Here is a 116,629-nt window from a genome sequence, read left to right as displayed (position 1 = left end):
ATGAGCTCTCCTTTCCAACCTTCCATTTCCTCAATCAAACTCAGGAAAACAAGAATTGGACTTCCCTGGTGGTGCAGTGGTTAAGAATCCGCCTGCCAATACAGGGGATAGGGGTTCGAGCCCTGGTACGGGAAGATCCCACATGCTGAGGAGCAACTAAGCCCGTGAGCCACAACTACTGAGCCTGCACTCTAGAGCCCATGTGCCACAACAACTGAAGCCTGCAAGCCTAGAGCCTATGCTTCACAATGAAAAGCCACCGAAATGAGAAGCCCTCTCACTGCAACTAGAGAAAGCCCACGTGCAGCAATGGAGACCCAATGCAGCCAAAAATAAATAAATTTATTTTTTTTAAAAAAAGAAGAAAACAAAAATCAGGAATTCCCTGGTGGTCCAGTGATTAGGACTCCGCGCTTCCACTGCAGGGGGCACGGGTTTGATCCCTGGTTGGGGAACTAAGATCCCGCATACCACGTGGTGTGGCCAAAAAAAAAAAAAAAGAATCAACTTTCAAGTTCAATTAGGTTTGTTAAGTCCAATTTAAGAGTGATGAACACTTGGTCTTTGGAAGAATTTAACACCACATTTTCCCGCTTAGCAACAGCAGGATTCCCTGGAGACTCACCATCAGCACCTTGGTGCATCTACCCGCTAACACTGAACTCTGCAGCCATTAAAGAGACTGGCACAGGTGGTGGCAGCAGCTGCCACCTAAATTCCAGAAATCAAATTCTAGGATACTGTTGAACATAATATTTGGTCCATTGAGTTTTAATTATTTTAAGGCTTCCCTATAGGCAGACAGAAGAGCTATGTGTGACAAACCTTAGGAAGTGTTACTGCAAGCTTTTAACCAAAATCCAGTAGAATTCTACGATTATTACCCATATACCAATATACGTTATACTGTTACACAAATCAGATTTAACAGGGATTGTGAGTCCTGCTCCCTCAGTATAACTTACTTACGTTTGTTTTGTTTTGAAAGTGCAATAAAATAGTAAGGATTGATTATAAATAGACTACATATGTATAACTAAACTTTCATTAAGTTAAAATAACCATTAGAGGAAGGGGGAAAGTGCTCTCTAATTATCATTAATACTAACAGTAATATAATACCTATGCTTGCATGGAGTTTTTCCATTTACAAAGAGTTTCAAATACAGTATCTCACTAGACATCTGCTACATTTGGACATCTTGAAATGTGTCACGTCCTTTGCCCTCTGACCCTCCTCTCCGGATTTTTCTCTGGGTTCTGTAATACTCCTCTCCTCTGCCCATCATTACCTATTGGTGCTCCCAGGATTCCATCCTTGATGCTGTTCTCACACTCAATCAGGGCCACCCCATTCACTTGCATGGTTTTCACTGCTCATTTCCATACTCACTATTCCCATTTCTTTATCTACAAGCCCATTTGGGCTCCTGAGCTCTGGACTCATATTTTCAACTACCTGCTGGGCATATGAACATGTGTTTGGATGTAACAGGTGCTTCAAACTCCTCAACAAGTCTCTAAAGATGGTTTTTATCTCCCACCATTTGCCCCCTTCCTCCCTGACTTCCACCCACCCCAGTCTGGTTCCTCCAGTATGCCAACCGCTGCCTAGCACCTTACATTTGCTCTTTGGTAAACTAAGTACTTAGAACACTTTCCTCCAGATATCCTGACAGCTCCTTCAGAACTCTGCTCTAATGTCACCCCTTTAGAGAGTCTTGACCATCCTGTCTAAAATAGCAGTCCCCCTTCACTCCCCTTCCCTTACTCTATTTTTCTTTATTGTACTTGTTACCACCTGATGTTATATATAACTTTGTTGATTGTCCATCTCCCCCACAGAATACAAGTTCAACAAGGGCAGAGTCTTTGCCTCATTCATTCCTATGCCAGGTACATTGTTGGTGCTCAACAAATTTTTGTTAAATGACTTAATTTCTATTCTTTATACCCACCCCAGATTCCTCCTCTTTGTGTGTTCTGGTTCCATCCATAGCATACTCGTCCATCCAACAAATTACTCACCTCAGGAATCTGGATATCATAGGTTCTGACTCCTTATAAGTCACTGGTAAAAACAGTTGATAGTATGCCTGGAGGCTAGGACAAGAGTACAAATAAGGGACTTCCCTGATGGTACAGTGTTGAAGACTCCACGCTTCCAATGCAGGTGTGTAGGTTTGATCCCTGGTCTGGAAACTAACATCCCACATGCAGCATGGCCAAAAACAAAAGCAGATGAAAGCTTGCCCCCCTTCTTTTCCTGTTCTGGCTTTGTCCTATTCCAGGAGGGCCCTCAGGTCCACGTGTGGCTGCAGGTCCAATCTCTGTCCATCCTCCCAAACCAAGGGCTATGGGTACACACATGGAGATTGGTTTGCCCTCAAGAGAACAAACTTGGGGAAGAGGCTTGAAGTGGGCTGTCCGGGCAAAGAATTCCAAGGTCCTAAATAGTTGAGGTTTGTAATCTAGAAGGGGAGGGGGGAGAATGAGCTCTAGGTGGGCACATCCCCTTGGCCTAGTGGGGAAAGGTGCAACGTTAAAGTGCAGGGCTCAGGGAGATGGCCCTGTTGCTCTGGTATAATGGCAGTACTACCTGGGCTAAAATCCAAACTCCAATAGAGTGGACATAACCAAATGAGGGTGAAGTCTAGAAAGCATTCTTCTTCCCTCCCTTGCCTAAAAACCAAAGATTGAAGTCTTGTAACTCAAGAACTATCAGTATGGAGATTTAGAAAAGGAAATCTTGGGTAAAAATCCTATTAGAAAACAGGACTTCATCAAATTTAAAACTTTGGTTCTTTGGGTTTTTCTTTTTTAATATAACTGTACTTATTTATTTATCTTTGGCTGTGTTGAGTCTTTGTTGCTGCGCATGGGCTTCCTCTAGTTGCGGGGAGTGGGGGCTACTCTTCGTTGTGGTGTGCAGGCTTCTCATTGCGGTGGCTTCTCTTGTTGCAGAGCATAGGCTCTAGGTGCACGGGCTTCAGTAGTTGTGGCACGTGGGCTCAGTAGTTGTGGCTCACAGGCTCTAGAGCTCAGGCTCCATAGTTGTGGCGCATGGGCTTAGTTGCTCCGCAGCATGTGGGATCCTCCTGGATCAGGGCTCGAACCCGTGTCCCCTGCATTGGCAGGCGGATTCTGAACCACTGCGCCAAGAGGGAAGTCCCAAAACGTTGGTTCTTTGAAAGGCACTGTTAAGGGAATGGAAAGCCAAAGACTAGGAAAAATATTTGCAAATCATATCTGATAAAGGACTTCTAAGCAAAATAAATAAAGAACTCTCAAACAAAAGATCCAAAACTTTCATTAGATTCTCAAAGGAATCTGAATCCTCCTGAAAATATTAACAACTATTGGCTTATGTGCTCAGCTTGGAGAATTTCAGAGGTTGACCAACAGCCAAACCTGCAGCTGGGAACTTAGAATCCTGCCCAAGCTTCCTGTATTGAGAGCTTGCCTTGTAACATGTCACCAAAGTTGCCATGATGTCTAATCCTAGATAACACTCCAAAGATGACAATGATTCAAGTACTGGAGCATGAGGGGCCAGTGACTTTATCCCAGCTTTACCTTGGGAGGGGGTGTCTTAGTTGGGCCACATTGCCTTTAGGTGCCTTTTTTCTCTTGCATTAGGCCTCACCAGATATGCAATGAGAGAATATCTACCGTTTCTACAGAATTTCTTTGACAAATAGCTTGTGCAGTGACAAATCAGAAATAAAGTCACCAGTCCTAATGAAGGGAATGAAATTTATATATATTCTCCTCTCATTTATCCAAGAAATATTTGTTGCCTGCCTACTCTAAGTCAAATATTTTGCTAGGGGCTGAAGATACAATGATTAGCAAGACAGTGATTTCTTCAAGGATATCAAAGTCTAATGGAGGAGATGAAAAAGTGAACAGGCAATTACAAAATGAATAAAGTGCTTTCAGTGGGATAATCCCAGGGAACACTGAACAGGAACACCTGATCCAGTCTCATGGGATCGGGAAAGGTTCCCTAGAACAAGTTAAGTATGAGACCTGAAGGATGAAGAGGAGTTGACCAGAAGAGTGGAGAGAAAGAGATGCAGCTTGAAGAGCGTTGCAAGTACAGGGCAAGTGCAGAGAACTGAAGCTGATGAGGGCAGCAGAGGCCAGATCTTGATGACCTACATCACACTGTATGCTGCTGGCAATGGAAAGCATGAAAAAGTTTTGCACAGAAGAGTGGCATGAAGGGATTTGCCCTTCAGAAAGATCATTCTAGCTGCAGCAAGGGAGAATAGATAGAAGGGGGTTGAAAATAGATGAGACTCATTAAGAGGTTGTTTCAGTAAGCAGGATGTGGCTTGGTGATGGTCTGAATAATGCAGCTAATATTTTGAGCCCCATTATTTAATTTAATCTTTGCAACTCTGTGAGATGGATATAATTACCCCCATTTTACAGATGGGCAATCCAAGGAACAGAGAAGTTAAGTAACTTGCCCAAGGTCACAGGATAAGTAGTGGCAGTACATAGAGCAGGTAGACAGATTTGAGAACTACTTAGGAGGTGGTATGTCATAAGACTAATTATTGAAGACTAATTATTCAACTAATTTTCATTATTGATTTTGGGAAGATGGCTAAAGGAGAAGTTTTCAAGTATGATATGGAAGTTTCTAGCTTGGATGACTATGCCATGACTGAGTTAGGAAATAACATGAGAAGCAGGTGAGGGGGGATGGTGATAGCACAAAGTGGTAAATTCAGTTTGGGGTCTGCCTGGGTAATTTCCAAGTGGAGACCTCTACAGGGCAGCCGCAGGGGCTGGTGTGAAATTCAAAGTGAGATTTTGATGTTATCAGCCTCAGTCTCTGCCAGAGGGAAAAAAAGCACCTTTGAAGAAGCTGAAAATGATACAAACTTCGAATATGAAGCATTTAGGAAAACAGATAATACAATGGGATTCACCATGAAACCGTTTTAGGCCATTACAGTGTAATTTTCTTCTATTCATTTTACTTAACTGTTTTTCACTAACTTTTTATTTTCTCCAGTCCTTTTCTCTCCACTAATTTTCTCCCCTTTGCCTATTCACATATCACAGTGTTCTCTGTCCTTAAATGAAAACTTTTTCCATTGCTTTATTTCCAGGACTTATTCCTTACTTCTTTTCATAAGTCTTATCTCTCATCTTCACAAAAAGTTTGAAATAATTTCAACTGGCTGCTTCTGATTCCTTATCTTCCATCTATTTTTTTTTACATCTTTATTGGAGTATAATTGCTTTACAATGTTTTTTTTAAGATTTTTTTTTTTTTGATGTGGACCATTTTTTAAAATCTTTATTGAATTTGTTACAATATTGCTCCTGTTTTATGGTGTTTTGGCCGCGAGGCATGTAGGATCTTAGTTCCCCGACCAGGGCTCGGGCCCACACCCCCTGCATTGGAAGGCAAAGTCTTAACCACCTGACCACCAGGGAAGTCCCACACTAACAACTTTTTATCTTGAAGTCTCCTATAGATAAGCAGGTCCCAGTTGGCTACTCCATTACAGAGTTAGGTATCTAACCAATGCTTCAAAGAGGTGCATTTCTCCCAGGGCGTAGGAACTCCTTTTTCAGCAGGAACACTAACCTTTGAAACACTAGGGAACCATTTAACAAATTATCATTTCAGTAGACTCAGCGGGGTCCTAATGGGCTGGAAGCACAGCCATAACAAAGGGCTAGCCTCCTAGAGAAAATTCAAAGAGGGAAATCTGCCCCTACTATAATAATGGCGAAACATTAACGTGTTAAATGCCCTGGACGAGAGGTTCCAGGTGAATTTCTCCAGCATTTTCCTTAAACTTTCCTACCCAGAAATAAAAAATGCTGAACATGTTGAAAGGAGAAAAGGAGTTTTAAAAAATGTTTACAGGAGCTCCCTGGAGGTCCAGTGGTTAGGACTCCGCGCTTTCACTGCCAAGGGCACGGGTTCGATCCCTGGTCGGGGAACTAAGATCCCGCAAGCCATGCGGTGCAGCCAAAAAAAAAAAAGGTTTGATAAAATCTCTTTCCAGTCTTGGCGATAGCGTTAATTAAAACTTTTCTTTCATATTTGTATTTTTCCCCAATTTAAAGCACTTCCACTCCCTACCTCTGCCTAGACTGGCCTTCCATTTAAAAAAATGTTTCGTAAGATAAAATAATGTGTAAGTAATTTGAAAATCATAGCCACACCCTAGTAGAACATAACCACAGCCTTAGGCAGACTGCACAATCATGTCATGAATATAGAGCCTTTGTTTCTAAGAGTATCTCTGTTCTGGGATCCTAATACTAATTTAATAGAAATTGTTTTACTATCCTTAACAGATACTCAAAAATATCTCCTTAAAGCAATATGGCCTCCTCTCATTTTTCCATTAGGATTTTTGTTTGTTTGTTTCTGTTTCCCTTCTCCAAAGCTAATGAGTTACCCATAACAAATATTTCCATGTTGCTTTGCCACCAGCCTAATCTTCATAGGGAACTGTCCAGGTTTTTGCACTTGCCAAATTTTGGCAATATCCAGAGGGCTCACCAATATGTGAAGACACGGTATTCCCAAATTCCCACAAGAACATCTGTACAAATGCATCAATATAGAAACAATTGTGCCCAATTTTAATAAATCTGATGAAAAGCCGTTTTATGAATTGGTGCTGGATTACTAAAATAATTCTCAGCTTTTTGATTTTAAAAATTATACTTTTAATTACAGGATATTGTTAGAATAATACAGATATAGACACAAGATAACTGTGACCAATACCATAAGGAAAACTGCTGTACATACTTACTTGTTCACTCACTCTCCACAACCATAGAAAACAGGCACAATGTGTTCAGGGCGTGTGCAGAAGCAGCCAGAGACTTGGGAGCAGAAGGCATGCAAAAAGCTTTAGCAAAGAGAGACTGAGAAATAACTTTACACAGGGTTCAACACAGCAAATGGGCAACAATTGGCAGGAAGAGAGGAGACAGAGCTGGTCCGGCCCTTGCCCTTTTAACTTCCCAACTGAAGTGCACATGTCTGGAGAGATGGCTGGGGCACTCAGAAGCCAAAAGCAGCAGAAAGAACAGCTTGGGGTGGGGCAGGGGAGTAGGGAAGGAAAAGGGGGTGAAATAGGTCATGGAGATGCTGTCTTCTTCTACAGCCACTCCGAAGCTGATGCCCCTACTGGCTCACAGAAACAACAGGAGAACTTTGATATTCATTAAAACCACCAGCAACACTGATACGGGAAAAAGACATTTGAGTTTAGTCATCAAGAACATGTAAGTCATTCAACAATTAAAATATGAATATCCAAAGTCAGCTAAATTTTGTATAGAACAAAAAACATGCTCCCTGCCCAAGTTTGTATTCAAATAAGAGTGACAACATAAAGACACCTACTTGGTGGAGTGGTTTTTCATTGTTACTTTTGAGGTTGTGTCATTTGCAAGGGATGCAGACCCACGTGGTTGTGGGTCATAATAAATACATAATACACTACCCAAGGGAGACCACTGGCTCCTTTAACGCCAAGTCCCAAAGAGCTATGGCAAAAGATTTTCAAATGTTACAACACTCACAATACAGTAGAAAAAACGTGGGGCAGGCTCAAAAAATATATATTCCTCACTCTAGTCCCATCTCCTGGGCATCAGTTCCCTCCCACTCCCACCCCCAAATGCTTGGATAAGCATCAACATTTGGGATATTTCTTAGTTCCTATTTGGGCTGAGATAAGGAGAACTGACAGTACTGGGCTTAAATTGGGTCAACTCTTACATTAACCACTTAAATCTGTAGGCTGGGAGAATGGAAATACATTCCTATCTAGTTTTATTAATTCCCTGTGACTAGGCCAAAGAGAAGATAATTCAGTCTGAGAACAGGACAATCAACCTATTTGTCTGGTAATAATCTCCAACTGACCGATACATATAAACAAGTGCTTCGTTCTGTACAAAGACAGATCTTACAGGAGAGTACACATTACAGCACTAGTGTTTCAATTTTCTTTCATAAAGAATGAAAAAAAGACATTTCTCACATTGGAGTTATGTCTGTAGTTCTGTCACATGATCAATATCACCCAAGAACATGCTAATTCAGTGTGAATTCAGTTTCTATTGGAAAAACAATAGGAATACACATTTTACATGTACATACACATGCCCTTATGCAAGCTAAGATAAACACTGGGATGTGGCCCTTATCAAATCCTAGAGTTAGCAGTATAGGGAGAATTGATTTTAAAGGGTAGAGGGGAAAGAACAGAGAAATGACCTGCATTCCTTGGGAAGGGACTCTGTGTTTCCTTCCCTGAAGTGATCAATTCCACTTGCTCCTTACACTCCACCATCACTTATGGTCCTATCTTTCCTTGAAGATATTTTCCCTACAATATTCCCTACAGTGATCCCCAAAGAAAATTAATAAATTCTGATTAATGGCAATAACAGTGGGCATCTCTTGCTAAAGTCACCACTGTTGATGAGTCCTTGGTCCCCAAACCTGCGTCTCATTTTTCCTTTTAATCTGTATCTTCATGAAAGCTTTAAAAAAGTTAATTAGAAACAATGAGGCAAAAAGTTATGATCATTGCCTTCATCATGCAGAATCCTGCTCTTAGGAAGACAGAAAGATACAAATGCATGAGCAACTCAAGGAGAAAGCCCTTTGAAGGGAAGATGTGTGTGCCCAGCTACCATGGTGAGTGAATAGGTGTGGCAATTCAAGCAAAGTCTCTGGTTGTCTTTTACCAAAGTAGCTGTGACCACCCTATCACAGGTCAATATTTCCCCTAGCATAGTTCTTTGGGCCAAGGATGGGAGAAATTACTTTTAAAGATTTACTCCATTTCCAGGCCTGAGCATTTATCAGCATTTAGCACCTGGTCTTCAGATTTCCAGTTACTTGTGGGGCTGATTTTGATGAAGTAATTCATTAATATTGGGTGAATAAAAATCACTATTTTGGAGGAAGGAATACCATTCCCAAAGCCATTGATCAGAATTTCAAGTGGCTTGTCTTCTTCGATGTTCTAAACTGTGGTCCACAACAAGGAAATTCAGTACAGTAAAAGCAGCTCAGTCTTGAGAGAGCTCTTTGATATCAAATAAAATTGTACCTTCAAATGAATAATTTCTCAGTCGTAATCACAGGACTTAGTCAGTGTGAACTCTCTTATGTTTAATGAGAGCTGAGCTCCGGCTGAAACTCTTCTCACATTCGGTACATTCATAAGGCTTCTCTCCCGTATGAACTCTTTGATGTGTGATGAGGTTGGAGCTCTGGGTGAAACCTTTTCCACACTGCACACACTCATAAGGTTTCTCTCCTGTGTGGGTTCTCTGGTGTTTAATTAGGTCTGACCTTTCACCAAAGCTTCTCCAACACTCGTTGCACTCATAGGGCTTCTCTCCAGTGTGAATTTTCTGGTGTGTGATAAGATGAGAGCTCCGGCTGAAGCTTTTCCCACAGGCGTTACATTCATATGGCTTTTCCCCAGTATGGGTTCTCTGGTGCTGAACCAAGTGTGAGATGCGGCTGAAATTCTCCCCACATTCATTACAGTGGTACGGCTTTTCCCCTGTGTGGGCTCTGCGATGGCGCACAAGATCGGAGTTCTGACTGAAATTCTTCCCACACTCATCACACTTGTAGGGCCTTTCCCCCGTGTGGACACGATAGTGTTTGATCAGATCAGATCTCTCACTGAAGCCTCTCCCACATTCGTTACATTCGTAAGGCTTCTCACCTGTGTGGGTCCTCTGGTGCTGAGCTAGGTGAGAGCTCCGGCTGAAGCTTTTCCCACACTCCTCACACTCATAGGGTTTTTCCCCACTGTGGGTCCTTTGGTGCTGGATTAGGTGAGAGAGCCGGCAGAAACTTTTTCCACACTCGTTACATTTGTGGGGCTTTTCTCCAGTGTGGATTGTCTGATGCTGAATGAGGTGAGAGCTTCTTCCAAAACTTTTCCCGCACTCATTACAGTCATAGGGCCTCTCTCCAGTGTGTGTTCTTTGATGCTGAATAAGGTGGGAACTCCGACTGAAGCCCTTTCCACATTCATAACACTTATAGGGTCTATCACCGGTGTGGATTTTCTGATGTCGATTAAGGTCTGAGATCTGACCAAAGGCCTTTCCACAATGAGAACATATATGATATCGGATGCTTGTATGGACTTCTTTGTGGACAAGCAGATCGGTGACTTGTTGGAGAGGATAGCTTACCCACTCTTCTGCTGTTAGATCTCCCCATTGTCTTTCTGATCTATCCCTGTTTTCAAAGGCCTCTTCACTTTCAGGACTGTCCTCAGTATTACCAACAGGTCTTTCAGATGCAGTCCCAAATTCCACATCTTCACTAATCTCTTGCTTTGGATTCACCTCGTTTTCACTCCTGATTTCAAAATCTGTAATAAAAGGTGAAGAATAATACTGGTAAACACACACAAAAATTATCTACTGTGTGCTGGGCACTGTGCTAAGTTCTTTTTTTTTTCTTTTTTATTAATTAATTAATTTATTTTGGGCTGTGTTGGGTCTTCGTTTCTGTGCGAGGGCTTTCTCTAGTTGTGGCAAGCGGGGGCCACTCTTCATCGCGATGCGCGGGCCTCACTATCGCAGCCTCTCTTGTTGCAGAGCACAGGCTCCAGACGCGCAGGCTCAGTAGTTGTGGCTCATGGGCCTAGTTGCTCCGCAGCATGTGGGATCTTCCCAGACCAGGGCACGAACCCGTGTCCCCTGCATTAGCAGGCAGATTCTCAACTACTGTGCCACCAGGGAAGCCCCATGTTTTAAGTTCTTTATGTGAATTACTTCAGCCGCCCTGAGAGCCAGGCATTATGATGATTTCTACTTTATGAATGAGAGATTCAAGGCCCACAGAAGTGACTCGCAAAAGGTCATACAGTAGTAAATGGTGAAACTAAGATTCAAATCCAGTTCTGTCTGATAAAAGTTCATGCTCTGTATCACTACAGTTAATAGTTCCTTATGAATATTGTATATGTTCCTGGTGTTTCAAAAGAAGAAAACCATAAACAGAAAATATAAAAGACTCTAAATTAGAATTTCTAAAAGCCAAGAGCCTAGATATTTCATATGTGAATGAATGTGTGTGTATGTGTATGTTCTTGTCAAGCCTTATTCATTACCATTATATAATATTTACTAAGAACCTACTGGGTTAGCATGGAGAAAAACAAATTTTTATCAATCTATATCAAGTCTCGGTTGACAAGAAAAATGACTGCCAAATGTTACTTGCTACTTTTCAATGGCTTTTTTTTTTTTTGGCCGCGCTATGTGGCTTGCGGGGAACTCCACCAGGGATAAAACCCAGGCCCAGCGCAGTGAAAGTGCAGAGTCCTAACCACGGGACCGCCAGGGAATTCCCTCAGTGGCCTTTAATGAAAATAGAGGTGGGAAGGTTGGAGAAGGCAAAAGAGATGCCTGGCTCGGAATATTCTTGGCATTGAGTAGGTAAAGACTTTAAATGAAAATCAAAATATACAAAGTCACTGTCTACAAGAAACTTTCTACCAGACACTGCTTTTTCGAAGTTGTGTTTCTTGGTACACTCTTCAGAAAGAGATTACTAGGTATGCTGGGAGAAAAGGGTCCAGGGATAAATTAGTTTGGTAAATGGTGCATACAACATCATCTTCTTAGAAATTAAAAATGCCTGATATCACATTAAAGGTTCTGAAGAGTCTTGAGGTAAAGAAGCCTTGTAAACATTATCTAACCCACTCCCAAACTTATATGGGCAAGAAATATATATACATATATTTTTTTGTGCTTCCATGCTTCCATCCTTCCAAAATGTGCTCCTTGGGCTGGACCACTGACATATAAATTCACATTTCTTTAAGATTCTCATTTCTTGCTTTTGTTGGATTGAGTGGAATATTTGGGTTACTGACTACAATAGATCTGGGTAGATAACTTCACTTCTGGCTGCATTTTGAAAGGAAGGATCCAAGAAAGTTGGGACATCAGAGAGAGCCCAATTTAAAAAGGAAACCCTTCACAGTTTGCCTTTTGTTTGTTAAAAGCTATAGGAATAAAGATTTCATAAAAAGGAATAATCCTAATGAATGGCAGATGACCTAGTCAACCATACATGATTGCTAACTTCTGTCAAGTCCTAACAGGAGACAAAGTGAGTCAAAAGACTTTCAGCTCAAGAATACACTGTTTATTCTAGTTACACCCAGACCAAAGGATATCTAAGAGAAAAGACAGGTTTGCAGACCACCAAAAAAATTAGCTTCCCTCTCTAATAGAATTTGTGATCTCATTTAGTTCAGGATTCTTCTGGAACAGCATCATCTGACACACTCAAAATCTATGATCAACTCTGAAATGTCTCTAGACAAGTACCTGCTCTGGATAAATAAAGGACCTGAGTCAAAGCTACAGCTCTGAAGCCAAAGCAAACACAAAAAGGTGGCTTTTGCCTTCCCATGAACCTGGGTCAGAACCCCTTTATCTTCTAGTAAAAGCACCATTTACAGGGGCATTTATATCCTGGCAAGCACCATTATGTCAGACCTGTTTGGTCAGTGATCTGTACAGACAGGCTGGAGAATGGCAAATGACTCAGGGCGCAAGAAATCTGAGTGTTTCTAAAATGTGCAGGAACGATCTTTCATTTTAGACCATATGACCTTGATATTCCCACATTCAAAGATCTGCCTGAGGACTCAACTCAAGCCAAAATCCAATTAAGAGCTTTAAGAATCAACTAACTAGGTTGTGTTGACAGAGGTAAGGCATTTTTGACAGTCTCAAAAACGTGGGCTGGAGAAAGATAGAGAATACTTACCTAATGAGACAACATTTCCATAATTCTCCTGCATAACATCCCTGTAAAGGTCCCTTTGTGTAGGGTCCAGAGGTCTCCATTCTTCCCGGGTGAGATACATGGCCATATCTTCAAATGTCACAGGTGCCTGAAATCACATATCGCTTCCTCAATACTTGGTATCTAGGAGGTTAGTACCAGTTTTTCTTCTCGAAATTAGAGACATGGCTAGAATTGTTGAGGAGGCAAAAGGTATTAGGTCTGATATGTAGAGTCCAAAGGAGAAATAAACAAGCAACAAAGAGATGTGGTAAAGGAGAGAGCAATTTATGAGCTGACTGCTTTGGTCCCACGGCCAGATATCCCTGTCCCACTCCGAACCTTACCCTCTAGCAGTACTTTTCTCAGAATACAACTAGCACTTACATCATTCCATACCTTTACCCACAATGTTCCTATTTTCTTGGAATATCTTTCTCAGGGTAGTGAAATCCTACTGTTCCTTAAGGCCCTGTTCCAGCACCGACTGTTCTTCAATGCGCCCCATCTCGCTGCTCTGCTCCACTCCTCCCTCCCTCCCACACCTCAGACAGAATTAATACTCCCACTTCTTGGTCCCCACAGCATGTTGCTCCTACAGAAAATAGTGCTCTTATCATGTAGTTTCACGGTTAACCGGATGCATCTGTCTTCCTACTGATTGTGAGCAGGCAGGGAGGGCATGCCTCATGCATCTTTTGTCTCCCCAGTATTTAAAGGCAAACAGCAGGTGTTCAGTAAATGCTTGTTTGTGGCTATACTGTTCTGATACTGGGTCTCTGGAGGCAGAATACCGAAGCAAGCGAATTACTAATCTCAGAGAATTTCCCACAGAGATTCGCGGAGCAAAGAAACGCAGGAACGAGGTGGGTAAGCACAGGTAGGGTCCGAGAAGCCACCCCCGGCTTACCTGGGACCCAGCCATGAGCAGGGTGGCTGCCATCTCGGGCTCAAGGATTCGCCTCCCAGGAGAGAGAGAGCAGGAAAAGCAGCTAGCAGACAGCGCTAAAGGAGGCGAAAAGCAGGGCGTGAGGCACAGAAACAGGCCCTGCCCACTCCCCGGGTCTGGAGTTCTGGCCGCCAGGCGACTGGGGAGGGCCCTGAATCCGGGCCGGGTCACTCTCCTCCCTGACCCTCGAGCGCGACCCGCCCTCCGTGTCTCCGCCACCAAGGGGTGGAGGCTCCCGGAATTACTAAGACAGCCCCCTGGCTCGGTCCCTCCCGGGCCGGGGGTCAAGCCGAGGCTGTCTCAGGGAGGAGGCTCTCAGCCCAGCCCACAGAACGCCTCTGCTCTTCCATGTCGAGGCTGGGCCCTTTCCGGCAGCTGCCTCAGCCAATCAGCGAGCGAAGCGAATACGAGACCCGCCTCTTGTAGCACGGCCGAGCACCTTTATCACGCCGGAGCCCGCCCCCGTGGCCTGTCGGGAGTTGGAGTTCCATTCGGGCGTACAAAGGCCAGTCAGAGGCCAAAAGCCACGGAGGGAAAAGAACAAAAGGGTGAAGAAAAAAGCGCGTCCTCCTAGCCAGGGCGGAGTATCTTCCGCTCTCCTCTCTTGGAGACCACAGCCGGCTTAAGCCAGGGAGGTTGCCTTGCTTCTCTTCACGTCCCTACAAGCTTATCTTGAGTCGGATCTTAACTGCGACGTCGAGCCTAATTTAGGCGCTGGCCTGTGTTGAGTTCAGCTGGGATTAGCTCTCACTTGATATCCTAGGCCTGAGAGGAAAGCAGCAGCCGCCCACTCCCCAGGGGAGACTCAGCGGCCGCGCTGGAACTTTGAGCTCCACCCACGCACTACATCACCCAGCAGCGACTGCGGCATTCTCACACTGCTACGCAGACTACAACTCCTAGGGGGCAACGCGCCGCCCGTCTGCCAGCAAATGTGGTCCGCGGCTGGGCCAGGCTTGTGTCCCGGCTCCATCGCTGTTAACCCTGTAGGGGCGTCCTTCTAAAGAGGGCGCTCCTTGAGGGGCAGGCTGAGTTGCGCCTAGCGGAGGGGACGCAAAAGCCAGAGGGAAATCAGAAGCGAGGGTGGGGTATAGGGGCGCGTAAGGTGGAGCGAGCCAGACCCCAGGGTTGGGAAGGACCGTCCTTATCATCCCTGAGGGCTTGCCTGCTAAAAGGGTTCCTGGCGGCTTCCCGCAGCGATGGGATCGTGGGCCTCTAATGGCCCACGCCCGGCGGACCCTTAGGTTGTTAGCAGTCCCTGACCGACTGAAGGTGGGAAGCCGAAAACCCGAACTGGGAACGAACAGACCTACCTCCTGGCCCGCAAAAGATCCGCTAGGTCGCCGGCTCCAAGATCCAAGAGGCCTCAAACAGATTTCAAATCCTCAGGCAGAGTTCTCTGAGACTACAGACGTTCGGAAAGATTCTGGGGGTCACTGGCAGATCCTGTCTATCTTCAGATCTTCAGGTAGATCTCGAATCCGTAGACGTGCAGGCAAAGCCCAGAGATCGTAGGCGGATCCCAAAGACTCACAGATTCCCGAGACCTCAGACTCTCAGACAGCTCAGAGAAACCACAGGCTCATAGGCAGATTCCTGAGACCACAGCAGCTAGCCAAGAAACACCACCAGCAGCTAAGCTACATTCAACTGGAGTTCTTCCGAACGGAAGGACTTGCAGCCTTCCCTTTCCCCAGCCAGAATGAGAAAATTAGACAATGGAAGCTGAGCACTAGGGAAAGCAGGCATTCTGAGTGGGGAAGAGCTCTGAGCTCGCTGTAGCCTTGGAGAGGGAAGTGATGGAAAAAGAATATAGCAGCTTATTAGGGACTCCCACCCTCTTCGAGTTATAAATATCCCCAGAACCTTGGCTACGTGCCCAGAAGCCTGTTGTCTCTAACTGTACAGGAGACTTCTCTGCCTGGGCTGGGAAAGGGGCTTTTCTTTTGTTTTGCAGATATGTCCACCCACTAAGTGACTTGAATTTTTTTCTTCAAACGTGACTCTAGGCTATGCTTTTATTAGTGAGTGTCCTGTTCCCAGTGCTCAGTTATTTATGGTTAAATTACTCGTGTCTAAAAAGAACTAAGACCCTACCCAGCCATGAGGCAGACTCTCTCCCACGCCCGCTCCTCTTCTCACTCCCAACTGTGAGGCAAGGGATTTTTTTAGATACCACAGAATTGTACCATCCTACCCCATCTAAAATTAATATGGGAACCACAAAAAGTAGAATCGCAGAGGGTCCCCAAGAGGCAGTGTCCTGAGTGGGAAGTGGGTACCAAGGTGGGTACCACGGTCAGACAGACCTGGGTTGGAATCCAGACTGTGTATCCCTTGGAAAGACATTTAATCTCTCCAGGCCTATTTCCCTTTCTGTGAAATTGGGTAATCATACCTAAGGTGGTGGTGAGCAGTAAGTGAGATGACTTAAAGCATTCGACACAGAGTGAGCACTCAGATGATAGTTGGTATTATTATTAATCCTGCCTTTGGTGGCAGGAGAGACTTTCAGAAAGGTCTGTGGATATTTTCACCGGCTCAGAACATCTGGGCAGTCAGAGTAGCTGGATAGCTTTGAGGATCTGCTGATGACTGTATTATCCATAGTGTTTCTGCTGAAAATCCAGAGGGAACTGGAAGTTGAGCCAGTTAGTTGGGTTCAAGAGAACTGGCGTATTGAGCCGAGTAGAGCAGAGGTATTTGGGGCTGCCAAGAGCCCAGCAAGGTGAGGCCTTGCACTCCCAGGGAAACCTCTGGGACAAGGAAGAGGGAGATCGGTTCAGACTTTGGCCAGGTAATTGCAGGTTTCTAACTGGGCCGAAGGTGAGGTGAGTGCCTGAGCCCCTCAGCTCAGTGGGGCTCCCTTTTCATCCCTTCTCTGACAGATTGCTTTGTAAACTTTCTTAGGCCTTTTCTTTCCCCTTGTTCCAGAGCTTTAAGTCCTTCTTTGTCCTCTCGCCGTTCCTTTTATTCCTCAGGCCTGCCTGGGGGCAGGACGACTCTCCAAACCCAGCTTGGCTGCTTGCCTCCTTCTATGAGTAAGTGCTTTTCTCTTTCTTCACCTGGGACCCTCCAGAGGCTAGAGGAGAAGAGGGGCGGAGAGCGGATGGAAAGCATGAGTGCATTTGGTGCCCCTGGGTGGGGGTGGCCCCTGAGTGGGGAAGAGAGGGAGGAAAGACAGTGGGTGAGGGGTTTCCTGTTGCAGCCTTCAGCTGGACTCTGAGAGTTGGGGGTCACTGGAGGAGGAGGTGGCTTCCTGCCCCATTGTTCAGGACTTCATTGTTTCCCAGGAATACTTATCATGTGTGGGTTTTCAATAACCAACTTGGAAAGCTGTGTTTGTTACCATTATTCAGCAAACAATGCGCACCTACTGTGTGTAGAGGCAGCAGCACAGCCTGCCACTGGGGAAAGGGGCCAGGAGTACCATTTCATCAGGGTCTCCAATTTAGGCTTTTGACATTATCTCCAAATGGGGTTTTACATTATGTCAGATCCACTGACCAATTTGATCAAAGAGCCTCCTTGTATATCCTGAAGCTTTTTTCTTATTAACAGACCACTGTGCCTGGGGAGCACTATAAATTATTATATTTTAATAAATCCTATAATTATCTTGTGAGCAGCACAGTTATAATTTTTTGTATTGGAAGCATTCATTTGCTAGACATTGAAAAATATGCCTCAATATTTGAGATCTTGTTTTGTTATCTCTTCATTTTCAAATATACCAGGAACACTGAAAAAGAAAAATCAGGGCTTCTCTTTACCCCTGCTCAGAGCAGAGATGAAGCCTCATCTCAGCACAAGGAGCTGGGGACATGGGGGACACCCTGACTTAAAAACAGTTATTGCAGTCCTACTTCTAGAGCATTTGGAGGAGCTAGCTAGTGGGCTTCGAGGAGGGGCAGGCTCACAGCTGCGGGGGCGGGTAGGGGAGGAGTCTTCACAGAGGAGGTAACTTCGGAGCTCGCTTGCAAAGACTGTAGGAGTCTCGGAGGTGGAGAACGAGGCGAGGGAAAGCATTCCAGGCTTCGAGAACAGCATGTGCAAAGTCACGGAGGCGTGAAAGGACAGAGCGTGTTCCAGAATGGTCAGGATTGGGTATGGTTAGAGGGAAGAGTATGGGGGTGGAGAGGCAGGGGGAGGAAGCCGAGCGGGGACAGTCTCTTATGTCCCTTTGCCTGCCTGCCTGTTTGTCTCTGGCTTTGGCTGTGGATCAGCAATGCTGGTGATGAAGTGCAGATTGGGGGGTGGCCTGGGGTGAGAAGAGCAGATTGACTCTGCAGGAGGAGAGGGGAGTGGCCAGGATTGGGAAGCTCTTTATGACCTCATGCATTTCAGCTGGTTTTCTCCTTACAGAGTCAACATTTTCAAATAATGTAAACAATTGCGTTAAAAATGCAAAACAAACTTATTTAGTATTGTTTAACCTATTTAAAGGCATCAAATAGGCCTGTATTCACTGAACATATTTACTGTCTCTGTCCTGTACCGGCACTGTGCTGGGAGTTAGGATACTGCCCCCTCACAGTGACTACAGGGCTGCTGTGAGGATTAAATGTGAGAATGGCTGCAAAACGTAAAATGCATGGGCACAGAGGAGGGCCTTGTCACACAGTGGCCATCATGGTTGTAGGAGAGGTAAAACGCATCACAGATGATTTTTCACCTCCCATCTGTGAGGTGAAATCATGTTTCAAAGTGCATGAACGGAGGCCCAGGTTCAAGTCCAGATTCTGTCTCATAGAAGCAAATTACTCTCTGAGCCTCGGTTGTTTTGGTTTGTAAAAAGAATATAATAATACAGTTCATAGAGACAGAAAGTAAAATAGTGCTTGCCAGGGGCGGGGGAAGGGGGAAATGGGGAATTGTTTAATAGGAATAGAAGTTCAGGTTTTTTTTAAAAAATATTTATTTTATTTACTTATTTATTTGGTTACATTTTATTTATTTATTTGGTTGTGCTGGGTCTTAGTTGCAGCAGGTGGGCTCCTTAGTTCTGGCTCGCCGGCTCCTTAGTTGTGGCATGGGAACTGTTAGTTGCGGCATGCACGTGGGACCTAGTTCCCTGACCAGGGATCGAACCTGGGCCCCCTGCATTGGGAACGTGGAGCGTTAACCATTGCTCCACCAGGGAAGCCCCAGAAGTTCAGTTTTGCGAAATGAAAAGAGCTCCTGGAGATTGGCTGCACAACAATGTGAATGTACTTAACACTACTGGACTTTATGTACACTTAAAAATGGTTAAGATGGTAAATTTTTTGTTATGTATATTTTCTCACAATTTAAAATTTTTATTTTATTTTTTTAAATAAATTTATTTTATTTATTTTTGGCTGTATTGGGTCTTCGTTGCTGCGCGCAGACTTTCTCTAGATGCGGTGAGCGGGAGCTACTCTTCGTTGCAGTGCGTGGGCTTCTCATTGTGGTGGCTTTTCTTGTTGTGGAGCACGGACTCTAGGCGCATGGGCTTCAGTAGTTGCATCACATGGGCTCAGTAGTTGTGGCTCACGGGCTCTAGAGTGCAGGCTCAGTAGTTGTGGTGCACGGGCTTAGTTGCTCCGTGGCGTGTGGGATCTTCCTGGACCAGGGCTTGAACCCGTGTCCCCTGCATTGGCAGGCGGATTCTTAACCACTGCACCACCAGGGAAGCCCTCCCACAATTTTTTTTTGCACACAAGTTCATTTAATCTAAAACTCACCAGTTCTCAACCCACAAATTTTTTTAAAAAGAACCTGGTTCAGGGGGTCTGAGGATTAGTTGAGACAATATAAAGTACCCCTATACTCATAACAATAGCTAATGTTCACTAGTCAGGTACTTTGTGTCAGGTATGATTCTAATGAATCCTCACAACAGCCCTATGAGCTATGTGCTATTATTACCATCATTTTACAGATGAAAGACGAAGGCATGAATTTACATAATGTGCCCAAGACACCCAGCTAGTAAATGCTCAAAAATTAATAGATATTATTTTTTTAATTAATATTTATTTTCGCTGCGCTGCGCCAGGTCTTCGTTGCAGCACATGGGATCTTCACTGCAGCATATGGGATCTTTAGTTACGGCATGCGGACTCTTAGTTGCAACATCCATGTGGGATCTAGCTCCCCGACCAGGGATCGAACCCAGGCCCCCTGCATTGGGAGTGTGGACTCTTACCCACTGGACCACCAGGGAAGTCCCCTTAATAGATATTATTGATACTGTCATAGAAAGGAATTATTATCATTATCATGGTAGAATGCACTGTAATTATTGGCATTTCACAGTGCTGTGGGAGTTCTGAGGAACCATCTCTTGTGGCCAGGGTTATCAGAGAAGACTTCGTAGAAGACGTGTATCTGAGGTGAGCCTTGAAGAATGGGTAAGATTTGGACTGGGGTGGAGGAGGGGGAATCGGAATAGGCAGTCACAGTTGGGAAGGTCCATCAGGTTTTCAAGAACAGGACAAATACCTCCCTTAGGCTGGAGCATGAAGGGCAGCAGGGGTGGAAGATAAATCACTAAAGACAGGCAGATGGAAGGGAACTTTGAAAGTCAGACCAGGTATAGCTGGTGAAAATCCACTGAAAATGATTGGGGGAATGATGCTCAGAGCCGTGCATGGCTCATGCTGGTAAGGTAGGGACTGTTTTCTGTTTGCTTATTTGTTTTTGTTTTTTTGGCTGCACCACGTGGCATGTGGTTTCTTAGTTCCGAGACCAGGGACGGAACCTGCGCCCCCTGCGTTGGAAGCGTGGAGTCTTAACCACTGGACTGCCAGGGAAGTCCCGGTAGGGAGTGTTTTGAGTTGGGAGACCAGTAGAAGGCCTTGGCATCAGTTGGAGAAAAAAGAAGACCTGAGAGAAAATGTTGATGGTGATGGCAATGGAGAGAAGGATTGGGTAAGGAAGAGACTATAAAATGATAAAATGAAGAGGCCAAGGGAAAAGGCTCAAAGATGGTTCTAAGTAATGAACTAGTTGACAAATAGAAAAGACAGAAGAGGGGATTTAAGAAAGAGAAGACGTGAATTCAGTTTGTGATTAATCGTATTGAGAGGGCCAGTGGGGTACCTGGAGTAGATATCCAGATAGGCACTTGGTGACTGAAGTCTCAAGCTCAAAAAAATAAAAAACCTCAGAGCTAAAGACAGAAATTTGGTAGTCTGGATGAGACTACTAAGAAAGACTTCTCTGTAGTATTTCAGGTTTCTGTAACATTTGAAATCCTCTTTTAAACTGGTCATAGGATCTTTTTTTTTTCTTTACATCTTTATTGGAGTATAATTGCTTGACAATGGTGTGTTAGTTTCTGCTTTATAACAAAGTGAATCAGTTATACATATACATGGTCATAGGATCTTGACTCTGGTTTTCAAGGTCATTTGGCCCTAACATTCCTGGTGAGACCTTCCTTCCTCCATCCCAGCCACGTTGCTTCTCTGTTTCACCTAATGTCGTCTTTTTCCTCCTGTAAGGTAGCAGCAATCTCCCTCCCTCTAGGAAGCCTTTCAGGGAGGTAGAGTTAACACTAACTCCCTTGAAGCTCGCACCCTCTTCATCGTTTTTTTTTCCTCTTCATCTTTGATATTAGGGAGGCGATGGGGTTAAACCATGTATTCTGGCCAACAGCATGTGCAAAGCCTGTGTGACGAGGAGGAACACAGCACGGCCAGTGTGGCTGGAGCACAAAGTGTCGGGGAGAGGCAGAGGCCAGCCCTGCAGGGCCTTATAGGCCCTGCCAAGAGTAGCAGGGAAAAAATGGAAGGTTGCAAATGGGGGTGGTGGAGTGGTGGGGCAGGGGCTGTAACATGATCAGACTTGCAATTTTGAAAAGCCTATTCTGGCCAGCGCAGTGGAGAGCATGAACTGGAGGGGGTCCTGGGTGGACACAGGAAGACCAGTGGGGAGGGTATTGACGCCTGCTGATGAACACAGTCTGAGGCCTATTCATGCTTTTCTGTGTCCTTTTGCGAATGTAGATGTGTACTGTATAGATGTGCGAACTGGAGCCGACTTGTTCTTCTGCTGTTTAATCTGACTCATCTCCTTTGTAAACAGTAAGGTTATTGAGTTTTGTATTTTTTCCTATGCTGTAAATCCTTGTGACACCGGGAGCACAATGGACATTTAGACTGTGACTACTGAAGATCGCCCCAGGGTGGCATATTTAAAAAGCCCAAAAGTAACATTTATTGATATTATTATATTAATAGTGGTTGCTATTTTGTTCTGCTTTTGATTTCTAGACGTTTGGATGGAGGATTAGATAATGCAGAGAAAAATCTGGATGTCTCAGCCAGTACTCCTCAAGTGTGGTCTGTGGACCAGCTGCATTGGCATCACCTGGGCGCTCGTTAGAAAAGAAGAAAATCTCAGGCCCCACCCCAGACCCACTGAATCAGAATCTGCGTTTTAACGTGATCCCCAGGGGATTCCCACCTATATTACAGTTTAAAAAGCACCTGGGTATCTAAGCAACACCCTTCTACACTTCTGTGGGTAATATTCATACCTCAGGCTTTATCACAGCCCATCTGGTGTGGAAGTCTCTACCTGTGGCTTCTTCCCCTGCCAGGCTGGGAGCTCCTGGAAGGTAGAGGCCGAGCACTGTGTATGGCCCTGGATTTCTCAGAGCATAAAGCACAATGACAGGAAGCAGGAGACCTGGGTTTCCGTCCTGGATCTGCCATTTATGAGCTGTGTGTATTGTATCTTCTGTGAGAGGATTTTCAGTCCTTCCAAAGGACCCACCCCAAATCTGACCGCTGAAAACCTGGAGATGGTGGCAGGTTTCTGTACACAGTTTATTTACAGGCTTCATCTACAGGAGGAGGCACTTGGGTAGAAGGAGGAAGGTGATAACCAATTCCGCCAGGGCACGTAAGAAACTTGGGCTGAAGTTACCCCAACAGCTACCCTAAGTGTGAACCAAGGCACGTGGAAACTCTATGAAGCAGGCACTAGTACCACTCCCATTTTTGATGGGTAAGGAAATGGCTCAGAGAGGTTAAGTGACTTGCCCAAGCTCCCAGGAGTTCACAAGCTCTTATGCGTTAGTTATTTTAGAAAACACGGTCCAGGAGCCTCAGCCTGGGGCTGCTGGAAGGCCACGGACAGTCAGTGACTGAGACCCAGGACAGATCCACCAGACCTGCCCCCAAGTCTTTTCCAGAAGGTTCCAGATTTGCCTAAAATTCCTATCAGCTTAAAAAGCAAGCCAATTTCATCACGGGAGAAACACAACAAGGGCCCTTGTGCACTGCAGACTTCCTCTGTAGCTCGGGCCACAATAGAGCTGTGAGGAACGCATTGCCTGGGCCTGGATGGGTTCCAAGGCTCAGGACCTCCCAGGGGCCACCAAACTTGGGCACCACTGTACACTTCACTCAGAAACCCTCAGCTCAAGATGATGTGTCCCCTGCCTAGAGGGACCAGGTCTGGAGTCCTCAAAGGCCCCCAAACAAGCTAGGAACAGGGAATAGCAGAGAGTCTGGGAAGAGATGAGGAGTGGGGAAGAAATCTTTCTACACGATGTGGAAGTCATATCTGCCTAAGCCAAACCATGTGCCAACTGTTCTGCACGTGTGATTCATGGTGGGGTGGGTAAGATTTGAGTCGGTCTGGTAGTTTTCAACTCAGAAATGGCCAAGAGGTTCAGATGTGAAGGAAGGGACTCAAAGCAAAGGTCTACCAGTCACTGTCAAAGATATGGCACCTCAGCTCTGAGGCTCTGAGTTTCTACAAGAGGTCTGTCAACACGGACTAAGCATTGTACCCCAATTAGCCTCCCCCTATTAGTCAATCACTATTAATAACTGATTATTAATTTGTAAAAGAATTCTCCCTCTGATCCCTAATGCCCCATTCAGAGTTAAGTACTTTTCTTCGTTTTAATTTTTATTTTTCTCCAGTTACGATGGCTTAGTGCTTTCTCTTTGTTCTTCCTCACCTTGTTCACTGAAATCCTGGCTGGTGGTTCTGTCAGCAGAACTACAAAACCAAAAAGGCAACAGTGTTTTAGAACTTTCTTTGCCGTGACTCAGGGAGGCTAGAGGCAGGTGGAGGGACATGAAAAGGAAGGTGGGGTCTGGAGCCACACAGACCAGAGTCCAGATCCCAGCTCTGCCATTATTAGCGGTGTGACCCCGAGCAAATCACTCATCTGCATAGTGGGATCATAACGCCGATCAATGCAGAAAAGCATATCAAGTAATGAATGGAAATTCGATGGCGGACATGCAGTAGGCTCTCAGTTTATGGTCAGAAATAACACCGTGATTATTACTAATAGCTTGGTTAGACTTTAGGTCTCCCACATGGCAATGGACACTACCTGAAAATTTTGTCAGAAGCCATGTAGCTGCCACCTCTAGTGGGACCTGCCTCTCCAACTTCCAAATTCCAGTTTCTCTCCAGGAATCAGGAAGGAGGAGCTGGGTTTGGAGCTTTGCCCAATAGTAACACAATAGCTACAACTGATTGAGCACTTACTCTGGGCTAGGCGGCATTAACGTATATTAACTCATTTCATCCTCACAGCCACCCTGTGAGATAGGCACCGTCATAACTCTTCCATTTTCCCAGGTAAAGAAGCAATTCAGACAGGTTAAATGACTTGCTGAAGCTCCCATAATACTAATAGGTAAGAAACTCACAATAATAAGAATGGTGGTTTCTATGTACCAGGCACGTATGTGCTCAGGGCTTTTTTGTATGGCTGTACTGCTTGTCCACTGCACAAGAGAGCTTGGCCAAAGGGGCAGGTTGGGGCTGAAACTCAGCCCCTGCTCATTGCCAAGCTCTGTACCCTGGTGCAAGGCTGTGTCTACATGGAGGCAAGGACACTTCTTTCTAATTTGACAAAGATACCACATGAGCTATCAGAGGCCCTGTTAATTCTTTATGTGTATTACCTTCTCAATCCTCAAAACAGCTCTGTGGGCTAAGTATTCCTACCCTTATTTTATAGATGAGGAAATCCAGACCTAGAGAGTTCAGGTCACTTAGCAAAGTCACCTTGTAAGTCATAAAGCTAGGATTTGAGCATGATACCAAAGCCCATGCTCTAAACCAGCAGGCCATTATACTGGCCCCATCCCTAAGTGCGCAATAAGTGAATAAAAGAAAAATACATAATTGTCTGACTTTTACCCTAAAATACATGGCCGTTCTTATGAGGCCCCATGGCTGTTGAGGCCCTACATAAAGTTGTAGAAAACTCAATCGATCAGGAATGTGGAGTACTGTCTTTCAGTGCTCAAAACTCTGTGACTTTATGCTTGTTAACCATGTTAGTAGCTCAATTTCCTCATCTGAAAATGAGAATAATACTATAAAGGAACATTTAGTTGTTGCAAAGTGTGTGTGCATATGTAATAATCGTCACATCAACCATGGGAGGAGAGTGACACGCTCAGGGTCACCCAGCAAGTAGGGCAGAGCAGAGACCTGAAACTAGGGCTCCTGACTCCCAGTCTCGTGCTCAGTCCTTGCTAAGTACCTTAGAATTTTAGGAGCACCTGCAGCCTGCCCAGTGGCCCAGACATTACACAGCACACATGCAAGTCAGATGGTACTGTAACCGTACATTAACCATGTGACCACACTCAGTTGTTTCAGAAGACGAGGCAGGAAGGAGCACTGTGAAGGGAGTCTTTGCTTGGCTCCCATGCCTGAAAACAAAACCGCTGCCTTTGCAGGGGCTGGGGCCCACCTGGGTTACAGCCTTGGGTAATGTAAGGCTTTTCCAGAGCTGCTTTAGGAGGGGAGGATGACCTGGGAGCATCTGGGGGCAACGCTGTCTCCTCATCCCTGGCTGTGACCAGGTTCAAAGGAAAGACCATCTGTGGAACCACTTTGCAGAGAGGCGTGGTCCAAACGCAGAGTGCTATTGTTTTTCCTCCCCTCTGTGGATCCCAGGAGGCTGATTCCATCTGTGTTCGAATGACAGACTTGCCCTTCCTGTGATAAAATGCGGGCTGCTGTCCCCACCCCAACTGGGTGCTTTCCAAAAAAAAACATGCACATACACATGTACAGTGTCCCCACCTCCCCAAAACAACCCACCACTATCTCCAGCTCTGCAGGCCTGCTCTGTGGAGGCTGGCAAGTCCCCCATGTATAAGGCCCCTTTTGGGCTGTGGGCATCCTACTCCTTATGTGGGCAGCATCTGTGGATGACAGGGAAGGAAGAAAGATACAGATACAGATAATACAGACCTTCCAGCGATTGCCACATTCATTGCATAAGACAAAGGTAGTCATGGGCTCATCAGCACTGCGTGTCTGCACCTGAGAGAAAAAGAGAACAGGGACCACTCATGAAGTCACTTTCCTGCTCTAGGACCTGCTATGGCTCCCACTGTCTGTAGAAGTAGGTCCAAATCCCAGAGGCTGGCACCATTACTCCCACTCCACTTTGGCAATTCCCTTATCACTAAGAATTCCATTGTGTATTCATATGTTTTCCATCAGCTCACTTCCAGTATCTCCCTGGCTCAACCTGACGTTTGCACTCTCACTCTTTGTTGTTGATTCTTCCGAACTGATGTGTCTTCTCTTGCTTCAAGACTCATCTCCTACTGGAAAAATGAACACATCCTCTTGGATGTACCTCTCTGATCAGAACTGAGTGAGCTGGAAGCAACCTTAGGGATCATCCAGTTTGTTGTTTATTTTACAGGTGGAAGAACTGAGACCCAGAGAGGAAAAGGGATTTGAAGATCATTGGGGATATTTAATATTGTTTTCTAGTTTCTCATCCCCTTAACCAGACCATTCAGGTGCAGAAACCAGGTTTCCCACAGCAAATCCCTGGTATTTCCAGATTTAACAATTGCTATTCTGATTTTCTGCAGCCAACCCTGGATGGCCATGACATGTAGCAAGTTGTTGCTTTGTGGACACTCAGCTATGAACATGTCAGCTGGAGTCTATGGAGTGGGGGGAAGTCCCCCTGCTAATGGGTGAGTCCAGCAGTGGGCCAGGAGGACACAGCCTAGCACAGCCTTGTCACTGCAGAGCAATGACACCTGAGGAAAGATACCACTGGGGTCTCTCTGTGGAGAGAGAACTTTGCGAATGGGCATTTGACTTCTGGTGGGAGGCGATGCACAGGAGGCATGTCACTCCACAGAGAAACGTGCTTGGAAGGGAGCAGGAACTTGCACACGCAGCTCCAGATTCCTGAACTAGAATTCTCCAAGAGACTCCTGAAGGGCAAGGCTCACTATTTCTGCTGTAGCCACAGATCCCCAAGGGCAAGGTGCTCTGATAAATCTTGCTTGAGAGCAGAGGGGGGAATGAACAGAGTTCTAGAGTGACAAAGCACCCGTTAGAATCCAGGAATATTGGTGCCCCGAGGGCACAACACACACAACCCGGAAACAGCTTTTAAGTCTCGGAGAAGAGGCCTCCACGGCCTCCCACGGCTCCCCAGGCCAGGGCAGTGGTCTTCGCCCTTACCTTACAACTCGGGGCTAGATCCCTTAGGCTTTACTACCAAGTTGGCTGTATTGCAGGCAGGAGGGTCTGGATCTGGGTTTATTAACATCTCTGCCACTGTCTTTGCCACTTTAGACAAAGCCGCAAAACTTGTCCCCGTCTGGACCTCGGCTTCCTCGTGTGTAAAGTGAGCGAGCAGAGGTTTATTGCTGAGTTCCCTTCCAACCAGCTGTGACTGTACAGTTGTTCTGGTCCCTCTTGTTCTTGCTTCAGGGCAGGCCAGAACACGCCGGCCAAGCCCCACAGACTCAGATCTGGGCGCTTCCGCATGCGTCTTTTCTAGAAGCCACAGGTGTATCATGTTGGTGTACCAAGACTTGCCCTTCTCTCTGCAGCCCAGGGTTTTAGCCCTTTCTCCCCGCTGGCTTGTCCCTAAGCTCCTCCTGGCCCCTGTCGCGTCCTCCCCCACTGGCCCCTCCCCCACCCCATACCTGGTTATAGGTGCAGTTTTTCTTCTTGCATTTGCTGCACTGGAAGAGGTCAGTGGTGGTGCCGCCTGTCTTGGCCATCTGGTGCTCACGGATGGCCTCTTGGGTCATGGCGTTCCTCAACTCCCTCAGCTCATCACTGGCCATTTCCTGGAGAGAAATGAGTCTGCCTTTCAGGGCCAGGGAGCCCCAGGAGCCCTGGCCCCGTCCCAGCTGGGAAAAGCCTTTATCAGAAGAGTCCCCATTCTGCCTTTGGGTGGAAGGTCAAACTCGGGTGCTCCAACTGGGCCAAGTACAGTAGGGCACATATAGGAGGGTACAAGGCAAACAGCTTCCCCCAGGATCAACACTCTTGTGTACATCTCCTCAGGTACTCTTGTGTACCTTCCTGCTTAATCTGACTTGATTACTGGCCACCTGATCTATGATGTTCCCCTTGTCCTTCCAGTCTGGACTTGACCCACTGCCCGTCTGAGCTGGGATCCCTGCCCGGCCACGCCATTCTGCCTGGTGGGAACCTTGGTCTCGACTATTCCATGACTTACTGCTGTTAACCCCACCCAAGCAGGACCTGAAGCTCCTGGGTTCACACAACTAACTGCTCACCTGTGATTGCATCATGGAATATCTTTTTCTATAAGTTCCTACAGAACAGAGCCTCCTGTCTCTCATCAGCTCACTGTAGGCACTTAGTGTCTGCATTATCCAGGTCCTCCCCTTTTCTGTCCCTCCCCTGGCCATTTGACTTGCCTCGAACGTCTTCCAGAAGAGAGCAGAGAGGGAGACACTCAAACTGGAGAGAGCTCTACTTAGTGTTGGTTTGGGGGGAGGAAGATGGCTGAAGCTAATTTTTTTCCTTTTTAAGACTTTTTTGATGTGGACCATTTCTAAAGTCTTTAATGAATCTGTCACAACACTGCCTCCGCTTCTATGCTTTGGTCTTTCGGCCGAGAGGCATGGGGGATCCCAGCTCCCCAGCCAGGGATGGAACACACACCCCTTGCACTGGAAGGCAAAGTCCCAGCCACTGGACCGCTGGGGAAGTCCCGAAGCTAATGTTAAAAGAAGATTTGGGGAGTTCCCTGGTGGGCTACTGGTTAGGATTCAGTGCTTTCACTGCTGTGGCCTGGGTTCAATCCCCGGTCAGGGAACTAAGATCCCGCAAGCCATGAGGCACGGCCAAAAAAAAAAAACAACGAAACTTTTTTTTTTTTTTGAAGAGGATTTGGCACTGGCTAAACATTTTAATTATTGCCATCTAGCATGACCCCTTAAACTGTGGAGAACAGAGTTGGTACAAAGGTCAAACGAATTTAGTATGCTGACTGCTACATTATAACCACTTGGGTTTCTTGACAAAATGCAGATTCCTAGAATCCAAAACTCTAAGGGCAGGTCCAGGAATATGCATTTTTATTAGTGCCCCCAAGTTATCCTAGTACACACACGAATGTCCTACTGTGTCAAATTCAAGGACTAGGTCCTAACCAATGGCAGAGGTATATACAAAAACAAGTCAACCCCAGGCCATATAAGCAAAAAGCAGCTGACTTTAATGTTGGGGGACTTTCCAGAGCGTAATACATTTATTCATTCAAAATGTATTGGATGGCAATTTCTTGAATGCCTTTCACTGCACTGGTGTGCTGGTAAACTGGCTTTGGCTGCAGTGGTGGCTAATTTGTAGCATTTACCGATTTCCATGTTGTAAACACTCCCACCGTGGCCATTTTCAAGCTACTAATGTGATATAACTGAATGCAGAGTTGGGAAGAGCTACACATAATCATCTCTCTTGAGCTGGTAGGAGCTGGCTCCAGCCTACCACTGCCTCTAAGCCCTAAGGATTCAGACCTGATTTGGTTCCTGTCCCCAGGTAATGCTAATCTAGTAGAACAGCCAAACATTTAAGCAAGATTGCAAGATAGTGTAGGAGGTACTAAAGCAAAGGTATACAAAGTGTAGGGAAGGCCCATATGGGGGCAGGTAGGCTCATTAAAGAAGCTGACACCTTCACCAGTCTTGAAGATAAGCAGGACTTCCTGAGGGGGATGGCACAAGAGAATAATAGATGCCAGAGATCAGAGGACAAGAATAACATGTTTGGGGAAGGGTACTCAGTGTGGGTCAAGGTGAGGAGTGTGGGAGACGTGGCTGTGGGTCAGACTGTGCCAGCTAAGAAATAAACAGGAAATCAACTATGCTTCAATTAAAAAAAAAAGAAAAGAAATAGAGATCAGGAGAACTCTATCCACTTACCAATCCATTTACCTATCTCTTCCTGCCTCATTTAGGAGGCAGCATCAAAGACACACGGGGTCAGTACAGTAATATAGAAAATAAGATCGAAAATGAGGAAAATAAGTGTAGAGATGACACTGGATCTTCACGTCATGTACAATGTGAATTTGCTAAATGTTTGTTGAGTACTTATGACACACCAGGCACTGGCTTTGACTCTGGGAACAAAACCCCTCTCCTTGTGGGCTGCCAGTATGTCCACTCAACAGCTCTAACGGGTATCTCAGAATCTGCCCCATTCTTTGAATCATCTGGGTTTGAGAGAAAAAGAGAGGAGGAAGAATGAGGGAATCAGGTGGACCAGGAAAGAGACATAAAAAGGGAGTTAGGGAGACACAGGAGGCAGAGAGGGATGTCCACTCACTCACACAGGCATCAGCTGCCCCAGGCTTTGCCTGACGGGAGCCTCTGGCCTCTGAGCCACAGCACAGCAGGCAGCCCAACCCCAAGCTATTATTTTTCTTTTTTCTTTTTTTTTTTTTTTTTGCGGTACGCGGGCCTTTCACTGTTGTGGCCTCTCCCGCTGCGGAGCACAGGCTCCGGACACGCAGGCTCAGCGGCCATGGCTCACGGGCCCAGCCGCTCCGCGGCACGTGGGATCCCCCCCAGACCGGGGCACGAACCCGTGCCCCCCGCATCGGCAGGCGGACTCCCAACCACTGTGCCACCAGGGAAGCCCCATCTTTTTAAAAATATTTATTTATTTGGCTGTGTCGGGTCTTTGTTGTGGTACACGGGATCTTCATTGCGGCACGTGAGATCATGCACTCGTTGTGGTGCATGGGCTTCTCTCTAGTTGTGGCGCATGGGCTTAGCTGCTCTGCAGCATGTGGAATCTTAGTTTCCTGACCAGGGATCGCACCTGCACCCCCTGCATTGGAAGGCGGATTCTTTACCACTGGACCACCAGGGAAGTCCCTGTTATTTTTCTTCCTGGAGCAAAAATGGTCCTATATTTCTTTCTTTTTTTTTTTTTTTTTAAGAAATTTATTTATTTGGCTGCACCAAGTCTTAGCTGCGGCATGTGGGATCTTTTAGTTGCAGCACGCGGGATCTAGTTCCCTGACCAGGGATCGAACCTGGGCCCCCTGCATTGGGAGCACAGAGTCTTAACCACTGGACCACCAGGGAAGTCCGATCCTCTATTTCTTATAAAAGCTTCCTGCCTAGAGCAAAAGTTGACCCCAGGAAGGAGGGCTCCTGGGCCTCCGTTGCCTGGGTTGCGGGCAGGGGGCTCCTCAGCGGCTGGCATTGGCAGTCCCTGTGGAGGGTGTGATGCAGTCCTGGCTTGCTGCCTTTGGCCTGGTCAGCCTCTTCTTGGGCCTGTGTTGATCACCTGATTCTCTTGCCCTGTTCTAGTGAATAGTCCTTGGATGGGGCCAGACTTGGCCGGTTCCTTTGCTGAGACTTCTGGGGCCTGTCTTTGTCCTAATTCAGTCACCCAGCTCTGTTCTGGCCTCCAGCTTCTGGGAACTTGCTGGGTTTGGCTCACACCTGTGCCTACACCTTGCTCTTGGCTCTCCGGGGCCTGGTTTCCCAATGTTTCTCGAACTGCCTGTAAGACAGTCTCTTGATAGCATTCCCACGACACACACACAAAGAGAAGCAGAGGGACCCCAGAGCCACAGGGTGAGGGCCAGAGAGAAGGAAATGCAGGCTGGATTCCCATCAAAGTCACAGCTTCACCTCACAGGGAAGGATAATACTCTGTAAGCCAAGTTGCAATGTGTAACTCTGGGTATATGTTGTTATTTGCCTAAAAAGAGCATATATTTTCGATTAAGCCAGAAGATATCCCTGTCCACCTGTGCCAAGTTCCCCATTTTATCCTAAAGCCAGGGCTCTTTGTAAAATTTTGGGTATTTGAGGAAAGCAGCAAACCCTCTTCTCAGAAAAATGTACACGTACATATTACATAACACACACACCACACACCTGCATACACCACACACTAACCACAGACACCACACACACATACGCTATATCACACAAACCACACATACATACACATCACGCACACCATAAACACACAGAGGCACACTCTTGACAATAGTTCCAGAGGGTTCCCAGACACCCCAAGGCACACCCGGACTCCAGGACGTCGGTGCGTTTCCCCTCCCCTTCTCTGGGCCGCTTGGATTTAGTAGCGCTTTAAGCAGTGCCATTGCCACGTGCTCGCAGGGAATCCCCTGAGTTAGCTCTGGCAGCAAAGAGCCACTCATACCTGAGGGTGTACAAAGGTCTTTCCAAGACAGAGACTCTGAAATAAACAGATCTGGGATCAAATCCTCATCATCACTTATGAGCTGAGGGTGGCCTCAGTTTTCTCATCCACAAAATGGGGATAATATTTCCTCTTTGATAGCACTGTGATGAAATGGCCAGTGAATGGGCCTAACATATACTAATTCCTGGGAGGGCTTTACTTGCCTTAACCTTCTAAACACTTCACATGTGTTAACTCATTCAATCCTTCATGGGATAGCTGTTATTACTTCCACTTTACGGATGAGAAAACTGAGACACGAAGGGGTTAAGTGGCTGGTCTAAGATCACACAGCTAAGTGGCACAGGCAGAAGTCAAACCCGGGCAGTTCGGCCCAGGCCCCGAGCTTCTAACCACTGCACATACTTCCTCAAACAGCCTTGTTCCCTTTACCTTCCCTTACTGACCCCTTCAAACTGGGTCAATCCTTCCCTCCTGTAAGTTCCCGTGGTGGCTCCGTCATGGCAGCCACCACCTCTGTATCATATGTATTTGTATACATGTCTGTCCCCGCACCTTGGGCTGTGCTCCATGGAGTCAGGGACTCCGATTCTGGCTTTGGCCCAGAGCTGAGTAATGGGACATAGGACTGAACGAGGCAGAAGAGGGAGGCAGATCACAAGGCAGGGAGGAGAGGGTGCTCCGGGGCCAGACAGCTTGGTTCCTGGCATCGACCTTTTCTAGCTGTGTGCACGGGCAGGTCACTTAAGTCCTCTGAGCCTCAGTATCCTCACCTATAAGATGGAGATGATAAACATTTCTGTCTCGGTTGGTGTGAAGCTAGAACTGGCCAACACACCGAAGCGATTAGCACAGTGCTGAAGACATGGTAGCTGTGTTCACTGTCCTGATGGTCCAGGGGCCCTGAGGGATGGGGAGTCTTAGATGGTCCAGCTAGGGAAGCCCCTGGTTCATCACTGAATTACAAGCCACTGCCTCTCAGACTTGGGCAAGGCTGGAGGGGCCCGGCCCCTTGTCCCACCACACAGAGGTCCCGGCCCCGACTCTCACCTCTGCCGTCATCTTGGCAATAAGCCCAGAGGAGATGGCCCCGCTGAGCACGTTCCGCCTCAGGCCGGGGTTCCTGGGATCCTTGAGGTTGCTGATGCGGCTGCGCACGCGGTTCCGGTACTTCATATCTGTGCTCTTGAGCTCCTGGTAGATATGTGACACAGTCAAGGGCCGGCCAGCCACTTGCAGAGGAGCACAGAAGGACGGGGAGCCTGCCCTGAAGGCCGAGGAGCTGCAAGGCCACCTCTTCCTTTCCTTGGACTTTTACAAGTGGTCAGGCACCTTTGTGGCCTCTGACTCCCCAAGTAGGGGGTCTCACTTGGGCATTTGGGGTCAGCTGCATATCAAGGAAAGGAAATAGCCTCCAAGGTGACAGCAGGTCATCTCAAGCGCTGTGGTGTCAGGGACCCCAGGAATGGGCAGCCTGGGTTTGTCTAAGCCTCTTGTGTGACCTCAGGTGAGTCCCATGACCTCTTTTGGGCCTTGGCTTCCTTATTTATAAATAAAAGGCTGTTATGAGGATTCCTCCGTGAGCTAAGCTGCATGAGGCACTAGCGTGGTGTCTGGGGCATGTCAAGTGCTCAACATTGAGGGGCTAAGATGATAGTGATGACGATAGCCTCTAGTTTGAAAGGGCCTCTGGAAGTTGTAAGTCCAGCCATCAGAGGAAAACATAAGATAAGATTAGGGGCCACGTGTCTAAGGCTCCAGGCAGTATTGCAATAAAGAAATCGTTGAGTTTTGTTTACTCTGGTGTTGCCAACATATTAGAGCATAGACCCACCTGCCTGCCCCTCCTCCCTTTTCTCTGGGAATACCTATCGTGGAACCCACTTTGGGAATTGCTGGTCAGAGTTACTTTGCTCATTAATAGATGAAGAAGATGAGGCTTAGAAAGGGTGCAGGCCCTTGCTCAAGGTCACAGGGCACATTCCCAGCAGAGCCAAGGCTGGAAGCCAGACCCCCTCCTAACCATAATGCTCTCTCCACTCACCCCGCGGGAAGTTGCCCCTGGCCACCGACCACGGTGAGTTATCTGTCCAGACACTGCATCCCAGACAGGCCTCCCCCCGCCCCTTCTCCATCCTCTGGAGGACCTCAGGGAACAAAGCCACATTTTCTTGGTCTCCTAAGCTAAGAAGAATCAGGAAGATGAAGCCTTTGCTGGGAAAAACCATATACAAGAAAGAGAACGTGGGGAATGTGGGAGAATGGACACAGCTGGCTTTTTCGAACGTGGGGAATGTGGGAGAATGGACACAGCTGGCAGGAGGGAAGGTGGTATTATTTATGTTTTCTTTGATTGTTGTTTGCACAATACAACTATGAAAAGAAAGAATATGCCCTAATGCACTTGAAAGCCAAAATATTTGTTTAAAAATCTGTGTTTGAGATTCTTGGAGGTGGGGATTTGCTTGATATGTGGGGACAGCAGGGCTGGCAATCCTTTCATCAGCCTCTTCCTGAGTCTGCCTCCATTTCCTGAGGTCACAGAGGGGGATGAGGTGGAGTGCAGACCTAGGGATCATAGGCCCCTATCCCCAAGACGAGCATATGTGAGCCCCACGGCTGCCATGTTAGTCCTGGGTCGCTCCAAAGAGGTCAGATCTTTTTTAGGACATAGAGCTTTCAAGGCCCCCAATTTATCCTTCCCCTGACTTCCCACCACCTAAGAACAAAGAGCTAAAGCGTTGGTGCAGCTTTGATTTCCTGTCCTTCAGAAGAGGGTCGTTCAGAGGAGGGAAGGCCAGCAGTGGAACTATGGACTGGATCATCCACCTTTGTCTCAACTGGGCTTGAAGGTGGACGGACCTGCTTGGAGGGACAACTGTTTGGGAGAAAACAAAGATGAAGCTCCTGAGAGTTCTGATACCTCATGTTCTGTGTTACTGAATTAATTGGAAATTATGAAAATGTACTTGGAGAGGTGTTAGATTAGCTCAAGAAGTGCTGGTTAATAACTAAATGATGGTGGAGGGAAACTCCCAGATATGTTGAAAGATAATAGGGTGGTTCTCAGGCAGGAGATGGAAGCAGGAAGTTTGTTTTCTGAGATGGCCCCTGTACCTTCCCAACCCCAGCTGAGCCCCTAGGTAGAGCCCAGAAGTCCAGAAAAGGGCCCTAATGGGACACTCAGACCCCTGTTCCCTGGGGATTCTGTTCCCACCCTCCATACCTTTTTGATATGCAAAGCTTTGTCTCCAGTAAAAGGAATTCCATGCATTCATTCAGTGGGGCACAGTGTGGAGGGATTCCCCCTCCAAGACAGAACTCTTGGGAATTCCCCGGTGGTCCAGTGGTTAGGACTCCACGCTACCACTGCAGGGGGCCCGGGTTTGATACCTGGTCAGGGGACTAAGATCCCTGAATGCTGTGTGGTGCGACCAAAAAAAAAAAATCTTTCGGTGCAATCGGCCATATCACATGGTAGTCACCTCCTCTGTCTAGACAAGGCTGCTTTCAGATAGTGGAAGCATGGCGCATAAGGGAAGAACTCAGGACATGGAATCCAAAGACCAAGGTTTTCAGTTCAGCTTTGATACTCAGTAGCTCCTGAGCCTCAGTTTCCTCATCTGTAAAATGGGAACAACAGCCCCTGCCTCACAGAGATTATTGCAAGTACTAACAGAGGTAGGAAGTGTCAATTGCCCAGGACACAGTGCCTGGTACATATTAGGGGGTCAAACATGGGAGCTGTTATCTTCAGAGGAGGAAGAGAGGGAAGGGCTGAGCACAAGGAATGCTGTCCTCTCTCTCTGTCTCGACTCATTGACAATGTCACAACCCAGGCACGTCAAGACACAGCCTGAGGACTTCCCTGGAGGTCCAGTGGTTAAGACTTCGCCTTCCAATGTAGGGGATGCAGGTTCGATCCCTGGTTGGGGAGTTAAGATCCCACATGTCTCGTGGCCAAAAACCAAAACATAAAACAGAAGCAATATTGTAACAAATTCAACAAAGACTTCAAAAAATGGTCCACATCAAAAAAAAAAAAAATCTTAAAAAAAAGACACAGCCTGTCTGAGCCCTCAGGTTCTACAGTCACATTTTCTGGGTTCAAATCATCCCAACTCTGCCACTACTATTAACTGTATGAGCTTGGGCATGTAACTTAGCTGCTCTTGGCCTCAGTTACCTCATCTGTAAAATGGGATTAATCCCACAGGGAACCTACCTTGTGGGATTGTTCTCAACGTGAAATGATGTACTGCTCGTAAACAGCTTATCAAAAGGCCAGCAGGTGCCAAACTTAATAGATGTTAGCTAGAATTAAGAACTCAGGTTCAGGGGCAGAGCAGGGGCCTATGCCTGAGTCCTTCCATTGCCCACTCACTGTCCTGGATCCCTTGTACTTGGGAGACCTGCCGCTGGACAGTTCAGGCACCCACAGCCCTGGCACAGCTCAAGGATATGGTCTTCGATTTCTGATGCCATCTTGTCACAGTTGACCCCGTAGTCCTTGTAATCGTCTAAAAGAGATTCGGGAAACACAGACATCAGCTGGAGATGACCTTGGCAGTGAGGCCTGCTTGGACAGGGGACTCTAACATCCTGTACCACTTTCAGGGTGCTGAGAAAGACCACCTCTCCCTGACCTTGGGAAGGCCTCCCTCCCCCGTCCCTGGCCCAGGCCCTCTCACCGTCCGCCTTCAGGGCTGCAGAGAGCATCTCCACACACTTGTCCCGGACAGAGTCCCCCGTGAGATAGCAGGGCGCCAGGACGCAGACAGAGGGGGCAAAGGTGGGGCTCGAGGGGCTGCTGGGTGTTCTGGGAGTCTCTGCTTTCGATTTGCCACTGTTTGATCTGAGGATGAAAATCAGTAATAGACATTTTGACATTAAGTGAATAAAGCATTTACTGAGCACCATTCTAGATGTTTTTATGGACGATCTCCTTTAATCCTCATAAAAACCATATGAGGAAAGTACTATTTTTTTTTTTTTTGGCTGCACAGCATGTGGGACCTTATTTCCCCGACCAGGGATCGAACCCGAGTCCCCTGAATTGGAAGCGTGCAGTCTTAACCACTGGATGGCCAGGGACGTCCGGAAGGTACTGTTTTAGGCACTTGACAAGGATCATCTCATTTAATCCTCCTAACAACCCCATGAGGTCTGTACTATACGTAGCCCCATTTTAGAGTTATATTTTAAAGTGCATTTTAGAGAGGTGCATTTAAAGATGCATTTAAAATAATATGACAGGTGACATATCTGGAAACCAGTAGAACCAGAATTGAAACCCAAGAGGGTGAACTCTGGTACCCAGGCACTTAGCCAACCACTGTGCTCTACTGAGAGGTTACAGAAAGTGTAACGATGCCAATAACTCTAACATCCAGGCACCATGCTAGCTGCTCTCTCTATCTGCTCTCACAGAACCATCTATTCACTCATTCAATAAATATTAGGCACCTGTTTTCCAGGTACTGTGCTAAGAACAAAGGATAAAGCGGACAAACCAGAGAGGTTCCCTCACTACAGTCCAGTGAATAATGAATTTGCCACCACTTAAGAGAATTGTCTTTAACCACGTGCCAGGAACTGTGCCAGGCACTTTAGGAGCATTTTCTAATTTGATCCTCACAGCAGTCCTTGGAAGTAGATACTGTAAATCATCCCCATTTGCAGATGAGGAAACAGAGTTACACTACTGAGATCTGCCTAAAGTTACAACGCTAAGATTTGAACCTAGATCTACCTGATTCCAATGTCTATGCTCTTGACTCCTATGATACACTGCCTAAGAATGATCCCATTTTGGTTTTGGCTTAAAAGACCACAAATATATATGAACTGGAAGGATAACCATGTGTCTTAGCTCGGGCTGCCATAACAAAATACTATAGACTGCATGACCTAACAGAAATTCATTTCTCACAATTCTGGAGACCGGGAAGTCCAAGATCAAGGTGTTGGTTTATTTGGTTTCTGGTGAGAGCTCTCCTCCTGGCTTGTAGACAGCCTCTTTCTTGCTAAGCCCTCACGTGGTGGAGAGAGAGCAAGTGAGCTCTCAAGGTGTCTCTTATAAAGATGCTAATCCTATTGGATCAGGGTTCCACCCTCATGACCTCATTTAACCTTAATTACCTCCATAAAGGCCCTATCTCCAAATACAGTCAGATTGGGGGTTGGGGCTTTAACATAGGAATTTTGAGGGATCACACATATTCAGACCATAACACCATGTTAATAGCAATTATCTCTCTGAGATGGGATTATAGGAGATTTTCATTTTCTTCTTTCACTTATACATATTTTCTAAGTCTTCTATAAAGAATATATCTATTGATACTTTTGTCATGAGAAACACTTTTTTTGTTTGTTAACATTTGACAATCGTGAATGGTCCCTCTGTGCTGATGGCTCAGACCAGAAGCTTCCTGTCTTCCTGTTCTCAAGAAGCCGCCAGCAAAAGGTGGAAGCAACCCAAGTGTCCATCAGTAGATGAATGTACGAATAAAATGTGGTATATAACACAATGGAATATTATTCAGCTATAAAAGGAATGGATTTCTGAAACATGCTACAACTTTGAAGACATTATGATAAGTGAAGTAAGCCAGATACAAAAGGACAAATATTGTAAGCGGCCACTAATATGAAGTACCTAGAGTAGTCAGATTCATAGAGTAGAATGGGGCTGGGGGAGGGGAGAATGGGGAGTTATTATTTAAAGAGTATAGAGTTTCAGTTTCAGATGATGAAAAAGTTCTGGAGATGGATGGTGGTGACGGTTGTACAACAATATGAGCGTACTTAATACTAGTGAAGATGATGCTGGGCTTCTGAAAAGTCAAGCCCAAGAAATTGTGTCTGGGAGTGAGGCTGGCTGAGTAGTTCAAGCTTCCCAGTGTTAAAAACCTGGGGTTGCAAGAGAATCCCATCTGACAACTTGCTGAACACTGATCAGTGTGAATTCTGCCGTCTGCCTCCTCGTCCCCCAACTTGTGCTGTCTGTCCTAACCTTGGATCCCGTCTGTCACCATAGATACGCTTGGACCACTGAGAGTTTTGTGTTCTCTGGAGCCTTGAGGCTCCTCAAAGGTGTCTCAGTGCTGCCACAGAAGTGGGGTGGTCTGAGGAGGGAAGGCTCTCCCCTTTTAAGGTTTATGGGTTTTTTTTCATAGTTCCCCAACCTGAGATTGAACCCAGACCCAGGGCAGTGAAAGCACCAAGTCCTAACCACTGGACCACCAGGAAACTCCCAAGGTTTACATTTTGAATTCCCAAAAATTTTGTCCAAAGGGATTCCCTAGCTTTTTTTTTTTTTTAAATGCAGTTTGAACTTTACTCTTCTAGATTAATTTACCCTGGATTCTACCCAGCTCTGTCTGACAAGTGGGTTGCCTAGCAGCAGAGCACAGGGAGGGACAGGGAAGCTGAGATCCAACCAGCTCTCTCCTGTAGTCAGATTTCAGCGGGAGTAAAGATGTGGGTGCGGGAAGGCTGGGAAGGGTATAAACTCTAAAGTCTAAGGGCTGCCTGCGACCAAAATGAATCCCCCTGCACCCAACCCTGGTCTCAGCCCCTGGGCTCTCACCTGCACAGCCACAATAGCCCCAAAGCTGGTCTCCTCTTGCCCTCCTTACAATCTATTTGCCACACAGCAGCCTGGAGGGTTGCTGATCCCATCGCTCCCCTGCTTCTGACCCTCTAAGCTTCCAATCATTTTCAGCATAAAGTCAAACTCCTCACCATGGCCTCCTACCCTCCCCTCTACATCTGGCCCGTCTCCCCTTCTGACCTAATCTCATGCCCCACTCCCCTCACAGTTCACTGAAGTCCCCCACTGCACTGCTGCTTTCTGTTTCTTAAATACACCTATCACTCCCACCACAGTGCCTCTGCACTGGCTGGTCCCTCCTCCTGGAAGTCTCTTCCTCCTCCAGCTTTTCCTACAACTGATGACTGGAGCTTTCCCACCAGGCAGGTCTCAGCTCAAATGTCACATTCTCAGGGAGGCCTTCCCTGACCACCTCAGCCAAGCCGACTGTCCTGCCCTGTAACTCTCTAGCACATGACCTGATTTCTTTCATTCACAGCACTTACCCAAGTCTAAAATTAGCTTGTTTATGTGTTTATAAACACTGTCTGCCTGCATCTCCCGATTACAGGCCCCAGAGTATGAGGACCCCATCAGCTGGTTCACCACAGTCTCCCAGCACCTGTGACAAGGCTCTAGGTAGACACATGATAAATCTCTGTCAAATGAATGAATAGATGAGGAATTGAGGGAGTTGGCCACAAAGAGATGAAAGGCACATCCAGGGCTCTAGACAGAGCTGAAATGGGCAGGGGAAGGTCCTGTTTGGAAAACCAGCTGCCCCACTTCTCTAGGCTTAAGAGACGGATCTCCCTCTGAGCCAGCATCTGTCAGCTCCCACAACCTGGGCCAACCCATCTCCTACAGCTGGGATGGAGCCCCAGATTCTTCCTGGTGCTGCCCTTCACTGACCTGTGTGCCCATCACCACATCCTCAATGTCTAGCACTCACCAACGGGGAGCCACCAGGAGTCAGTAGCACACTGTTTGGAAGGAGGCATAATAGTAAGAAACATTAACAGCAGTTGTCATTTTGGGGACAGCCACACTGGGGTGGTATATTTATTAAGAACCCAGGCCCCAGAGTCAAACTCCCAGGTTCAGTGTCCACAGCACCACCTAGTAGCTATTTGACCTTGGGTCAGTTCCTTAACCTCTAGGTGCCTCAGTCTTCTCACATGTAAATGGAGAAAACAATAGTACCCACATTCCAGAGTTGCTTAGAAGAATAAAGCCCCTAAGGGAGTTCCAGACACAGACTGCTTGCAGAGATTGCCACATTAAGTGTGAGTATTATTACTAAGCATTATGCATCTATTGAGTACTCATTTGGGTTAGGGATGGTACTAAGCATTTCGTTATCTCATTTGATCCTCACAGTGACCTTGAGAGGTGGGGTCATAGTTATCCCCATCTTACAGTTCAATAGACTGAGGCTCAGAGAGTTGAACCGACTCTCTCAAGGTTACCCAACTTGCAAATGGCAGAGTCAGACCACACATCTAGCTCTGTCTGCCTTCCAAATTCTTTTCAACACATCTCACTGTGTCTCTAAAAAGCGCAGAGTTTTCCAGAGTCCCCTTACCTGGACTAGGCTGGGCTGCCTGCTGTATTTTCCCCCCCCCCGCACCTTCCTGGCAAGGCACTCCCAGTCTTAGTCCCTCCTCTTGGCTAGGAGCTGGCTGGCTGGCTGGGATTCGTGTCTGGACGGCATATCAGGCAGCCACGCTCACTTTGCTTTCAATGCACATGATTGGGAACTGCGCCAAGTTGCAGAGAGGGCATCATCGGCGGGGGCGGGGGTGCTGGATTTGTCAGCAGCTTCCTTCTGCTCCCCGGATGTGGCAGTGCCAGCACCAGCCTGTGGTCTGACATCACCAATTCCTTAAAAAATCCTCCTGCCCCAGGACTGAGCAGAGGCCCCCGGAGGCCCGTCTTGCTGCTCCTATGCGCCGCCTAGAGGGCATTTTGGTTACTGCACCACCACCTTGCCGAAACTGCTCGGTGGGGGGAAAACAAAAGTCAACCGAGTAAGACAAATGGTCCTAAGGGCAGCTGGCAAAGCGCAACCTTATTCTCTGTCACAGTGGTGGCCTTTGTGGTCTGCCCCCTGGTACTCCAGCTACAGTTCCCCGAGTACCATGCTCACTCATACTGCCACACCTCTGCATGTGCCGTTCCCTCTGCCTGGGATGCCCTCAGTTGGCTTGTCTACCAGGCAATTCATCTTTCACTTCTCAGCACAAATACTCTCTCTTCCCCGAAGTCTCCTTTGACTTCTCCAGTCATGTTGAGATACTGTGTTCCCAGTATGCGTTATATCTTCGAAAAACAAGCATTTTGGTGTCTGCCTCCACACTAGTGATGAGCTGTGTGAAGGCAGAGATCATGAGTTTATATCTTTGCCTGGCCTTAGAGGCCACAAACTGGTGGGCTACAGATGTGTTTTGTTTGCCCTACTGTGTCTTAGAAAAATCTGAATATGTTGCCAATATATAAAATTGGGCGTTTCTTATGAAAATCGCATTGGCCAGCTTTCCTTAAAAAATTGGAAGGCATGGCACTCTGGGCCTGCATTTCCATAAAAGCATCAACCAGCTGGGGTTGGGTAGTGGGTATCCCCTTCAGACGGGCAGGTACTCTCCACTAGTCACCCAGTGTGTAAACATGCCCTTGACCCCTGCAGGATGTTGAGTTTGCAAGAAGGTGCTCAACAAATACGCTTGCTGAGTGAATGAATGAATGAGAAAGATAAAATAGAGAGGTAGAGAGTGCAGGAAACAGTCTGGGGAGTGGATAAAGTGAATTCACAAGACTTGCTTCTCTTCTTTTGGGTTGCCCACCCCCAATACTGAACCAGCAAGAAATGGCACAACTACTGGAAGGCCAAACATACTCTGCTTGACTGACCTTCAGAGAAAGAATGCATTATGGGAAGGGTGCCAAGAGACTTCCAGGCCACAAGGCAAAGTAAGGAGAGGAGCCTGAAGGTATAAATCCTTACACAAATGCCAAATGTGTTTATTATAACATCGAACCCAGAAATGGGTTAGTGCTCAGTGCTTCATTTTCGGATAGAACAGTCCTTCTTTATGCAGGGCTGTCCTTCACATCCGGGACATTTAGCATCTCTGACCCCTGCCTACTCAATTCCAGTAGTGCTCTTCTCCTCCCTCCCATTAGTACATTATAGTATAGACCAGATGTTTGTGTCTCCCTCAAATTCATATGTTGAAGCCCTAACTGCCAGAGTGATAGTATAAGGAGGTGGGGCCTCTGAGAGATAATTAGGTTTAGATGAGGTCACGAGGGTGGGGCCCCATGATGGGATTAATGCCCTTATAAGAAGAAGAGAGGGCTTCCCTGGTGGCGCAGTGGTTGAGAGTCCGCCTGCCGATGCAGGGGACACGGGTTCGTGCCCCGGTCCGGGAGGATCCCACATGCCGCAGAGCGGCTGGGCCCGTGAGCCATGGCCGCTAAGCCTGCGCGTCCGGAGCCTGTGCTCCACAACGGGAGAGGCCACAACAGTGAGAGGCCCGCGTACCGCAAAAAAAAAAAAAAAAGAAGAGAGAACACAGACTGAAAGCTCCCTCTCTCCGTCATGTGCAGTCACAGCGAGAAGGTGGCTGTCTGCAAGCCAGGAAGAGGCTGCTTTAGACCAGGATGATGCTGGAGCCTCAATTCCTAGGCCTCGCCCATGGCAGACGTTGCTAACTGACTACAAAACTTCTTTCTTCTGATGTAGGATGCAGCCTCAGATTCGCTCTCCAAGCACTCCAGAGAGCCTCCACTCAATGGCTGGAGCTGGCACTCGGCTGCCAGGGTGGGGTGATGCAACACAGCAGCCCCATCAACATCCTGGGCCTGTTTTATCTTCATGAAACCTTAAACGACCTAATATTTGCGCCTCTTCTTTTCTTTCCAATGTCAGTCTTACTGGTGCATTAGGCCTGACATACCTGGGCAGCTCCCACACACGCTCCACTAGAAGCCAACACCCTTACCACTCCCTCTGGTCATCCCAGCATCCAGTACGGCCCCTGGACCTTAATCATTTGCCTTGATAGACCTCTAAGCCACTTCCTGGCCTGCCTTGCTATCCCCTCGCCCTGCTTCTCCTGCTCTGACCTCTGACCTCCCTCCTGGATGACAGTTCATACTCCTCTCTCCATCCACAATCTCTCCTTGGTGATCTCATCCAGGTTTGTGGCTTCAAATGCTATCTACACATTAATGACTGAAATTTATATTTCCAGCCCAGGATTTCTTCCTGAATTCCAGCCTCGTTTAAGCTATTGCCTATTCAACTTCTTCACCTGAATGATTTATACACCCCTAAATCCAACATATCCAAACCTGAACCCTTAATCTCCCACCTCAAGCCTGATGTACACACAGTCCTCCCCATACCAATCCATGGCGATGCCATCCTTGCAGACGCTCAAGTGAAAAGTCCTGGAGTCATCCTGACATGTATTCTTCTCTCGTACCCCACATCCAGTCCGTCAGAAAATCCTGACCGCTCTCCCTTCAGAATATACCCGGGGTCCCCCACTTCTCCCCACATCCACTGCTGCCACTCTGATCCAAGCCACCATCATATCTTGCCTGAATTATGGAAACAGTCTCCTGGCTGGTCTGTATTCTTCTGCCCCTGGCCCTAACAATCTAGCACAGCAGCTAGAGGGATCCTGATAAATTCGGTCATAGAATTTCCACGCTCAGCAGCCACCAGTGGCTCCTGTTTCACTCCATCTTCCAACTCCCCTCCTCGCTTATTCACTGCAGACCCACTGGCCACCTCACTGCTCCCTGACCCTGCCAGGCACACTCCCACTTCCGAGCACTTGGTTTGGAATGACCCCGATGTCTGCCAGGCTAATTCCTTAAATTTCTTTCACCTCCTCAACGAGGGCTCTCCTGACCACTGCAGTGACCATCCTTCCCCAATCCCCCTCACTCTGCCCTATTGTTTTCCACAGCATTTATCACCTTTTGAACCATCGTGTGATTTACTTATCATATGTGTTACCTGTCTCCCCCATGAGAAAAATAGGCCTCATGCCTGTGGGGATTTTTGTTTCTTTTGTTCACTGCTATATCCTTGGCACCTAGAACAGTTCTTGGCACATAGTAGGCCCTCAATAAATATTTGATGAATGAGTGACTTGATGATTTAGGGTAGATACCCTAACCAGTTCTGCCCAAGCCCAGAGATCCCAGTCCAGGTACAGTCTCTCAAGACCCGTTCTCATTGGGTTCGACTTGACCTTGAGAATGTTCCCCAAACAGTGATGGGGCAATAGTGATTGGTCAGCCACCCCAGTGAAGGAGCCACACCTCTGATTCAGAGGCCCACCGAGTCTTACTGTGTGGTCTTAGAAATCAGAGGCAACTTAAGATATGACGTTTCCTCCTCTCCCCTGCCTCGGGCTTCCTTCAGTAAAACAGAGAGAGACAAACATGCTGAACAGGACTGCTGGGGTGGAGAAGTCCATGGTTTCCTTTACCTTTCCATTGATGGTCTTTTTGGAGAGGAGGTGGCCGAAGACTTGGAGTCCACAGAGTCTCTCCTGAAAGAAAAGAAACTGGAGATGAGATACTCTCGTAGGCTAGCATGAGTACTGGTCTAGAGAGCTCAGAGGCTGGAGAGAAGGCATCCTGGAGCCAGGCCTGCTGCGCTGAGGATGACGAAGCCCACCTGGGCCACAGCTGCCTGGGAGTGAGAGCTCCAGGAGGTGCTGGCTGGTCACCCTCCCCTACCCTCCATCAAACGAAGTAATACGAGGGAAGGAAACCAAGATCTGCCAAGCACCTAATACATGTCAGATATGTTACATGTGTTATGTCATGTGTTACTAATTATTAATAACTAATTCTCAGCAGGCCCTTCCTCCTTGCTGACAGGCAGGCCTTGGCTAGCTGGAATCGATGGATTGGAATTCCTGGGATTGTCAATTCTCATGAGGAGCTGGAGAAGATCAGCTTCAGACTCTCCTGTGGGCACCTTAAGAGGAGGAGAGAAGCACATGGGCCTTGGAGCTAGAAGAGCTGGGTTTAAAACGGCAAGTGAAAAAGCAGGATACAGGACTTTGCTGGTGGTCTAGTGGTTAAGACTCTGTGCTTCCGCGGCAGCAGGGCACGGGTTTGATCCCAGGTTGGGGAAGTTTCGCATGCCACACCAGTGCGGCCAAAAAGAAAAAGAAAAAAGCAGGGCACAAATTTAGATGCATACTCTGTCTTAAGTCAGGCAAGAAAAGTAATGCTTAGGAGGGGAAAAGATGAAAAGAAAATACATCCAAATGCTAACCATGGTTATATCAGGGTGATGGGATTAGAAGGGAAAAGTTTCCCCCCATTTTCCAAAATACATGTAGCCAGTCTTTATACGGTAGAATGCATTTCCCCCTTTTTTTGGTTTTATCATTTTAATCTGCTTGTAAATTGTAACTCCCCATGTCACTTACCCAGCTCTCCTTTTTATTTATTTTTAAATATTTATTTATTTACTTATGGCTGCATTGGGTCTTTGTTGCTGCACGTGGGCTTTCTCCAGTTGCAGTGAGCAGGGGCTACACTTCATTAGTGTGCAGGCTTCTCATTGCGGTGGCTTCTCTTGTTGCGGAGCACGGGCTCTAGGCACGCGAGCATCAGTAGCTGCGGCACGCGGGCTCAGTAGTTGTGGCTCGCAGGCTCCAGAGCGCAGGCTCAGCAGTTGTGGCGCATGGACTCAGCTGCTCCACGGCATGTGGGATCTTCCCAGACCAGGGCTCGAACCCGTGTCCCCTGCATTGGCAGGCGGATTCCCAACCACTGCGCCACCAGGGAAGTCCCCCAGCTCTCCTTTTAATTCCAGCACAAAGTATCACCTTCTAACAGACTATTTGTTTACTTATTTTATGCATTGTCCGAGCACCTCTCATGTAAATTTCGAAAGAGCAGAATTTGGTGGGTTTTGTTCACTGTGGTGGACGCTGTCTCTGCTGAGCCCACATCATTCCTTGGGCACTCCTTCTCCCAAGTCCACTGGGGCCCAAGGGCTTCCTCCTGCAAAATCCCCTGGGCCTCTGCCCCAGGGAGTTCTCCATGCCAGCCAGCACCAGCAGACCGGTAGGCAGGAAGTGCTGGGGAGTTAGCCCCAGGAGCAACCCTCAACCAGACACGTGGAAATAGGTGGGCAAATACCCCAGCTTCCTCGGCCCTCCAGAGGGTGAGTTGAGGTGTGTTCTCCACTGCTCTCCAGCGGGATGTAAGCCCTGGTGACCCAGGGCAGTTACCTGCCCACGAACGCACCCTGTGCCAGTTCCCTTCCCTTCCCTGTCTCACTTCCTCACTCCTCTGTCTGCATTTCCTGAAATCACTTCCCAAATAAGCCTCTTGCACTTGAATCCGTATCTCAGGGTCTGCTTCTGGGAGGCCCAATCTAATATATTCAACTGACTTCTCCCAAGTGAATAGAACAGTGCCTGGCACAGAGTAGGTGCTCTATAAATGTTTGTTGCTGAATGCTATGAAGTCGAACAGTAAAGAAATATTTTAAAAAGTGGAAAAAGAAACCTGCCCAGAGGTAACAACTGTTAGGTTTAATGTCCTTCCTTCCAAATCTTTTTCTACACGCATACAAACATATATGACATTTATCATTCTAAAAGGGGGGGCAACGACGACTTGACTTGCAATCCCAGCCCTGCCCCTGGGCAGGTCATGTTCTCTGAGCATCGGTTCCCTCATCTGTCAAATGGAGAGTAAAGGACCTATGTTTGGGGGCTGGCTGGGAAGAAGAATTTAGATCATTAACATCCCTACAGCAGTTCCCACCACAAAGCTGTCCTCCATACTCCATAATCCTAGGTATCTGATTTCTGGTCTTCCAGATTATGCAAGGTTCCTGCATGGATTTCCAGCTCCCATCTCATCCTCCAGGTGGTCCGGGAGATAGTGGGTGAGGAAGGTTCAGGGACCAGCTCTAATTATCCTGTGGACCAGACTCATCCAGCTCTGGACCTCTGCCCCAGCTTAAACACAGGGAGAGGCAGCAGAAAGGGAGAGGGGCAGAGACCCTCCTTCACATGCCCCTCCAGTCCCACACGGGGCCCTGGGAGTTCCTCTGTGGGGTTCCTCCCCGAGTGCCCCATGGGGATGGACAGGTGCAGGCAGAGCCGGAAGCTGAAATTCTTGCAGCGGGAGAAAGGAGGGAAGATGTGAGCCTCTCCCCACAACTCCCGAGACTCCCCATTTTCTGGCCCTTCCTCATTGCTTTTCCTTTCAGAACAAACCAGAAATATTCCGCAGTTTTTGCAAATGATTATGAAAACTATTCAGGAACATGAGAAAATGCCTAGAATACACTAGGAAGATAACTGAACAGGGATGTAATAGTTTGTAGACTCTGCCTACAGGAATTGGGAAATTATGTATGTAAGTAGATCAGGACAGGGAGGGAAGAGAAGAAAATGAAAGCTGTTTCATTTGTCAGAAGTGGCAAACTGTGAAGAAACATTTTAAGTTCTTACTTTACATTGTACTAATGTGGTTATACTGTTTATATAATAAATAATGATAATGAATTGTCATTAAGAAAACTAAAAAGAAAGGAAGTTCATCAACTGAGCTGAAATAGGACCCCTGCCCACTAGATTCTCCCAGCAAGGTGGGGGGACCACTGTCTGCTCAGCCATGGTGACAGCTTCATCTCATAGCTCCAGCTGTGAAAAGTGAGCTGGCATTAACAATTCAATGCCCCAGGATGTTATCTGTAAAATGCTGGTTACAACACAGTACATACAGTGAGGTCCCAATTTTATTAAGAAAATACAACTCTCTCTATGTTCTTAAAAAAGATGAGAAAGATATACATCAAAATGTTAACAGTGTTATTTTCTTCTTGTGTTTGACTTTCTAAACTTTTTATAAAAATGTGACTCACTGTTGAAATAAATAAATATATTATGTGAAAATGCTACAAAATAGAACACAGAGTTTAATTCCATTTTATGAATACAATAAGTATTTCATGGGTAAATGCATAGGAAAAATTCTAGAAGGATATATATATGTGTATGTATACACACACACACACACACACACACACACACACACATACATTTTATATATAGTGAGATAATGATGCTTAGGCCATAATACTGAGTCTCAGAGTCTAAGGGTGTGTGTAAGTGATTAAGTTCAGCCCAGAATTTGGCTTTCTGCTTTCCAACCGTCTCCTTGCCATTACCTATTGTCCTTGTAGGCCTTTAAAAGAAATCCCTTTGCTGATCATTCAGTGGGATTTGGGGACAGAGCAAAAGGAAACACCTGTGTTCAGGCTGCCATCTGTTCCCAGATGTCTGCACTTGCTATTCCACAGGCTAGTCCCGTAGCCCATTTGGTCTCCTCAGCCTCTGTCTTTCAACTACATCTCACAAGATCCTGAGGCTTCATTTGCTAAGGTGCTCAGAACCAAACAGTGGCTCCAGACATGGCCAGACCAGCCAGAGCATGAATTTTCCACAGGGGACTGCCGGGCCTAGAAGTATTCAATAAATGCTCACTCCATGCTGGGCACGGTGGCTCACAGGATCCCTGGCAGCCAACCTTCTAACCCGTTTGGGAAAACCAAACACACCATGTGAAAAGTTAAATGCCAATCAGGATTTCTCCAAGTGGGATATAATTGCAAAATTAGCAAAATGAAAGGAATAGAACATACAAAAGATTACACAATCATTTGACAAGTACTGCATTTTAAAAAGCAGACTATAAAATTGATGATGACTATAGAAAACAAAGAGAAAATAGAAAGAAAAAACATATACCAAAATATTAATAGTGATTGTTTTGGGGTGGTGGGGATGTAAGTGATTTTTTTTCCTACTTTTTATTATTTATTTATTAAAATTTATTTTATTTATTTATTTTTGGCTGCATTGGGTCTTCACTGCTGCATGTGGGCTTTCTCTAGTTGCTGCGAGCAGGGGTTATTCTTTGTTGTGGTGCGTGGGCTTCTCATTGCGGTGGCTTCTCTTGTTGCAGAGCATGGGGTCTAGGCACAGGGGCTTCAGTAGTTGTGGTGCGCGGGCTCAGTAGTTGTGGCTCGCAGGCTCAGTAGTTGTGGTGCACGGGCTTAGTTGCTCCGCAGCATGTGGGATCTTCCCGGACCAGGGCTCAAACCTGTGTCCCCTGCATTGGCAGGTGGATTCTTAACCACTGCGCCACCAGGAAGGCCCTAAAAGTACTGTTGTTCTGATTTCAAAAGCAATACAGAATCATTGTGAAAAAAACAATACAGATGAAAAAATTTTATTGTAAAAACAGATGAAAAAATTTTATTGTAAAACATAGAACATGAAGCTCTTCTTAATTACAATCACACAGATACAATTTTGTTTTTTTAAAGATGGTTTCATTATTTTTTCTTATTTCAAAATTGGTACATATTTATTGGGAAAACATTAGGAATACAGAAATTTGCAAAAAGAAGAAGAGGGACTTCCCTGGTGGTCCAGTGGTAAAGAATCTGCCTTACAATGCAGGGGGCACGGGTTCAATCCCTGGTCAGGGAACTAAGATCCCACATGCCGCGGGGCAACTATACCCGCGTGCCACAACTACTGAGCTCGCGCACCTCAACTAGAGCCCGCGTGCCGCAAACTACAGAGCCCACACACCCTGGAGCCTGAGCGCCACAACTAGAGAGAGAAAACCCGCACGTCATAACTAGAGAGAAGCCCGCGCACCGCAACGCAAGATCGTGCATGCCTCAACGAAGATCCCGCATACCGCAGCTAAGACCCGATGCAGCCAAAAATAAATAATAAATAAATAAAAATAAATCTTAAAAAAAAAAAAAAGATGAAGAAAAAAACCTCTCAATCTTACCACCCAGAAATAATCACTATTACCATCCTGGTGTATATCCTTCATGTCTTTTTTCCTATGCATGTACATAAAATTCACTTAATTAATTTTTATAAAAATGGAATCAAACTATATAGTACACTATATAGTACACAGCTTCACTTAATACTTAGTGAATATTTTTCCACGTCATTAAATATTCTTCCATTCTCTCCATGGGGGCCCTATTGGCATTTTGAACATAGTAAATGGTTCTTTGGTGTGTAGGACTATTCTGTGCATTGTGGGAAGAGTAGCACGGAGCATCTCCTCTGCCCCAGTTATTTTTACAACTAAAAATAGGAGTAGTGTGGTGGAGGTATATCTTCCTCCTGGTCAAGAAACACTCCTCCTATAGCATCATTTCCTAAAAACACTTATTTCATAGAATTATAATAAACATTCATTTAAAAAGCGTTCAGAGGAAAACATGTTTCAGAAATGTCAGCTGAAAAATGTTACACACAGAACATAACATCTGTATGTTTAATCTGATTAATTCCTTAAAATGAATACCTTGTAGTGGATATACTTGGCAAAAAATGTATGTACATTAAAAATGTTGGTATATCACGATACTATCTGTATTATCTAGTACCATCAGGTACCATTCAGTGTTATCTAGTCTCACCCCCTTATCTATCAGATGACCCCCTCCCTAAGGAATTAAGTGATCTTTCTAGTCACACAGGGAATAGGTAGGACTTACTAATCCATCCATGAAGGCTTTTATCTACTGTCATGGATAAGGCATTTGGGTCTAACAGAAAGTCACGCATTTTGGGGGACCCTGGCTGGGGTGGGCAAAGGGGAATGGGCACGGTGTTGAGACCTCAGCAGAGGTCTGGGGGCCTGACAGACAAAGATGGGAATCCCACTCTGTCACATAATGGCTGAGTGATATTGAGAAAGGCCCTGCTCCCCAACCTTCAGCTTCTGCGTCGCAAATTGGCAATTTGAATAAAGAGCCAACAAAACACTTTTCCTTCTCTGTGGACAAGTTCCTAGCCCCATTTACCTGGAACCCTGCCAAAGGTGGAACGTCAGCTGTACTACTAGGCAGCGTTGCTTCTAGTGCAAATGAGTACTGATTGGTAAACTGTGTCTAGACAGGAAGGGCTATGAAAGAACTATAAATGATTAGTGGAAAACCACGGCCTTTGGGCTACCCTGAGTGCAGTGGTCATTGCTCTTGTAACTGGTCATTGCCCTTGCTGGGATCCTGGAAACTTTGTCTATGGGACTGTTATAAGATTTAGGACGTGGGGCTTCTAAGTCAGGGGGTTCCTACCCATTGTGGTCTCATTCTCTGCACCTGAGAATGTCACCTGGGTGGGCCAGAGAATAGCTCTGGACGCTGCGTGGTCCCCTGTGAGAACTCTTGGTGATGAGAAACACCTGAGGCTACCCTGCTGGCACAGTGCATCTCCTGTCCCTGAATCCTTCTAGGCAAAGCCTATGTCAGGGATGGCCTGTTTGGGTCTTGTGAGTCTGTCTGGTTGAGCCAAGAAGACCCCCAGAGGGGCCACTGTAGGAGATAATAACAATAACCACCTCCTGGTGTGTGAGGATTCAATGAAGTTATATAAACAGAGGTGTTGCTATAGGATGTGACAAGTGTCAGCTCCCTTCTCTCCATCCCAGAAAAAATACCTGTCTTTGGGCTCTTCCACTCGTTTTTTCCTTGGTGGAGAAAGGCTTGTCTCTGGCTTCCAATCTGAACAGTCAAGCCCTTTTTCCTTCTTCTTTGCTTTTACTCTTTCCTCTCCTTTTTCTCCTTTAGGGGGTGCTGGGGAGTGTAAAAACAAAATGGTAACATTGTTCCTTAACTCTCTGTCTCAGCCCAACCCAGGACCTGGGGAAGAAGGGGCAAAGGTCAGGGACTGAGATAGCCTCCACCTCCCCCAACAAATACCTGTTTAGAAACAAGCGCATATCCAATATGCACATGTGTGTGCAAACCGAAGCTCACACATGGGGACAGAAAGACCTTTGCACACACCTATGCACATATTCATATCAATGTGTATATACAGATATGTACAAACACACAAGAACACAGATATATATACACAGGAACATGTACAGGAAAACCCACCCATCTACAAATCTCCCACTTGTTTAGACAAGCACTGGCAGTCCCACTAGAGGCCATCTGTCACTTATTAAGTCATTCAACAACCATACGCTGAGTGCCTGTTATAAGCTGGGCACCGTCCATCCAGGTGCTGGGAGGAAAACTTGGCCCAAGCGACCCTGCCCCTCTCACCCAGCAGCTGCTTCCAGTTTCTGATGAGGACTTTGGCCAAGGACACCACCTCCTTGTCAGAGCAGTGCTTGCGGACCCCATTCACGGCAACTCCAATCCTGGTGGTCTGCAAAGCGTCAGGGTTAGTGGCTGGCCTGGGAATTAGGACCCACTGGACTGGCTGCCCTAACTGGCAAGACCTGCCCCAGCTCAATCGCCCCCTTCCCCTGGCGCAGCCTCTCCCGAGTCCCAGCCTGGACCTGTGGCTGAGGTAATAACCCTGACCTTATAAGTGAGGCCCTGACCTGCTGTCCTGAGTGAGGTCAGTGCCCAAGGCCCAGCGCCCTGCAGGGATGGGTAACTGCGGCTCTGGTGAAAAGCTGGAGCAGTGGTGGTGGGTCTGGCTGATGACCAGGACTCCTCCCTATTCTCTGTCCCCTGATGTCTTTGAGTTCAAATTTCAGCTTAAGACACAGCTCTGGCTACTACAGCTTGGGTATTGCTGATTTTTCAGGGCCAAGAGCTTCTGGTAAAGTTTGGGGGCTACATGGGTAACACATGGAGGATCTAAAAATGGGGGGCTTTTCCCTCTCCCTGAGTCACTGGCCTCTTGGATCCCACAGGCCCAGGGCCTTGGGAATTGGGGTACACAAGGAAAGCAAGTCAGTCTTTCCCCCAGACCCAGAGGGCCCCGAGGGCTTAGAAGCTACCCTGCCATCATCTAAAGGCCTGGGTTCCCACCCCCAGAGTACCTCAAGATCCCATCCTGCCGCCTTCCCTTCAGAAATTCCTCCCAGACCCCATCCTTGGAAGGTTCCCCCTAAAGGGTCTTTCCCTACCCCACAAAGTCACCCTCCACTCCAGGCACTGCCCATCCCCACCCACCTGGAGTAGCTGGATGGACATCTGCCAGCTGTTCAGCTTCTTCAGAAGGTCGAGGGCCCCTTCCTGTGGGAGGCCACAAGGTGAGGGCTGAGGCCCGTGGGGTCTGCCCCAGGCCCCTCTCTGACCGTTGTGTGGTCTCAGTGGGAAGGAGGGTGGCAGGAGGTAGGGAGGAGACTCTTCCAGTGACAGGATACAGGCAGCCAAGTGGTCGAAGAACGGAAGGACAGAAGGAAAAGCTTCTGCCTCAAACCAGCTCTCTAACTTCACCTCCCACCACCCAGCTGGCTTCAAGCCCCTCTGAGCAAGGGTCCAGCCCTACCCACTCACCCTGACCCCCAGCCATTGGTTCTGCTGTTCCTTCCACTGGGCATTCTCTTCCCTTCCCCATCTCTTCCTCTAAAATTAATTGCTTCATGGTTTATTGCTTCTGCTTTTATGTCTGTATATATGCCTCCCCTCACTTCCCAACTGGGAACGTCTGTAGGTTGAGGACTGTGGCTTTTTCTAAACAGCTTTATAGAGGTATAACTGACATACAATAAAACGCACATGTTGTAGGCTACAATGTGATGAGTTTTGACATACATATACTCCCCTGAAACCATCACCACAGTCAAGATAAGGACATAGTCAGCATCCCCGACATTTCCCTTGTGCCCCTTTGTCACACGTCCCTCGCTGCACCCCCAACCCCTCTAGATGAGCTTGCGTTTTGAAGGATTTTATAGAAAGTGACTGTAATGGAATTTTGCATCTGGCTTCTTTCACTCTGTAATCATTTTGAGATTCATGCGCACTGTAGCACAGATCCACAGCTTTTTATTTCTGAGTTGTTTGCCATTGCCTGTATATACCACAATTTGTTTATCCATTCACCTGTTAATAGGACTGTTAGGTAGTTTCCAGTTTGCAGCAATTACAAATAAAGCTGCTGGGAACGTTCATGTACAAGTGTTTGTGTGGACATGTACTTTCTTTTCTCTCCGGTGAAGAGGACTGTTTAATATCTGAGACCTCCGGGTTCAGCATGCTGAACTCATCACTCAGGGAGCATCTCCCTGAGTGAATGAATAAAGCAGAAAGCAGAAGGCAGGGGGGGAGAGTGGGAGGGGAAGAAAGGAGGCTTGGATGTGAAAAGCTGTTGGCTGCCAGGCCCTGAACAACCCCTGACCCATTTCAGCCTTCTCTTTCTTTCCACCCACTTCCTAGAAGCCAGCCCCGGTCTCCGGTGCTGAGATGGGTTCCCTGGGGAGCAGCAGCTGACTGTGTTCTGTATGCCCGAGTCCTGATCCCACTGTGCACTGCCAGCCACCAAGCCCCTCCCTATTAGTCTTCCTGGGCCACATCCCAAGAGCTGCCCTCTGTCAGTCCTCAGCCTCCCTTAGAACTTGGGTTCATAGTCTGTTTTCCAAGGTGTGACCTGAGGATGTGTGCACGTGAACTTGTGGGCATATAAGCCTGCATGTATCACCAGTTAAAGGCTTATTACCTGCTGGACACGGTTCTAAGTATTTTACATGCATCATCTCTTCTAACTCTCTCAATGACCCCATGAGGTAGGTCCTATTACTATTCCCATTTTTACAGAATCATTATCCCATTTTCAGAGAAGAGAAATAGGAACTGAGCTGGGATTCAAACTTAGGCCCTTTGGGTTCGACCCAATATACAACCATGTAGGTAGGTATGGACGTAGGTCTGGCTAGACATGTGCAATCATGAAATATCAACATGGGTAAGTGCAGTGGTATGTTGGTCAATGTTTAACAACAAGTTCTCAAAGGAAAAAAATTGATTTGTAGTGTTTGCCCATTTCTGTGGTGTCAATACTCCTCCCATGGCCAATGTCAAGATACCAATATGCTGTGACTGACCTGAAGGAGGTATTGGGAAGAGATGTGTGATGTGAAACCATATTGATATAACAGAAGTAAACAACCTCCAGACCATAGATGACAGTAAAATGCAATAAAATAATAAAGAAGTGATGATTTTGGAGTATTTATGACCTTTGATTTTTTTTTGCAGTACGCGGACCTCTCACCGCTGTGGCCTCTCCTGTTGTGAAGCACAGGCTCCGGACGCGCAGGCTCAGCGTCCATGGCTCACGGGGCCCAGCCGCTCCGCGGCATGTGGGATCCTCCCGGACCGGGGCACAAACCCGCGTCCCCTGCATTGGCAGGCGGACTCTCAACTACTGCGCCACCAGGGAAGCCCTATGACCTTTGTTTTTAATATAATTTATTTAATTGTAAACGTATAATTTAATGTTAAAAATAATGGCTGTATTTAACAACTGGCTTGCAAAATTCCTGAAAGTTCAACAGTGTTAAGCCAGTTCCAGCTCACCACTGGGCGTGTGCCTCTGCATGTCACACTGTATAACTGGGTCATGTTGGAGAACAGCCGTGAGCCTGGGTTGTAGCTGGACTCACGAAGTCTTGTGCGAATGTTGCCAGCTGTGTCTCTCTGCATGCACGAATGGGATGTTCAGCCGGCAGTATCTCTGGTCCAGGTGGGGAGCTGCTGTGTGTACGCTGCTCGAAGCATAATGTGTTTATTTGTCTTTGAGGGATGATGGCCGTGTCATAACATGTCTGAACATGTAAGTGTGGCTGTCTGCTAAGTTTGTAGATTTGCATGTCGGGGTGTAGCTTATGTGTGTATGCACACGTGTAGGCATGTGTGTAGTTGTTTTTGTGTATCCTTCTGCAAATATAATGGTCAGTGTGTCAGTCATGCCAGGGTCAGTAACCACGTCTTTTATGTAGTTATGTTCATAGTTGTGTGTGATATATGTTCATATATTGTGTGTGGCTGCATGTATGTAGTTATGTTTGTTGTGTGTGATCATGAGGATGTTTGGCTGTAAGTCTGAAGCTGTTACAGTTGCTGTGTGCTCCCAGCATCTGACAAAAGCTCTAAGTTGCTGGGACTTCAGTAATTGGCAGTAAACCCCGGGCCTGAGCTGCAACGTGGAAGATCCGTCTTATTACAGGAAGTGTGTCCTCCTCTCCCTAACCACCACTGGGCGGGCCCACTTTCGCTCCCAGAGCAGGCCCCACCTTTCTAGGTCACATGCCCAGAGCTCTGTGCCCATCCAGATGCTGCCAAGAACCCAGGCGCAGACGTGGCTGCAGACTGGCTCTGTGCTACAGGGACCCTGAGGCCAGACTTGCATCTTTCCTGGAGAAAGCTCTGGGTACTTCCACAGGAATCCTCACCAAGGGACACCATTTCCTCTTCCCATTTCGCAGAAGAGGAAATCGAGGCCAGAGAGGGAAAATAGAGCGGTGGGTCTAGGTCCATAAAAGGAGTGAGGGGAGGCCAGGGCAGGTCCCTTCCTCCTCAGCCAAGCTGCCTTTCTCAGGTCTCCTAAGCTGCCCCCACACCCCTCACGCAGAGGTCCAGAATCTCCTGGCCCAAACCTGGGGTCAGCAAGGGGCAGGGCTGGCATAACTCGTCTACTTGAGTTTGAAATTGGTTCAGGAGCCCCGGGTTGGGCTTGCCGCCCCCAGTTGAGCCTGATGACTTGAGGCTCAGTTTCACTGACTTTGGAGCATCCTGGCATGCGGGCTCCCAACACTCTGCAGGCTTGTGTGTTTCCTCTGGCTGTGCAAAAGCAGGAGTCACTCTCGAAGCCTTCCCAAGCACCAGTCCAGGTCTTCCTAAGGGTTTCACATCTCTTCCACCCTCACCACCACCAGCAGAGACAAAAATCCAGTGACATTCCTTCCCAGGAGGTAGATAATCTCATCTTCTTACAGATGAAGAAACTGAGGCTCTGGTCTTTATATGGACACCAACTCATTACTGCCCATGTCTACTGGAGAGCTCCCTGACACTCCATGGATCCAGTGACCTCTCCCTCTTCCCTGCTCTAAAACCACCCTTAGGGTCCATCCCTCTCTCAAGCTCCTAGGATTACAGAATGTGCTGGAAACGCAGGTCCTGCTCCAGCATATGCCTACAAATGGTGGGAGGAGGAGGGCTCTGGGACAGGGCAAAGTGAGGGACCTGCCTGCTGGCCTACCCTCCTCTCTCTTCCCTCTCCTGGTGAGCTCCAGCCCTCTCCGTCCCAAGGCCAAGTTTGCTTGTCTAGGCAACAGGGCGGCAGCCAACTTGAGGCAAAGATCACAGGGAGGATCAAATATTAACTTCAAGTCGGCCCGCGCTGAGGGCTCCTGGCACTGAGCGCTCAGGGATCCGCAGGTAAGGCCTCCATCTCTGATTCCCCGCAACCTCCGGGCCCCTCTCTCCCCCCCGGCCTCCTCCGCCCCGCACTCAGGCCTGCAGCCGGTCCCCCTTCCCCCGCCCCGCGGGCCCCATGGGCGCAGCGGCTGCCCGACACCTGTTCGGCCCCCGCCCGCCTGGGCCCCAACCCTCGGCCAAGGAAAGGGAGAGTTGCAAACAGAGCAGCTCCTGGAGCCTCAAGCTGTGGGGTTGCGGGATCCGAGGCCCTTCGCTTTTCTCCGCCAGATCCACTCCCGGGGTGCGGCGTAGACGCGGCTCAGCACCCCTCATCAGTTCAAGTTTCTTTGCCCCCTCTCGGGTCACCCAGGATTTTGTTTTCCCCAGTCTCCGGCTCCCCCGTCCCGCAGTCACTGCCGCTCCCTGGGCTTTGCACACGCCGAGTCCCGGGGCTTCGCACACGCCGAGTCCCGGGGCTTCGAAAGTCCTTTTCCAGCTGCCGGTCTCTTCACTCTCTTTCCCGGGCCCTGCACAAGCTACCCAGGGGCCCCAACCCTGCAGGTCCAGGCGTACGTGCACGAGCCCAGTTTTTGGGGCCGGCACGGTCCACCCCGGAGCCCCGGGCCATGCACACGCCCACCCCGAGGTGCCAGCAGTCCCCAAGGGGCGCTGAGCCCTGCCCCGGCCGTGCCTCCCTCCGGTCCCCGAGTCCCGCACGCGCCTCCCGGGCGTCCAGCCAGCACGGGCCCCCGGGACTCCCGGGCTCGCACGCGCCGCGCCTCCCGGGGACTGGGGCTGTGGCCCGAACTCTGCAGCCTCACCGTGTTCTTCCTGGCCACCATCTTCTCCAGCTTCTTGGCGATCCTCAGCAGCTCCTCTTCCTGGCCCATGTTGGCCCGCGACGCCCGGCGGGACGAGGGGCGCAGGGGCGGCAGCCGGGTTTCGGGAGCAGGAGGCGCAAAGGCTGAGGGCGCGCAAGCCGCGCGGGCCCCAGACGCACCCGACACACACGCCCGGCGGGGGCGGGGCTCTCCCCCCACACCCCGTCGGCCGCCTGCCTCCCGGCAGTGGGGGAGGGGTGGCATGCACTAAATATAGACTTCAAGGACTCGCCGGGGCAAAGATTGCCCGCGCCCGCCGGTCGGGCTACCCGAGAGAGGGACGAGGCTGCGAGAGCGGGCCCTCCACCTCGGGCCGGTCCTGGGGCGCCGGGAGCTGAAGGGAGATTTGGGAAGGAGGGCTCTCTGGCGAATGGGGAGGCCGTCGTCCCTGGCCACAAGAGGCTGTTGCGGCGAGGAGGGCACCCGAGGGTGCCCTGGGAGCTTCCAGAAGAGTTCTGGGCTCCCGTGTCTCTGCACCGTTGCAGCTCACAGCCGGCCGACCTAGTTCATGCCTATGCCCAAGTGGAGGCAGTTTGGTATGCTTGAATCACATTATTTTGCATGATCATTAAATCCAATTTTGTCCTACCCTGTGCTCACTATTCGTGCACACGCGTGTATCCAGGCCCACTGTTGCCCTCAATTTTGTTTGTTACAGTGAGGTTTTGCATTTCTAACAAGCTCTCCGAGTGCTGCTGGTCCCACGGACTACACTTTGAGTAGTGAGGGCTTGGGAAATTCTTAAGCGCACCAAACTTTGAGAAATCCGTGTCCAGGTGCATGTGCCCCTTATTTAGTCGGGGTCAGGACACTGCCTCCCCAGTGGGATTGGATCTGGAAGGGAGGAAACAGAATCATGCCTCCACAGCTGTGCACACATCTGTGTTCCTGTGGAAGGACCTTCCAAGTGTCCCCAGCAGACCCAGATCCTTTCCTAAACGTGAGTTTAATTGATAGAAAATGACCTATATGTGTGTGGAGTGTGTGTGGGGGTGCTTATGGGCCTGGAAGGGAGGCATGAAAAATGGTCCGCTGTGTGTGGGGATGGGAAGTTGTGGCTTGGAGTGTTCAGTGAAATCTCCAGACTTTCCTGAGAGAAACTTAGAGAACCTCATCCTCCATCACAGGGTGGACTCACCTGGCTTCTGATGACAAATTGAAATTAACACAGAGTGATCACAATTCAGGCATACAAAAATGGAGTCCGATTAAAAAAAAAATGGAGTCCGGTAGCAGTTGAGGATCTGGTTTCAGACACATCTCTGCATCACTGAAAACCTGAACTTTCTTTGAGCTCTACCAGATCCATGGACATCACCAGAGTACTCAGAACAACACTTGCCAGCTGCAAACCTTATGGTCTCAAGGTCTCCCCTTGAAATTATTTAACCATTTCGGACCCCAACCAATCCTTATTAAATAAGCACCTTTACTTCTGGCCAGCTCCGATTGTAATTCTTGACAAACAACTCCTGTAACTAACTGTAACCTTGCGGTTTCTGCCTTCATAAGCCTCCCCATTTTGTAGTCCTGCAGAACACAATTGAAGAGCTTCTATCTATCTATCTATATATATATATATTTTTTAGTTATTTTGTTTATTTATTTATTTTTGGCCCCCTTGGGTCTTTGTTGCTGCAGGAGGGCTTTCTCTAGACTCGGCGAGCGGAGGCTACTCTTCCTTGCGGTGGCTTCTCCTGTTGCGGAGCGCAGATTCTTAACCTCTGCGCCACCAGGGAAGCCCTGAAGCGCTTCTTGAATCTGTGTCTCCAGGAGTGCAGTGCTAGCAAACCCCAAATAAGCACCTTGTTTTTCAATCAGGTCTCCATTTCTAAAATTTTGGTTAAATCTTCTAACTGTGCTGGGACCAAGGTAGGAAGGGGTGAGTTTCTCATTCATTCAACAGATACGTATTGAATGTCCAAGCAATGAATAAGACAGCCCCAGCCCCAGCAAGCTTGAGACTCAGTCTATGGGTAAGAAAAACCTTAAACAAATACGTACACCATCAATTCTGTGTTATCACAATTGGGGTGAGGGTCAGGAAGAAGTAGAGGATAACTTGCAGACAGCTGAGGGGACTTGCACCATTTGGGGTGTCATGTTCTCTGAAGAAATGAAGTTTAAACTTTGGGTGGAAGTGCTCAGTGGGAGTTGGCGGGAGGAGGAGGAGAGTGTTAAAGTAAGAGAAGAAGAAACATTTATACATATATTTATTGAGCACCTACTAGGTGCCAGAACTTTTAGCCCTGAGCATCCTGAGAGGTACAAATCAGTCCTCCTGGAGTTCCGAATGTTCAAAGCTTGGGGAAGGGAGGGTGCTTCACGTGTCGGTGGTTGAAGGAAAAACTGGTGTGGCTACAGCACAGCGATGAGAGGGGTGTTCGGAGGGGAGGGGCAGAGAGTCGGAGGAGGGTGGGGCCTGACCATGAAAAGCACTCTAGGCCGCTTTTAGGAGGTTAGACTAAAACTTCTTGGCCAACCCCCAAGCAAGCTCCTCTGGGTTGAAGAGACAGCTGTCTGCAATTACTTAGGATTGGCTTTTAGAAGCAGATTTTAGTTTCCTCAAACTTCTACCCAGCTCCCACTGTGAGTTGACTGACATCAAAAGAAGCTAAGACTTCAGGGCTTGAAGGACCCTAAGAAAACATCAACTCCAACCCTTTCTTTGTACAGATTGGAAGACTGAGGCCCAGTGAGGCCCAGGATTGCCCTGCTCAACCGTATCAGACACGTCAGTACTCTCTACATCCCCTCTGCCTACCCATCCACCTTGGAGGTCACCAGCAGGCAATTCCTGGACACACCTCTGACAGCTTCCTGCATCTCTCTGACTGAGGGCTTCAGGGCAGCCTGGAAGTAGAGAATTAGGAATTGACACCCCCAGAAAGGACCCTTGAACCAGCGAGAGACCAGAGTTGGTAGTAAATACACCAATTTCTTCACTCCTGATGGGATAACTTGAAGGCACGTTCCTTTTTTTTCACATCCCTACTAACCATTGTGCTTCCTGGGATCACCTCACAAATAAGCAGGGACTGTGGCAGAGTTAAACTGCAAGTCTCCAGACTCCTAGTCCAGTGCTCTTTCCTCACACCAGGGTTTCTCAACCTCGGCAGTATTACCATTTTGGACTGGATAATTCCTTGTTCGCGGGGGCTGGCCTGTGTATTGAAGAATGTTTAGCAGCATCCCTGAACTCCAGCCACTAGATGCCAGCAGCACCCTCCAGTTGGGAATAAAAAATGTGTCTTCCTTGTCAAATGTCCCCTGGGGGAAAATCACCCCTGGTTGCAAACCACTGCTGTACACCAGGCTGTCCCTCTTAGCAGGTCTAGAGAAAGAATTCCAAGCCCTAAGAATCCCTCCCCTTCCCGATAGCTCTTCAGAGAACATAAATGAAACCACTGAAATTTACTCTGAAAAATCTTTTATTAGAGATGAGTGAAATAACAAGACACTGGGGGCTCTGAAGACAACCTTGCTCCTGTGGGATCACAGACCTGTCAGGTCTCCAGGGTAAACAGCGCAGCCTCCCAGACCAGGCTGCTGCATTGGCCATTGGCATCCTCTGGCCTCCCCTGTTTGTCCTGGTCCATCCCAGCGCCCAGGGCCTATAAAGCTGACCTGTTAGAGACTGATGGTGGCTTAGGTGTATCTGTTTTCCAATATGGGCCTGAAAGCGACGGTGGAATTTCTGGCGCTGGGAAGTAGAACCTTTAAGTCTCCACCCTCCATTTCTATCACTCTCCTTTCTCCTTTCTTGGCCCTTTCCTGCCCCGAGACTGGAAGGTTCCTGAGTTGACTGAGAAAGAGGAGAGAAGTGAGGATAATCATTCCAGACTATTCCTTTCATTCTTGCTAAATCAGGGAGAGTAAGCAAATGGGGGTGAACCCTCCTCTACTTCCTGGCTGGGAATCTATTATAACAGCGGTCCCCAGCAAGGCTGTGCTGTCCCTCAAAAGGAGTGATATTCAGAATATTTATTTAACAGCCAGTACAGCATGGGCACTGAGAAACCAGAATGGATACAGGCTGTAGACAACTGCAGTGCTATTCAGGTGCAAGCCAGCTGATTGTCAGTCTGCCCCTAGGCCCAGGACCATCCTCTGGAATCTAGCCCTGTCCATTTCCAAGCCTAATTCGTGGGACCGGCTGCCCAGAAAGGGACCACATCTTTAGGACCTTTGTCTTATTCCTGTGACATCTGCAGTGCCTAGCACAGGAATGGACAGAGCCAGAACTCAGTCAAAGAATACTAGGCTAGTGAATGGCTGAGAAGACAGTCCCTAGTCTGGCAGAATCCCTGGCCTGCAGAATAATGAAGGCAGGTTAGAGCCCCCCAGACTGATGGAAGAAACACAGTCCTGGTCTGATGAGGGACTGGAGGTTCTGCAGTTGGAGCTGGGTCAGGAGCACTTGGGTCCAGCCATAGGGCTCCCTGGTCCCTGGCAGGTATGAGATGGAGACAAACCACCATCAGCCCTAACATGGAGGGGCCCAGTGTCCTTGGCAGGGGCGTGGGCCCATGGCAGGGAGGAAGGCCAGCCACAGAGGCACAAGGGACAGAGACAGCAAGACCCCAGGGCATAAACACCTCAGCTCCCCAGTCTTGTAGGCTCAAGTCCTAGCTCTGAATGCTGGCATCCAGCATGGGGGTGGTTCAGGCGTGCAAGGGCTAGTAAGGAGCTAGTCTTGCAAAAGCTGCACAGAGCTTGCTGGGAGAACCCCAGTCCTTGAACCGTCTCCTTCAGTGAAGCCAACCTGGGAAGAGAAGGATGAAAATTGACATTTCTTAAGCACCTGTTATACACCAGCCGTTTATCTCAGTTTCAAAAGGTCCTATTGTGGGAACATGAAATTATCCCTATTTTACAGATGAAGCTGAAGCTTGAAGAAGCTTTTTCAAGACCTTTTCCAAGACCTCCACGCTTCAAAGCCCAGGCTCTTATTATCACACACGTCTCAACAACAGGCATCAACTAAATGCTGGGTGATGGACACCTGGTTGTAGACACACATTTGTGTCTGGTACCTGACTCTGATAGACTTGAGGATGATGATTCCCTAGAGAGACCCAGCTCCTTCCATCCCCTACTCTCAACACAGACAACCAACGCCAACCCCGACAAATCCCCAGGGGAACCAGGAACAGAGATGGCTTCCTTCTCGGCACAACTGCCTCTGTCCTATGCCCACTCCCAGGCTCCTCATCTAAATATGTATGATTGTGCGAGACTGATTCAGCAGGGAGAAGCTGGATTAAGGATGACAGCTCTTGCCTTGTCCCTGTCACATCCCTCTATGCCTGGAAGTTTCAGTGGATTCCAGGAGACTCCTGTATAAGAGGAGAGTTGTGCAAACCAATGGCTGGTACACGGCCACCCTAATCCTTCCTCGTCTGCAGGGAGTGCTTCCTTCTCTGAGCGACCAGCCTGGCTGACACAGCTTTGCTCACCCTCCTTTGGGGAACAGTCAGAGCTTGGGCCTTGTCATCTCTGCCGCCTCTCAAGGCCTGGGCTCTCCCCAGCTGCACCCATCCTGGACTGGGGAAGGAGGAGCAACAGAACAGGGACTGGGCAAATGATGGCTGCCCCCAGTCCTGGACAGAGGTCTGCCGCCCTAATACACTTACTCTTGACCAGCTCTGCCTCCCACGTACCCTTTCACCGCCCTTCAAACCACAGTCCCGGAGTCTTACCGGCATGTTCCTTCTGGGTAGAGGCTGCCGGGCTGAAGGACAGTCCTCCAGGCTCCGGCCCCCCCCCGCCGATAGGAGCGAGTGCTCTCAGAGCTGGAAGACACGGAAAGGCCAAGGTGACCCCTGCACCCAGAGAGCCCCTTAGAGTAGGGGGAAGGGCTCAGGGATAGAGCAAGGCTGGGGGCTTGGACTGGGTGGGTAGAGAGTCCACGAGGCCCCCAGGCTGGGTGCATCACAGGCCCCAGAGGCCCAGAACTGACCTCCACACTGAAAAGTTCACCATATCTATTCCCCAAACTCCAAACTGAAAGGCTTTGCAAGGAAGAGAGGACTGGATCCTGGGCTGGAGGTGGGGACAGAGTGAAAACCCCACCGTGAACCTCTAGAACAAGCCACCGTTGGCACTAGGCCTTCGCTCTTCCAGCTTCAGCAGCCTGAGCCCCAGACTCCTCCCCAGCTCTCCAGGCCAGAGGCAGGAGCAGGGTGTGTGAAGGGGGAAGGGGTCCAATCACCCTCCACTTATGGTCTAGCATTTCTGCATTGTTCATGGGCCTCGGCGCTGGAAGGTATCCCAGGCTACAGGCAGGCACCGTTTAGAGGTGGCGAAGTAAACGGATGCTCAGAGAGGTCAGGAGACTTGCTGAGACTGCACAGTTGGGCTTTCACCAACCTGAACCTGACAGGGGGATACATCTCTGAAGGGGTGGTTCCAGATGTCAGGCTGGGTCGGGAGGGGCCCGGGGGCTCCCAGAGGCCCTCTTCAGAGCTGGGTAGGGTTTGGTTGGGACCCCCAGGTTCCACGGGGCTTGTGAGGCTGCAGGAGGAGGAGGCTGGACTGCTCAGGTTCTCAGGGACCCCAGCAGACTCCGAGCTCAGGCTGGGAACTTCGGAACGATCTGAAATCAGAAGTGATAAAGCCTGTCTTTATCACTTACTCTGTGCTCAACTTCAAAGCAGCTTTTGGCCTCTGGGATCTATCATGGTTCTCTCCCAATTCCCCAGCTCTCATCTACCTGTCCAGCACTCTCCTTCACCTCGTCACCATCATGCTTCAGTCTCATGGTTCATGATGTTCATTCCTGATGGCCAGGGCCACACTGACTAGCACTGTTCACTTCTGCTCACACCCTCTCCTCAATCTGGACTCTCCTGCTTGTCCCTCAGGCTCAGCTCTGATGTTGCCTCCACCAGGAGGCCTTCCTAACCCCCCTACCAATCCCAGCAGGAGACGCTCCCTCCCTCTCCCGAGTTCCCAGAACAAGCCTGTTCATTCAACAAATAGTTCTTGACAACAGCCAAGCACTGTGCTAGGTGCTGGAGAAATAGTAGTCAACAAAACTTGCTTCTGTCCTTTTGGAATTTATCTTCTATGTCGCACTGTGCCTTATATTATAATGAATTACATTCCAGTTTTTATCTCTCCCACTAGACTGTGTCTCAGTAGCCCCCAAGGGACTCAAGACAGTGCACGCTTAAAAAATGCTTCTCTCTCTTTTTATTTCAGTGAAGCATTGAGGTATTTGGAATAAGACGGACCTGGTTGGAAGCCCACATCAGGGACTTAGCTATGGGATTTTGGACATGTTACTTAACATCTCTCTTCCTTTACCTGTGATGGGGAGATGATAACCCCTACCTGACAGGTGACAGTGAGGACAGTATGGACTAACACAGCACTCTGAGCTCCAGCACATAGCAGGCCCTCAATGAATGGCACGAGAGCATTTTTCTGGGCAGCCAACCATACCTCCACTGGCATGTCCCGCACGCCCTTGGGCCATGGTCCGAGAAGGGTTTTTGACCGGCAAAGGTGGGGGGCAATCCTCACTCTGGATCTTAGGGGCAGCTGGTCCCAGGCTGGCGATGGTCTCGTAGGTCTTGTTGCTGATGTCCAGCCTCCCACTGGCCCAGCGGACCTGGGCTGGCGGCTTCAGCGGGCAGCGCTGCTGGGGCAGAAGTGTGGGAGGGAGGATGCCCTTGGTTCCTCCAGCTCAGCCTCGCCCCTCCCCACATCAGGTCCCATGTGGACCTGGAAGACCATCAGGTCTTCCCTTCGGCTGTCTGGAGGCCTGAGAGGCGAGGGCTGGGACGCACCTTCTCTTCCTCATCCTCCTCACTGTCAGAGCCAGGCTCTGTGGAGATCCCCCAGGGGTAGTCCAGGTGCAGGGGGAAGGCGAGGGTCCCGGCATGGGCCTGCTCCAGCTGCCAAAAACAAAGTCTTGGCAGTTCAGAAGGTCAGGGGCTCAGCAGAGAGATAGAAAGGGTCAGGGGCTCCCTCTCCTTCCCTAGACCTCACCAGGTCCTCACACTCTTTGTGCTGCTTCTTCCTGGCTATGTCCAGAGCTGTCTCTCCTGCCTCGTTCACTGTGAGGGATAAAGTCAGGGGTCGTGGTCAGGGTCAAAGAGGCATTATAACTTAGAGGTTAGGATGAGCCTTTGGGATCAAGATCGTCTGGGTTTGAATCCTGGCTCTGCTACTTCCTGGCTGTGTGACTTTGGACAAGTGACTTAACCTCTCTGGGCCTTAATTTTCTCATCTATAAAATGAGTATGATACTTGGAACTACTGACGAGGTTGTTATGAGGATTAAATGAGTTAATATACATAGAGCACTTGGCACATTACCAGGTACACATTAAACAGCAAATCATAGCTATTACAAGCACTATTATTCAGATTCAGTTAATGTTTATTTGTCTAGGTACTTTAAGAAACGTTGTTTTATTTTATCCTTTCAGCAGGTCTGCTAGGTCAGTGGTATTATTCCCATTTTACAGATGAAGAAGCTTAGGTTCAAGAGATGAATGGACAAACCCCAAAGTCACAAAGGTGGTCAGAAGCAAGCCAGGATTAGAACCCAAGTCTGTGTGCAAAGTCCATGCTTGTTACCAGTGCTCTCTGTCTGGAAATAAGGCAGGAAGTCCCCCAGGAGGGGCAGTCAGGAATGGGAGTCTGATGGAGGAGTTGTCGGAGCCCCACCTGTGCCAAGTGAGGCTCTCCCTTTCAGCAGCAGCTTGAGGCAGTCAGGTTGGTTGTAGAGAGCAGCGCAGTGCAGGGCGCTGTTCCCGTCAGCAGCCTTGGCATCCAGGTGACCACTGTGGCGGGGTGTGGGGGGGTAGGTCAGGGAGGAAGGAAGGGAACAGACAGGTGAAGGGGTCAAAGTCAGGGGGAAAAGAGAGAGAGGAAAGGAGGGAGGAGAGGGGGAGAAGAGGAAGGCAAGGGGAGCGTGAGGAGGTGGGCAGGGAGGTTCTCACCCGTTTTGGATGATGAAATCCACCAGGGGCAGGGAGGCCTGGTTGGTGACTCTGACAGCCAAGTGCAGGGCGAGCTCTCCAGGTGCCTGAATACATGTCCACACCTCTGAGTTTACCCCAGTTCACCTGCCCCCCAATATTACCCTCTTAAACTCTTGCTGCCCCCTGACACCTCCAGATATGAAGCTGCCAGAACCCCTGAGAGAGGAAACTGAATGGTGACACCTCATGTTTGGGAGGAGGATGAAAGGCCATTCCCTCACTGCTTCCTTCAGTGGTTCTACCTCCTTCTCCCCAGTAGAAGGTGTTTCCCAAACTTGGTTCTTGGCCTTGAACTCTTCTCTCTGCTCCTCTCTCACTGCTCCCAGAGACGTCGAATAACCTCAAGCTTTCAGTTAACACTCACGTGTAGGCTGTTCCAAATTCTTACCCCGTCTACGTGCTACACCCACCCTGCCCACTGGATAGCCCACAAGATATCAGGCAGACAGCTCAAAGACATGGCATCCAATTTTTGATGTCCAATCAGTGTCAATTTATTCCTTCAAATGTCTCTGATATCCTTTCCCCCTTGGCTCACGTGATGTTTGTTACTAGAATCACCAGTGCAATAGCCTTCCTTGCTCTGATCTGACCCACCCCTCCCCATTTCTAAGGCTATTCAAGGGAAAAAAAGATTCTAACGTTTATCGCACATATATTATGCACCAGGCCCTTTCATACGGGACTTAATTCTCACTTCAACCCCATGGGTGCTATCATTAACCCGTTTTACAGATGAGAAAATGAGACTCAGAGTTCAGTAAACTGCTCAGGATCACACAGCTAGGAAAAGACAGAGCCAGGATTTTGGCTCAGGACTGCCTGACTTAAGTTGTGCTCTCTCCCATTTACCCCTCTGATGGGTGGGGTTTGAGCAGATGTCAGAGGTGGGGCAGGGGGGAGTAACAGCCAGCCCTGCAGGAGGACTGGGGCGTGCTAAGTGTGCCTGGGTTATAAGTGGCCCTTGGAGAGGGTTCTCACCTGCCCCTCAGGCCCCGGCAGTGGCTGTCCAAAGTCCTGCCCATTAGCGAAGGCCTCCAGTACTGACAGGAGGTCCCGGTTGCAAATGGCCGTCCAGAGTCTCTGAGGCTCGGGGGTGGACCGCCGGGCAAACCTGTGTTCCACATACTTGGCCACGATATAGTCCCTGCGGGTGCTCCTGTCAAAAATAACCGCGGGATGTCAGAGCAAGGACCGTTTGTACTCAGCTGACCCTTGAAACCACCCCACATGTCCTGGACTCTTCCAGATCTGAGGCTCCCCTCTCCCCAGACTTCTCCCTGGGAGCCGGGAAAGCAGAATCCCCCGGCCAGAATCTGCCCCCAGCTGAGAATCGCCTTACATGTCACTCTCAGTTGAGGGTTTAGGGCCGCCGTGCGAGGGCAGCTGGGCCTCCATGACCTCATTGAAGCGAGTGTTTCCGATGTTCAAGGCCAGCTGGGTTCGCGGGAAAGTAGTGGGGGTAAGACGCGGTGGTAGGACAGCGCCCCCTGGAGGATTGAGCTTCCAGAGGTCCCGCCCCTCAGCCTCCCTCCTGGTCCAGGCTCGGCTCCGCCCCGCCCATCCTCTTTTTGGCTCGTCTGGGTCCTGCCCCAACTTGGCCCTGCCTCACCTTGGCCCCGCCCCATCCGACCCCATAGGCTCCATCTGAGTCCTTCGGGCCCAAGCCCCGCCCCCTCATCAGACCACGCCCCTGATCGCCCTCCGGCCCCGCCCCGCCCTCACCAACAGCTCGGAGGGGCCCAGCAGGTCCAAGGTGAGGGACTGCATGCGTGAGAAGCGCACGCCCAGCTCGCGGTGAACGCCGGAGCACTGGATGCAGGTGAGCACGCCCAGGTTGGTGCTGAGCCAAGTGGGGTCTGCAAAGTAGCGCAGCTCGTGCCTGAAGGCGCGGGCCCCTCCCCTCCGTTTCCACCTCCCTCCTCGTCCGGCCCCACCTGCAGCCCCGCAGTCGCAGCACTGGCCATTCCCGGGCCTGCTCTTGACCTCGGCGATGAGCAGCTTGGTGAGGTCCTGGGGCTCCCCGTCCAGCCCGGCGCCCCCCCAGGGCCCCGGGCCGCCGCTGGGCTCCCCCAGAAAGGCACTACTCAAGGCTTCGTCCTTGCTGTTCTGCAGCACTGACACCCACCTGCGGAGAGTGCGGCGTCGCGTGGGCATGACGCCCGCGGTGGTGCGGTCCTGTATCGGGCCGGAGGCTGCTCCCCTGCCCCCACCCCCAGGCTAGCCGTGGGGGGCACTCACGCCTCACACTCATGTTCGTCCTCCGCCTGGAAGTGGTATGTCCTGTTGTCTGTGGGGAGAGGGGCGTTGTCTGGCTCACAGAAATCCTACTGTCCTTGCTGCCCTGGGCCTGGGAAGCCCTCACCCCCACCGCCGGCTCCAGACGGAGGTTTTGTTCCTTGGGGCCAGGCTCTGCTAAGCTACCGTGGGCGGGTAATGACAGTGGCCAGCAGAGGGGGCAGTTTCTCAGAAGAAACCTCCAGAGTAGGACCCCAAGAAGGCCCTCTGTGTGAAGCCCAGCTTCCAGGGTCAGGCGAGGTTTCCCAGGGCACAGGACCCCCCTCAGCTCACGGGCAGAGGAGCCTCTGAACCTATGGCCACCTCCCCTCCCAGCCCCACAGCCTCCCTTCGGGTCTTCCTGCTCCCCACCTCTCCCCCTCGTCCCCCAGCCCGCACCAGCTGCCAGATTGCTGGGCCAAAGGTTCCGCTCAAATCACGCCACTTCCCTGCTCCAAGGCCTCCCATGGCTCCCTCCTGCCAGGAAATAAGGTCCAAACCTTTAAGAGGCGGTCCCAGGCTTCATCTCCCACTACTGCTATGGGAACCCTGCACCCTGTCTAAACTGGAGGACCCACTCTCCTGGTTCCATGCCTTTCATCTCCTGAAACATCCTCCCCCAGACTCTATGTTCTGTGTCCTTTAAGGCTAAACTCCGAGAAGGCTTTCCTGATTCCTCACAGCAGGGCAGGCCTTCCCTCACTCTAATATATCTTTTTAAATTTTATTTATTTATTTATTTATGGCCACGCCGCATGGCTTGCGGGATCTTAGTTCCCTGACCAGGGATTGAACCCAGGCCGCCCTCGGTAGTGAGAGCGCTGAGTCCTAAACAATGGACCCGACAGGGAATTCCCCGCTCACTCTAATCTCTGATGGTGCTATATCTGCACCTCTCTTCTGGACATTCCCCATCACCTTGCAGTTCCGGGTCCCCACCTCACAACCCTGCCAGCAGAGCTCCCTGAAGACCAGATCTAGGTCCTTCTCAGCCTGCGCTGGCGCTCATGAAAAGCCTGTCACCAAGACCCCAAAAGATGAAAACTGAACATTTTAAAGTAATAATTTTGAAAGCCAAATTACCCAAATCCATTTAAATATGCTTTACAGAAATAATCATATTTAATGTGGGGTGTGGGTGCATTTTAATGTTTAATGTGACATGGGGTGAAGCCTCTGAAAAGTGTCCAGAGCTTAAGGAGTCTTATGCCTGCCGTAGCAACTATTTGATAAACACATGTGGAATTGGACACAGGCCCCTAATTGGAGCCTCCCAGGAGCTGACAGGTCTCTCAGAGAAGCCCTGGGCAGTTGCTGGGTAGGGAGGGGGCAGGGACTACTCACGGGTCACCAGGTCAAAGCACTTTTTCTCCTCAGGGTTTGGCCTCACTTGGCACGTCAGCAAGGTCAGCTTCACTGGTGGCCGGTTTATCTGTGCGAAGTTGGGGATGGAGGATGTACGTGTTACCCTCTGGGCCTCCCAAACTCTTAGGCTTGTTTCCCAGTCTGTTAAATGGGCATAATAATCGTGTTCCAGTTTATGTCTCCCCTCTCCTAGCACCTCAAGGATGTGGAGTGTGAGGCTTTGGATCCCTTCCTTCCTCCCACAGGGGGTCTCCAGTTCCCTGGATCCAGGTTTGCAACCAGTCTTAGAGGGAGGGTTTGACATCTGTCTGCTCTGAACACCAGGAGGAGAGGACCTATCATGTCCTGAGACCACCCACCCCTCCAGGCCTCACCGTGCTGTGTGAGATGGTCAGGCAGCCATACTTGACTCCACACTTCCTTTTCTGCCAGACTCTTCGAATTCTAGGGCCCAGAGGGATAGAAAGACAGTCACTCAAGGCTCACACCTAATTCCCCTGTATCAGTGAACAGAGTCCTGGACCAGGACTCACTTCTTCACCTCTTCTGTCCCGTGACCCCTATGCCCCTCACTCCCTGGGCTCCCTTCTGCTGGAGGGGACACAGCCCTGCCATCAGGAAGCTCTCAGTCAGACAGCCCCACTCTCTAGGAATCTTTACTCTAAAGGGGCATGTGACCTTGGCCCTCTGAGACCTTCCAGTCTGATGGACGAGACAGTTCCCAACCTTAGGGACCTCCTAGTCTGAGAGGAGGAACAGGTTCTTGACCACAACAGATGAATTATGGTTAAAGACAAAGCAAGATAAATATCGAGCCCTCAAAAATAAAATTAGCAAATCCATGATCCATGATCAAAGCTACTTGACACTTTTCCTGTAAGAGGTAAATATTAATCGGTTTAACAAAGGTATTCTTCTCTGATAAAAACCGATTAGTAAGTAAAAAAATTAACGGATTCCCATAAGGGCCTTTGCATTTCACAGACTGATTTTTTTTTTTTACACCAGGGAGCAGGGCACAGTCAACAGTTTCATTTCCAGGCAGTCAATATATTATAGAGATTACGGGTGAGGCCACGGAGACTGTCTAGTGCATAAAAAGTGCTCAGAAATTGTTCGCTGCTGCTATTCTTCTTCTTTACGTTAAGAACAACCACCAACTTTAGCAGAAATTCACGAGCCCAGGATTCTGATGATTTTGCACTGCCAGAGTGGAGGGTCCTGGAACCCTCAGGGTCTACACAAATGATAGGAACAGTCCCTTCAGGCAGCTCACCCAACCCTACCATTTACTGGCTGGGTGGCTTTGGGCAAGTTACTTGAGCTCTCTGAGTCACTTACCCATCACTTTTCTTGTACAGAAAGCCCACCTTCTCTGTCCCAAACTGCTTGTTGCCTTGGTGCTGGTGGATGCTGTAGCCACCTCCTGAGTTCTTCCGGCTCAGAGTCTCCTGTTCCTCGGACATGCAAAGGAGACCTCAGGGCATGTGGGTGGGAAGAGCCCCAATCTGCAGGGGTCTCACTCAGGGAGACTTCTCAAGGGGACGCTATTTCTCTCCCTCCCTCCAGGGTAGGCCTTGGGAGTGGGCACTTGGTTGGGTATGATTCAGGGGCTGACTTCTCTGCTCTCAAGCTGCAGCGTCCCTCGAAGGGAGTCCCGGAGCTGGGTCAGCTTCTGTAGCTCCTCCTCCTGGGCTTGATGCAGCTATGGGACAAAGGGCAGGACCCCATCATCAGCCAGCGGATGTGCCAGGTACAGGGTACAGAGCCCAGACCCAGAGCAGCAGGGCAGTAGCCTCCTTGCTCTCTGGACAGAAACCAGCAATTCCACGGCCACAGATTCTCCCGGAAGGACAGGGGACTTGACCACAAGCTCAAGGGTGAGGCCCAACTTACTGCGTGTACTGAGGCTGCCAGCTTCTCAATGAAGGGGGACAGGCTCTGAGCAGCCTTCCAGCCATCTTGGAAAAAGCTAAGGGTGTGAGGCCAAACAAGGGACCAGAGAGAGAGATGAAATGAGAGGGGAAGTGTGGGAGAAGGTGCTCTAAAGGTCACAGGGCACCTGGGGGCAATAGAGTGTGACGGCCACAAGCAGGCACCCCGGAGTCAGAGTGTCTGGGTCCAGATCCCACTTCCTAGCTGTGTGACCTTAGTAAATCTGAGCCTGAATTTTCTCATCTATAAAATGGGGATACTAGCAGTCGCTGCTCACAGGGGTGTGTGTAGGGTACGTAGTGCTTGATACGTGGTGAGCATTCAATGAAGAGCAGCCGTGAAAAGCATTACCAATGAGGTACAGACACACACGGAAGCCTCAAGCGTCTGCCAGAGCCTGGGGATGGCCCTGTCCTCGGTTGCCTGAAGGGTTAAGGGGCAAGCGACCGAGGGGATGGGGGTGGCACACGGGGAGAAACCTACTTGTGCTGGGCGTGGAAGAACTTGATGAGGCTCTGCAGGAAATCAGGACCTTGCTTCATCTGGCTCTCCCCGGCTTTCAGCAGATACTGGGGAGAGGGCAGGGAAAGGTGTGTGATGTGAGCAAAGCTGAATCCTGGGCACAAGCGGCTGCCGTCCCCATCCCAGGCTAATCCTTTTGGCCATGACTGGACCTTGGTGACCCCTCAAGGGCCATCTGGCAAGGACCTGGGCTGAGACTGTGACTGGGACCCCGGGGACGTTCAGGGATGCAGACAGGAAGATGCATCCCACCCCTCCCTCGGCCTGGGGCACCTCTTACCTCACACATGTGCAGCTGGAAGACGCGTCGCTCTCTCTGGGTGTCCTGCGCCACCTCCCCGGCACTCCCTCCTGTCACCCTGGCCCGGTCCCTCTCCTTCTCCATCCTGGCCCTAGGCCCCCAGGAAAGAGAGGCCTGAACAACTCTCACTATCCCCTTGCACGTCCCACCATCCCTACATGCTCCTGTCTGTACAGGCACATGAGAGTGAGGGGACCCTCCTCTGCGCAGCTGTGTGGTGGGGCTGGGGTACAATGGTCAACAGTGTGGATTCAGGGAATGTACAGGCTGGTGAGGGGGGGAGTCAGCCCCGTGAATCAAATCACAGCCTTGAAGAGAGCAATGGGAGAGTAAAATGGGGGATCCGACCTCATCCAGCTACTCAGGAAGTGATGCTGGAGCTGGGATCTGAAGTCAGAGGAAGCTAGGGCTGGGTGGGAGGATCAGACCACAGGACAGCCCAGAGGCAGGAGAGATCAGGGCTCACAGCGGAGACAGAGAGGGAGGTGGTTCCACGTGAGGTAAAGAGAGGCCAGACCACGCAGGGCCTGAGTCAGACCGTGTTGACGTTCTTGGTCTTTATCCCAAGAGCAATGGGAAGGAGTTGATGGTTTCTAGGCAGGGAGGGGATGGGCTCAGATAGGGCCAGGTGGGATTGGGGGTAACCAGTTCTGATTTTTCTGGAAGGGATTTAGGACCATGTGGGTTAAAAGACCACAAGGTGCCTTCATTCTTCTGAGCCATGGAGCTTCCCATTTAAAGCTTAAAAAACCTTGATTCTTTTCTTTGTAGGTGAAGACAGAAAGTGCTTCCCATCCTGTAGCTAAGAGTAACCTGGGTTTTCTCCCCTAAGGATCTCAGAGTTGGTGGTTTCTGTTTGTGGATGGGTGGAACTGTGTATAAATGGTTTCCTGGAAATCCCACACCCATCAGACCACCCACTCCCAGCCAGGAGAGTATTTCCAAATCTTGGGCTGGACGCATGAGACCGTGAATCCCGTGTAAAGGAGACAGCTTGTGTATAGTTTTGCTCCCAGTGGGTGCCAGCCCTGAGCGAAGAAAAGAGACGCGGGATAACCTTACATCTGCATTACTTCCCCTCTCCAAGCCCCAGTCTCCTCATCTGGAAAATGGGGACCTCTCTCTGTACCCAGATGAGATGAAGTATGCAAAAGACTTAGCAGACAGAAGACACTACAGTATAATATTATAGGCCCCTTTAAGCTTCAGTTTTCCCATCTGTAAACTGAGGAAGCAATGACCCAGACTGAGTTCTCAGGCCCCTTCTGGTTCTAAAGTTCTAGACCTTACTGACGTCAAACCTCTGGAATGGTGTTTATTTGCAGAATCTGTCCCTGAGACCCAGAGGGCAGTTTCTCAACCTTGGAACTAAAGACATTTTGACTAGATAATCCTTTGCTGTGGGGGCCCTCCTGTGCATTGTAAGATGTTTAGCAGCATCCCTGGCCTCTGCCCACTAGATGCCAGTAGCATCTGCCCTGTTGTGACAACCGCAAATGTCTCCTGGGGGTACAAAATCACCCCTGGGTGGAGCAGCGTTCTGCAGGGTGTGTGTGTGTGTGTGTGTGTGTGTGTGTGTGTGTGTGTGGTTTTGTTTGTTTTTAATGGTTTAGGTTTTCCTTTAGGTTTTGGCAGGGGAGTGGAGTTAGGTGAGGACTGACCCTGTGAACGGGCCTGGGGGTCAGGGCAGATGCTTTTTTGGGATCTGAAGATGAGCAGCAGAGAGAGAAGTGGTGGCCAGGCCTGAGCAACAATAAGCCTGGCAGCTTGCTAAGGAGGGCGGGAGACTGAGGGGGCAGAGCAGCTGGGAGAGGGCAAAGGCAGCTCCCGTCTACATTGTTACCATATCTGCAAAAAGTGAGAGGGACTTCCCTGGTGCTCCAGATCTAACAGACTCTGCGCTTCCACTGCAGGGGGCATGGGTTCGATCCCTGGTGGGGGAACTAAGATCCCGCATGATGCATGGCATGCACCCCCCCAATAAGTAAATAAATAGGTAGAAGTGAAAAAATAAGCTAAATATTTATCAACAGGAAGTAGTTAAATAAATGATGCTATGTGCACATATAGGAATACTATGCAGCTGTTAAAAAGGATGGGGGAAATCTATATATACTGGCGTGGAAAGAAGTCTGCTCCAGAGTATATGGACAAAAAGGAAGCCACAATATAGTACAGTGGCTAGAAATGTGGATTCTGGATTTGAATGGCAGCTCCCTCGATTACATAATCTTATAAATCTTTCTAAGCTTCAGTTTCCCCATTTCAAATATGAGACTAATACTGCCTAGTTCTCAGATGATTTAATGCACTGGAAACATTTAGTACAGTCCCTGGTGTATGGTAAGCCCTCAATAAATGACAGGATTATGATGATGCTAATGATACTGATGATATAGTAATAACTTGATGATTCCCTTAGATAATTTATTTTTGTTTATTTATGCATTTATTTATCTATCTATCTATGGCGGCTCCATGTGGCTTGTGGGATCTTAGTTCCCCGACCAGGGATTGAACCTGGCCCCCAGCAGTGAAAGCACTGAGTCCTAACCACTGCACCGTCAGGGAATTCCCTAGATAATTTTTTTAGTGTAGCATACTTCCTATTTATTTATTTAACATTTTTTATGCAAGGTCTAGTGGAGGTTAAAGGACAGAAGCTACTTAGCTCAGGATGAAGATAAGCTGTGAAGTATGATACATGGCCTTGTGAATTACCATAGCTCTGTCCCTCAGCCTCAGCTATGGTAATTTACAAAGATTTCCCTACAAAGTCTGAAATAGTCACCTGAAATGACCTGATACACCTCAGACTAACAGCTGGGAGTGCTTTCATTCCACCGCACACAACCCCACACAGAAAATAGCAAATCCCATTCCCTCCCTGTCCTCAAAGTGTGACCAATGTTTCATAAACATTTCAAATGTTAGGAATATTTTTATTTTCTTTGAATGGAGTTGCAGCAGGAATGAAAAGTGTTGAAAGGCTAGTTACTAAGAAGACAGAGATAACTGGAGGAGGGGATCACAGCCACAGTCTAACACTATTCAGGGGATGAGGAACAGGTACCAGTGGAGTAAGGAGGTCAGTGGGGAGGGAGATGGGAGAGGAAAGGAATCAAAACGAATTATGCATCTGCCAACCTGGCACCTTGAACCACCTCTCCTGTGATGCCTTTTCCAACCACCCTTCCCTCCACCCCAAAACTGCCTGCCTGTTCTGCCACCTCTGTGCTGATGCCTTCATTATAGCACTGTCACTTTGTATTTTCATTATTTTGGGACCCACCTCCCTTCTTGCTTACAAACCAGTGGGATCCACTAAGGCAGGGATTGTGGTGATATTTTTTCCCTCACTACTTACCTATAAATTGGGGATAATAGCACCTTTCCCTTCTAAGATGAATAACTGATGACAGATGTAAAGAGCTTATCACAGCAGTTGGCACAAAGGAAGCTCTTAAGTAAGTATAAGTATTAGCTGCTATTATTAATAATTATTTTTAAGTGCTAATTTTGTGCTGAGTGCTCTGCTAGGCCCTTCACACACTAAAGCAATAATCTCATAAGGCAGGAATCATTACTCCATTTTACAGATAAGTCACTTGTCCAAGGCACACAGCTGCTAAGTACTAGAGGATATGAAGCCAAGTCAGCCTGATGCTAGAGCCTCAGGGACAGCAGTGGTAACAAACACTGTGGCTCAGCTTTGTTCCATCCCTCCTTCCCTGCCTGGTTCCCCCAGCCGGTGACAGTCACAGTGTCTTTTCTGATAGATCACGGTCAGGGACTATTTTCCAAAAGATGAAGCTGAGATCCAGAGAAGGGAGGTAATTGCCCAAGATCCCAGGCTGGTCGGGGAAATGCTAGGAGCAGAGGTCTGGGCTCTTGCCTCTGAACCCCTTGCTGTGTTATTCTGGCCCCAGTTCTGGCTCAGAAAGATGGCCAATAAGTACGTGTTGAACTGCAGTGCCAGGTGCTGTATATGCACTGCACTTATTTCATCTCCACATCAACCCTGCAAGGTATCGTTGGCCCCATTTTTCAGGTGAGGAAACAGCCCTGAAAATGGAACAGCCTAGATAACTGTGTCCCCTGCACAGGGCCTGGGATGCCTTCCTTAGCAGCCCCAGGTGGAGAGGGAGACCCCCCGTATGAACAACCAGGGGGTGAGAATCCTGGTGGTATTCAACAGATACTATCAGGGCCCTTGGACCCTTTGCAGTCGCTGCCCAGACTGGTTTGGTTAAGAATGAGTTTGGAATTACACAGTAACGCATGGCTCGCTAATATCTAGCTATACCTGGAGCCCTCATAAAACGAATGTACACAGACACCTGTGCCAGGACATGTAGCTCGATCTATGTTATAGAAGCAGGAGCCAGGAGACCCCTGGAAGAAGAAGGCCAGACTCAGAAGTCCTGGGTTCTAGCCCAGGTCCTATCGATAACTCACTGCGTAACCTCCGACAAGCCCCTTTCCCCATTATTACACACAGTCTTTTCTTTAAACGAAACCTTACAGGCAAGATCAATATATCAATCTGGTAAAAGCAGAGCTACTTGGGGAAGGTCAGCAAGGTAGGGCTTATTCTTTCTATTTAGTAGATGGTGCCCTGAAAGGCTAAAAGGCTAAGGGCTTAGTCAAGGTCACTCAGGAAGATGAAGACCATGTGATCACACATCAAATCAGAAAGAGAAAGATCACCTGCCTGCCTGTCCACACCCCTCCCTAGGCCTCTGATGAGAACAGATGGCCACGCTCATCACAGCTCCCACACCCTTCACCACAAGATCTACACCCACAGCGGGAGTGTACATGGAGATCCTCGTTGCGGGGGAGGAGTTTCGGCCTCCTTCAGACTCAGGGAGTTCCCCATGGTGCTGGGAGCTTGAGGAACAATAAAGCTCAGGATCTACTTCTTGGAAGGATTTTACAGAAATAATTATGGGTGGGAGCAAGGATTTAGTTCCGAGGATGCTTCCCCAACAACAAGGGCAGATTAAATACATTGTGGATTATGCATATGTTGACACACAGTGCACCCATTTAAGTGACGTTGTATAAAAATATGTAATGATGTAGAAAGATGGTCACAATGTATTTTTTTTTTCACAATGTATTTTTAAGCCAAAAAACCCCAGTATGATTATTATGATCTTGGTTTTGTAAAAATATTTCTTTATATATAGAAAAATGACTAGAAAGATGTTAATACTTTAGGCTTGGAAATGAAGGATCTTCTTCCTGGTTTTTGGTAGTTTCCCCTCCCCCCCCGCTTCCCCCTTGCAACCCCCGGCCTCAACATGCCACTTGTGGGATCTTAGTTCTCCGATCAGGGATTGAACCTGGGCCACGGCAGGGAAAGCACCGAGTCCTAACCACTGGATCACCAGGGAACTCTCCCCCACCCTCCACTTTTTTAAAATGATGAAATTACAGTACTACACACACTATGTAAAAAAATTCTAACAATAGAGAAGTACTAGATATTCCCCCACATGACCCTCATCTTCTCCTAGAGATAATTAACAATGTTTCCTCTTCTACTTCTCCATATTTTCTAAGTTATTCATAATGAACACATATTGCTTTTGCAAAATGCAAGAGAAGCCAAAATTTTACAAAGAAGAGCAAACGGTGCCCAGCTGGGTCCTGGCAGAGGGCTGGGGCCAGGACCTGAACAGAGTTTGGCAGGCAGAGCCCGAGGAGTTCCTGCTCAGGGGCAGTTGGTTACTGGGTACCTGGGACTCCCTCTGTCTCCCTAATGTCCCAGTAGCTAGGAAGAAATCTGGAGTATTGTGTGTTGCACACAAGAGGCCCGGGTATGGCCTTTCATCCTCTGTGTCCAGCTAAATGTTTATAGATACTGCCTGGTGCTGCAGAAACAGGATCAACGAACGTGAATCCTAGCTCTGCCTCTGCCTAGCTGTGTGGCCTCGGGCAAGTAACTTAACCACTCTGAACCTCTAATTCCTCCTCTGATAATTGGGATACTCATATCTCCCTCACAGGGCTGGGTGAGTGTGAGGATGGATGTCTGGCACATGGAGGTGTTGAGTAAATGGATGCTCCTTTCCATCTCTCTGCCCATGTCTGGCACCACTGAGCAGATGAGTCTCTGAGAGCAGCAGCTTGGGGTCCCTTCACAATAGCTCCCGTTTAGTCATCTTGTGGTCCAGCCCCCAGACTCCCGTCAGGCCTGGGCATAAACCAGCCCCCATAAACATTTCTAGAGAGCGAGGTGCCATGTGCTTCTGGGTGACGTGCCCTGGCAGCACTTAGGTTCTTCCCCATATCCAGCCTCCCACTGCAACAGAAACACTGCTCTCCTGGACAAACCATCCTGGCTGCAGCCACTTACATTTTGGCTTCGTAGTCCTTCCATGCCTTCTCCAGTTGCTTTTTGGAATCCTGTAGTTCAGAAAGAACAATTTGCCCAAAGGGGCTCTTGGGGTCTGGAATCTACAGTATACTTTGCTACCATTAGGGGGACCCTGCACTTGCATGCTCCCCTGTGCTGCTCAGAGCCACAATCCAACCCCCCCGCTGCCCACATAGCCCTGACTGCAAACCTGACCCCCCAAAATAGACCCAACCAACCCCATTTCTCAGAGCTGAGCCCCTTCTTCCAACTGACCTCTTCCCGCAGTTGCCAGTAATCCGTTTGAATTGGTAGGCTCAGGCCTAGGGTACTGGGGAGATTTTGGGGGGTCTGCCCTGAGTCCCCTCCCTTAGAAGATGGAGATCACCATGAGGAAAAGGATGGAGGATAAAGATCAGAATCCTCCTCTAACTTTACCCCACTGTTTTCTCCTGCCTGGTACTTGCTCACCCTTTCAACAGGAAGGTACAGGTGGAGGGACATATGCACAGAGAGGCTAAGAAGTCTACCTGAGGCCACACAGCAAGCCGGAGAGACCTGGCTTATCCCTGGCCTAGTTTGCCTGGGCCTCATCCAGCAGGCTGCTCACACCCTTCAGAACAGCCCCCCTGCCCCCACCCCTAAACTTCCAAGGTGCCCCAGTCTACCAGGCGAAAAAGCTGCTGGTCTGGTTTGGGTGGTTCCCGGGGCGAGGAGGAAAGCCTCTGTGGGGAGAACCTCTCAGGGGCCTTCTGGGGCAGACTTCCCAGGGAGATTATTCTGTTACTCTCTTTGAGTTCTACTTTGCCTCTAGCCAGGAGCTGCCTGCTGCAGAAAGAGCAGCCAAGCATGGGAGTCAGGAGGCCTGACTCTCACACCGGCTCCTCCACTGACCAGCTGTGTAAACTGGAAGCAGGTACCAAACTCCCTGAGCCTCAGTTTCCTCAACTGCAAAATGGGGATAACAGCACCTACAGGACCCCCGCCTCATTGGGTTGTTGTAAAGGGCCCAGGCAGACAGTAGTCAGCCATCCTAGGCTCACCCCAGGGCCAGGTCCTCCTGTCATCCTGAGGGTCAGTAATGTGGGGTCAGCACACCCACTGTGACAGCCTCGCTTGGCTTCCGTCCTCAGCCCAGCCTTGCCTCCCCTGTCCTCTCCTGCCCACCCCTGTCTTGCTCCATCCCACCACCTCTGCACTCCCCCTGCTGCCCATGTGGAAACTTACCTGTCGCCCGTCCCTCAGCTGCCCCTTCAACAGACTGTCCAGGGGGAAAGAGACAATGTTGTTCAGGTTCTGAACCTGGAAAAAGCAGAGACCCCCATACCCCCCCTTGGGTGACTGTCCATCCAGCCCCAAGGGGCTCAGGGCACGGTGAAGCATCACAAGGCCAAGGACAGCACTGGGGTAAAGGAGGCAGGGGAGAGAAAGACAAGAAGGTGAAGGAGTACAAGGGGTGGCGGGGCCGGCCTCCTGTGGAAGCTCTTCCCCTCCCCTGGCTAATCCGCCTTATCACCTCACTGCTCAATCCACGGCATCCATGGCCAGCCTGCCTTTGTCCCTTTGCCAGAGGGACACCCTCACCTCTCCTCTCTGACCCTCTGAGGTCCACCTGTAGCGCCATCTGTTGTTTCTGTCTGGCTAGTTCCTCGACTCCCCTTATAATGTGGGGAACCCATTCCCTATGGTCACATGGGGTGAACACAGGAGTCAGAGCTGACCAGAGTGCCTCACCCTCCGGCTACTGTGATTGGATCAGAAAGAGGCACATGACCCAAACCAGCCAATCAGGATACTTCCTGGGACTTCTCTGCCAAAGTCATGGGAGAAAGATTGTCTTTCTTCTGTAAGGTGTGAATCTGGGCCTGCCCACTGAGCAGAGACAGAGAGAAACTCTTTAAGAGAAAGAAAAGGAGCCTAAGACCAGCTGCATACCTGGACTTCCCATTACAGGGGCCAGTGAATTCTCTTTTTAAGAATTAACCTAGGGAATTCCCTGGTGGTCCAATGGTTAGGACTCAGCGCTTTCACTGCCGGGGCTGGGTGGGCCCAGGTTCGATCCCTAGTCAGGGAACTAAGATCCCACAAGTTATGTGGCATGGCCAAAAAAAAAAAAAGATTGAAAGAGAGAAAAAGACATATAAAAAGAAAAAAATTAACCTAGTTTGAGTTGAATTTCTGTCATTTGGCAACTCAAAACAGCCTATCTAATATTTCAGCCCACCTTTCAAGGTATAGCTCAGGCCTCCCCTCCTCCAGGAAGCCTTCCTGACTACTTCCTCCTGTGGCCTATCCTGACCTCCCCTTTTCTGAGCCATGGCAGCCCTAGGCCTCTGACCCAAGCCACTGGGTCCTTGAGTTCGTGCCACACTGCTGGTCTTGCTTGCTGTCATTTCACATCTCAGTTCCTCGACTAGGCTGTGGCTCTCCAAGGCAGTCTGACTCTTCCCTGTGTCACCAGCCCCTGGTACACCACCCACCACTGAGGAGATGCTCAGCAAACACTAGTTTGACTGAAACAAGGGGAGGAGAGGTAAAGACAAAAGATGTCACTGATTCAGTTGAACCCAAACACTGTTAAAGGCCTCTACGTGCAGGACAGGGTGCGAGGCAGTGCTACGCAAAAAGACAAAATGATGACAGATGGCAATATTAGCTAATGTTAACTGAGCGCTACCCCGGAGCAGGCACTTAACTTGCGAAATCCTCATCACCACTCTGTGAGGTGGGGGCCACTGTTATCCCCATTTTACAGATGAGGCTTGGGCAGACTGAGGCACTTGCCCAGGGTCATACACCTAGTGAGCAGCAAAGCAGGGATTCAAGGCCTGAGTCTAAGCCTGAGGTGTGGGTGCTTGATCACTAAGCAAACTGCCTCATAGAGATGATGTGGTCCCCGCCAGCCAGGAAGGGCCCTGGGTGGAACTTGAGCCACGAAAGCTGGGCCAAGAGCTATGAAGCCTAGAGGGAGACAGGCTTTCCTGGGAGGTGGTACAGCCAGGCTTGTGCTCGGATGCTGGGTTCAAATCAGCTGTGTGACCTCGGACAAGGTGCTTAACCTCGTGTCTTAGTTTCCTAGCCTGTACAGGGGTGGACAATAGTAAAAACAACCCCACAGAGCTGTGCTCCAGGATGAAATGTTAACACATGTGAAGTACTGAGAACATGCCTGCACCAGGAAAGAGCTCATGTCTTGGGGTAGCCTTGAGGCGGGGGCTTGGCGGACGGGGAGGAGGCCATCTCAGGAAGGAACCTGAAGGAAGGAACTGGGCCACGTGCAAGAGCTGAGAGGCTTGCTGAGGCGAGGCACGTTCTTGCCTTTGAGGACAAAGCAGGTATGGCTGGGAAAGCAGAGGACAAAGAGGGTGAAGGAGAGGCAGTGGTGCAAAGACAGGAACCCGAGCCTGCCCTCCCTTGAGTGGGGCTCCTCCCCACTGTGAGACCCCCTCTGCTCCTGGGTGCTCACCACAGAGGAGAAGGAGGAGGGCAGGGAGGGAGGGAGAGAGGGGAGAGGAGACGCTGGCCGGAAAGAAGTCAGAGAGGAAGAAGAATGCAAATAGGAGGTCAGAACTGGGAAGGGAGACTTCCCTGGTGGTCCAGTGGGTAAGACTCTGTGCTCCCAATGCAGGGGGCCCGGGTTCCGTCCCTGGTCAGGGAACTAGATCCCACACGCACGCCGCAACTAAGAAGTCCGCACGCCGCAACTAAAGATCCTGCGTGCTGCAACTAAGACCCGCGCAGCCAAAATAAATAAATATTAAAAAAAATAAAAGAACTGGAAAGGAACCTCAGGTCATGGGTCAGAGGTCAAGGGCGACTAGAGGTCATGGGAAACCTGAAAGAAGGGTGGAAACCAACCCTTTCCCAGTCGGGTTTTTTTTTTTTTTTTTTTTTGCGGTACGCGGGCCTCTCACTGTTGTGGCCTCTCCTGTTGCGGAGCACAGGCTCCGGACGCGCAGGCTCAGCGGCCATGGCTCACGGGCCCAGCCGCTCCGTGGCATGTGGGATCTTCCCGAACCGGGGCACGAACCTGCGTCCCCTGCATCGGCAGGCGGACTCTCAGCCACTGCACCACCAGGGAAGCCCTCCCAGTAGGGTTTTTAAGTCACTGATTAGATTTGCCCTGAGGTTGGGCTGAGGCTGAGTGAAAGAGGAGCAGGGCCTCACCAGGTTCTTGAAGAGCGCGGCCACCTCACGGGTGAACACGGCCAAGTTCAGGAAGCCGGTGGACAGCTCGTGACTGTTTTGAGACAGATGGCTGTTACCCAGGGACTCCACGGCCTCTCGGTACTGCTCCTCGTTCTCCACGTGCCCTGTGGAGCAGGGAGGCGCAGCGTTAGTTCCAGGCTGGAGCTGGGGAAAGGGCTGCCTCGCCAGGCTGGCACCAAGCAGGCTCACTCACCGAGGCCGGAGCTGTGGATCGCCCGCACAGCCTTCTTTATTCTCTGTAGGATGGCCTGGTCTCCTTCCAGCATCTGGAAACAAATGTGGACAGAGGTTCAGGGATGCTCAGCCGGGAGGGGTGCCTGACTCTTCAATCCCACCCTCCAAACACACACATAGTTCCCTCCCTAGGGTCCCCCTGCACCCCGACGAAACATAAACAGGCCACCCTCCCCCACCCAGACCACATGGGAAGCCACAGACCAGTCACACCACACCAGGAAGGCCAGGCTTTCCTCCTCATGCGGGACAAGGAAACATAGCAATTCCAAGGCACGTGGCATAGTGGGGTATACCAGGCCAGGGTCTGAATCTCGGCTCTGGCACTAACTAGTGTGTCAACCTAGATAAATCTGTTCGCCTCTCTGAGCCTAGGGTGCCTCATCTGCAAAATGAGGATGACACTACAGAGTTGCTGAGAGAGTGATTTGACGAACACATACATGACGCTTAGCAAAATGCTAGAGGAAAACATGGACATCTCTATATTCTCGAAAGACTCAGATGGGGAAAGACTTGTTCCCCAAACCCCAGGCTCAGTAAGCAGCCATGTGAGGATAAGGAGGAAGAGGCTGGGACACCATCGGTGAGAAGTGAGATGAGGAGGGTAGAGGTGGACACTCAGCCCCCCCTGGAGAGAATTGCTGGGACATCAGGCAACCCCAAATTCCAGGGGTTGCAGAACAAACAGCAGACTGTGGGGAAGCCAGAAGATGTGACAGCCTCACGTGCAGGAGTCACGTGCCCCGGGCGGCTCAGCCCGGATGGAAACCTCCCAGACACACCCCTCTTTCAGTGGGGTATAGAAGCTGCCAACCTCATGAAATCCTCATGAAATGCATAGTTAAGTGGGAAATTATAGAATTAGGGCTGCAAAGGGCCCACAGAGCCACAGATGAGGAAACTGAGGCCAAGAGAGGGGTGGGTCTTGCCTAGAGTCAAATAGCGGGGAAGCGGCAGAGCTGGGCTTCCAGGGGGTGCCCTAGTACAGCGCTCCATCCACACACGATGGCTGCACCCTGACCCCAGCCCCCCCTATTTTGTCCAGTGACGATAATGGGATCAAAGTTTGATCGCCAAAGAGTTACTTCAATGTGGCAAGAGTTAGCGAACATTTGGAATGGTATCTACAAAGATTCTAAACCAAACTCACAGGAGGACAAGCACGAGGCAGTCCTTGGAGGCAATGCAGAGTGTTTTCAGACGCCTTGGGCACACGGGAAGCCTCTGGAGGGAGAGGGGTCTGGTTTTGAAGCCCAGCTCCACTGCCCAGATGCTGTGTGACTTTGGGCAAGTTGCCTATTCTTTCTGAGCTCCCTGATTAGCTATCTGTAAAATGAGGGAAATAATGCCTACCTCTCAGGGTTATTATGAGGACTGTATGTATGAGATGATTCACATAAAGGGTTTAGTTTGGTGCTGAGCACAGAGGGTGTCCTAAAGGAACAGTACCTCTGATTGTCAGCAGTTGCTCCTGATGCTAAAAAGTACCCATCAAATTCTGGGTCCTTTTCCTCCAGGGAATAGAAACCTAACAGTCTCTCCCCTGAGTATGACCTTGAGATACTTTCATGTTTGGGACCAGTAGAGGCCCATCCCAGAGCTGAAGAAAGAAAGTTGAGGACTTGGGGAGATTGGGGAGAGGGGGCCATAACTGACTCAGCTAAAGAACTAAGACGTTTCTATCTGAGAGACAGACAAGAGGGGAGAACACGGACATGTCTGTAGCTCCCAAAGAGCTAGACGGGGAAACACGTGTTTGCCAAAGCCCTTGACTCCCACCTTGAAAATTGAAAGGGAAAGATAAGAGTTGATTAATTTAAGGAGCTAGGACTCCAAAAGACAGTGCAGGTTAAAGATATGAACAAATTCCAAAGAGGTTTAGAAAACTCCCTAGAAGGCAGATCCGTGTGCCTAGCATACAAAAGGTGCTCAATAATTGTTTACCTAAATGAATGATGGTTTGCAAAGCCCTGGGACACAGACCTGAGAGGTCTATGTCCATGCTCTAGATACCCTTTGGGGAGTCTTCCTATCCCATGACACCCGTTCTCTGAAAACCCCTCTACAGTTGGGCCCTTGCTGCCTTGTTTGTCCTAGCCAGAGTTGACTGGGCCAGGGTTGACACCTGACCTAAGCTGGGCCAATCAGATTCTCTTTCCAAGGAATTTGGAATCGGGCTCTGGAAAGCTAGCTAATTGATTGGAAGTGTTTAAGCAAAGGGAAAAGAACAAAGTAGATGTGTAGAAAGAAGCAAATGAGACCCATGCTGCCACAGAGAAGCACAAGAGAAGAGCTGCCCTGGTTTCTGGCAACTTTCCAGATCCTTCACCCTCAGAGGCCCTTCCATACTTCCTGTCCTTGGGCCTCCATGAAATACCCCTGAACCTAGCAAACAAATTCCTTTACTGCTTAAGCTAGTTTGAGAGGATCTCTCTTCCCTGCAGTGTAACAGAGGCTGCAGGTTGGCTCCTAATCCATTCTCTCTTCCTCCTTAGCAATTAGGACTCTGACTTTTCAGATGGCCACTTGGCCACTCAGCCACTCACAATAAAGACTACATTTCTGGGGCTTCCCTGGTGGCGCAGTGGTTAAGAATCCACCTGCCAATGCAGGAGACACAGGTTCGAGCCCTGGGCCGGGAAGATCCCACATGCTGCGGAGCAACTAAGCCCGTGCGCCACAGCTACTGAGCCTGCGCTCTAGAGCCTACAAGCCACAGCTACTGAGTCCATGTGCCACAACTACTGAAGCCTGTGCATCTAGAGCCCATGCTCCGCGGAAAGAGAAGCAGCCGCAATGAGAAGACCGCGCACCACAACAAAGAGTAGCCCCGTCTCGCCGCAACTAGAGAAAGCCCGCGTGCAGCAATTAAGACCCAACACAGCCCCCCAAAAAAGAGACTACATTTCCCAGCCTAACTTGCAGCTAAATGTGGTCATGTGACAGTTCTAACCAATGGTATGTAATGGATATATCATTTGTTAGCTTCCAGAAAGTAGTTTTGAAAGGAAGGGAGGGGACTTTCCTCGTGGTGCAGTGGTTGAGAGTCCGCCTGCCAGTGCAGGGGACGCGGGCTCGAGCCCTGGTCCAGGAGGATCCCGTGTGCAGCGGAACAACTGAGCCCGTGCACCACAGCTGCTGAGTCTGCCTCTGGAGCCGGCGAGCCACAACTACTGAAGCCCGTACTCTGCAATGAGAGGCCACCGCAATGAGAGGCCCGCACGCAGCAACGAAGACCCAATGCAGCCAAAGATAAATAAATAAAATAAATGGATTTATAAAAAAAAAAGGGAGGGAGGGATCACACACCTATTAGGATGACCAAAACCCAAAACACTGACAACACCAAATGCTGGTGAAGATGTGGAACAACAGGAACTCTCATACATTGCTGGTGGGAATGCAAAAGGGCACAGCCACTTTGGAATCCAATTTTGCAGTTTCCTACAAAACTAAACATACATTTACCATATGATCCAGCAACTGCTCTCCTTGGTATTTACCAAATGAGTTGAAACTTATTTCCACATAAAGACTTGCACATGCATTGCTTGTAGCAACTTTATTCATAACTGCCGAAACTTGGAAGACAATGTACTATTATTTAGTGCTGAAATGAAGTGAGCTATCAAGCCACAAAAGACAGGAAGGAAACTGAAATGCATATTACTAAGTGAAAGGAGCCAATCTGAAAAGGCTACAGACTGTAGGATTCCAACTATATGACATTCTGGAAAAGGCAAAACTATGGAAACTAAAAAATCAGTGGTTGCCAGGAGTTGGGGGAAGGGAGGGATGCATAGGTGGAGCACAAAGGAGTTTTAGGCAGTGAAACTATTCTGTATGATACCAGGATAGTGGATACACGTCACTATACAGTTGTCAAAACTCAGAGAATGTATAACACCAAGAGTGAACCTTAAGGGACTTCCCTGGTGGAGCAGTGGTTAAGAATCTGCCTGCCAATGCAGGGGACACGGGTTCAATCCCTGGTCCAGGAAGATCCCACATGCCGTGGAGCCACTAAGTCCATGTGCCACAGCTACTGAGCCTGAGAGCCACATCTACTGAGCCCATGTGCCACAACTACTGAAGCCCGTGTGCCTAGAGCCTGTGCTCTACAACAAGAGAAGCCACCACAATGAGAAGCTGGCACACTGCAATGAAGAGTAGCCCCTGCTTGCTGCAAATAGAGAAAGCAACGAAGACCCAATGCAGCCAAAAATAAATTAAAAAAAAAAAAAAAAAAGAGTGAACCTTAATGTAAACTATGGACTTTGGGTGATAATGATGTGTCAGTGTAGGTTCACTGATTATAACAAATGTGCCATGCTGGTGTGGGATGGTAATTGTAGGGGAGGCTGTGCCTGTGTAGGGCCAGGGGTGTTTGGGAACTCTATACTTTCCACTCAATTTTGCTGTGAACCTAAAACTGCTCCAAAAATAAAGAAAAAAAATTAATAAAGAAAAGAAAAGAAAAAAAAGGAAGGGAGGGGTGTCCTGTCATACTTTTCTCCTATCTAGAATGCATTTGTGAGGTCTAGAGCTCAGGCAGCCATCTTGGACCATGAGGTAGAAGCCACATGTTATGGATGGTGGAGCAACAAAGTAGTAGCCTTGTCCCTGGTGACTGTGGAGCCACCCTATCAACTCTGGACTACTTATCTGTAGACGTCTTTTACATGAAAGAAAAGTAAATGTCTATCTTATTTGAGCCACTGTTATGCTAGGTATTCTGTCACTTGTAGCTGAACCTAGCTCTTACTGGTACAAGCAGGCAAGTCATCCTAATCACCCACAAACTGTCCCTTGATGCCCTTGTCAGAAATGTATCAGGAAATGGCTTCCTGGCTAGATACCATTCCTGCCCCTACTGCTCTTAGCAACCAAGGTTCACACAGCTATTCATTCATTCATTCAACTAGTTATTGAGTGCCTGCTATGTGTTCACATCCTGCATAAGAGACACAATCTCAGCTCTTAGGGACACCACCATCTAAGGGAAGAGCAAGACAAGTAAATAGATATTTATAATGCAATGTGATTAGGGTTATAATGGAAGATGGACAAGGTACCTCAGAGCCCAGGGAAAGCAGAGCTGTGTCTGCTTAGGAGGAACAGGGAAAGCTTTAAGCTGTGGTGCTTGGCTGTGAGCACTGGACTAAGAGGCTGCGCTGTGACGTGGTGTGGGGGAGTACTAGGTATAAATGGTAGAAATGCTAGAGGAGGGAGGCTCGCTCTGGGAAGGATGGGCAAGGAGAGGATCATTCATTCATTCATTCATTCATTCATTTCAACAAGCATCTCCTGGTGCCTATTTTATGGCCCCTTCCTTCAAAAGGCTCACAGACATATAAACACAAAGTGTCCGAAGGGGAAACAAAGAGGGGGGAATTCTAATCACCCTTTTCTCAAGAAAATATTTGAAAATCATTCAAACTGGGGTATAAATGACTGATAACACCTACCCTCTATGATACAATGGGGCAAAAATTTAAGCTAAAGAAATACCGTTTTAAGGAGAAAATTCAGACCAAAGCCTGGGGATGGGAAGGGATTTGGAGAAAGGCACAGAGCTTTTTAGAACTCCAGTAATGAGGCAACCATAGCACGATGAGTCCCAAGCTACGATTCTAGCCCCAGTCTCCTGAAAACTATCTCCCTGGGTGACAGTAATCCAGCCAGATCTCTAAACCTCCCCTTCTTTAAAATGGGAGAAAGATAATATCACATGGGGAAAAAAATACATTCTCCACTTAACTCACAGAGTTACTGTGAGGCTTAGGTGAGATCACAGACATAACAGCATGGTGCCAAGGCTTGGGGCATTTGGAAAGCATGAGTATGATTTTTACTGTGATTTGTTTTCTGCCTCTGTATGAGATCAGCCCTCATTCCTCGTGCCTGTGACTGGATAGGTTAACAAAACCCCAAAATCAGCCTCTGGACTCAGGGAGTCCTTTTAATCCCCAGTAGTCAGTGATTCTCAAAGTAGGGTCAGCAGCAACAGCCTCACCCGGGAACGTGTTAGAAATGCAGATTCTTCAGCTGAATCGGAAAATCTGGAGGTGGGGCCCAGTGATTTGTGTTTCAACGAGCCCTCCGGGTGATTGCGACGCATGCTCCAGTTTGGGGATCACTGGTCTAATTCCACCTTTCAGAGATGCAGTAACTCATCGTTGCTAAAAGTATGAGGCTGGCCCCAAACTACCTGGTTTTGAATTCTAGCTCCATTTTGGTATTTGCTATGTGACCTCTCTGTGCCTCAATTTCCATTCACGAAATGAGGATGATAATAGTTTCTACTATATAGGGTTGTTGGGGAGACTAAATGAACTCACATAGGTAAAGTGCTTAGAACATTATTATTTGATTGCTAATGATGTTATCCATTGCAAAATTAAATGGAATTTGATTTAGGAATTTCTCAACTTTCCTTGAGCTAATTAAAGATACCTCCCCCCATCCCCATGACCCTGCTCAGCAAGACATGGGAACCACAGGTACAGAGGGACTGCAGTGTAACCTCTGTCACTGGGCAGACACAGAATGCAAGATGTTACATGTCCTGAGTGCCTGAGTAAGGGCTCTGGGCCAGACTCTTACTTGTCACCCTCCCAGCCACCATTTGAGACAGGTATCACCATCTGCATTTTTATAGATGAAGCTGTCAGGGGAAGGAACACGTCCAAGTATGTCCAGGTCACATAATGCTGAACAGTGGCAGAGTCATAATTTAGACCCACGTCTGGTCAAATCCAGGGCCAATGTTCTTTCCGTAACACCAAGCTGCCCCACAGAGGTTAAGGAACATGGCTTCTTTGACCCTGGGACTGGATCTGCCTCTGAGCCTGAATTTCAGCTCCACCATCTCTACCATATCCCCTCAATATCCCCTCACACAGGAAGGGAGGAGGGAGGGACAGAGGGAGACCTGTCCAAAGAAAAGGAAGTTGACAGCAGTGTCAGGGCCCCAACTGCAAATACTCCAAGGGCTGTCCTACTAGAGAGAAAACAGATTTATTGAAGTTGGCCCTGAAGAGGATTTCCAGGACTGAGAGGTAGAATTAGAGACACAGAAACAGATTTCAGCTCAAACACAGGAAGAAGTTCCTAAGCAAGAATAAGTGACCCTGGAAGGAGTGACCTTGAAGTATTTAGGGACTTCAGGTGGTAGAGCATGATTCAGGCACCAGATTTTGGATTAGTAGTGATGGCCATTTAGATTTCTCTCAAAGCTAAGAGTCCATGCAAGAGCCTGGGCAGGCACTGGGCAAAGGCAGGTGAAACTCAGAGTACCAGGGACATGTCTGAACTTGGAAAACCAACTGGAGTCCTTCGGGCAGCCTTGCCTGGCTAGGCCTAGACAAAGTCTGAATTCCAGTTGGTGATACTGCCCTTTGTGCCCCGCCACCCCCTACACACACACACACACACACACACACACACACACACACACACACACTGTGCTCTTGCTCTCTGCAGCAAAAGATCATAGATGGCAGCACTAGGGCCATGCCCAGCTGCCTTGCTTGGAAGGGCCTTCTGCATGCCCCCTTCCTGGGTCAGGATTCATCAATAAGGGCCATTCTTCATTCCTGTGATTTCTCAGAGCCAGCTGTGGTAACCATGGTGACCCAGCCCAGGGGGCAGAGCTGCTAAAGCTAAGGCCTTGAGAGCTGCAGATTAAATTTCACCATTAGACATTCACTCCTTTGGACTATTATAATACGGGGCATGGGCACCCCTTTTGTGGCATCCCATGACCATTGGAGCCATCATTAATCAGTGACAGTATTTTTCCCACTGACTCTGGTTTTGTTCCATCATTTTGTTGAGGCAGCTCTTCAGGTAGCCTCTACCAATTAAAGTATAGTTCACACAGGAGAAGAAAACCAGTTTCTAGCTTTGTTTTGGACCATGATGTTGTGCCTTGAGGGACTAAATCACAGAATATTGGAGATAATCTAACATTATCTCCTCGTTTTACAGACTGCAAAACAAAAGCTCAGATGAGTTTCTTGCCCCAGGTCTCATAGGAAATGCAAACAAACTAAGGAAAGAATACAATCTAAAACTTGCACAGGGCTTTACAGTTTGTGAAGTAATCTGACATCCACCCTTTAAGACTCGTAGCATCCTGATACGACAGTCATTGCTTTTATTCCCATCTGGCTGATGAGTTAGCGAGGCTCAGAGAAGTAAAGAAAGTTGCCTGAGCTCACACAGCCAGGAAGTGGTCAAGACAAACCTGGGACAGTTGGACTCTAACTGTTGGACTCTAACTCCCTTGTTTATTCCCAGTCTGTGGGCCCCAGGCCCTGGAAATCCAAGGAGTTACTACCATGGCCCTATGAAGGCACACTTATATAGAAAGCACTACAGACCAATAAAAAAGTCTCACGAATTAGTATGACCACATTCCAAATATGAATGCAGCTGCTACGATCAATAAGACACAAATCTTTAAATGTATTTTTGAATTCATGGTAGCTTTTTGTCCTTTTCCATATTTCTTAATCAATCAATCAATCAAAACTAAAAGTACAAGTGTAAAGGAAAGGTCAGTGAAACCTTGACATTAAAAAGGATTCCTTCTGTCATAAAGAACAGACTTGTGTTTGCCAAGGGGAGAGGTGAAGGAGGGATGGGCTGGGAGTTTGGGGTTAGCAGATGCGAACAGTTATATATACAATGGATAAACAACAAGGTCCTACTGTATAGCACAGGGAACTATTCAGTATCTTGTGATAAACCATAATGGAAAAGAATATGAAAAAGAATATGTGTGTGTATCTCTCTCTCTCTCTCTATATATATATATATAGATAGATAGATAGATAGATAGATACGTATAACTGAATCACTTTGCTATATAGCAGAAATTGACACAACACTGTAAATCGACTATACTCGAATAAGATAAATTTTTAAGAAAGGGGGTCCTTCTGTGAGGTGGCAGAATCCTGGCTCCTTTGATCTTTGATGTCTGAGAGAAGATGAAATTATATGTACTACATGTTAACTGTGAAAAATAAAATACAATATTTTAATGAGCAAACCAAGTTACACTTCAAATATTTAACGAAATGACAAAAAATGCACAGAAAACCCTGGGGCTTTTCATTTCTAACTGCTGATTTATTTACAGAAAGTGCAGAAGATGGAGAAACTCGTTAAACCGCACCTGGGGAATGCAACAGTGAACACAATCAGATGATGTGAAACTACAGAATAAGCCACTGGTTTGTTTTCCTGTGGACTACAAAAAATGAAACCAAAAATGATGGAGGGGGAATCTTAGGAGCCTGAAAACACCCATCAACAAATGGACTTCACTTGAATCCTGCTTTTTAAAAAATAAACTGTAAAAGAAGTTAGGATAATTATGAGGCAACTGGAAATTTGAAAACTGGATAGTTGATGATTTAGGGATTATTATTAATGTTTCGGGGTACGAGAATGGCATCCCATTTTAGTTATGTAAGAAAAAAAAGAAGTCCTTACTGTTTAGAGCTATGTATTGAAATGTTTAAGGCTGAAACAATATGACCTTTGGGATTTGCTTCAAAACAAGATGAGAGTTGGGGAAGCAGGTTGGGATGGGCACGGGGCAGGACTGGGTTATGAGCAACTGGAGGTTCATCATTTTGTTCTGTTTTCTGTGAATATACCAAACTCTCCACAAGAAAAAATGAGGGCTAGTAGATAAAAACATAAAATTGGCAAAATAATAGTTGTTGAATCTGGGTGAGTCTACTTTTGTGTTTGAAAATTTCTACAACGTGAAGTTAATGAAAGAAGACAGGGGGTTCCTATGTTCAGAAAAGTTGAAGACCACTGCACTGTTACCTGAAACCCCTTGACACCTCAGTATATGAGCGGGCTCCTTTCAATGGACAGCTGTCTGGGCACAGCTTTTGATAAGAGGAATGGGATGGGAGAGAGTGGGGTTTGGAGAAGTTGGCCTGAGAGAGGCAAAGGAGGGCAAGGGCCAGGCGGGAGGGTCCTTGAGGGGCAGACAGGAAGGGCTTAAGGCTGACATGCTGGCTAAAGGAAGGTGCACAAGCTCTGTTGCTTAATTCCAAAGAGGGCACGTAGCAGAAAGAGCACAGGATGTAGAGAGGGGAGACTGGGGTTCTATTCTGGACCCAATACCAAGACCCTGAGCAAGTCTGCAATCTCTCCAGTCTCTGGGCCCCAGGGTCCGCATCTGCAAAATGGGAACAATAGTCAGTGCCGTTCCAGCCACCTCTCACTGGGAATCGAATCAATAAGAACTGGCTAAGTTTGTGGCCCTTGCAAACGTGAGCTGTCCTGTTCACATCATGCTCAAAGTTTGCTTTTGCTCACCCACCTGCCCAATCAGCAGATCAAAAGAAAGCAGGGAGCCCCACAGGGCCCTTCGTGGGTGGCCAGCAAGGAGGGGCAAGGGTGGGACTGGGAAGTATTCGCTAGCATCCCTCCTCCAGGCAATCCCAGCTCAGCTCTACTCCCTGAACAAGCATCTCCCCTGGAACCTCAAATCTGCAAGCCTGCCCGCCTCCACCCAGCGGGGTAGAGGGAGGGGCTGGGGCAAGGTCTCCAACAGAGTCACTGGCACACAGTAGGGGCGCGTCCACACATACTGAGTGTCCGGCTGTACCTTGCCTGGCCGTGAAGGTGCTGGTAAGAGAGGGAGGTCAGGCTGGGCCCTGCCCTCAAGGTGCTCACAGCCCAGTGGGGAAGACAGAACATAGACAAGGATGTGCTTGCCAAGGGCTGAGGAGGCCTGGGTGAGGCTGCAGCAGAAGAGAAGCCTGTGGGGGGCACAGACCAGGAGCGCCCACCCCACCCGGGGATGAAGTGATGCTTCACTAGAGCCTTGAAAAATGAGGAGACACTGGTGGAGCAAAGTAGGACAGGGAAGGTGACTCTAAGAGGAGAGAGGCACCTCGGTAAAGTCCCCGGGTAGGAGTGTCAGCACATTAGGGGAGCAGCCGGGAGCTTATGGGGCAGGCACCTACCAGCGCTGGTGAGGAAGTGGTGAGCAGTGAGGCCTCAGGCTAAGCAGGGCCCCAAATGACCCTCTGGGAGTCCATGCTCCTAGTGAGAGGCGAGGGGATGCTTTTATATCACGGCCACATGCCAGGCTTCTTCTAAGCACCTGACAGACTTTGCATTATTTCACCAAATCCTGTCAACAACCCCAGGAGGTTTTACAGATGAGGAACCTGAGGCCCAGGGTATGGCATCTGTCCAGCTCACACAGCCGATAAGTGGTGGCACCTAGGCTCCAGCCCAGGGTGTCAGGCTCCAGAATCCATGCTTTTAACCCCAAACTCTAGGTTTTATCCCACAGGTGATGAGCTCCTGCAGGGTTCTGAACAAGAGAGGAGTGATTCGATAAATTCTCATGGTAGATGGGACTTCCCCAGCGGTCCAGTGGTCAGGACTCCATGCTTCCGCTGCAGCAGGCACAAGTTTGATCCCTGGTCAGGGAGCTAAGATCCTGCCAGCTGTGTGGTGTGGCCAAAAAAATTCTTGTGGTAGAAAGACTGACTCTGGGGCTCATCTGCAGACCCAGGCCAAGTGGGAGAAAGGGGGTGCAGCCCTGAACCCCAGGCTCGACTGGGTGACGGACAGCACAGCCCAGCCCAGCTCAAAGCAGATGGCCAACAGGAGACACTCGGATTCCAAGCTCCCAGGCTGATCTGATTACACGAATCCAATCGCCACCCCACTTGCTAAGTGCTCGTTTTATTTTTGTTACCTTGTTTATTCCTGTGAGGTAGTTAATATCTTCCCCATTTTACAGATGAGAAAACCGAGGCTGGGGGAGGCGAGGCAACCGGCTCAGGGGCATGTCAGTAGCTCTAGGAAGTGTAGAGCCCTCTGCCTCCAGAGCCTTCTCTCACTATCACACCTCTCTGAGCCCCACTTATCTCTGTAAGGATCACTGTGAAGATTAAATTAGGTCATACTTTTTCTGACGGTGGAAGTCAGGCATCTTCAGAAGCAATGCAGAAACACTTTGGGGGAAGGGAGGGGAGGCACTGAATTTTAGGCGTGCCTCTGCCATTAGGCCCTCTGTATCCCTCTGAGCAAGTTCCTTCCTCCGCCTGTGCCTCCGTTTCCCCACCTATACAATTCAGAGCTGACAGACATGACCCTTCCAGGTCAAAGCTCTGGGACTCAGAGGCGGGGTTAATCATATCCTGCAAGGCTGCCCCAACCTCAGACACCAGCAGGAGCAAAAGTCTCCAAAGGGTTTTCATCTGGATAAGCCCCCAGTCCCAGCCCCTAAGAGTCCAGGCTGGGACAGTCAGGAGGAGCTACACTGCAAGGCCTACAGCAGGACCTGGGGCCACCCCGGGTTGGCCCTGGCCCCTGGTGTGACCTTGAGCAGTCTCCTTCCCTCCCTGGGCCGACTCCCTGTCTGGAACGAGGGGTTGGGCGGTGACGTGGAAGGCTCCTGCCAGCTCTGACATTTATTATTTCAGGATCCCTCAGTCTCTCGCTGTTTTCCTTCCTGCGCTGCTGGAGCCTGTGGCGGGCTGTGCGCCCCTTCAGTCGGGCCCCTGAAGCCGTCTCCCCAGCCCGGGAACCCGGCCAGCCCTGCCAGCTCAGCCTCAGCAGCTGCCCCTCGCAGCATGGTGGGAAGCGGGGAGGAAGAGGGGTTGCAGGAAGGGAGCCGCACCCTCTGCGTGTGCTGAGGCCTCCACAAACCCCAAGTTTCCTGGCTGGGATTTTCCTCGGGAGACTGCTCGGCGGTGATGAGCTAAGAGACCAAGAACTCTGCAGGAGGATCGGTGAAGATTCCCATCTGACCCCTGGCCCCAAGCCCTGAATTCCACCCAACCCTGGGGACAAGCAGCCTGCCCTCCTGGACACAGCAGCAGAGGGCCCCACGCCACCCATCCTCTGGGTTTCCTTGTTGACCTGGATGAATCCCTCCCTGCCCCAACTCGATAGTCACCATGAATCCCTTAAACCAGGGGTTCCCAACTCCCTGGGCCGCAGACCAGTACCGGTCCTCGGCCTGTTAGGAACCGGGCCGCACAGCAGGAGGTGGGCGGCAGGAGAGCCAGCGAAGCTTCATCTGCTGCTCCCCGTCGCGTCGCTCGCATTACTGCCTGAACCATCCCCCCGTCCATGGAAAAACTGTCTTCCACAAAACCGGTTCCTGGTGCCAAACAGGTTGGGGACCGCTGCCTTAAACCCCAGTCCTCCCCAACTCTGCAGTTTCCTCAATGTGCCATGCTGTTTCCAGCTGCTAGACCTCTGCCCGGAAAGCCTTTTTCCCATTCTGCCTAGTAAACACTCCACCTTTCCCTTCTCAGCTTACAGGGCACCCCCTCCCCATCACAACAAAACTGACTTTATGCCACCCTGTGCCCACTACAGCCTTCTATCAGAGCATTCGTGGCCCTTATTTACCACGTCTGACTCTCTATGGCGCTGAAAATGCTAAAAGGGCAAGGATTGGCTCATTTGCCTTTATAGCCACAGCACCCAGCACAGGGCCTGGCACATGAGTAGCAGTAAATGTTTGTGGAATGAATGAGTGAGTAAATGAATGAATAGATACTAGCAAGGCCCTGTGGGAACACAGAAAAGGCAGCAGGGGTTAAGAATTCAGGACATCACACTGTTCTGTGGTCCAAATTCTACTTCTAATACTCTTAGTTGTGTGACCTGGGGCGAGTGACTTAGTTTCTCTGAGCCTCCATTTTCGCATCTGTCAAATGGGATAATAATAGCACTTATCTCATGAGACTGAATGTGATCGGGCATTTAAGTACCTAGCCCAGTGCCAGGTATACAGGGAGGGCTGCATGATAGCCACCCTGCCCAGCAGACATCTCTGTATTCCCAGGCCCTGCGACACATCCCCAGGCAGCCAGGGGAATTACCAGGGGTGCTTAAAAAAGTAAGGGTTCCAGAGCCTCACTTCAGACCTGTTAAGTCAGGGTCCCTGGGGAGGAAGAAGAGGAGTGAGGGTAAGGCACTCAAGTGTGCTTTGAACTGCCCAGGTCCAAATCCTGGCTCTGCCACTTACTGCTAGCAGAGTTGCCCAATTTATCAAAAATAAATACAGGACATGCAGTTATATTTGAATTTCAGTTAATCAATGAATAATTTTTAGTATAAGCACGTCCCATACCTTGCATGCACATCCTGTATGTTCTTTGGCAATCCTGTTTACTGGGTTATTTCATCTCTCTGTGCCTTTGATGGGGATTACATGAGTTAAAATGTATATGGGAAATGCCTACAACACTGCCTAGTGTGTTTGCTATTCCTATTTTTATTGCTTTAAAAGCAATCCAGACGATATGGAAGAAACTTGAAAACATTATGCTAACTGAAAGAAGCCAGACACAAAAGTCCACATATTGTAGGATTCCACTGACATGAAATGTCCAGTATAGGCAAATCCATAGAGACTGAAAGTTGCCAGAGGCTGGGGGAGTGACAGTGGGGAGTGACTTCTTTTTTTTTTTCTTTCTTTTTTTTTTTTTGTAGTACGCGGGCCTCTCACTGTTGTGGCCTCTCCCGTTGCGGAGCTTAGGCTCCGGACGCGCAGGCTCAGCGGCCATGGCTCACGGGCCCAGCCGCTCCGCGGCATGTGGGATCTTCCCGGACCGGGGCACGAACCCGTGTCCCCTGCATTGGCAGGCGGACTCTCAACCACTGCGCCACCAGGGAAGCCCGGGAGTGACTTCTAATGAGCACAGTATTTCGTTTTGGGCCGATGGAAATGTTCTAGTATTAGTGATAATCATTGCACAATACTGTGAATAAAGACTGCCGCACTGTACACTTTAAAATGGTTAAAATGGTACATTTTATGTAATATGAATTTTATCTCTATTTAAAAAAAAATCTACCTAAAAGCAACCCAGGGGATTGTAATGTGTAGCCAAGACTGAGAATGGGGTAGGCTCTCAACGAATGTTTGATGAAGAAATGAATGGATGGAGAGAGGAGAGAGCAAAGGGCAGAGCAGAGGGGAGAACCTGCCTTGTCCAGACCTAGGCTCAGCTATTCATTCCCGGACACCCACAAGGTACACAGATTTCTCTTTTTGCTCTGGTGCCAGGACTGCACAATTTCAGTGTTTACTCACAGTAATTACCTCATCCCTGTTGCAATTATCTTCCCCTTTTCTCTGTGGTTCCTAATTTAACCATCCTATATGCAGGTGTACCTATGTTTTTAGTAAAAGGGAATTTAAAAAAATGAAGTATCTGTTATGCGCCAGGTAGATGCTAGATGCTTTACATGTAATCCCCTCAAACAACCTCATAAGATAGTGATTATCACCCTGATTTGCAGATGGGGAAACCGAGGTTCAGAAAATTCAAGTCATGTGCCCGAGGTCACACAACCAATAGGAATTCAAACCCAGGTCTGCCTGACTTCACTTACGGGACAGTCTCCACAGATCTCAGCCACCCCCCTCTATGCTGTGGGCTGTCAATCATCTTTTCATGGGCACGAGTCTTTCTTCCCAGATGGGGACCTTGTCCTGTCATCTCCATCCCCTCAGAACCCACCATCTCGCCTTCATACACAGCAGGTGTTCAATAAATAGCATTTAATGAATAACTAACCTTAAGGGGGCATGCAATAGCTCACCACAATAGTTTTCCCTCTGAATACTCATCAGAGTTGCCTGGGAACCTTCTAACTGTTCCCTTGCCCAGGCCTCACCCCTGGGAGATTCTGATTTGTAGGTCTGCATGGAGCCAACAGCACCTGAAGTTCTTAAAAGCTCGGTCAAAACCCAGCCCAGTTAGAAAACCTTTAGCAGCTGTTCCCAGCTCAGCCTCCTGTACCCTGCACAGTGAGGCCCACTCTCTGACCCCAGTGATGCCCACTCACAAAGTTCCCAGGACAAAGGGGGCCCAGGGCCCTGCCCCAGACTTTGGAGATCTCATTGTGCCTCCGTGGGCTTCACTGCCTTCATGTACTCTGGGCCCATCAAAGGGACTTTCTAGCAAAGATGTCTGAGGACTATACTACCGAATTGCTTTTGAGGAAAGCATTTACCTTCTGCTCTGGCCTAAAGCTCCAGTTTCTGTCCACAAATATGCCACCTCGGTGGCCAGAAACAGCTGAATACCAGGCAAGGAAGTCGGGCTCAAAGATGGCCATTTGGGGAGGTGAGGAACCTTTGTGAGACTGGGCTTGAGGCTGACACTCCAGGAGGACCCTGTGTCCTTGTGCAGAGGCAGCCTGGAGTTGGAAGAGGCTGGGCTCAGATGGAGCTGGGTTCTAAGTCTGGCCTGGAAAACCCTCTTGGCCCAGGTCCCTGGCCACCATCCCATGTCTCTACTTCCCTTCTCAGGAATAATTCTTACCTGCCTCCTCCTCAAATCCAGTCCAGGCCAGTGTGGAAGGGAAAATAGCACTAAATCTGGTTTGTTTGTTTTTTTCCCTAAATCAGTTCTCAAGGTCATCAAGGACCTCGGTGTTGCCGACCTCAGCAGTCGTGTCTCTGTCATTTTCTTATGTGACCTCTGGACATCTAGGCAGCATCCGACAAAGCTGAGCGTGGGGCTTCCCTGGTGGCACAGTGGTTGAGAGTCCGCCTGCCGATGCAGGGGACACGGGTTCGTGCCCCGATCCGGGGAGATCCCACATGCCGCGGAGTGGCTGGGCCCGGTGAGCCATGGCCACTGAGCCTGCGCGTCCGGAGCCTGTGCTCCGCAACGGGAGGGGCCACAACAGTGAGAGGCCCGTGTACTGCAAAAAAAAAAAAAAAAAGCTGAGCATGGCTCCCTCATCGAAACATTCCTCCCCTGGCTTCTGAGGCATGGTCCTCTCTTGATTTCCTTCCTTCCTCATTGGCAGCTCCTTCTCAGTCTCCTTCATTAACTACTCTTCCCATCCTAATCTCTCGATCCTGAACTCCCCAGAGCTTGGGCCCAGGTCCTCTTCATTCCTTTCCTTGGGTGATTTTATCCACTCCCACTTCTTTAAAACCAGCTAATGCACTATACGCATTATGTGGTTCATGGACCACCTGCATGAGCAACTCTTGGGGGTGCTGGTTAAGATGCAGATTCCCGGACACCCTCCTGCAGGCTGGTGAACCCGCCAAGGACATTTGTTGTTTTTAAAAATTAATTAATTATTATTAATTAAATAACAATTAATTTATAATTAATTATAAATTAATTATTTATCTTTGGCTGCATTGGGTCTTCGTTGTTGAACGTGGGCTTCTCTAGTTGCGGTGAGCAGGGACTACTCTTCGTTGCGGTGCGTGGGCTTCTCATTGTGGTGGCTTTTCTTGTTGCGGAGCACGGCCTCTAGGCGCACAGGCTTCAGTAGTTGTGGCTTGCAGCCTCTAGAGCACAGGCTCAGTAGTTGTGGCGCACAGGCTTAGTTGCTCTGCAGCATGTGGGATCTTCCCGGACCGAGGCTTGAACCCGTGTCCCCTGCATTGACAGGCAGGTTCTTAACCACTGTGCCACCATGGAAGTCCCAGACATTTGTCATTTTTGCCAGACTGGTATCTGAACCTCTCTCCTACATCTGGGAAACTACTTGCTGCACATGTCTCAGCAGAGCTTGCCTCCTACAAAAGCTCACGAGATCAAATTCATGCTTTTCCAGACTCCTTTGCAGCTAGGGTACAGGTAAGTATGAGCTAGCCTTGGCCAATCAGAGGCACTCACTACAGACTTTGAATCAGGAGCAGAGAGAGTGGAAGATCATTCTTATACTGATGGCAACAGCTGTGAAGGTGCCCAGTCCCCAGGGGACAGTGGTGGTATATGCTGTGGCGTTTAGTGAGAGGCAGCAGTGTCCTCGCCAGACTGGCTCAGTGGAGTGATTTTGGCTGAGATCCCCCCTGCTGCCTCGCCCCAGTTCTCTAGCTTCCCAGAAATCCTGAGAACTACTGAATATTCCCTTTCAGTGAACTCCTCTTCTGTCTAAATCGGCTCAGGTTGGTTTCTGTTACTTGCAATAAGAAGCCTAAGTAAGAAACAGCTACTGAATTGGACTCTCTGGGAATGATGCCAGGTGATTCTTACACAGATCCGAGTTTGAAACCCACTATCTCAATGCTGACAACTCTCAAATGTGTATCTCCAGTCCACCCACTCCTCTGACCTCCAAACTCATATATCTAAATGTCTTCTTGACTTCTCCACTTGTATGTCTCAAAGACCTGTAAGATGTGAAAACAGAATTCTTGACTCTCCTCCAAACCTGTTCCTCTCCCAGATTTCCCCTTCCTAGGAAGGGGCAATGGCATTCTTCCATTAGGAATTTGGGAACCATTCTCGACCACTCCCCACATGCACTCCATCAACAAATCTTGATGCTACTACTTATAAAATACTTCTAGAATCTGTCCACTTCTCCACCAACCACGGCCCTACCCACGGCACCATCGTCTCTTCCATGGACAACTGCCAACAGCCTCCTTGGGTCCTCTCCTGCCCCCTCCAATCTCGTCTCCACACAGCAGCTGATATGACTGTCCTAAAATATAAATTGGATCATGTTGCTTGCCTGCAAAATAAATAAAATCCAAACTTGCCACCAGGGCCTACAAACTTGAATATGATCTGGCTCCAGCCTACCTTCCCCAACTCATCTGTTGTCACTCTTCCATTTGCCATCGCTATGCTTCTGCTCCTCTGGCCTCCTTTCAGTGTCACAAATACTTTAGGTTCTTTACTGACTCAGGGCCTTTGCCTAAGATGTGCCCTCCAACTGGAGCACCCTCACACCATTATTCTCTATTAATGCTCCTTTTCAGGTTTCTTCTTTTCTTTATTTGTTACTCCCATTGATATTTTCCGAACTCCTACTATGGTGCTGTGGTAAATACTAGGGATAAAATGGTGAGATAGGTTATTTTCTCATGGAAGTCAAAATCTAGTGAGAAATCAGATTTTAATAAAGTAATTATGCAAATAAATGTAAAATTTATCTAGGATGTGTGCTGCAAAGGAGAGAGACACACGGTGCTATTAAGGAGAACTGAGCTATAGAGTAAATGTGGAAAGACAAGTTAGGAGGCCAGTGCAGTGTTCCAGGGGAGAGGTGACGGTGATGTGGACTAGGGTAACGATGTAGAGAAGTAGATGGACGGCAGAGATGTTTAGAAGGTAAAATTGATGAGCCTTGGTGAGGAAGGGTGCATGTGGAGCTTCTGGCTTGCTTACCAGAAGAGAGGGAGGGACCACTCTCTGAGAAGGGCCAGCCTGGGGGGGAAGTCATGAATGTGGCTTTGGACACATTGAGATGTCCAAATGAAACAGCTGAGTGAGCAGTTGGACATGAGGGTCTGGGCTAAAGGTACAAATGTGTGAGTCACCTGAAGATGGAAGAGGACTGAACCCATGGGTGTGGATGAGATTGCCTGGGGAGAGAGGCTAGCATGCCAAGAGATGAGGACCCAGGACCAAACCTCAAGACAGGCCTGGACAGGGAGAATGAGCCTTCATGACATTTATTACACGTGCAATTGCTAACTTGTTTGTTTACCTGTTTACTGCCTGTCTTCCCCAGAAGACTGTAAGCTCAGTAGAGCAGGGACTGCGTCTCTTTAACAAGCAATGTGTCTACCCAGTGCCTAATACAGGGCCTGGCATGGAGCAGTTCCCATGCATGATGCTGGCCACTGTGTTCCTCGGCAGGGCCAGCCTCATCCATTCCTTAGATAACATGGTCTACACTGGTTTCCACTGTCCAGCAAAAAGTCCAAATGCCTAAATGACATTCAAGGCCCTCCAAGTCATGCTGTACCCCCTGAGCCCTCCAATCCATCTTTTTAATTCCACTACATCTAAGCTTTCCAAACTGGGGTTCCTTTACACCTGAATAACTAGAGGCACAAAACAGGATGAACACAGTGCCTCTCCCTGGAGCCTAGATTGTGCCAAATGAAGAGAAATGGCCATGGACACATGGGGGTGCGGGTGGGGACTTTCCAGGCCCTGCTCCTTTTCTCCAAGACGTGTCCCCTCCCACAATGTAGGTCTCTGTGGCCATGTTTCCCTGCCTGAGTCGATCCCTCCATGACCTCTGCTGATGAAACCAGGGGTGGGGACCCAGCTTCTGGAACCAATCCAGAAGCTGGGCTGGGCCATCAACCTCTCTGCCAGGAACTTGGACGCAAGACTGGCTTGGTTGCCTTTAGATGCTGGACCAGTGAGGTCACGTGAATGTGGGGGCTGAAGATGCCTGACTTCCCCAGAAGACTGTGTGATACCCTTTGGGGCCTGTGTGATGACAAGTGAGCAAAAGCACTGTTTAGCTGTGCAGAAAGAAACAAGAGGCAAGAGACAGCGGGAATGAGGAAGCAGCTGCCTTTGTTCCTGATGATTTCCCAGATTCAAATGAGGCCCTGGTGAGGCCCAGGTGAGGTCTACTTTGAACTACTGTTCTTCAGTCCCATGAGGCACCTCTAGATCCTTAAAACAAATTTCCCTTCAACATAAGCTTTAGAGGGTTTCTGTTTCTTGCAGACAAAAAAAATCTCTAAGATTACATAATTTTTATTATTTTTTGCAAAATAAAAATGTTATTATTTTGGTAAAACAAACATCAACACATGATGAAGCAGAATGGAAAGTTCACAAGAATATTAAGAATTAAGAATGAAATTCTTTCTAAAATAAGATTCAAAAACACTAAAGTCACAAAGGAAAAGATAAATTTGACTCCAATGAAACTTAAAACTATGCATTATAAGACATGATACCGACTTAGGCAAACATTCCTCTTAACCACCACCCCTTTATTGAGAATACATTCTCTCTGAGGACAGATATTGGGAAGCATGCACATTTCCATAGCAGTTACCTCTGGGGAGAGTACAGGAATCGTGAGACATGGTCAGAGGTGACTTTAGTCTTTTCTGTTATGTATTTTAAATTTTTAATTAAAAATCAGTATGTCTTTTGTTCAATTAAAACTTCATTAAATCTCAAAAAATATATATAAAACACAAGCCTTTGAAGATCCCCTGTTTGTGGTGGACTGCTTCATCCAAGATCCACTGGGAGATTTAAGTTCACTAGTAGTTTGAGACACATGATATAGCATGAATTCTCAGCACTGTCACAGTGGCTTACTTGGTTCCTGAATATGCTTTCTTCCCATCTGTCTCTAAATTCACTCACTTGTCCTCTCCACTTAATGGAGTTCTTGCATCCTTCAAGACCTATCTGGAAGTGTCACCTCCTCCAGGAAGCTCTCCCTGACTGCACCAGTCCTCACTGCTCTCTCTCTCTCCCTCGCTCCACTGGCCTCTTATAGCACTAACCATACCTTCTCTGTATACCCTGGACAGACTCCTGGGGTTCCACTTATCTCGCTAAGACAGGCTACATCTCCCCAACCAGCCAGCAAAGCTGAGCAGCATCTTTATGTCCTTGGTGCCTAGCAGAGAAATGGCATGGAGAACTGACATAGCACAGGCCTTAAAGTCAGACAAAGACACTATGTGGCACAATGCAACTGCCTTAACTTCCCTGGGCTCATTTTCACCTGTGTTATTGTGAATATCAATGAGATGATGGATGTAAAGGGGCCCAGGACAGGAAGATGACGGTTGACAGAATGATCATCTGTCTAATACTCCCTCACATTTGAGCAGCTTTTAATTAAAAACAAAAAACATTTAACAACCCAGAGAGGTAAGCAAGGAAGGTAAAATAGGGTGAAATTTTAAGGGTGAAATAACTAAGGTTCAGAGAAATTACATTGGGACTTTAGAAGGAAAGAGAATAGGACCAGGGGTTAGAACATTTGGGTAGAAATGCCAGTTCTTCCACTACCCAGCTGTGGGAGCTTAGATAAGTCTGTAGCACTCTCTGGACATCAGTTTTCCCATCTTAAATGAGAGAGTTCCTAGGTGATCTCTATCTTAAAGGGTCCCTCAGCACTGACATTCTAGCTTCCTGTAACCTGCCCAGGGTCCTTCCTAGCAGGACTGCAAAAAAAGACTTCAAGTCCCAGGACAGAGTCCCTAGTTACTCCCAGGAAACCAGCTGGGACTGGAACACTCGCTTTGAGAATCAGTCAAATTTTGATTCTGCCAAATGGAGCTTCAAGCCTGGGGGTTAGTCATGCCCAGAACTGAGATCGGGGTAATGACAGCATCAAACTACATGTAAATATAAACACAAATGCAAAGCCAAACAGGAAACCTCCGGAAAGTCCAATCCAAAGGTCAGATTCTAACTTTTGAGGCACTGAAATGCTGAAGAGAAAAACTGTATTTGGGTGTCAGAAACGTTTCTATTGCAAAAATAAACCTTTGCGCGCACGAAACTAAAGTCCCAAAGGCAAAGGAGACTGGGTTTTGTCTGGCCTCACCTGGGGTAAAGCTGAGCCCTGACGGGAGTCTGCTGTGGCCTCCAGATCCATCCTAAGGGCTCTCTCCCCCAGGCACGCACAAGTGCTTACACACACGAAGCCAGGCAAGGCCAGATGCATGGGCATAAATGGGCATTTCTGTCCCTGGAGAAGGGTTCATAGTACAGCCCTTTCTCCTGATCCTGCTCTAACATTTTAATGAACAACCCAGAGAAGAGTGTGAACTGTGAAAGCCCTAAGGATGCTGATCGTACTGACCTCTTCCAGGTCACAAGATGAAGACAAACCTCAGGAAGCTCTCTCTCCTCAGGATGAGGCTCTGAGGCAGTTTCCCCGTGAGCCTCCAGTAAAATACAATCTACATTCATAGGCGGTGGACTGTAAGCTACTGGTTCTGCCCAAGGAAGGAAGCCAAAGCTTCTTATTTTAATTAAAACATGTAACCCCACTATATGCAAAGCACTAGGCTAGGCTCTGTGAGAGAAATGAGGACAAAAGAGACCCAGTCCCTATCTAAAGAGGTCTGTCAATTAACCCCATAATCATTCCACTAATCAAAATGCATGCCTTACATACATGGCCTCATGTAATACCACCGTCCTGTGAGGTAAACATTATCCCCATTTTATAGATGCCAAAAGTGGGGCACAAAATCAGGTCACGTGCACAAGCTCACACGGCTGGCAAACTGCAGAGCCAAAATTTGAACACAGGTCTGCCTTCCCCAAAGTGGGTGTTCTTTCCACAGTCCTCTATCACCCTTACCAAGTGATACACACAGACTGTGGGATGGGGGTTCAGACTGCTGCGGAGAGGAGGAGAAGAAGAGATTTCCCAAGACATTGGCCCAGGGTATTATGAACTATAAATCTTTGTATCTACCACACAGTAGGTGCTCAATATTCTTATGGTGAAGGATGGAAGGTGAGAGCTGCTGTTGAGGTCCAAAATGCCACCCCAATTCAGGGCATCTTCTGAAAGGGAGCTGCAAAAACACATTATTCTCCTTTGGCCCAAAGCCTCAGGGTGTCTGCCCTAGAATATTCCTGCAGAGGAGGCCGAGGAAAGTGCAGCGGGTGTGAAGAAAAGGAACTAACTCCAATGAGCAGGGGAACGGGGTGGGGCAGCCTGCAAGGGCCAGAGAAAAGGCCTGGGATGCATTTCTGGAAAAGACAAAGAGGAGAGGGGAGGGGAAGGAGAGTGTAAACTTGTGAACAGCCTGGCCAAGGTGAACCCCGGCTCCTGGCGCCTTCTCATTCGCATTCATTCCACAAACACCGGCCAAATCTCAGAACCAGCTGTCTGGGGGAGGGCGCCTCACTGCTCACAGGGAGAAGTTAAGTTCAGGACTGAGGCTGGAAGGTCTGCTTCGCAGAAGGGGAGTGACTTGGGGGACGAACTTGTGGGGCTCCAAAGATGAAAACCCAAACAGATTCAGTGAGGCGCTGAGCAAACCCACAAGCGACGGCGCGGCAGGTCACGAAGAACACTGGGGGTATGTCGCTCGACCTGTGAAGTCTGTCGTCGAGGTGACCTCGAGGACCCCCAAATGGTCCCTCGGGCCCTCCCCCAAACACTCGACGGTGAGGACGCAGATGTTTGAGATGCACTCTGTTCTCACAGCTCTAGGGAGGGGGAAGGTTTCTGGGGCGCGGTAAGGAGGGCCATCGCAGTTCCGGTCACGCCTGTGAAGGTCAAGGCGAAGCCCTGCCGAGACCCCAGACCCCTCCCGCCTCGGCCCCCTCACCTCCTCCCGCGCCAGTGCTGCCCCGCGGCACCGGGGCATCTTGGCGGCGAAGGCGGCAGCCCCGGCCGGGGAGCTGAGGTCCTCTGCAGTGATGGCCAGGAACTCTGCGACGCTGAGCTGCTCGGGCATGGCGGGCGCGTGGTCGGGGCGCCGGGGCTGCCGGAGTGGGGCCCGGGGGTCGCTCGCCGCAGTGCTCTGGGCCGGCCTCCCAGCCCGCCGCGGGTGCCGTCCTGGCCTCCGCGCCGCCCCGCCCCCTCCGCGCCGCCCCGCCCCCGACCGCCTTTGCTCCGCACAGCCGCGTCCCCTCTCGTCCTGGGAGCCCAGACCTTTCCCACTCCACCCGCTTCTCGGCCCCGCCCACGGCCTTCCAGTCTCGCTCCCCACCTTAGCCTGGACCGCCCGTCCCCCGGCCCTCGCGGGCCTCCCAGTCCTGAGAGTCCCGCCCCTGGCCCCTCGCCCGGCTCCTCGGCCCAGCCCTCTGGCCTCCCATCCCCAGAGAGCTCCGCCCCTGGCTCACTGCCCCGCCCCCGGCCCATCGACCCATCCCTCTGGCCTCCCATCTCCAGAGAGCTCCGCCCCTGGCTCACTTCCCCGCCCTCGGCCCCTCACCCGGTTCCGCGGCCCCGCCCCATGCCTCTCTGCAGGGTCCTTTGGCCTCCCTTTCTTAAAGCTGCCTCTCTCTCGGCGAGTCCAAGGCTCTGCCCCTTTGTCCCGCTCCCACGCCTCCGAAGTCACCCTGCCTCCCAAAGCCTCGGTGCCCTATCTCCGCATCCCTCCTTAATGCGCCTTACGTTTCCCTCTCCTACCCATTAGTTCCCAGTCCTCATGACCACACCCCTTGAGCTTCACCCTCACACAGCCCCTCGTCTCTCTCCCAAGCCCGGGGTGGTGGCGGGGAGGATCTCCGTGCCCCGCTCCGCCCCGAGTCGCCCCACCCCTCCCTTGCTCCGCATACCCCGCTCTCGGCCTCTGCTCTGCTTGCAGCCAGGGCCGCCCAACCGCCCCTTCGCTCCTCCCCTAAATAGTGTGACCCGCCTCCAGGGTCTTTGTGGCTCGGCGCCTCGGATAGCTGTGTGATTTGGAGAAAATTACATCCCTTCTTGGAACCTCAGTTTTCTTCTCTGAAAAATGGCAAGTCTAATGCTCACTTGGTTGTGATGTTACGAGGAGGGAACCTTACACGTGCGTGTGCCCAGTAGGCGCTCAGGAACTGGCTCCCTCTTATCCGGCCTTCTCACCCACACCTTCATTCTTCCTGGGCTCAGTCTCCTGCATTTCACTCCTCAACCTGGCTCACCAACCCCACCGGGCTAAAGATTGCCACTCCTCCCCACCCACTATCTTCTGCCTCTTGGGAACCACCTATATATTTGGGTGGATGAGGGATGGTGTTCAGGGTAAAAATCCACTTAGATTTAGTTCAGGAGCCTGAAGTCCTCTGGAAAATATCAGGGAAGCACTGCGGTGAAGAACATTGGCTTTGGAGTCAGGTAGGTCTAAGTCCCCATCCCGGTGCTGCTGTTGACCAGCTGTGTACAAGCTGAGTAAATTGCTTGCTTCTCTAAGCCTGAATTTTCCACCTCTTGAAATGGCCTAATGGTATTTCACCCCACTAAGTGACTGAGAGGATTATGTAATTTGCGTGGAAAAAAAAAAAACAAAAACTGAAAAGATATACACTAAAATATTTCCAGCTGAGGATGTTATGAGTAATTTCTTCTTTTAGCTAATCTGTCTATCCTAACATTTTGGTAATGAATTTATACTATTTGTGGAATAGAATTCAAAGTTGGAAAAAATGTGTACAGTCTGGTGGAGGAGACAAGACCAATAGGCTGTGAAATACAACTCTGGTTCACCCCTCAGTCACTCTGCAACCCACTCTAGCCTGTTTTCAGCCCGAACTACTGCAAACAGTAATTTCATTTTTTGAAAAAGGACCATTTTCCTCGGTGGTCCTCCTCCTCTCTGACTGCTCCTTCTTAGGGCCCTTTCTGAGGTGCACTTCCTCTGCGTGTATCTTAAATGCTGGACCCTCTGCTCTTCTCACTCTACTCAGGCTTCCTGAACACCTTCATCCAACTCTACCAGCTCTCTTTACACCATTGGTGTTGATGTCTCCTGTATTCGACTCCTCTGTAACAAATTAATGCAAACTTGGTGGCTTAAAACGACACATATTATTCTCTTACAATCCTGGAGGTCAGAAGTCTGAAGTGAGTTTCACTGGACTGAAGTCAAGGTATCAGCAGGGCCACGCTCCCTCCATATTCTCTAGGGGAGCATCTGTTTCCTCACCTTTTCCAGCTTCTAGAACTGCATTCCTTGCATTCTTTGGCCTGTGGCCAAGTTCCTCCATCTTAAAGGGCATCTTGCTTCTGTGTCGTATTACCTTCTTTTCTGTGGTCAAATCTCCCTTGATCTCCAATTTATAAGCACATTTATGGTTACATTTTTGGCCCACCCAGATGATCCAGGATAATCTCCCCATCTCAGGAATCTTAAATTAATCACATCTGCAAAATTCCTTTTGCCATATAAGATAACATTTACAGGTTCCAGGGATTAGGACCTGGGTATCTTTGCGGGCCATTACTGAGCCTACCACATTTTCCAAGGCTGAAGATCTATGTATCCAACCATTTATAGGATGGTTTCATGTGACTATCTCACAGACAGTCTATATGTCCAAAACCGAACTGGGCATCTTGTACCTCCCTTCTGGTCCCAGCTCCTTCTCTCTGTCCCTGTCTTGGTGGAAGGCACCACTGTGCACTCCCTGAGGATCATCCTCCCCAACTCCTTCCACCAACTTACACTCAATCATTATCACTACCTCCTGAATGTCTCACAGATATAGCCACCTTCTCCAGCTCCTGGCCAACCCCAGTCCAGGCCACACTATCTCTTACCTCCTCACCAGTCTCTCTGTGCCCAGTCTTGCATACCTGATCTGTTGCTCCCCTGGTTAGAACTCTTCAATGGCCCCCATTGCTCTCTGGATGAAAGACAAACTTTTTTCATGGCTACCTGGTCCTGCATGATCTTTTGCTCCTGCCGTTTTCATTTTCTTCCTTACCTCTCACCCCTCCTTTCCTGCCATGAGCCAAGCTCTCTCATTATTCTTCCTTCTGCCCATAACACTCCCTGACCTCCTTTCAACTGCTCAAATTAGATGTCAATTCCTCCAGGAAGCCTTCCCCAATGTCCTTCTTGGAACTCCCACAGGACCCGGTATCCCCTGCCCCAGCACTTCTCACTGAGAACTGTAATCACCTGTTTGCTGGTCTGGGTCTCTGGCCCACTTATTTATTTATTGAGCACTTACTATGTACTAGTCACAGTGCCAAGGGCTATACAAGCAATAGCTCACTCAATATCCACAACAACCCAAAGAGTCGGGGAACATTATTCTTCCCACCTCTGTGTTATAGGTGGGAAACCAAGGCTTAGAGGGGTTAATTTGTATAAAGTCAGAATGCAAATATAACCAAGATTTCAACCAAAGTCTGCATGACTCCAAATCTTTTGTTTTATTATTAAGCACCAAACTATGCTACCTAACTAGAAAATATTGCCTCTTATAAGTAGATATACATGTTCCATATATTCTCTCCTAGAATTAAAACATGCCACCAACCAGAGGCAGAATACTATCATAATATCTTGCAGGCTAACAAATTATTACTGTTTTGTAAAGCAACTTCTTCAATGTCAAATCCTTTATCAGATACTCAAACCAAGAGACACATACTGCTGAGAGTGGGCCAATTTCTGAAGCATAATTTTTATTTCAAGACTTCTGGGAGAAACTGAATAATAAATGGTAAGTAAATTACACTATTATTTGGAAATAAGATAAACCCAGAGCTATATCAGGGTAGGTTGCAAAATTTTTAGGAATTTTTAGAGAAAACATGTGCCTTCAAGGAAATTTCAGTTGCTTCTAGGTATTTCCCCAGACCATCCTACATAAACACTCACTTTACTAAGGCTATTTCAAGGAAAGAATTCGAGACACACTACTTATAAAATTGCTGTTTCTAGGTCCCCGGACCAGCCAGTGCAAATCCAGCTCCCTGGAATTTACTTGTTCACTCGATAAACATTTATCAAGCAGTTCTAGGTGTATTCCTGAGTGGAAAATGTCAAGTGGAGAGGCTTTGGATACAAAGGTGGGCAAGGTATGGAGCAGTTCTCAGGGAACTTGTACCAAAATAATCATACAATGCGAATTATAAATGCCCTTAACGAGGTATTAGGGAATTAGGGGTGGGGAGGGGAAAAGAGTCCTTTCCCTGTCTGGCTCAGGGAAGATGGGGCAGCTTCAGAGAAGAACGGCACCTGAGCTGAGCCCTGAAGGATCTGAGGGAGTTGGGACAGAATGAGCAAAGAATAAAACAGTACAGAAAAGTCCATTCCCATCAGTGTGGGAGCGGCTGGGCCCGTGAGGAATGACCGCTGAGCCTGCGTGTCCAGAGCCTGTGCTCCGCAACGGCAGAGGCCACAACAGTGAGAGGCCCGCATACCAAAAAAAAAAAAAAAAAAAAAAGTAAGAATCCCAGTGTTTGATGTACCTAATGCAAATACTCTCTTTTAGCTTCATAACATTTATTTATTTTTATTATTATTATTTTTAAATTTATTTATTTAATTAATTTATTTTTGGCCGTGTTGGGTCTTCATTGCTGTTCGCGGGCTTTCTCTACTTGTGGCGAGCGGGGGCTACTCTTCGTTGCGGTGCGTGGCTTCTCATTGCAGTGGCTTCTCTTGTTGCGGAGCACGGGCTCTAGGCACGCGGGCTTCAGTAGTTGTGGCACGCGGGCTCAGTAGTTGTGGCTCACGGGCTCTAGAGTGCAGGCTCAGTAGTTGTGGTGCACGGGCTTAGTTGCTCCAGGGCATGTGGGATCTTCCCGGACCAGGGCTTGAATCTGTGTCCCCTGCATTGGCAGATGGATTCTTAACCACTGTGCCTCCAGGGAAGCCCTGCTTCATAACTTTTAAAATAGAACCTCTTAAGATAGCTTCTCTTTATTTCTGCCTGCAACCAGGAGTATAGAGTCTGGAGCAGCTGCTTGGACAACTGTTCACCAGCATCATTGGATTATTGTGCTTGATTTTGGGTCATGGGCAAACTGCCATCTGTCAAGAGGAGAATCCAGGATGTTGCTGGGACTGAGCAGCAGGGAGGGTGAGAAATGAACTCAGAGTGGCCCTGGAGGCAGCTCCAAGGAGCCAGGGGGCAGAGCAGTAGGAGTTTAGGAAGGAGGCCATGCCCGTACTCTGATATTCTCTTAAACTACCACTGATCAGGCTTTTGCTCCCACTAACCACTGAAACTGCTTTCATCAAGGTCACCAGAGACCACCACGGTCCTGGACCCAATAATCACTGCTCAGTTCTCACCACGCATGGCCTCCCAGCAGCTTCCTCCATGCTACACTTTCTTCACTTGGCCCCCAGGACACCACACTATTTTGATTTTCTTCCTCCCTCACTGATGCCTCCTTCTTGATCTCCCTTCCTGGTTCTTCCTGTACTTTGTGATTTCTTAACACTGAGGACCCAGTCCTTGGTCTTCTACCCCCCTACCTCCATGCTCACTCCCTTGATGATCTCATCCAGTCCCATGACTTTAAATACCATTTAGATCCTGATGATTCCCAAACTTATAACTCCAGCCTGGACCTCTCCCCTGAACTCCAGATTCCCATATCCCACCACCTCCTTGACACTCCCACCGGGAAATCTAATAGTGCATCTTGAACTTAATATGTTCAAAGCTGAGCTCCTGATTTCCCTTCCCAAACCTCTTTCCCCACATCAGGAGATCTGTTGGCTCTTCCCCCCAAATAGATTCAGAATCCACCACGCCACATCACTGATCCAAGCCATCGTCTCTTGCCTGCATTCCTTTGGGTGCCTTCTGATTGGTCTCTCTGCTTCCACCCTTTGCTCCTCTACAGGCTATTCTCAACAGAGCAGCAAGTGAGCCTTTGAAATGTCATGTCAGGGGCTTCCCTGGTGGCGCTGTGGTTAAGACTCCACCTGCCAATGCAGGGGACATGGGTTTGAGCCATGGCTGGGGAAGATCCCACATGCCGTGGAGCAACTAAGCCCGTGTGCCACAACTACTGAGCCTGCGCTCTAGACCCCATGCGCCACAACTACTGAAGCCTGTGCACCTAGAACCCATGCTCCGCAACAAGAGAAGCCACCACAATGAGAAGCCCGTGCACCACAAAGAAGAGTAGCCTCCGCTCGCTGCAACTAGAGAAACTCCGCGCACAGCAATGAAGACCCAATGCAGCCAAAAATAAAATAAATAAATAAAAATTAGAAATATGTCATGTCAGATTATGTAGTTTTACACCTCAAAACCCTCTAATGGCTCTTCATTTCACCCAGACTAAAAACCAAGTCCTTGCATGGCCTGCAAGCCCTATATAATCTGTCACTCTCTGACCTCATCCACTCTTCCCCATGTTCTCCACCTCTGTTCCAGTCACACTGACGTCCTTGTTCCTTGAATGCTCTAGGCACACTCCTGCCTCAGGACCTTTGCACTGGCTGCTCCTCCTGCCTAGAATGCTCTTCCCCTGGATATCCACATGGCCAACTCCCTCTCTTTTTTTCAAGTCTTAGCTCAACTGTCACCACCTGACCATCCTATTTAAAACTGCAATCTCCTGCCTCTTCTGCACACTCTCGATCACACCCTGCTCTATTTTTCCCTATTGAGCACCTTTTAATACTTGTACCTTTTCACATGCTGCTTTTCTTATTGGTTTATTGTTTGCTCCCTCCATTAGAATGTAAGTTCTGTGAGAGTAGGAGCTTCTTTGTCCTGATTAGGGCTTTGTGGGGAACCAGGTTATGTGCCTAGGCTTTGGAGCCAGACTGCCTGGGTTTGAATCCTGGCTTTGCCATCAACCTTGGGTAAATAACTTAATCTCTGTGAGCTTCAGTTTCCTCATCTGCAAAATGGGGGAATAATGGTGCCTCCCTCAAAGGGTTATAGAAATGATTAAGTGAGATAATGGATGTTCAGGATTTAGCAGTAGTGCCTGGCATACAGTATGTGTCTTAGCTCAATATGTGTTAATTACTGTCCACTGCACGTCTGGTCCATAGGAGGCATGCAATAAATATTTGATCAATCGAGTAGGTGTTATTAACCCCCATTTTACTGATGCCCAAAGTTACATGCCCAGTGAGTGGCAGGGGCAGGTTTAGAATCCAGGCTTATTTGCAGTCAAAATCCCTGCTTCAGGGACTTCCCTGGTGGCACAGTGGTTAAGAATCCGCCTGCTAATGCGGGGGACACGGGTTCGAGCCCTCATCTGGGAAGATCCCACATGCCGTGGAGCAACTAAGCCTGT

At 48.8% G+C, this 116,629-nt stretch overlaps 3 protein-coding genes and 1 non-coding gene across 7 annotated transcripts; all 4 read right to left on the bottom strand.

Moving 5' to 3' along the window:
* Window positions 1-6,606: 6,606 nt before the first annotated feature.
* Window positions 6,607-15,463, bottom strand: ZNF436 (zinc finger protein 436). 3 transcript variants are annotated; one of them, XM_027109787.1, is made up of 4 exons: window positions 15,116-15,463; window positions 13,764-13,858; window positions 12,836-12,962; window positions 6,607-10,415 (listed from the first exon to the last, which is right to left on the bottom strand). In XM_027109787.1, the coding sequence occupies exons 2-4, from the start codon at window positions 13,794-13,796 to the stop codon at window positions 9,163-9,165; spliced, it is 1,413 nt and encodes a 470-aa protein (XP_026965588.1). In that variant the 5' UTR covers window positions 13,797-13,858; window positions 15,116-15,463; the 3' UTR covers window positions 6,607-9,162. The 3 variants fall into 3 exon arrangements, with proteins under 3 accessions (XP_026965588.1, XP_026965589.1, XP_026965590.1); XM_027109788.1 differs by lacking the exon at window positions 15,116-15,463 and adding an exon at window positions 14,048-14,223; XM_027109789.1 differs by lacking the exon at window positions 13,764-13,858.
* Window positions 15,464-22,585: 7,122 nt separating this feature from the next.
* TCEA3 (transcription elongation factor A3) lies at window positions 22,586-60,020 on the bottom strand. Of its 2 annotated transcripts, XM_027109785.1 has the most exons (11): window positions 58,894-59,094; window positions 53,882-53,944; window positions 53,018-53,123; window positions 52,402-52,537; window positions 45,366-45,428; window positions 36,950-37,113; window positions 36,722-36,778; window positions 33,309-33,463; window positions 27,734-27,880; window positions 26,019-26,090; window positions 22,586-23,789 (listed from the first exon to the last, which is right to left on the bottom strand). In XM_027109785.1, exons 1-11 carry the CDS (start codon window positions 58,960-58,962, stop codon window positions 23,781-23,783), a joined length of 1,041 nt encoding a protein of 346 aa, XP_026965586.1. In that variant the 5' UTR covers window positions 58,963-59,094; the 3' UTR covers window positions 22,586-23,780. The 2 variants fall into 2 exon arrangements, with proteins under 2 accessions (XP_026965586.1, XP_026965587.1); XM_027109786.1 differs by lacking the exons at window positions 22,586-23,789; window positions 26,019-26,090; window positions 27,734-27,880 and having other exon boundaries at window positions 33,320-33,452; window positions 36,643-36,778; window positions 58,894-60,020.
* On the bottom strand, window positions 31,090-31,162 carry TRNAG-CCC (transfer RNA glycine (anticodon CCC)). The gene has a single exon. It is a non-coding gene; the product is annotated as a tRNA-Gly (tRNA).
* A 2,346-nt stretch (window positions 60,021-62,366) lies between the features above and the next one.
* ASAP3 (ArfGAP with SH3 domain, ankyrin repeat and PH domain 3) lies at window positions 62,367-109,738 on the bottom strand. The gene is given in 26 exon segments (XM_027109784.1): window positions 62,367-63,718; window positions 64,656-64,718; window positions 64,721-64,748; window positions 65,326-65,551; window positions 66,403-66,598; window positions 66,750-66,857; window positions 66,952-67,019; window positions 67,636-67,751; window positions 67,911-67,996; window positions 68,934-69,111; window positions 69,295-69,389; window positions 69,678-69,811; window positions 69,890-70,080; window positions 70,194-70,242; window positions 71,574-71,661; window positions 71,969-72,038; window positions 72,936-73,045; window positions 73,213-73,299; window positions 73,491-73,566; window positions 74,013-74,098; window positions 74,332-74,443; window positions 80,720-80,769; window positions 81,947-82,021; window positions 84,887-85,032; window positions 85,122-85,194; window positions 109,248-109,738. Coding segments are annotated over 26 exon segments (2,715 nt in total). The 5' UTR covers window positions 109,377-109,738; the 3' UTR covers window positions 62,367-63,643.
* Window positions 109,739-116,629: the final 6,891 nt, after the last annotated feature.

This window comes from Aethalodelphis obliquidens, unplaced genomic scaffold, assembly GCF_003676395.1.
Source record: "Aethalodelphis obliquidens isolate GAN/ISIS:26980383/991018 unplaced genomic scaffold, ASM367639v1 scaffold9, whole genome shotgun sequence".
Lineage (NCBI taxonomy): Eukaryota > Metazoa > Chordata > Mammalia > Artiodactyla > Delphinidae > Aethalodelphis > Aethalodelphis obliquidens.
This window is presented reverse-complemented; position numbering and strand designations above follow the sequence as displayed.

What these genes read in the sequence shown, in the direction of transcription:
- TCEA3 (XM_027109785.1), bottom strand. Translation starts at nt 58,962, where the DNA reads ATGGGCCAGGAAGAGGAGCTGCTGAGGATCGCCAAGAAGCTGGAGAAG. An exon ending in TGGTGGCCAGGAAGAACACG is followed by an intron (nt 53,945 to 58,893) that starts GTGAGGCTGCAG and finishes GGCCTCCCACAG; the next exon opens with GAAGGGGCCCTCGACCTTCT. An exon ending in TGTCCATCCAGCTACTCCAG is followed by an intron (nt 53,124 to 53,881) that starts GTGGGTGGGGAT and finishes GACGCTTTGCAG; the next exon opens with ACCACCAGGATTGGAGTTGC.
- ZNF436 (XM_027109787.1), bottom strand. Translation starts at nt 13,796, where the DNA reads ATGGCAGCCACCCTGCTCATGGCTGGGTCCCAG. An exon ending in TGCTCATGGCTGGGTCCCAG is followed by an intron (nt 12,963 to 13,763) that starts GTAAGCCGGGGG and finishes ATGTGATTTCAG; the next exon opens with GCACCTGTGACATTTGAAGA. An exon ending in TGGAAATGTTGTCTCATTAG is followed by an intron (nt 10,416 to 12,835) that starts GTAAGTATTCTC and finishes CTTTTATTACAG; the next exon opens with ATTTTGAAATCAGGAGTGAA.